This window comes from Capra hircus, chromosome 13 (assembly GCF_001704415.2).
Source record: "Capra hircus breed San Clemente chromosome 13, ASM170441v1, whole genome shotgun sequence".
In the NCBI taxonomy this organism is placed as follows: Eukaryota; Metazoa; Chordata; class Mammalia; order Artiodactyla; family Bovidae; genus Capra; species Capra hircus.
This window is the reverse complement of record NC_030820.1, coordinates 44,829,049-44,973,227: the sequence shown is the minus strand read 5'-3', so window position 1 is coordinate 44,973,227 and position 144,179 is coordinate 44,829,049.

Sequence of the window (144,179 nt, the reverse complement as noted above, 5' to 3'; positions counted from 1 at the left end):
GGGCTGTCGTGAGAAAATTAGGGATACAGTCTATGTTCATTCAGCTAGTGAGAGTTAAGGAGATAATTTTAAGTTTCTTCTCTCAAATTTGTGTCACACCCTATTGCTTTTTTATAGCGTCCTCCCAGACATGGTTGCTCCATGCTAAAGTCATCTCTGAGGTTTGAGACACTATAGAAAGACATAGCATCTGAACCATCCTATGAAACCCTGTACACTGTGGTCAGATAAATCTAAGCAAGAGAAACAAACAGTTGGTACTGTCTGCTGTATCACCTTGCATGATTTAGAATGTATTTATGTTTTCTACTTGTGGCAGGATGATGAAAGGACTCTGTCACAATGATATTAATGTATGTTATTTTTAATCCCTCTGATGTCTCAAATATAACCTAACAAACCTGTTTATTTGATGGTGTGAGTGCGATTCAAACTGGCTGTCTATTTCATTTTTTAAAAAAACCTCATTTAAAGTATCTTAGACAAGCTTACAGCCAATGAATTAGGTCAAGTCCTGTTGGCATAGACTTTTCAAATGCCTGCTTTATGGCCCGATGACTGGTCATCCTAGTCAGAGCTGGACATGCACCCGAGCTGCCCACCAGCAGGAACTACTGATGGTCAAAGGGAGAAGGGATGTTGTTCTTCTGACTCTACTCCCACCTCCTTAAAGGGATTAAGTTTTTTCCTTGCAGTTTCCTGATGTGCAGTGTGATTTCATGGTGTCTATTTAGCCCTGATCCCTTGCTGTACCTGTTTGCTATTTCAATTAAACAAAACAAAAGGAAAAAGAGAACTTTAACTAGGAAGGACACTTCACTTCCAATTTTGGGGATAAAATATTTCAATATAAATTCAATATAAATATCTGAAGATGTGATAAATTGCACTTAATTTACATAGAATATTCTTATACGTAAATGATAGATTCCCCTTCCATAATAGTGGAGGAGGAGAATAATAAACATGCCATAAATGACATTTACACTCTCTGTTAGCCTTCATATTCTACGACAATTAGATACCAACTAATTGTCCCCTTGGTTTCTTAGCTGCTAAGTTGCTCAGTTGTGTCCGAGTTTGTGCAACCCTATAGACTGTAGCCCGCCAGACTCCTCTGTCCGTGGGATTTTCCAGGCAAGAATCCTGGAGTGGATTGCCATTTTCTCTTCCAGGGGATCTTCCCAACCCAGGGATAAAACCCACATCTCTTAGGTCTTCTGCATCGGCAGGCAGGCTCTTTACCACTAGCACCACCCGGGAAGCCACTCTTAGTTTTCTAGGGATAAACCTTATTTCTCATCCTCCTTCTCCTTCCCCTCTCCTTCCATATTCTTCCTATTATTATTATACAATAATCTTATTATTATTATATAATACTATATTCCTATTATATTATTATAGGTATTACTATTTTCATGAAAGAAGTGGACATTCCTAAAAAGAATTGGTTTCCATTACTTTCCTGAATATTTCCTATTGCTGAAATGGACAAGTGGTAAAATTCACATATGTGCTTTCCTTGGGTCAAATTCCTGCTGCTTTAACTTGCCCCAGGGAGGATTAATCACAATGCCTTCAAGATCTCCCAAGTGATAAAAGTGAGTGGCTGCTGCTGCTGCTAAGTCGCTTCAGTTGTGTCCGACTCTGTGTGACCCCATAGACAGCAGCCCACCAGGCTCCGCCGTTCTTGGGATTCTCCAGGCAAGAACACTGGAGTGGGTTGGCATTTCCTTCTCCGATGCATGGAAGTAAAAAGTGAAAGTGAAGTCAGTCAAGCGTGTCCAACTCTTAGCAACCCCATGGACTGCAGCCTACCAGGCTTCTCTGTCCATGGGATTTTTCCATGGGAGTGGGTTGCCATTGCCTTCTCCAATAAGTGAGTGGAGCAGGTGACAAACAAGGAAAAGAAACTCAGTTTTAGAAACATGATCACAGTTGGGTGTGCAGGGAGGAATCTGAGCATCCACTCAACATGAGCCAGGCATTCACGTGTAGACTCACATGCCCAGTACCACCTACCTTTCATTGCCAAAAGAAGCCACTACTGTGTGATGCAAATGGACCTGTCTGAATGACCTATGGTTTCCAGTTTGCTACCTCACAAAGAAGGAAGCAGTATGAGGTCTCAGATAAGCCCTGCACAAGTTGGTCATGCTAGGATGAACTCAAAGCGTTTCTTAGGGAAGATCTCTATGAGTGCTCTGTGGCTTGAACCCATACGGAAAAGGCCTCTAAGATAGGTTTTTAGACTATGCACCTTCCTGTCCCGTATCCACGCTGGTGCTGCAAAGCTACAGAGTCTCCCAACAAAAGGTAGAAACACCAGACATGACCTGGGGGCCAGCAGTGTTCCTGCACTCAGGCCATGTGTTGGTCAAGATGCTGCTATGAGACAAGGGGAAAGTTGCTCTTTATAAAGCCAACCTCCAACCCTTTATTTGTTACAGACAAAAGCAAAACATGGGCTATGGGCACTTAAAAATATATAGTAAACATGAGACATGCCCCAATGCAAAACAGAGCTTCCCATCAGTAGATCATCAACAAAAGAAAGTCTAATAAATCTCTAAATTCTTTGGACAAATATTCAGAGGAATAAAATATATTTATGTTTAAGGTAAATGGGAAAACTGGGAGACAAGTCAAACTGCATTAAAAAGAAAACTCAGTAGATGTCTAAGAAAATATGCAGTTTTTATGATTTTTTAAAAGAGTGTTACATATTGTATTATTATTTGTAAGTTGGGTCTACAAATCCTTCATAACAGTAAATCTGTTATAAGTGTGTGTATGAGTACGCACGCAAATATTTTTTTGTTTTTGATGAGCATCTAATAAACACTTCTGTCTCAGAAATGGAACCAAAAAAAAAAAAAAAAGAGTGTTTTTAATCTCAAACCCATAAATTAGAGAAAATTCTGTTAGGAGTCATTTAAACCTCAAGAATAGTGAGAATTGATACATCTTAATTTGTATCTTTATAACGTCTTCCCAGGAATACCTACCTAAGCTGGGTTTCTTTAATGTACTCATTTTTCTTGAATTTTGTACTTTCTTGCAAATCTTTTACTTGTAATGCCCAAACGCAGGTCATGGCACAAACTTGGAAGCTATCATTTAGCTAAATAATTTTCATGCTCAGATTAAGAGAGAATCACAACCAAATGCAAACATCATTCTATACTATGGGCTATTTTCTTTGTATCTTTGGGATTTACTTGGAGTTTCAACATTGAAGAAAATAAAATTAGCCAATGACCTCTGCTAAGTATGTTCTATGCATGAATCCTTTACTTTTTCAGGCTTTTCTCTCTACATATGGGAAGTCAGTTTCCATGCCTTTCTGAAAATATTTCCTCGCTTCAGAATTGCTTTTGATAATTCATTAGCCATTTTTTTCCTCTTTTTCCTTGAAAGCAGTTTATAATGTCTGAAGTACTCCTTAGTCAAAACATGTTAAGTGCCTGAGAGAGAAAGTAGCTGAGAAAGAAGTTAGGTGTAGAGGGAACATTAACTCTGCTAATAAGATACTTGTAAAAGCACTTGATGTCTAGAAGTGAGACACGTTTCCATGGCATTCCAGGGACTGTTTCCTTCTGTGTTCTTACTCCTGGGCCTGAGTTTGCCATGAAAGAGGTCTTATCAGCTGTGTCTAGGTGAGGACACGCTCAACCAAGGGATGGCCTGCTCGCCCTCCCAAGGTCTTCTGGTTTCTGCACAAACATGAGAGTCAGATATGCAACTGCAGAGACCAACTCCTGCCTAATCCTCTCTACTAACTTAGCTTCTTTATAAAGTTTAGATCCATCTTTGTGAAACTCTGAGCCAGAACTATCTGTGATAGTTCTGGCCTCATTAGCATATTGATCCAGCTTGAGAATTCAGTGTGTTTTTGAAGGATATCATTGACCAGATTCAGTGTTTCAAAATAACTTTTAAGGGAAAAAAATCCATATGAGCCCATGAAGATGTATATTAATCAATCCAATATTACTTTAATAACTGTTTTAAGTTCTTTATTAATTGACATTCTCATAAGGCAGATCATAAAGTTTTAATTTTCTGTGTGAGCATCAAGCTGACTTTTAATAGAAAAGATTTATATAGAGACATTAGTTCTGTAGAAAGTAATTGTAATTACATCCTACAAAACACATGGATGACACCTTTGCTGTAGAATTAATGATATTATAATGCTCACTATTGATTTGTATAATGAACAACATAATAAGCACTATTGATTTTCCATTACATTCCAAATAAAAATGTTCCTCCAATAATAGAAAGTCTCTTTAATGAATGATTGGTGATGACTTCAACTGAATCCCATGTGTTTTCCTGTTAGCTTCTAAGGAAGCTGAGTGCTAGAGATGGTTGAAATGGTTTGAAATTAAGCATGAAGAGTTTACAAGAGGGGTGCTATCTGCTGAGGGAGTTTTGAATGTTTCTTTAGTAGAAATGTTAATAAATAGAGTAAACTTACAGCGGTGAAAGATGATTATCTTAAAATTGGTGTCATGTATTTCAATGAGAGTGAAAGTGTTAGTCGCTTAGTCATGTTTAATACTTTGCAACCCCATGGACTGTAGCCTGCCAGGCTCCTCTGTCCATTAAATTCTCCAGGCAAGAATACAAGAGTGGGTAAGCCATCCCTTCTCCAGGGAATCTTCCCTGCCTGGGGATTGAATCCAGGTCTCCTGCATTGCAGGCAAATTCTTCACCATCTGAGCCACCAGGGTAACCCATGTATTACAGTTCAGTTCAGTTCAGTCACTTAGTTGTGTCTGACTCTTCATAACCCCACGCACTGCAGCACATCAGGCCTCCCTGTACACGACCACCTCCCAGAGTTTACCCAAACTCATGTCCATTGAGTCAGTGATGCCATCTAACCATCTCATCCTCTGTCATCCCCTTCTCCTCCCACCTTCAATCTTTCCCAGCATCAGGGTCTTTTCCAGTGAGTCAGCTCTTTGAATCAGGTGGCCAAGTTATTGGAGTTTCAGCTTCAGCATCAGTCCTTCCAATGAATACTCAGGACTGATCTCCTTTAGAATGGACTGGTTGGATCTCCTTGCAGTCCAAGGGACTCTCAAGAGTCTTCTCCAACACCACAGTTCAAAAGCGTCAATTCTTTGGCACTCAGCTTTCTTTATAGCCCAACTCTCACATCCATACATGACTACTGGAAAAACCATAGCCTTGACTAGATGGATCTTTGTTGGCAAAGTAATGTCTCTGCTTTTTAATATTAATATATTACAGAGTGGGTTCAAAAAGTTATACCCACATCCTAATATTCAGGCCCTGGGGATCAGATGCTATTTGGGAAAGGTGTCTTTGCAGATGTAATTAAGTTAAGGAGGTTGGGATGAGATTTTCCTGGATTACCCAGGAGCCCTAATTTCAATGGCATGTGTCTTTATAAGGGACAGAAGTGTCAACCACCAGACTCAGAGAGGAGGAGGACACGTGACTTGGAGGCAAGGCTTAGAGATCTGCACCCAAGAACCAGGGATGTATGGGCCACCAAAGCCTGGAAGAGGCAAGGGAGGACCCTCCCCTAGAGCCTCCTGGAGGGCACAACCCTAAGGACAACTCACTCCAGACTCTGGTCTCCATATCTGTGAGGGAATAAATTGCATATTTCATGCCACCCTGGTTGTGGTAATTTGTGACAGCCACCTCTGGGAACTAATACAAGAAGTGGCTCCCAGTAGCTGGAATGCCTGATGAGGCAGGAGGAGCCTCTGAAGAGTCAGGAAGAGGCTCCCAAGATGGCTTTGTGTTATCTTGGATTTCCTAAGATTACCTGGTGTGTGGGTCCTGCAGGAAAAAAAATACAGATTAAAAAATACCTTGATTTTGCCTTGGGACTTTTAATTCAGAAGATGCACTAACAAAATGGAGCAAGAATAGCAGAAAATTGGTGTGAGTGTGTTCAGTTGCTAAGTCACGGCCAACTCTTTGCGACTCCACGCCACGTTTCCCTCTCCTTCACTACCTCTCGAAGTTTTTCCAAATTCGTGTTCACTAAGTCAGTATTAACATGGAAAACAAGTAATACAGACTATATGCTCATGCCAGAAAAACCCAAATATCCTCTATCGGAAGCCCTGCATGGGAAGCCAAATCAAAACCAAGAGGTTGCTTGTTGAATGTAAAATCTGAACAAAGGAGATTAGTTAGAAAATCTTACTGTTTAATGACAGTCAAAATAAGTAGCCCAAAACACCTATTCAACTATAGAAATTTTATTGCCAGTAAGATTCAGTTCAGTTCAGTTCAGTTGCTCAGTCGTGTCTGACTCTTTGCTACCCTATGAATTGCAGCACACCAGGCCTCCCTGTCCATCACCAACTCCCAGAGTTCACTGAAACTCACGTCCATAGAGTCAATGATGCCATCCATCCATCTCATCCTCTGTCGTCCCCTTCTCCTCCTGCCCCCAATCCCTCCCAGCATCAGAACCTTTTCCAACGAGTCAACTCTTTGCATGAGGTGGCCAAAGTATTGGAGTTTCAGCTTTAACATCATTCCTTCCAAAGAACACCCAGGTAGGATTAGAATACTAAAAATCTATTTTTAAAAGGATTTCCTTTTTGATGTCACTGGAAATATTTGCTTCTGGGTATTTTTTCCTTAACTTTCCCCAATACAAACCACAAAATCTCTTGACTGGACACCCCCCACTCCCTGGACCTATGATGACCTTAGTCAGACCCCAGACCTGTCTACATGTCTGGGAGACTGTTTAGCATCTTAAAGTGACCTTACATTTTTTTTTTCTTATCCACTAAAAGTTAATTTTAGAGGTTACTTTCCAGCTGACATTTTCCCTTGGCGAAACCCAGGTCTTGTGGGCATCTCACGGCAAAAGCTTGTTGGTTAACAGTCTGGATTTTCTGACCAAAAAGGTGCAAACCTCTGTGACATTACTCTTATCTCCACTCATCACTAATCCAAAGCCAAAGTCACAAAATTTTGTAGATAAAGTTAAATTGGATAGAAAAGGGAGCTGACCTTTAGATAAAGTCATTTTAGAGGATTTAAAAGATGTGACAAAATAAGAAAATAAAAATGTGAGGCTGTTCCTGAAGGAGAGCTGATAAATGGCCAGAAGAGAAACGTATTTTTCTAAAATTATCTTCTTTGTTATCTAGAGAAAAATAATCATGTATTAAGCCAAGTATGCTCTCTGTGCATTTCCTACTTTGAAAGAGGGACTATGTTTTACCAGGAAATTAAAAAAAAAAAAGAAAGTAGCTGCAGCTGGAGTACAGTTCATGTCACTCACAAGAGACATTTAAAGGCTTATTCATAAAAGGCCAAATATTAAATACGTGATAAAAACTGAAAATTAAGTTTTTGTTTCCAAAGAACTTCTTTGGCTGCCATATTTACTATATTCTGGCTCTGTAATTATTCTGAATTTATCATATAAAAGACTTTCAATTACAGCTTTAGGATGAAGTGACTACTTAGCCTGCATACAAATTGAAAATCCTAACTTCTTCTATTTGAACGCCTTTTGCTGATGAAAATGTAATTCTTCTTTTTAGATTTTAGAAGATGGAAGTTGTAGTCAGAAAAATTGCTAGACCGTGTTGGCCATTCCACTGAAATTAAATGATATCTTATTTATTCCTCAAGTAAATTGGTTTTCACAAGTATCTACTGGCATATCAGACACAAGCTCCTATTACCCACCCCCATAATCTATTTTTGGTGACATTTTCCACCAATGGTTAGGCACATGGGCCCAGATGTGTGCTGAGTTATTAAATGACTATGCATTCATTCATGATTGCTTCAGAAAGTGGTCATAATTTTTTTTCTCCTTCTGGATCAGTGGTCGAGACAGAACATCCTAGATTTCCTGAAAATGCATTTTTTTTTTTTCTGAAGCCTCACTTGCACACCAAAATACAGACACACATACATGTACTTTAAGGGGATCATCTCCAATGAAGGCTCAAATTGTACTTATTAGGGATATACATGCATACATATAACCTTTATTTATCTACAGTTGATATATAACTTGTTCCCATTTAATATATACTTCTTAATGAGTTTGGCCATATGCATATACTTATGATGTACCTCCAAAAGTTGCCTTGTGTTCTTCTGAGGTGTGTGTGTGTTTTGCGGTAAGAAAACTTAACATGAGACTTATCCTCTTACCATATTTTCAAGTGCATAATACACTATTGTTTACTATGGAGTCATGTTGTAAGGCAGGTCTCTAGAACTTATTTAGCAGGAACTTTATGCCTTTTGAACAACAACTTCCTGTTCCCCTCAGCCCCTGCCCCGGGCAATCAATAGAGTGAAAAACAACCTATGGATTAAGAGAAAATATTTGCAGACCATCTATCAGAAAAGAAGTTAATTTCCAAAATATATAAGGAACTCCTACAATTCAATAGTGAAGAAACAAATACCCTAATTAAGAAAAATGAGAAAAAGGTTTGAATAGACATTTCTCCCAAGAGGACATACAATTACCACTGGGTATATGAAAAGATGTTCAGCATCACTAATCATCAGAGAAGTGCAAATCAAAACCACAGTGGAATGTCACCTCATATCTTGTTATGCACTTTCAGAGTATATATAATTTTCTAGGTTACCAGATGCAACATTTTTTCCAAACCTTTGGCCATTTTCTTAGCTTTCTATAATGTTTTCCCATTGTTTTATTAGTTTCTTCACTTTTAACTTCCAGCAGCCAACTTGACCCAAATAACATGCCAACTATTTTAGGTATTTTTTATGATAACATTTTTTAATATATATATTAATTCCCATGATATTACATATTATATTGATTGTCGCAATAGTGCTGCAGGTGAAACAGTCCCAAGACCTCAAGGACATAAAATAATAAGTTTTGTTTAGCTCACACGTGTGCAAGCTGACAGTTGAGGCTGGGACTAGAGGTGGTAAGCTGGTATTTGCCAACTTGTTCATGTAGTGACAGGCACTACTGCCTGACAGGTAGTTCACTGCTGACCTTCTGATGGGTTTGGGCGGTTGACAAGAACTGCTCACCTCTCCCGGTCTCTCCCGCCCTGTCCTGGGACCTGTGAACTAGCCTTGGCATGTCCTTGTTGTGAACTGAGAGAGCATGGTGTAACTCTAACCACACAGACGCTCTTCAGACTCCAGGCTGCATCACTGTGCTGACCTCCCATGACCCAGAAAAAGGGAGCTCTCAATCTGGTATCAGATTCAGAGGAGCAGTTCATGCCAGATACAGGATAAGAGGAGAAATCAAGCCAATCTTGCCATGATCCCATAAATAAAGTCAACTTTCAGAGTCTCAATACAGATGAGTTTCAAAACAATATTGTACAGAAGGATGGAGTAACAGTGAACCTATGCATAATGACTGAGAACAGCACACATCAGGGAAACACAAAGCAGTTTCAGAACTCAGTTAATAAAGTTCAAGGCTTCGATGACCCAAAACTGTCTCACCATAAAGACTAAATCAAAGAGTAGAATACAATGAGTTCTTAATAGTTAAGTCAATTTCTCTTTTCAGGGTAAAGGGAAAAGTCCCTACTTTTTCTGCCCCTCTACCTAAATCATAAAAGGCAAAAAAGGCAGACATATGAATCCAAGAACATCGGAACCGTCCTGAAGCAGACCCCTAAGGAGCGGGAACCAGCCCTCATGTGGCTCATTCGGGGCCCAGTCAGGTCTCTGTGTCTAATGCACTTTCTCCTAGAGTCCATATGTGACATCTAGAATATAGGATTCCTGATTTCACCTCAAGTTTCCAGGTGTTCTGATGGTTCTTCTACACGTGTTGCCCAACATACAGCTGTAAATAAATGGAGGTTTTCCATTAATTAAGAAAGACTCTCAAGTGTTCCTCCAAGAAAGCAAACTTGTGCCTCAAACATGTGTCATTGGGCTGTCCCTTCTGACACACTGAGACTAAATGGGACTGAAACCCTGTATCTGCTCCTAAGTTTTTCAAAGTCTCTTGTTTATCATGTAAGAAATGAATTGCCAGTCTATGTTCGATGCAGGATACAGCATGCTTGGGGCTGGTGCAGGGGGATGACCCAGAGAGATGTTATGGGGAGGGAGGTGGGAGGGGGGTTCATGTTTGGGAACGCATGTACACCCGTGGTGGATTCATGTCAATGTATGGCAAAACCAATACAGTATTGTAAAGTAAAATAAAGTAAAAAGAAAAATTTTTAAAAAATGCATGCAAAGTTCCCGTTTAAACTCATGCAGTTGAACAAACACAACCCACATGTTCTCCTCAGGTCTGCACGTGGCCCTGATGCTCCAGGGAGAGACACTGCAGTCATCTTTAGTGTTCTCCTTCTGGGCATGCTGCAATGCAGAGAGGTCTGAGCAAAGGCAGGAAAATACAAACATGTCTAAAGGGAAGGATCCATAATATTGCCAATTTTATGTTTACAAAGAAAATAAAGAAAACCAAAGGAAAGAAAAGTATATCTGTAATCCTAACACCAAGTGTAGTCAGAGTATTTTTCTAACTTTTTATTTTGTACTGGAGTATAGTGGATTAACAGTGTGCTCCTGTCAGGTATACGGCAAAGGATTCAGTTATACATATGTGTCTCCATTCTTTTTTCAAAAATATAATAGTAGTGGTTCAAGTTGAGGGAAGTAATTTCTGAATGATGACTTGAAACACAAACAAATGAGGTGATAAATTGCAAATGCTCAAACAGTAATTCATATCATTTCACAAAGCAGCTTGGAAACATGGAAGTGGCTATTTAGTTACCTGATGGTATGGCTTCTCTGCAAATCCATTTCTATAGATTTTTCTTTTCTGCAAATACTAAGGGACCCAAATCATCACTGAAAAAGCAAGAATCTGGATCACCTTAAGCCTATTAACTCAAGTCAATATGAAAATCTGTCGTCCATGCCTGTGGATGTGTATGGATATGCATGTACATGTACACATACCAGGACTCAATGGGGTGAGATGTGGCCACTTCTTTGCTGAATAGTGGGGAGCAGCAGTCATCAGAACACCCTTGACCCCCACCCCCAACATGGAAGGGTGCTCAAACATGAGGGACGTAAGCGTCGTAATTTTTCGGAAGGGCAAGATACATTGCAGTTTGATCTTTTATGACCACAGAATTACAAATAAGAAGCCAAAGAGAAGTTAAATCAATCTTCACTTTCAAATACTCTATGAGAGAGAATATACCTTAGAAAAAGTACTTTTCCTAAAAAAGCAGTCTTAAACCTTACGTTCTAAATAAAGACACCAGAAGTGGATTTTTAAAAAGCAGCGAAGATGGTCTATTATGTTGCAATTTCTTCAGAAACAGAGGATTAAATATTGATGTGCGATCAATAGATAAAGCACCTAAGGTGACAAGCTAAGTGATTTTCAGTCGGACTTCAGACAATAGGACAAAGTCCTCCTCAAGTTTTCTCCAGCTGTCTCTAACTGCAGCATTTGCTAAAAATGGTTTCATTTTGCAGTTTAGTGGAAAATCAAATATTTGATTCAGCTCTCAGAATGTCCTTCTGAAAAGCATTGGGCATTGCCATCATTAAAGATAAATCCACGCTACTTTCTTCCTTGCGGCATCTGGTTTATGGGAGCTACCCCCAGCGCAGGGCATGCCCTGGAAGTGTGGAGCAGATGCCCCATGAACAGCAGAGGCCTATGCTTGTAATTAACAGTGGGATCCTGCACCATTGCAAATAAACACGGCACATAAAAAAATAAACACATCCCAAAGCTCTGGAGGCAATCGTTTTACAACAGGCTCCGGAATAGAAAGTGAGTTCTTCATCATTTCAGTTTCTTCAAACCCACGGGGATTATGAAAATGATGTGTGTGTGTTGTTTTTCACGAGCTATGCCCCAGATCCTGACCTTGGACTGCTATTAAAATATTCAGTCATGTGTATGAAAACAGAAGAATTGTGGATCATATCCTGGAGGTAACCCCTGGTTGTCACTGTCAGATAAGTGAGAACTGACTCTTGGCATTGACTGTATCCCGAGGGAGCAGAAATCACACAGTGGCATGGAGAATAACAACAATGGCTCATGTCAAAAGTGGACCAAGAGGGCTAGCTAGCTTCAGGTGCTTGTTGATTGGGGGAGGGTCAGCTATTAGCTCCCAAACCAGACTCAATCACCCCAACAAATTAAGATATATGCATATATCCACAAATATACACTTTATCTGCACGTGTGTATATGTACTATGTATATCTACACATGCAATACACAAGTATATATGTGCATTTATATAGCGTGCCTATATGTATGCATGGTTATATAGCATATATACTTTATGCATACAGTATGCATGTGTGTGTATAGTATGTATAAATGCGCACATTCAGTATGCATGATATATGCACATGTATACGTGCTTCCCAGGGGGCTCAGTGGTTAAGAAGCCACCTGCCAATGCATAAGATGCAGGAGACGTGGGTTCGATTCCTGGGTTGGGAAGATCCCCTGGAGAAGGAAATGGCAGTCCACCCCAGAATTCTTACTTGGACTATCCCACGGAGAGAGGAGCCTGGTGGGCCACAGCACTGGGGTCACACAAAGTCGGACACGACTTAGTGACTAAGCACGTGCATGATAACATGCATATGCTACATATTACGCATCACTCACACAAGCACACAGAATAAACGTTTAATACAAGCTCTGACCCTGTGGATGTCGTGGGCAATCATCCTGTGCGGTTTGTCTTGAAAGTCACCAACACCCTCCTGCTGTTTTCTAAAATCTCCAGAAGAAGGGAGCTGGTCTACATCATATCATCTATGCGTGTAGGCTTGTGTGTGCATGTGTGTACACTGTCTACAGTAAGCGAATATATTCATACCCACATATATGTATATTTCCCATAACAACCAACACTTCCATTACTTCACGATTAATTCATAAAGATCTTTGTTAAGGTACAAGAGGTAATGTGAATTGAATTATCTGTACCTTAGGAGGAAGAAAGGACTTTAGTGGCTCAGACGGTAAAGAATCTGCCTGCAATCTAGGAGACCTGGGTTCAATCCTTGGGTCAGGAACATCCCTGGAGGATGGCATGGCAACCCACTCCAGTATTCTTGCCTGGGGAATCCTATGGACAGAGGAGCCTAGTGGGCTACAGTCTATGGGGTCACAGAGAGTCAGACATGACTAAGTGACTTTCACTTTCACTAAGAAGAAGTAATCTTTAAAATTTTACATAGAAGGCAAATAAATATTGTGAAAAGTGGTGGTTGTTGGGAACACCAGGTGTTAAGATGGTAGAAGAGCTCCTTCCTGAAACCAGAAGGGGAGCGGTACCTGACTGCGATCAGGGCCCCTCAGGTCTTCGGTCCCTCCCGCTGCCCAGCTCCAGTCACACCAGACCTCATCCCACTCTGAAGATACATGTGGTTCCTACCCAGAGTCCTCACACCACCACCCTCCTCCCTGCTTGTTTCTCTTTTGAAGAAGGTGCTATTTTTAGAGCAGTGTTGGAGTCACAGCAAAATAGAGGGGAGGTACACAGATTCCCCCTACTCGTCACCATACACGCACAGCCATGCCTGCTCTGGGCACTCTGCCAGAAAAATAATTAACATATGAGAGAACTCCATGGGCAATTACATGTAGGTCCTACATACCTGTGTAATTAAAACCATCCCAGGTCTGTCCAGGGTGGCAAGAGGACTATGAGGTATATATGAATGTGAAAAATTTCTTTCATGGTTTCCCAAATCTAGGACCTAATTCTGTTCTACAGAAACACATTAAGTATTTTTTCCATGGCTTTAATGAACTTTTTCAGTTCAGTTCAGTTCAGTTCAGCCGCTCAGTCGTGTCTCTTTGTGACCCCATGTATTGCAGCACGCCAGGCCTCCCTGTCCATCACCAACTCCCAGAGTCCACCCAAACCCATGTCCATCGAGTCAATGATGCCATCCAACCATCTCATCCTCTGTCATCCCCTTCTCCTCCTGCCCTCAATCTTTCCCAGCATCAGGATCTTTTCCAATGAGTCAGCTCTTTGCATTAGGTGGCCAAAGTATTTGAGTTTCAGCCTCAACATCAGTCCTTCCAATGAACACCCAGGACTGATCTCCTTTAGAATGGACTGGTTGGATCTCTTTGCAGTCCAAGGGACTCTCAAGAGTCTTCTCCAACACCGCAATTCAAAAGCATCAATTCTTCGGCATTCAGCTTTCTTTCTTTTTTTTTTTTTTAATTTTTTTTAAAATTTTTTTTATTTTTTAAATTTTAAAATCTTTAATTCTTACATGCATTCCCAAACATGAACCCCCCTCCCACCTCCCTCCCCACAACATCTCTCTGGGTCATCCCCATGCACCAGCCCCAAGCATGCTGCACCCTACGTCAGACATGGACTGGTGATTCAATTCTTACATGACAGTATACATGTTAGAATTCCCATTCTCCCAAATCATCCCACCCTCTCCCTCTCCCTCTGAGTCCAAAAGTCCGTTATACACATCTGTGTCTTTTTTCCTGTCTTGCATACAGGGTCGTCATTGCCATCTTCCTAAATTCCATATATATGTGTTAGTATACTGTATTGGTGTTTTTCTTTCTGGCTTACTTCACTCTGTATAATTGGCTCCAGTTTCATCCATCTCATCAGAACTGATTCAAATGAATTCTTTTTAACGGCTGAGTAATACTCCATTGTGTATATGTACCACAGCTTTCTTATCCATTCATCTGCTGATGGACATCTAGGTTGTTTCCATGTCCTGGCTATTATAAACAGTGCTGCGATGAACATTGGGGTACATGTGTCTCTTTCAATTCTGGTTTCCTTGGTGTGTATGCCCAGCAATGGGATTGCTGGGTCATAAGGTAGTTCTATTTGCAATTTTTTAAGGAATCTCCACACTGTTCTCCATAGTGGCTGTACTAGTTTGCATTCCCACCAACAGTGTAGGAGGGTTCCCTTTTCTCCACACCCTCTCCAGCATTTATTGCTTGCAGATTTTTGGATCGCAGCCACAACATATGGAGGTTGAACAACACACTTCTGAATAACCAACAAATCACAGAAGAAATCAAAAAAGAAATCAAAATATGCATAGAAACTAATGAAAATGAAAACACAACAACCCAAAACCTGTGGGACACTATAAAAGCAGTGCTAAGAGGAAAGTTCATAGCAATACAGGCATACCTCAAGAAACAAGAAAAAAGTCAAATAAATAACCTAACTCTGCAACTAAAGCAACTAGAAAAGGAAGAGTTGGAGAACCCCAGAGTTAGTAGAAGGAAAGAAATCTTAAAAATTAGGGCAGAAATAAATGCAAAAGAAACAAAAGAGACCATAGCAAAAATCAACAAAGCCAAAAGCTGGTTCTTTGAAAGGATAAATAAAATTGACAAACCATTAGCCAGACTCATCAAGAAGCAAAGAGAGAAAAATCAAATCAATAAAATTAGAAATGAAAATGGAGAGATCACAACAGACAACACAGAAATACAAAGGATCATAAGAGACTACTATCAGCAGCTGTATGCCAATAAAATGGACAACGTGGAAGAAATGGACAAATTCTTAGAAAAGTACAATTTTCCAAAACTGAACCAGGAAGAAATAAAAAATCTTAACAGACCCATCACAAGCACGGAAATTGAAACGGTAATCAGAACTCTTCCAGCAAACAAAAGCCCAGGTCCAGACGGCTTCACAGCTGAATTCTACCAAAAATTTTGAGAAGAGCTAACACCTATCCTCCTCAAACTCTTCCAGAAAATTGCAGAGGAAGGTAAACTTCCAAACTCATTCTATGAGGCCACCATCACCCTAATACCAAAACCTGACATTCAGCTTTCTTTATAGCCCAACTCTCACATCCATACATGACCACTGGAAAAACCATAGCCTTGACTAGATGGACCTTTGTTGACAAAGTCATATCTCTGCTTTTTAACATGCTGTCTAAGTTGGTCATAACTTTCCTTCCAAGGAATAAGTGTCTTTTAATTTCATTGCTGCAGTCACCATCTGCAGTGATTTTGGAGCCCAGAAAAATAAAGTCAGCCACTGTTTCCACTGTTTCCCCATCTATTTCCCATGAAGTGATGGGACCGGATGTCATGATCTTCGTTTTCTGAATGTTGAGCTTTTCACTCTCCTCTTTCACTTTCATCAAGAGGCTCTTTAGTTCCTCTTCACTTTCTGCCATAAGGGTGGTGTCATCTGCATGTCTGAGGTTATTGATATTTCTCCCGGCATCTTGATTCCAGCTTGTGCTTCCTCCAGCCCAGCATTTCTCATGATATACTCTGCATAGAAGTTAAATAAGCAGGGTGACAAAATACAGCCCTGACATACCCCTTTCCTGATTTGGAACCAGTCTGTGGTTCCATGTCCAGTTCTAACTGTTGCTTCCTGACCTGCATACAGGTTTCTCAAGAGGCAGGTCAGGTGGTCTGGTATTCCCATCTTTTTCAGAATTTTCCACAGTTTATTGTGATCCACACAGTCAAAGGCTTTATAGTCAATAAAGCAGAAATAGATGTTTTTCTGGAACCCTCTTGCTTTTTCCATGATCCAGCGGATGTTGGCAATTTGATCTCTGGTTCCTCTGCCTTCTCTAAAACCAGCTTGAACATCTGGAAGTTCATGGTTCACGTATTGCTGAAGCCTAGCTTGGAGAATTTTAAGCATTACTTTACTAGCGTAATGAACTTTCTAGGAAGGCAATTTCTGGAAAGTGTAAATTGAAGGAGAAAAGTGTTCTCTGTGTTATTTTATTTAGAACATTGCAGGAGTTGTTTTTCATTGTAGAAAATTGCACCCACTGGCAATCTTGCTCTGGGTCTCCAATCACTAATAAAACACATCTACTTTGACCAGAGCTTGTCGTTGTTGTTTTCATGGTAATTCTACTCATTGGTGTAGGCACCCGAATACTTCACCATGATTTCAGGAATATTTAGAAATGTAAGAATTAAAAAACAACTTTATTATGAAACACAAAAACAAAATCTGCCTCAGTGCTGGGCTTTGTTATGACTGACGGACCCATGTTGACCCAACATCACCACCCAGAGGCCACAGGTGATGCAAGTGGTCATGCTTGGTGTTGTGCATCCTGTGTATTGGGATGCATGTTTAATGACACGTGTCCCTTTGGTGACAGCCCCCAGGAGAGCTCCCTGCCACTACCCTGCCCATAACAGGTGTTTCTTCATGTACCTGCTTCATCTTCTGGATGTCACAGTGGGTTCACTAAGGAGCGCATGGTTGAACCGTCTTTGTCTTGCTTTTTTAATTTATTTTTTTGAAGTTTTAAAGGCTACATACCATTTACAGTTATTTCAAGATATTGCTACAGACCCTCTGTTGTACAGTTCATCCCTGTACCCTATCTTACACCAGGCAGTGTGTACTTCCCCCTCCCTGACTCTTGTATTGCCCATCCCCCAGAAAACACTAGTTTGTTTTCTATGTCTGTGTCTGCTTCTTTTTATTATATGCGATAGTTTGCTGTATTGTTTTGGTTTGTTAATATATAACTATATACGTGTGTATACATGTATCTATATATGTGGTAAAATAATTCAAGTATTGACATATATATGACATAATAGTATATACATGTATATAAATGTATGTATACAGTGTAAAATTTGGCACTATCTTCAGGTGAAACTGTATAGTGGATTTGCTTGTTTTTAACAAATATTTGTGTTACGCAGAACTGTAAGGAAAGAAGAATCTTAACATCTAAAGATCATCTCAGGTGGGTTGTTAGTGTTAGTCGCTCAGTCGCGCCCGACTGTTTGCGACCCCATGGACTGCAGCCCACCAGGCTCCTCTGGCCATGAGATTTTCCAGGCAAGGATACTGGAGTGGGGTGCCATTAGATTAGACCTCCCTAATTAGTTTGATCTCGAAATGTTATTGCTGTTTAGTGAATGAAGCCCTTATATTTTTATGTGTTTGGAGGGGAATCTGCCTGTTCTGTGCAAGCGATACACTTCTGTCCTCAGGCACAATGTGACCTTATTGCCACCTTATCTTTGGTATGCATGCGTGTATGTGTGCTAAGTCATTTCAGTTGTGTCCAACTCTTTGCAATGTCATAGACTGTAGCCACCAGGCTCCTCTGTCCATGGAATTCTCCAGGCAAGAATACTGGAGAGGGTTGCCATTTCCCTCTCCAGGGGCTCTTCCTGACCCAAGGATCAAATAAATAATAATAATTATCATGATTAAAATTACATTATTGTAATTTACTATTATTGCCATTAGTGAGAATATAGAGCCTGGCAAGCACTTGAATACAAAATATTCACTATAAAAACATAAATATATTTCATTAATGTAAAATTGAGTTTCCATATCCCATATCACAAACAACAATGACAATAACAAAGACATTTTTATTTAAATAAGAAATAGGGCAAAGTACAAAGTATATACATAATTATATTTCACTCAAAATTCCAAATGGATTTTATTTTGAAACTTGACAGCATAATTATACATTTCTTCTGCAAGAATGAGATGTAGTAATCAAGGAAATATAGAAGAAAGATAATGAGGGAGGAATTTCACAGACAGTTATTTCATAAGCTATAATAACTTTTAAAGAAGTATTAATTCAAGAACAGACATATCAGTGGAGGGGAACAGAAATCCGAAAAACAGACCCATTTAAAAGGACATTCAGAAAATGATGAGTGAAGTTTCCAATAGCTTAATAAGATGCTTTGTTAATGAATGGCACTGTGACAATTGGTTCGCACATGGAAAAGCTTAACTATAAGATTTTTTTCACACAATATGTGAACATAAATTATGGATGAATGAAATATGTAAACCTAAAAAGAAAACATGAAAAAAAAATAAAAAGAAAACATGAAGTGTTTAGTTGTATGTTTAAATATTGTAATGTTCTTGAATGAGGTAGAAATTTTTTCAAATGCCAAAATTCTTAAAAGAGAATTGATATATTAAAAACACAGTTCATATAAGAATCATTTCAAACATGCAGCAGTACTATATTAAAGTGGGAAATATGAGTACAAATGCATAGTTACTTTAATATATATGGATAGATAAATTAAAAAATAAATGGCTATGTTTATTATGTACGGGTTAGTGTACACACATATTTCTTAGCCCTGCTCACTAGGGAGCAAGAAGTCAGGACACCGCAGGAGCAGTGAACACCCCAGGGCCCAATTCTTTGCTCTTAAACACTGATTTTCACTAAAGAAGGAAATCAGCATCGCTTGGAGACATTGCTGACTCTGAGACGGGGGCAAGAGTCCTGAGCTCTCTCTTCTCTCCCCCATTATGGTTTCCTGCATCCAGCAAGCTCTCGGGGATTTCTCTCCCCTCCACGCTGGTTCAGAAGGTGCCTGCCCCACCCAGGCTGAGAGCTGAGGGGATGTGTGACTCCCCTGGTTTGCTTCCTTTCACTGAAAACTGCCACTAGTATATTTTGTCCGGTGTCACAGCTGTTTATCACAGAGGGTAAGTCTGCCCTATCTCCACCATCATGGCCAGAATTAAAAACCCTCAACTTTACTAGTGATCAGAAAAACAGAATGAAATAAGAATGCAATATGTTTTTCCAATGCAACTGACACTTTTAATAAATAATATTCAGTAAGAAGTAAGAGAAACTACTCAGAATTTAAACTAGTATGGAATTTCTGATTGTCAAGTTGTCAAAATGCAAAAAAAGATTGAACACATACATGTCCTTTAATTCCAAAATGCCACTTCCTTGCTATCTGAAGGAAATACAGATGAAAGCAAGAGTCATAACCAAGGAGAGAAAGAAAGAAAGGGAAAGGAGGAATGGGAAAGATTTGTTTAAAAAAATTTTTTTGAAACAAGATGAATCTGAATTAAAAATTTAAGGTTTCATAGTCCTTACGAAGAGGCCAAGAATTATTCCTGATGTGAATTATACTGGGAATGAGTTAATCCTAAAACAGATAATGAAGAAGCATCAGGGCCAGAAACAAGTCAAGGAGGAAACACTTCAGTTTCTGGGCATGGCCTGGAGATGCAATAAACATGGATACCCCCAGCCCCACAGATATGGGCTCAGGGTAACTAACATAATTGGTAAGGTAAAGGCTAAGTATCTATTGGGGAAACCTAGACATGCAGGGTGGCAGGTGTTTGTCCCCTATATACCAGCAGAGATGTACAGCATCAACCTACGAGGGCTCTGAAGTCTGAGCTCACGGCACTGGGTCTGCTGACCATTCCCCGGCTACGTGGAGGGGAGCAGGAAGACATGTAGACAGCTGCCTCCTGTTTCACGGTGGTCCAGGAAGGGACCCACGACTCCACTTCCCTGAATGCAGACCTTGCACATGGCTGAAACTGTCTAACAGGAAACGGGTGTATGCTGGACCATGAAGCAGGATTTACTGCCCTCCTCTCGTCAATATACCATTGTTTTCTCTGAAGGAACGGATAGTAGATATCTTAAGGCTTTGCAGGCATGCTGTTCAACTCTGTAGGGCTAAAGCAGCCAGAGATGTTAGGTGAACAATGGGCAGGGCTGTGTTCCCATAAAACTTTATTGATAAGCAGGCAGCAGGCTGGACTCGACCCCTGGGGTGTTGTTGGCTGACTCTCCTCTAGCCAGTGCCACCATGCCAAATCTCCTACACAGTTGGCATGTCTTTGTTTGCTCCATTCTTTCCCCCAACAACACCCTCTTTTCTGTGATTAATTGTAATTACTGCTCCTGTGGACATTCAGTAATATTCATCCACCTAGTCCAGGCTCAAACGTCTTCTATCTCTTGCCTTTCCTAAGCTGCTATTATGATTAATTTGCTATGTGTGCTCTGATAGCCATTTAAAAATTATTTGTTTTCTTCATTCCAAAAATAGTAGAAAGCTGTCTTGCAGGGCCCAAACTAGGATGCATGGTAAATATATATGTACATATGAATTTCCCCTAAAAGCATATATTACAAATCAACTACATATGGCACAGAACTCAAATAAATGCATTCTCTTCTCTTTTTAGAATCTATGGGACAAAATTGCATTGTATAGAGCCAACACATGAAAATTAAGCCAAAAATAACAACAGCTCATTAGAATCTGATCAAACAAAAATTTGGAAGCCTGTAATTCTATCTGTAAAAGACTGTTAGAAGCCCTAATACCCTGTTCATATACAGAAACATACAGTCAAGAATATACTGTGTACTTGAAAAGTCAAGCAGATGGAAAAAAAAGTTCATACAACAGACATGCCGTTGGGTTTGGAAAAATCTTAAAGAACATAAGATTTGTTTAATCTAATATTTATTAATGGAAAAATGCAATGCATTTTAGCAGAGATCAGGCACAACTAATTAAAACTGATTAGATTGCAATGATTCGGTGGTACAGGAAGAGAGGGGAATATTGGGGCCAACATTACAAAAAATACGATCAAACTTTCATAACATTAGCATGCTGGTGTGGAATGTGATATTTATACAGTGGGCATTGAAGAGAAGATCAAATTGCTTTTTTATGTAAGAAATTGGATAAAGAACAGGAATCAAGTAAATCCAAAGTGTAATTTTCTCATGAACATGAATTGATGGGATGTGCTCAGGTCAAAGATAATGTGTGTCGTTATCCAGCCAAGGCAGGAATCTGACATTTCTTTGGCCTTGGTATAAAATTTAAAGTGACATGCTTTTATTTTCCACTGGGACAGCTGTTACAATTCTCCAGTGAGAACTGGCCCCAGCTGGCATGTTTAAAATGGAAATACATGTGGATAATAACCATAGACTCGTGTGCTCGGCCAGCGAACCAGGAATCAAATTAAGGGTAAGGAAAAGCTTTGTTTATATTTTGTTTGCTTTCAAACCTTTTCAGAGACTTGACTACACATTATTAGCATGGATATTATGGAGGAAAGACCCTAGGAGCCAAAATAGCACATTTAGCATTGAGATTCCCTAGCTGTGTGTGTGTGTACCTGCACACACACAAATCTCCCTTGTGTGCAAAACTAAGACGAGTAGAACGTGTACCAATTTGCTCACACTTCGTTGTAAATGGGGAATGATGCTACTCAGGGCCAAAAGCAATGATATTTTAAATCCACTTTTATTTTTGGCCATATCACACTGAGTGTGGGATCTTAGTTCTGCTACCAGGGATTGAACACGTGCCCCTTATGTTGAAAGCACAGAATCTTAACCACTGGTCTGCGAGGGAAGTCCTAAATCCACTTTGATCTTCTTCCCTTCAGGGAGGAACGCTGCCTTTTCCATCTCTTACTGGTACCCAAGGACCCAGTGTCCTGTCCAAGGCTATATAGCTCTTAAGCAACAACTGTGGATCTGAAAACGGCTGAATTCCTTGGGGATTGTTGGGGAAATCTCTTATTGCATTACTTGCCTTCTCTAGTTAATGTTTGGCACGTCTTACTTGGGAGTCAGGACTGTGAAGTAAGTACTGGGGAAAATGATGAAAAGGGCATAGGAGGAGGAAGGAAGAAGGACCCCCTGCTATTCAACATGCTTGTCACTCTCATTTCACTGATGAGGGAGCAGATACAGGGTTCAATTTGCCAAATCACACAGCTAGGACACACCAGCTCCATCACTGGAAGCCAGAACTGCCAAGACCAAAGGATCTGTATTTCACACCACACTACATTGTTTGTCATCTAAGTTTGTCACGTTTTCCCCGAGTGTTAGAACTGAACAGCACTTGCACATTTTAAGAAACATCTTCAGCTGTTTGATGACAAATGTAATTTTCCAACTGACAGAAACAATACTTGGCTATTCCCTCTGGGTGGGACTCACCCCAGTGACGATCGCTGTTGGTCAGAAGTGAGTTCCGAGCACAATTATGTGCACAGCCGAGTCCTCTGCCTCGTCATAAATAAGAAAGCGCAGCTCCCAGCACTTTGCCTTCTGTTGCAGATTTCAGGGTCCCGTGCAGTCGGTTCAGCGACGGACGACGGCGCTCAGGCACGCACCACCGGGCAGCTCATGGGGCGGCCAAGTGCTCCTTTACGTGCAGCAGTCTACAGTCTTCCCTGACTTCACACATTTGAATGGAGAGGAGGTTTTGCACATTGCAAAGATAACTTGACTTATACAGTGCTTAGAAATTATCCCCAAAACGTAAATGCCTCTTCTTTGTCTTGGAAAATATGCTGCAGAATATAGCCTTCGCTCCCTGCTTAGGGACCTTTCTTGGCATCCTGGCACCAGTGGAAAAGTTCAAGGTCATTCAGGGCACTCTGACTCCCAGGACAAAAAGGCACTGGATGCATCTTCCTCCAGACTGTTAGTCCTTTTTCAAAGAAGAGTTTTCATTGTGAAATAGTGGAGTCACTCTCTACATTGTTTTCCAAGTGGTCCTTGTTCTGTCTTTATCCTCCCAGTGAGCCACATCAGATAGTGAAAACCATTTGAAAATCAACATGTACTAGTTGCCCTCTCTAATCCCAAGTTCCTTTAATTTCCCCACATGCAGTTTTCTCCCAGACTCCAACAAGTCCGACCTCTGGCCTTTGTACCGTCTCTGAATCCACTTGTAAGTATTATTCTTATTCTAAACCATCCACATTAACACAGATATCCAAACATGGTCCAGACAGCATCACAATCTCACCACTCATGGCATAGAAATCACCTTGCCCTGATCATCAAACACTAATTGTAGCAAAAGGACAAAACCCTTTCCCCCTGTCCTTTTTTCTGGAGCTTCACTTTGAATTGCATTTCATTACAAATTTCCTGGTATTTCTCTTATAAATTCTTAGGTTAAAGATAATGACATCTTACAAAAAGTAAGTTTTGAAATTAAATGTAGCAATTGTAAATACTCTCTATGGACTTTCACCTTTAAAAATGAATCATTGTCTCATGAATAAAAATAATTTTCAAAAACTATGCTTTTCTTTCCAGGATATATCTTGTTCTATTTTGCTGGAAAAGAACAATGATAGAACCTGATAGCAGGCAACAGAAATTCTCTTTTGAAAGTTTTGGTTACTTCACCCCCTCCAAAAAAAAATAACCTTTTTTTTCCCCCTGTTGTTCAGTCAACGATGCACCCCCTAAATCTTCATAGCTGTGATATTATGAACTCTGGAGTAAGGAATTCAAGTATGTTTAGACATAGCCATTCCCTAATTGAGTTTCCCAGGTGGCTTAGATGGTAAAGAATCTGTCTGCAAGGCGGGAAGCCCAGGTTTGATCCCTGGGTTGAGCAGATCCCCTGGAGAAGGGAATGGCAACCCACTCCAGTATTCTTGCCAGGAGAATTCCATGGACAGAGGAGCCTGGTGGGCCACAGTCCATGGGGTCGCAAAGAGTCAGACAAGATGAACAAATAACACTTTCACTTTCACATTCCCTAATTTCTATGAAAAGGAAAAATGATAGGAACTGAAAGAGGAACTCCGCAGGTCAGTAGGTGCCCAATATGCTACTGGAGATCAGTGGAGAAATAACTCCAGAAAGAATGAAGGGATGGAGCCAAAGCAAAAACAATACCCAGCTGTGGATGTGTCTGGTGATAGAAGAAAGGTCCAGTGCTGTAAAGAGCAATATTGCATAGGAACCTGGAATGTCAGGTCCATGAATCAAGGCAAATTGGAAGTGGTCAAACAAGAGACGGCAAGAGTGAACGTTGACATTCTAGGAATCAGCGAACTAAGATGGACTGGAATGGGTGAATTTAACTCAGATGACCGTTATATCTACTACTGTGGGCAGGAATCCCTCAGAAGAAATGGAGTAGCCATCATGGTCAACAAAAGAGTCTGAAATGCAGTACTTGGATGCAATCTCAAAAACGACAGAATGATCTCTGTTCATCTCAAGGCAAACCACTCAATATCGCAGTTATCCAGGTCTATGCCCCAACCAGTAACGCTGAAGAAGCTGAAGTTGAACAATTTTATGAAGACCTACAAGACCATTTAGAACTAACACCCAAAAAAGATGTCCTTTTCACTACAGGGGACTGGAATGCAAAAGTAGGAAGTCAAGAAACACCTGGAGTAACAGGCAAATTTGGCCTTGGAATGTGGAATGAAGCAGGGCAAAGACTAGTAGAGTTTTGCCAGGAAAATGCACTGGTCATAGCAAATACCCTCTTCCAACAACACAAGAGAAGACTCTACACATGGACATCACAAGATGGTCAACACCGAAATCAGATTGATTATATTCTTTGCAGCCAATGATGGAGAAGCTCTATACATTCAACAAAAACAAGACCAGGAGCTGACTGTGGCTCAGATCATGAACTCCTTATTACCAAATTCAGACTCAAATTGAATAAAGTAGGGAAAACCGCTAGACCATTCAGGTATGACCTGAATCAGATCCCTTATGATTATACAGTGGAAGTGAGAAATAGATTTAAGGGCCTAGATCTGATAGATAGAGTGCCTGATGAACTATGGAATGAGGTTCATGACATTGTACAGGAGACAGGGATCAAAACCATCCCCCTAGAAAAGAAATGCAAAAAAGCAAAATGGCTGTCTGGGGAGGCCTTACAAATAGCTGTGAAAAGAAGGGAAGCAAAAAGCAAAGGACAAAAGGAAAGATATAAGCATCTGAATGCAGAGTTCCAAAGAATAGCAAGAAGAGATAAGAAAGCCTTCTTCAGCAATCAGTGCAAAGAAATAGAGGAAAACAACAGAATGGGAAAGACTAGAGATCTCTTCAAGAAAATTAGAGATACCAAGGGAACATTTCATGCAAAGATGGGCTCAATAAAGGACAGAAATGGTATGGACCTAACAGAAGCAGAAGATATTAAGAAGAGGTGGCAAGAATACACAGAAGAACTGTACAGAAAAAGATCTTCATGACCCAGATAATCATGATGGTGTGATCACTCACCTAGAGCCAGACATCCTGGAATGTGAAGTCAAGTGGACCTTAGAAAGCATCCCTAGGAACAAAGCTAGTGGAAGTGATGGAATTCCTGTTGAGCTGTTTCAAATCCTGAAAGATGATGCTGTGAAAGTGCTGCACTCAATATGCCAGCAAATTTGGAAAACTCAGCAGTGGCCACAGGACTGGAAAAGGTCAGTTTTCATTCCAATCCCAAAGAAAGGCAATGCCAAAGAATGCTCAAACTACTGCATAATTGCACTCATCTCACATGCTACTAAAGGAATGCTCAAAATTCTCCAAGCCAGGCTTCAGCAATACGTGAACCATGAACTCCCTGATGTTCAAGCTGGTTTCAGAAAAGGCAGAGGAACCAGAAACCAAATTGCCAACATCTGCTGTATCATGGAAAAAGCAAGAGAGTTCCAGAAAAACATCTATTTCTGCTTTATTGACTATGCCAAATCCTTTGACTATGTGACTCACAATAAACTGTGGAAAATTCTGAAAGAGGTGGGCATACCAGATCACCTGACCTGCCTCTTGAGAAATCTATATGCAGGTCAGGAAGCAACAGTTAGAACTGGACATGAAACAACAGACTGGTTCCAAATAGGAAAAGGAGTACGTTAAGGCTGTATATTGTCACCCTGCTTCTATGCAGAGTACATCATGAGAAATGCTGGACTGGAAGAAACACAAGCTGGAATCAAGATTGCCTGAAAAAATATCAATAACTTCAGATATGCAGATGACACCACCCTTATGGCAGAAAGTGAAGAGGAACTAAAAAGCCTCTTGATGAAAGTGAAAGAGGAGAGTGAAAAATTTGGCTTAAAGCTCAACATTCAGAAAACGAAGATCATGGCATCTGGTCCCATCACTTCATGGGAAATAGATGGGGAAACAGTGGAAACAGTGTCAGACTTTATTTTTGGGGGCTCCAAAATCACTGCAGATGGTGATTGCAGCCATGAAATTAACAGACGCTTACTCCTTGGAAGAAAAGTTATGACCAACCTAGATAGTATATTCAAAAGCAGAGACATTACTTTGCCGAATAAGGTCCATCTAATCAAGGCTATGGTTTTTCCTGTGGTCATGTATGGATGTGAGAGTTGGACTTTGAAGAAGGCAGAGCGCCAAAGAATTGATGCTTTTGAACTGTGGTGTTGGAGAAGACTCTTGAGAGTCCCTTGGACTGCAAGGAGATCCAACCAGTCCATTCTGAAGGAGATCAACCCTGGGATTTTTTTGGCAGGAATGATGCTAAAGCTGAAGCTCCAGTACTTTGGCCACCTCATGCAAAGAGTTGACTCATTGGAAAAGACCCTGATGCTGGGAGGGATTGGGGGCAGGAAGGGAAGGGGACGACAGAGGATGAGATGGCTGGATGGCATCATCGACTCGATGAACGTGAGTCTGAGTGAACTCCGGAGTTGGTGATGGACAGGGAGGCCTGGCGTGCTGCAATTCATGGGGTTGCAAAGAGTTGGACACGACTGAGCCACTGAACTGAACTGAATTTCTGCTGTATGAACCTTTTGTGACACACATGTTCCTCTCTTTGTCCCAGAGGAAACTGGCTCACATACATGCCCCATAGTCTCCAGGGTTTCCTATAGACTCACTTGCAGCCCATTTCTTTTTCCTTTTTTTTTTTTTTTTTTTTGACTATTTTTAAAGTCTTTATTGAATTTGTTACAATATTGCTTCTGTTTTATATTTTGGCTTTTTTGACACGAGGCATGTGAGATCTTAGTTCCCAGATGAGGGGCTGAACCTACAATCCCTGCATTGGAAGGTGAAGTCTTCACCACTGGATCACTAGGGAAGTGCCACCTGTTTCTTGCTGTTAGTTTATAAAGCCACCCATTAATTCCTGACAGCAAAGTCATCTACTCTCCCTTAATACTTACTTCCCTAGATTAGCCTGTCTTACCTCTGCCCTTGAGCCTGTCAATGGCAATAAAATAAACCAAGAGCCTTTCTCTGAGGCTTTTATTGCCTCTTCTCTCCAGGAGGGATGGGGGTAGACAGGGTGGCTGGGGAAAACTGGCCTCAGCAGGTGGTGATGCTATAGATTGCAAACTGGAGAAGCATCCTGGCTAAGGCTTATTAGCCAGAATATGATGTAGCTGAAGTCCATTTCTGCTGCCCTATCCCTCAGCTCACGTTACTTCTTCCATTTTCGAAAGATATATTTATTCCTTTAGAAAACAATAGTCCAAGTTTCCACACTGTGGTGCCCCATGCGGGTCCTTTCCATCATCGAAACATTCTTATCCAGTTACCAACTACATAACAGCCCACTTGGAAAAAATGATGGTGAAACCTGGCAGGCATCACATTCAATTTAACAGTTGCCTTCCACCCTTTGATGAATTTCAGTCATTGGAGCTGAGTAAGAAGGTAAGTATTTTAGATAGGGGCCCATTGTAAGTAGCATGTTTTTAAATTATTTTAACAGTTGCTAACTTTTTTGTGCATTGTTGTCTCCTGAGTAGCAGGTAATTTGAGGTAGACAATTATGGAAAAAGAAAACACTAATTTTGGAAAGATCCACCACGCAAACCTTAATTGGAGCCTTTTAACAGAGTCTTAGCACCTCTGCAGTGAGACCCGAGAGGAAGAGGTCAGGCAGGCCACACTGGTTGCTATTTAACCTGGAATGTTTCTGGCAGGAAACAAAATAGATCCTTGAGATACACTTGCTTTGCATCAATATTTTTTTTGTATTTTGGGAAATAAGCGAACTGTGCAAAAAGAGGCATTAGGTAATTCAATGCCCATAAGAGATTATATTAAAGTATAGCTCCAACTAGACCAGTGTGATGGTTTAGTTATCTGGTGAGCAAGTTGCAGCAGGTTGAATTATGCCCACAACCCTCTGCTATAAAAGATGTACCTTATTTAGGAAGGGGGGTCCTTACAGAGATAATCAAACTAAGATGGGGTCATGCTGGCATAAAGTGGACCCTAGTCTAACATAGGGCTTCCCCAATGGATGGCTCAGTGGGTAAAGAATCCACCAGCAATGTGGGAGACACAGTAGATGTGGGTTCAATCTGTTGGTCAGGAAGATCCCCTACAGAAGGAAATGGTAACCCATTCTAGTATTTTTGCCTGGAGGATTCTAGGGACAGAAGAGCCTGGAAGGCTACAGTCCATAGGGTCATGAAAGAGTCAGACACAACTGAGTGACTAAGCATCTAATATGACTAGTGTCTCTACAGGAGAAAGAAGAGTGACCTTTGCAGACAGAGACACAGACTCCTCAAAAAAAAAAAAAAAAAAAAGAAGAAGAAGAAAAAGAAACAGGACTCCTGGAATAAAAAGCAGGTTCCAGGCTGATGTAGGGAAATGACAAGACAGAGTTAAACTACATGGTACCTGGAAACAGAAAACTGCACAAATGCAACGGGGTGGGGAGCGGGGTGGAGACTTGTCAAAAGATCGCAGGAGTCAACTTGAAGGCACTTAGCCTGGTCAAATTCACAACAATGTAAACAGTATATACATAACAATGCATTGCAATTCACTGACTAAAACAGAAGTGAACTAGTAAAAAGAAAAACAAAGGAGTACATGAAACAAAAAAAATAATAATAAAGGAGGAAAGAAAGCTTTTCCTTATGGTAGAATGCCAACTTTTAACCGTAGGAAGAAACATGAAAGGGTGATGACCATCTGGTGACCAACACAGTCGTCACTGACAAGCAAGAGACACACGTGGTGCTGAAGCCATCAAGTGGGATTTCTGTAAGAAGCTGGATATTAGCATCATCTCAGCAAGTGCCTGGGAAATATTTGCTGGATTCAACAGGGAACAACATGGTGACCTTATACTGAAGAACCAGGGCAGACATGGGGTGCAGGTGCTCTGCTGGTGGGGCTGGAGTGACACATGGGGGCCCACTGATGACCACCTCGTTCCCAGCCTTGAGATGGGTACATGAGGGGCTCTGGTAAAAACACCAGACCCCATAAGGGAATTCTGGGAAATGAAAGACCCCTTCCCCTTCCATTTATCAATGTCAAAAGGGAGAAAGAGACTAAAGACTCTTTGAGACCAAAGGAGCTTGAAACTGAAGGACAACTAAATGAAGCATGTGATTCTGGGTCCTGAGCCAGAATAATTAAAGGGACATTGTCGGGACTTTGGTGCAGTGAGAGAGGAACGTGTGAGCTGGTGGGAAGGTTTTTCCCAAGGCTGACCTTCTGGTTTGGAGGTTTCTGTGTTGATAATGTATGATGGTTTCCTTGTTTGTTTTCAAAGTACGTATTAGAATTTTGCATAGGTTGCTAGGGCAATTGTTAAAAAATAAATCTATTCTATAGTGTATCTTTGTCTTCATCTCTGCAGCTTGCTCACAGTAAGAGACCGTTGTCTTACTGGTGTGTGTGTGTGTGTGTGTGTGTGTGCGCGTGTGCGTGCGTGCACCTGCATGGATAAGGATGAGAGAGGGTGGGTCATAGAACAAATGCGGCAAAATGCTAACAAATGAGGAAATGGGGAGTATAATGTGAAAGTCCTTGGTGCTAACTCAAATTTTATCTGTAAGTTTTAAATTATTTCTAGAAAATATAATTAATTTTTTCAAAGGCAAATGGCAAGTGGATTCTGGACCTTATGATGGCTTCAACCTGCTAGAAATTTCCACTGCACCAGTGTCAGATGCTTTCTTTGAGGCTTTTTTTTTTTAACGTGTTCGGGAAATGGGAAATAACAAAAGAGGAACTGAGTGGGCAAAAGCCAAAAGTGCCCTTCTCTAGCCAAACCCCGGCAGGAAAACAATCCAAGGCTTCAGCCGGCCCCTGCAGCACTGACCTTGCACACCAGCCACCCTTTATCCCAGCATCTTAGCGTCCCCGCTGAGGCCACCCTGCTGTGTGAGGGCCCTGACCTCCCTCACCACCTGGGGAACCCTGCTCCCCTTTCCTGCTGAGTGATGGTGGAGGAAGCTGATCTTGGGGGGGGGGGGATGGATGAGCATTTCCTCCTCATATCAACATAGCAGAATAAAGCCAGGCAATATTCCATTCTTCCCACATCAGAGTCCGTGGGCCCACAGGGGACCTTGATCTCACCCCTACTTCACAGCAACAATGCATTATAAGTCAGGCACCCACTTCCCCCAGCTGGTGACAGAGGGACCCAGTGATGACCTGTATCAGCATCACCACTCGGAGGCAACAGGTGCTGCCAGGCACAACCCCTTCTTCATGGAGGCATCCATGGGGACACAGGGGAGCTGAAATCCCACCCCATTCTTCTGCAACCAGGCACTCTGGGCCAGCATTCCTCTTCCACCTGGGTGGTGTCCACAGGGCCTGAGAAGAGGGTCACATGCTCACCACGTCCATCCTCCTGCTTCACCAGCTGATGGCCTGATGGGAAGATAAAGAGAGACAGGAGGAGAGGATGTTAAACAGGGACTCATAACCCCAGAAGCATCCATGACAAAATAACAATCCATCCATCACACCAAGAGCCAGAAAAAGTACAAGTTGAACTAAAAAAAAATAATCAAGAGATCACAACATGATGACCGGATGTCAGCATTATCTGACATGATTTCTAGGTGGTCAGATAACACTCCTCATAATTACCCTTCTACAAGCAGATATGAGTTCTAATTAAGTAAGTGAAAAAATAGGAAATCTCAGCAACAGTATTATTTTTTTAAAAAAGAACCAAATGAAAATTACACAGTTGGAAAGGAAATGGAATAAAAATCTCAGTGAATGGGATTAATAGTCGAGTGGAGATTACAGAGGATAGGATCAGTAAATTTGAGGACAGACACATAGAATTTACCCAACGTGAACAACAGAGAAAATAGATGGAAAAAAACTTAGTGTCTTGTTGGGAGCTGAGAAATCATAAGTAAAGAGCTAACATTCATATCCCCAGGTTCTTAGAAGTAGAGGTGAGGAAAGCAAGTGAAATAAAAATGAAAAAAATTTTAAATAATGGCTCAAAAAAGTCCCCAAATTTAGCAAAAGGAAACAAAATACAGATCTACAATTCAAGAAGCTAAGTAAAACCCAAATAGGAAAGCTAAAAGAAATCACTGTTCATGACATAACATAATTAAACTTCTGAAAACTAGAAACAAAGGCAAGAATTGACAAGGGCCAAAGAGAAACGATGCATGGCCTGTGAGAGGAACATCAGTGATGGCAGATTGGTCCTTGGAGGCCAGAAGAAAGGAGCATCTCACCTTTCAAGTTCTGAGATCAAAGGACTGTGAGATGAGAATTTCCATCTGGTGAGATTGCCCTTCATGAGTGGAGGAGGAATGCAGACATTATCCCAGCGGGGAAACTAAGACAAATATTACTAACGAACCCACCCTGAAAGAGCAGCTCAAGGAATGAGTCTTAGGAAAGAAATCTTGGAACTCTAAAGTTCCAAGAAAAAAGAATCTATGTAGAGGAAATACTTATGACAATTATATTGAAACCATGGAGAGAAAAGGGGATTTAAATGAAAGTGAGGTTTCTATACTTCACATGCAGGGACAAAATATTGGTAGAGGAGGCTGTGTGAGTGAAATACATGTGTTATAACACCAAGCACGCCAAGAGAGTTGTACACAGGGAGATAATCTGGAAGGGAAATATGGGTGTTATAACACCGAGAACACTAAGAAAATTGTACACAGTGAGATAATCAGGAACACCATAAATAAGTGAATGGAATCTAAAGCTTTCACATTTCTGAGCTCTTAAAGATTAACCATTAAAAGAAATATTTAAGAAGAAGTGAATATGTTTGAGACATAGTAAATGAGAAAAAAAAAAGTATGGCAGGGAGAAGAGATAAAGACAGAGATGAGGATGCAGAGAGAGGGAGAGAGGTTGGTTTTATTTGCAACACAGAGATGAGACACAGAACAGTAATGTAAAAAATCAACAGAAGCATCGAAGAGAAAATAGAACTGTTCTCTGAAGCATGCACATAGGTTACTGTTTGTGTATGCTCACTAGCTAAGTCATGTCTGATGCTTTTGTGACCAGATGGACTGTACCCCACCAGGTTCCTCTGTCCATGGGATTCTGCAGGCAAGAATGCTGGAGTGGGTTGCTATTCCATTCTCCAGGGGTCTTCCCGAGCCACGAATAGAACTTGCATCTCATGCAACGTCAGGTGGGTTCTTCACCACTGTGTCACCCAGGAAGCCCCACATAGGTTACTGTGGCGAGTGTCAAAATACAAATAAATATGTTTTAGAATTTATCTCCTTTAAAAGAAAATGGTTCTTCTAACTCTTCAGAATGATTAACTTGTCACTTCCTTTCTTCACACCCATCTGTCTCAAAAATGACAGAACGATCTGTTTGTTTCCAAGGCAAACCATTCAATATCACAGTAATCCAAGTCTATGCCCTGATGATTAATGCTGAAGATGCTGAAGTTGAATGGTCCTATGAAGACCTACAAGACCTTTTAGAATTAACACCCCCAAAAGATGTCCTTTTCATTATAGGGGACTGGAATCCAAAGTAGGAAGTCAAGAAACACCTGGAGTAACAGACAAATTTGGCCTTGGAGTACAGAATGAAGCAGGGCAAAGGCTAATAGAGATTTGCCAAGAGAACGTATTGGTCATAGCAAACACCCTCTTCCAACAACACAAGATAAGACTCTACAACTGGACATCACCAGATGGTCAACACCGAAATCAGATTGATTATATTATTTGCAGCCAACGATGGAGAAGCTTTATACAGTCAGCAAAACAAGACTAAGACCTGACTGTGGCTCAGATCATGAATTCCTTATTACCAAATTCAGACTTAAATTGAAGAAAGTAGGGAAAACCACTAGACCATTGAGATATGACCTAAATCAAATCCCTTTGGATTATACAGTGGAAGTGAGAAATAGATTCAAGGGATTAGATCTGAAAGACAGAGTGCCTGAAAAACTGTGGACAGAGATTCATGACATTGTACAGGAGGCAGTGATCAAGACCATCCCCTTTAGAATTTATCATCAAGAAAAAGAAATGCAAAAAAGAAAAATGGCTGTCTGACAAGGCCTTACAAATAGCTGTGAAAAGAAGAGAAGCAAAAAGCAAAGGAGAAAAGGAAAGATAAACCCACTTGAATGCAGAGTTCCAAAAAATAGCAAGGAGAGATAAGAAAGCCTTCCTCAGTGATCAGTGCAAAGAAATAGAGGAAAACAGTAGAATGGGAAAGACTAGAGATCTCTTCAAGAAAATTAGAGATACCAAGGGAAAATTTCGTGCAAAGATGGGCTCAATAAAGGACAGAAATGGTATGGACCTAACAGAAGCAGAAGCTATTAAGAGGTGGCAAGAATACACAAAAGAATTGTATAAAGAAGGTCTTCATGACCCAGATAATCACAATAGTGTGATCACTCACCTAGAGCCAGACATCCTGGAATGTGAAGTCAAGTGGGCCTTAGGAAGCATCACTATGAACAAAGCGAGTAGAGGTGATGGAATTCCAGGTGAACTATTTCAAAACCTAAAAGATGGTGCTGTGAAAGTGCTGCATTCAATATGCCAGCAAATTTGGAAAACTCAGCAATGGCCACAGGACTGGAAAAGGTCAGTTTTCATTCCAATTCCAAAGAAAGGCAATGCCAAAGAGTGCTCAAACTACTGCACAATTGCACTCATCTCACATGCTAGTAAAGAAATGCTCAAAATTCTCCAAGCCAGGCTTCAGCAATATGTGAACCGTGAACTTCCAGATGTTCAAGCTGGTTTTAGAAAAGGCAGAGGAACCAGAGATCAAATTGCCAACATCCACTGGATCATGGAAAAAGCAAGAGAGTTCCAGAAAAACATCTATTTCTGCTTTATTGACTATGCCAAAGCCTTTGACTGTGTGAATCACAATAAACTAGAAAATTCTGAAAGAGATGGGAATATGAGACCATCTGACCTGCCTCTTGAGAAATCTGTATGCAGGTCAGGAAGTGACAGTTAGAACTGGATATGGAACCACAGAAAGAAAGAAAGTGAAATTGCTCAGTTGTGTCTGACTCTGTGACCCCGTGGACTGTAACCTACCAGGCTCCTTTGTCCTTGGGATTCTCCAGGTAAGAATACTGGAGTTGCTTGCCATTTCCTTTTCCAGGGGAATCATCCCAACCCAGGGATCGAACCCAGGTCTCCCACATTGCAGGCAGATGCTTTACCCTCTGAGCCACCAGGGAAGCCCTGGAACAATAGGTTGGTTCCAAATAGGAAAAGGAGTATGTCAAGGCTGTATATTGTCACCTTCCTTATTTAATTTATATGCAGAGTACATCATGAGAAACGCTGGGCTGCAGGAAGCACAAGCTGGAATCAAGATTACCAGGAGAAATAGCAATAACCTCAGATAAGCAGATGACACAACCCTTATGGCAGAAAGTGAAGACGAACTAAAGAGCCTCTTGATGAAAGTGAATGAGGAGAGTGAAAAAGTTGGCTTAAAACTCAACATTCAGAAAACGAAGATCATGGCATCTGGTCCCATCACTTCATGGGAAATAGATGGCGAAACAGTGGAGACAGTGGCTGACTTTTTTTTGGGGGGGGGCTCCAAAATCACTGTAGATGGTGACTGCAGCCATGAAATTAAAAGACGCTTAGTCTTTGGAAGAAAAGTTTTGACCAACCTAGATGATAGCATATTAAAAAGTAGAGATATTACTTTGCCAACAAAGGTCCGTCTAGCCAAGGCTATGGTTTTTCCAGTAGTTATGTATGGATGTGAGAGTTGGACTATAAACAAAGCTGAGCGCCGAAGAATTGACCCTTTTGAACTGTGGTGTTGGAGAAGACTCTAGAGAGTCCCTTGGACTGTAAGGAGATCCAACCAGTCCATCCTAAAGGAGATCAGTCTTGAGTGTTCATTGGAAGGACTGATGTTGAAGCTGAAACTGCAATACTTTGGCCACCTGACATGAAGAACTGACTCATTGGAAAAGACCCTGATGCTGGGAAAGATTGAAGGTGGGCAGAGAAGGGGATGACAGAGGATGAGACAGTTGGATGGCATTAATGGACATGAGTTTGGGTAAACTCCAGGAGTTGGTGATGGATAAGGAGGCCTGGTGCACTGCAGTCCAGGGGTCGCAAAGAGTCGGACACGACTGAGTGACTGAACTGAACTGAACCAATCTGTTTACCAAATCTTGTTGCTTCTGCCTCAGTAAGATTTCTTGAATCCATGCTTAGTTCTACCTAATTTTAGGTGAAGGAAGGAGAGATCGCTCCTACTTGAAGTGACCTGGCAACGACTGACTTGTAGTAGAAGTCCCCTTCCTCAGTGGCAGTCTTGACCCCACCCATGACCCCTTTTTCATGCTAATTTTCTTCTCACCCCAGGTGTTACCTAAAAGGGGATTACAGGTAAATCATTGATGCCTCAATGTGAGTTTAAATTAGCAACTAGTCTGTCAGATTTATCTGTACTGAGAGACTTGTTTTCTCTTCTGTAAGTTTAGTTACATGGGAAGAAATGGGAGTGAAACTTGAGGTTTAGAAGAGATCTCACTGTGTTCAGTAAAGGCTCGAGGCCATGTAGGGTCACCTTCTCCATCTCTCAGCTGCCCCTGTACAAGGGAGGAGGTCTTCAGTCTGGATCCCAGCAAGCTGAGGGTGGAACACAGCTGGGCAGCGGGGCTGTATATTGTCTGCCCTGTCCCCTCACCCTATCCTGGGAAATTGGGATGAAATTGTCATGTAAGCCCAGTTCCCACCACCAGGTGCCCTGTGGGAAAGGAACAGCCATGTTCTTCTCCACAGGCGACAGGGTATGGAGGTGGCTGGTGGAGGACAGGCAAGCAGGAGGAGAGGACTGAGGAACACCTGCCCTCTCACCGGTTATGCTCCCACGTTTCTCAATGGGTGTGATTTGATGTACCATGTTTCTGAAAAATAGATCTTGATTCCCTTAGAGAAAATATTGTAAATCACACATTCTGTTTGATTCTATCTTTTTGTATTGAAGCACAGCTGACTTACAATGTCATGTTCATCTTGGGCATACAACCAAGTGCTTCCATTATACATATACACACATATATGGAAATATATATTCAGATTATTTTCCATTGTAGATTATTAAAAAATATTGAGTAGGGTTCCTTGCGCTATACAGTAGGTCTCTGTTGGGTTGTCTATTCTATATATAGTAGTGTGTTGTTGGATTATCTATTTTATATCTAGTCGTGTGTATGAGTGTTAATCCTAATCTTTTAATTTATTCCTCTTCCCACTCTTTGGTAACCATAAATTTGTTTTCTATGTCTGTGACTACCTTTCTATTTTGGAAATAAGTTCATTTGTATCTTTTTTTAAGATTCCATGTACAAGTGATACCATGATATTTATCTTTTTCTGTCTGGCTTACTTCAGTTTAGTATGATAATCTCCAGGCCCATGTCACTACAAATGGCATTACTTCATTCTTTTTAATGGCTGAATAATATCTCATATATACATATATATATATATATAAATGAGGTATTATATATCTATATCTCTCTATCTATCTATCTATCTATCTATCTATCTATCTATCTATCTGTATCTATCTATCTATATCTATCTATCTATATCTGCCAGGGTTCAGCCCCGGTGGATCCAGGGTAATTCGAAGGTGGGGACAGAATCGGCATCCTGGAAAACACTTATTTAATTACAGATATAGTGGGAAATTAGAAACAGATAGTGTAGTAGGAGAATTAATGGAGAAAAGGAGGCTGAATAACTGGTTTACGTGGAATACTAATCATCACCTACGAAGGCCACAGGCGTCTTTCCGTTCTCCTGAGGGAGAGGAGGCACTGAGGCCTCCCTGGTCCGATCTTAGAAGCCCTGGCAAAGTCAGTAGGCTTGGTGCATACCCTCGTACCAGATGGGAATTCAGCCAGGAAAACGGGGAGCGAGAAAGAAACGACACGGGGGCATCAGTCTTTCCAGAAACTGATCCAATTTCTTTATTTTTCAGGTTTGTTTATATACCTTTTTGTTATACATAGGGATGAATACAGAGTCACATGGCGGTCAGCAGACCTGACCCTTGTCACAATCAGGTGCTTCATATAAAATTATACAAAGGTCTTATGAGTTTCATCATCTTCTGGCCATGAAGTCTGCTGACATTTTATGGCCTTTTCTGATACCGGTCAGTTAACCAGAAAACTTATTTTTTCAGGGGTGATTTTTTTCTTAAATCAGGCACCATCCTCCAAATAAAGCTGCATTCCTATAGGGTGAGGATGTAGTGAGTTACAATCAAGAAAGGAATTTACTTAACCTAAGGTTTAACATGATTAATCTTAAAGGTTAATACTTATTTCTCCTATATGCTAGTTATATTCATTATAAGGGCAGGAATATGGAGATTTAGCAGCAAATATTGGCTCAACAAATGTAAACCCTTCATCAGTATTCCCCTTAAGATCTATTTTGTCTTAAGATAGTGATAAAGTTACATTTTTACATAGCATAGTGATTTATAGTGATTTATAACAAAGTACAGTGATCTATAACAAAAGAGAAAATTCATTAACTCAAAAAGTCTAGTATTGCTAACATCAAAAAACTACTATATTTCCTTTTCTATATTCCAAATACATTGATTAATATATTCCCAGGTGCCTAAGGATATGGAGGCCTGATGGCAATCATTGACTCATCAATGAAAAAAGCCCTACGCTAATACTCCAAACTCTCTGTGCTGTTTATGGTTGAGGGGTTGTCACACAAGCTTATCTGTCAGCAGAGAGGTTTGACCTGAGACATCCTTGTCACACCCAGGGCAGGGAATTAGCAGTAATTATTGGCATGACAAATGAAAAAACCCTTCACCAATGTAATTCCTAATCAACCCACTATACTATACTAATAATTCTCTAACTTCTCAAAAGAGTCTGTATTTAGAAAGTTTTAAAGCATCCCGTGCCTCTCAAGGTTGGGAGGTTGTAAACAATCTCATGTGGCCAGATGAACCTGATCAGGGAGGCTAGAGGACCTTTAGAGTTCGTAAGTTGAAACACTCTTGTCACACCCAGGAATTTTTATTAACTTGGAGCTGCAAGTTAACTCCTTCTCCGAGAGAAATGGTTATGGGGGAGAGCCCCCCGTAAAGTACTCTGGTTTTGGGGGTAGATGATCGGGAACAGGGGGTTTCCTGAGGCTTGATCACGCCTTTGCGTATGCCAAGCTTCCTTCCTCATGACCTTTGCCATGGGCGGAGTTCCTCATGCTGGCTCCCAACATCTATCTATCTATCTATCTATCTATCTATCTATTTATCTATCTATCTATCTATCTATATCTATCTATCTATCTATATCTATATCTATATCTATCTCTCTCTATATATATACACACCACATCTTCTTTATCCATTCAATTGTCCATGGACATTTAGGTTGCTTCTATGTCTCGGCTATTGTAAATAGCCCTATGATGAACAGTGAGGTACACATATCTGTGAATTATGGTTTTCTCCAGATATATGCCCAGGAGTGGGATTGCTGGGTCTTAGAGTAGATCTGTTTTTGGTTTTTAAAGGAACCTCTTTACTGTTCTCCCTAGGGGTTGTACCAATTTACATCTCTACCAAGAGAGTAAAAGAGTTACTTTTTCTCCATACCCTCTCCAGCATTTATTATTTGTGGGGATTAACCTCCAAAATATGCAAACAGTTCATAGTTCAACACCATTCTATGTCGTCATGGTATGTTAAGTAGTCATGATTCAGCAATCTTGTTGAAAAAGAAAAGCACTGTTGCACCAGCAGTCTGAAAATCTTCAACTGCTGCCTCTCGAAGCTCGTCCCATTGGCTTGATTATCCCTAAATTCCAGTCAAGAGAAGATTTTCTCAACCATTTACCTTATTTTAGTCAAGATTTGAGATAGCCCAATGAATACCTCTGTAAAGATGCCTGAAGAAAACAATGACGTCAAAGACCAACCAAGACTAACGTCAAAGTTTTCCACCATGGGACCAGGTGTGGGAGACCGTTGTGGTTTCTGATTGGTATTAATTTGAAGTTTTTTCTATGAGTCCTTACCATCCACAGTAATAAAACAGTTGTATGTCTCAGGTGTCAAGTTATATGCAAACTGTTCCGCAACCGGGACAGTTGGAATACATTTAAAATGTAGCGGCTGGAGCTCATGTACACCCATGGCAGATTCATATCAATGTATGCCAAAACCAATACAGTATTGTAAAGTAAAATAAAGTAAAAATAAAAATTTAAATAAAAAATAAAAAAATAAAATGTAGGGGCTGCCTGTGGTGAAAGGCATTTTGCTCTGACTACCAGCTCTGTTGGAAGCACTGAGTGCTCCCTGGTGTCCTAGAGCAGACCGTTTGTCACTGTTGAAGGCAGAGGCTGCTGGATCCATGAGAGATGGCAACTCCCTCCCCATTCCCTGAGTGGTGGGCACATTGTTCTGCTGGGCTGGTACCTCAGGCAAGACAAGAGAGGCCAGATGTCCTTCCTATTGATGACACCTCTTTTGATCATATTGTGAAACATTCAAGCACAATGTCTCAATGAAGCATCAACACAATCAGAAAGAAAGCGTGTTTTGAAGAACATCTTGAAGTGCTATGCTGGGTGGTGTGGGGAGAGACCTAGAGTGCCAAAGCGGCCCCAGCAAAGAGGAGGCTTGAGGGAATGTCTCAGAGTCACAGACTCTGAAAATAGAGGGAATGTTTTTGTTTTGCTTTTTATTTAGTCACCAATATCTGCTAGAGAAGCTCGAACACTTCAGGAGCATTTGTCTTTGTGATTCATGATAAAAGGCAAAAGACATGAAAGAACTGCTCAGAATTACTTTCCTTTACTGTAGCCCAACAACAAGAATAATATATTCAGTGTGAAGCCATGGAAAAGGGTGTCACATTAACCATATGAAATGCATTTACTTCCTCTTCAATGTTAAACCACTCAAAGGAGTATTTGATGAGAAAATTGAATGAGCAATAGGTTAAAAACAATTGAGATTTCTCAGAATTCAAAATTCAATTTTGTGTACAACTATTATTTACCATATGTCTTTTCTTCACTTCTACCATCAGTTCGTTTAAGATGCAATTATTTGGTGACAGTATACATACATATATATGTGTATATATTCATTTTAAATATGAGAATGATTTTTTAAAGATGAATTTCTATTTTCTGCTTTGTTGCAATTTAAGTGTCGGTTGTTTGGTCATTGCATTTGTACTCAATACTCTGAGAAGTGCAATCGTTAATTTTCTGTCAACTTAACTGGATATAGCTGGAAAAGATTATTTTTAGTGTGTTTTTCAATGTGTTTCTGGAGGTCTGAATAGAACAAAAACAGGAGGAAGTGTGAATTTGCTCTTTCTTGAGCTGGGATGCACTCCTGCCCTCAGCACCACCCTAGTTCTCAGGGGCTTCAGACTTATACTGATTTACCCAAAAGAGCTCAACATTCAGGAAACTAAGATCATGGCATCCTGTCCCATCACTTCATGGCAAATAGATGGGGAAACAGTGGCTGACTTCATTTTTCTGGGCTCCAAAATCACTGCAGATGGTGATTGCAGCAATGAAATAAAAAGACGCTTACTCCTTGGAAGGAAAGTTATGACCAACCTAGATAGCATATTAAAAACAGAGACACTACTTTGTCAACAAAGGTCTGACTAGTAAGGCTATGGTTTTTCCAGGAGTTATGTATGGATGTGAGAGTTGGACTGTAAAGAAAGCTGAGTGCCAAGGAGTTGATGCTTTTGAACTGTGGTGTTGGAGAAGATTCTTGAGAGTTCCTTAGACTGCAAGGAGATCCAACCAGTCCATCCTAAAGGATCAGTCTTGAGTGTTCATTGGAAGGACTGATGTTGAAGCTGAAACTCCAATACTTTGGCCACCTGATGCGAAGAGCTGACTCATTGGAAAAGACCCTGATGCTGGGAAAGATTGAGGGCAGGAGGAGAAGGGGATGACAGAGGATGAGATGGTTGGATGGCATCACTGACTCAATGGACATGGGTTTGGGTGGACTCTGGGAGTTGGTGATGGACAGGGAGGCCTGGCGTGCTGCTGTTCATGGGGTTGCAGAGAGTCGGACATGACTGAGTGACTGAACTGAACTGAACTGAATCCCATTTGTTTTCCTGAGCCTCTGTCTTGCACATGGCAGATTGTGGGGGTCTTTGCTTTCATAATCACACAAGCCAATTTCTGTAATAAATCTCTTTATATCTACCTACATCTATATCATCTATGTCTACTTCCATCCGCTTACATCATCTATATCTATATATGGGCCTCCCCAGTGGTGTAGTGGTAAAGAATCCGCATTCCAATGCAGGAGACACGGGTCCAATCCCTGAGTCAGGAAGATCACCTAGAGAAGGAAATGACAACCCACTCCAGTATTCTTGCCTGGGAAACATATGGACAGAGGTGCATGGCAGGCTGCAGTCCATGGGGTCGCAAAGAGCCAGACACAACTGAGCGACTTGTTTAGTCAGTGAACAACAGCAACAGCATATCTATGTGTGCATTTCCTCCTGGCTCTGTTTCTCTCCAGAACCCTGACTCATACAGGAAGTGTTTGATAACATGGGAGGGGGTGAGGAGAAGTGGTTTGTAGCTTTTTCTTATTTTTATGGAATAATACTCTCACCATGGAAAAGTTAAAGCTCCAATTTAACATCAATTGGCTTGAAATTATGACTCTTTTGCAGAGTGTTTACAATCAGATGCGCACCATTCCTATCTAGGAATCTATGCCCAGAAACTGTCCTCTGCCTTTTCTCTTTATTATACAAGATTGGAAGGACTAATTTATTTGTTGATAGTGAAAAATCAGAACCCTCTCCTGAAGAAGTTCCACTGCAGTTGGAATACTGAGCCACCTGAAAAATATAATAACATTGTAAGAGTTACGTAAGAGACCCACCATCTGGAGAATCAGTTGAGCTTCAGTGCTCTTGGGTGATGAACCCTTTCTGGAGCTCTGGGCAGGCATGGGCCGGCTGTCTGACCTGCCTTGTTCCCTTGACCCCTCCGTCCCATTCTGCATAAGAAAGGAAAGAAAACTGCAGCTTAGTTAAGTGAAACTGCTTGGCCAAGCTCATGCAGGTGATGAGTGACAAAGCTCATGTAACTCCAAATGGAGTTTACTGACTATAAGTTCTGTGGCTTACAGGAAGTTGAGGTAGTTATGCTTGGAAGAGACTGAGAGTATACGGACAAGGCGAGTTTGGGATTGTGGCTGAGATTTTAAAGCCTAAATAAGTACTTATGGTTAACAGAAAGGGGATATGTGTCATATAAGTCTCATATTATGTTGCCAGAATTCTTGGTTATTCTTTTTTTTTTTTTTTTTTTTACAATAGCCACATCATTATCTTGATTACACAGATGAAAATAACTGAGAAAATTAGAAGTTAAATAATCCATCCAACATTTAATATTTAGGAAATTATTAAGCTGCAACTTCAGGCTCTTGCTGAAGCTCAAACATTTACTCTTAGCACTGCACAGCCCTTCTTGGTGGATTTGTTTGGGGCACAATACAGATTTTCTTACCCTTGGATATTAGCTCTTTAGTTCAAATTTTCTATAAGATGTTCAGAGATCAAATATTGCTGTAACTGCGCCCAACTCCCTGTGGTTTTTCTCACTTTCTTAAAACCAACAGTTTCTTAGAAAAGAGGACAGAGATTCAGGGGAGCGACAAGCAAAGACAAAGTTCCAAAGTCAACCCCGGCGCTTTCTCTTGCAGTGTGAGCCTGGGCCTCGAGGGGGCGCATGAGAGAGTTGAACAGAAAAAATTTAGAGATTATCTAACATAATAATCATACAAAAACCTCATTTTTTTTTTAACATTGTTAGTAGCTGGTACACAGGTACACACACTGTGAATTGGAAGATATATTTGCAACTTAAATATTGATCAAAGTGTTCTGACAGCTGGACAATTAGTGCTTATCTAATTTAGTTTTCACAAGTTTAGGTGGTTTGGTTATTCTGTGAATGGTAAAGAGGCCAGCCCAGAGAAGTTAAGCGATTGGCCCAGGATCACACCATGTGTAAATGGTGGAGTGCGGGCAGGAACGCCTGTAGCAGGACACCAGCACTCACTCTTACTCCCTGCTCTGTTTTGTATCTGCATTTCACCACTACTGAAGTCCATGAGTCTAATGCACAAAAAGTTGCTGCAAAGTAATTCTATTTATTTTCTTGTTGCTGATTTTTTTTTTTGGCCACAAAATGCCAACCTCAAAACCTCATTTTCTCAGCTATAAAACGGGAGCCCTAAGAGTCCCTCCTTCATTCAGTTGAAAAGATTAAAGTGCACAGTGCATGGGACATGAAAAGTTCTTAATTAATGGGGGCTGTTGTTATCTATCATTTGTTTTGAAAGATTTAATTTTTTAAGAGAAGATTCAGGTTCACAGCAAAGTAAGAGAGTGACACAGAAATTTCCTGTACATGCCTACCCCACACCAGCACAGCCTCCCCTGTTGTCAGCAGGGCCCACGAGAGCCAGAAGGGAATTCTGATGAACGTCCAGGCTTCACCTCTGAAACCTACTTCTTATTCCCAACCATTCCTCTCTTAGTTTACTCCGACTTGCCAAAGAAACAAATAAAAAGCGCTGTTATATTTGTTCTCCAAAAGAAATACCACTGTTGCAGAAAGAAGAAAGCAAGTAATTGATAGAAGATGTAGCTCGAGGTAAGAAAACAAGGAAAGGCTGACATTTCATCTCCGGCCTGAACAGGGCAGGAGCACAAGACCGCTTCCTCATCAACCACACCCTGAGCAGGGAGCCTCCTTGACTGGCAATTTTAAGGTCACAAACAGTGAAAACGAAGACACGAGCTCAGGAGCCAACAATCGCTGGAAAATTTGAAAACCCTAGAGGAGAGGAGCTTTCAAAACGGCACGACAGCTGCCACGTGATCACGAGAACCAATCACAGAAGAGATCAGACCTTACACAGGAGCCAATGGGTATCGAAGCATTTCATCAGGCATAAACCAGGATCTCGCGGTGCGAGGGGACTAGAATGTATTTGTTCAACTGTTTTGTTTTTGTTTTTTTCTTTAACAGCGAAACATTGGAAACAGGTGAACATGAAAGATGAGACAGCCCCCAATCACTACGTTTCTGAACGGGAACTCTTACAGGTCTGTGGATCACTGTGCAACTTTCTTCATTCTTTTTGACTTTTGATTCTGAGACTGGATGATCTCCACTGACTTACATTCCAGCCCTTCTGCAAGTGCAAATGTGTTCTTGAACCTCTCTTACTAATTTTCATTTAAGTCGTCGTACTTTTTTAACTCCAGGACTTTTACTTGATTCCATTTATAATTTATATCTCTTGATATTCTCTATTGGATGAGGTGTTATAATACTACGTTATTGTAACTTTTTAGACAGTTTTCTTTATTTCTGAAAACATTTGTAATAGTTTAAAGTTTTTCTGTTACGTTCAACATCTGGGCCCCCTCATGCATATCTTCTGTTGACTGCTTTTCCTCACTCTGAGTGTGTGGTGTGTTTTCCTATTTCTTTGCATGTCTTATTTTTTTGTTGTTAAAACCTTACATTTTTGACAATATATTGGAGAAACTCTGGTTTCAGATCTTTCCCCTTGGGTCTGTTTTTGTTAGTAGGTGTTTTTTGTTTAATTTTGTTTTTCTTACTGAAACTTATGTGTGTATGTATGTTGTATTTTTTTTTTTTTTAGTTAATTCTGTAACTCAGTAGTAACAGAAGTTTGAGTCTATAGCTGGATTGAGTTTATAGCTGGATTTTTTAAAAATTGAGTTTATAGCTGGATTTTTAAAAACTGTTTTATTTTTAAGTCTGGTTTATACAACCTTCAGGATTAGATCCTAAATAATCTATGTGGGAAGGCATGCCTTCAAACTTTGGAATGATTACAAGACAGTGTTAATTTTCTCTTTCTTCACCATCAGGGTTTCAGTGGGGGATTGCCGGGAGCCAGCGTGAGGAATCCCACCCACGGCAAAGATCATGAGGAAGGAAGCCCGACAAAACGCAAAGGCGTGATCTGGCTTCAGGGGTTCCCCCTGAGTTTTCCTGAACATCTACCCCCCAAAACCAGAGTCTGCCTGCTTTATTACTGTGCTTTTCACTCTTCTGATATTCTCTGGAAAAAAGTTAATTCAGGGCTTCAGTCTCCTGCATCAGCTCAAACCCCTTTGATGGCTCTCTAACTTGCCTGACAGGTTTCCCCAGACTTTTTACAATTTGTGAATTGTTTACAGCCCCCCAATGCGAGAGGCACAAAGCTTAAAGCATCTTAAAGATACAGAGCCTTTTCTAAAGAGCTAAAAATCATATTGGTGGTGGGTTTTCACTGTTGAGTCAATGACTGTTGCCAGGCCTCCACATTCTTTATCTTTTAACACCTGAAGGATATTAATGTATTTGGGATATAGAAAAAGGAATATAGTAGTTTTGATGTTAGCAACACTAGACTTTTGAGTTAATTACTTTTCTTCTGTTATAAATCACTGTATTCCTTTTACTTGTTGTTAATTGTGCCTTTGCTATGTAAGAATGTAACTTTATTTAGTGCTTTCTGAGAGTGGCACCAGACTTTGGGAAGAACACATTTTCAACACAAATAAGTCTTCTAGTTGACAAACCTTTATCAGAAAAGGGCCATAAAATGTTAATTGTTCCTCTGGCCAGAAGATGATGTAAATTACCTAAGACTTGTGTATACAACTAGGTATGCAGAAAGCAAGCCTGGTTTCGGTAAGAGTCAGGGCTGCTGACGCTACATAATTTTATATTATCCATTAATCTCTATGTACAAAAAAAAAGGTATAAAAGGCCTTTACAACAATAGAGGATGGGCCAGTTGCTGGACTGGTTTCCTCCGTGTCTCCTCTTTACTCTATTTTCAGGCTGAATTCCCATCTGGGGCGTGGAAGCTCGCCATATATACTTACTTGCCCCGGCTTTTAAGTTCCGTGAGAGAGAGAGCCCAAGGCAGGGAACTCTCTGATATTCAAACGGGCACCAGTGGCCCAACGTAGATGGTGCAAATCTCTTGTCCTGAGATTTTATTGGCTTTCCACGTAAACCAAGTTATTCAGCCTCTTTTCTCCACTAAATTTTCCTACTACACTATTTCTCCCTAATCTAATATTATATATCTAAATAAATAAGCTTTCCTCACCTACGCCATTCACCCTTTGAATTTCCCTGGATCCACCGGGGCTAGACCCTGGCAGGGGATCTTTTCTTTTCCAGCATCTTTCCTCGGCAGACACAGACTTCCTTTTGCATGCAACCTTCTAGATCTCTAAGAATATGTGGCAACTTTTTGAAGTTCCCCAAGGTCATCTAATTCTCCGAAAATTCCCGGCCAGGCTCCGGCATGCCCCAAATGAGATCACAGACTCAGACAGCTGCAGCACTGTGGGCCAATTGCCGTGTCTGGTCACACCCTTAGATGCGGCCCCTTTTATCCACTGCATCAAATAAAAGAACAAAAAATACTAACAGATCCAAATAATAGCTAAGTATGAATATTAAATAAAGCTCAAGTAAGTGGCAGACATCTTTTACTATAGCTCTTAACATATTATGAGAGTAGTTCACATTATAATTTTTGTTGCTCTCTATTCACTACGATTTATGGACTCCAGGTTTCCTACATGTTACATTGTTTCTATGTCCTTGTGGTATACAATCAGATTTAATTAGTTCTTTAAAAAAGCACAGTTTGGATTGGATTGTTGGATTCCAGAATATCTACTGGTCACACAAAACAAAGATGAGAAAGACTTGGAACTGAATTAAAGTGATCACATATTTTTCATTATTTAGATTACTATTTCCATGGATGTAGAAAGTTAAGGTTTTCATTTATTCTTTTATTTTATCCATGGACAATGTTTTTGTTTTATTGAAGTATGCTTTTCTCTAGGCATTCATGATATATAATAACTTTCCTAATTTAACTCTGACCCATTGCAATGTAATTGATTATAAACAAACTTCTGATTCATGAATTTGAAGCTATTCATGGCAAAAAGGAATACTGAAAAAGTTTTTCAGCAGAGAGTATCTAAACATATGTTTAGACCACTTGTTTCTAATTAAACTTTCACTTGAAAGTGTAGCAAATAAATTAACATGATAAAAATTAACTTGATAGACCTTAAGGCAAGACTTATATAGCCATAAGATCAGGGTTTGAAAAACTGAAATTGTTCTAAAGTGAAAGTCATTCTGTCTGTCCAACTTCTTATGACCCCCATGGACTTCGACTATACAGTCCACGGAATTCTCCAGTCCAGACTACTGGAGTGGGTAGCTGTTCCCTTCTCCAGGGGATCTTCTCAACCATGGAATTGAACCAAGGTCTCCTGCATTGCAGGCAGAATCTTTACCAGCTGAGCTACCAGGGAAGCCCCAAAATTGTTATAAATATGAAACAAAAAATAAATTGCTATAATTGTGATTTATATAACTGAAATTATCATTTCAAAAAATTGAAACTGATAAAAATGATTTTACCTTTCTAATTTAGTTGCCAGTATCTGGTAGTCTAGAAAAACCAGATGAATATACAAAAGGTGTGAATCTTAAAATATCGCAGAAACTCTGCTCTTAAGGATGTGAATTGTCAGATTAATTAAGAGAGGCTAGTTTTTCTGACTCCAACATGACCAGTGGCCTCATACAATATTTATATAAAATCATGGCCATGGATTTAAAATATTACAGCTACCTCCCCTGGCTATCTATTTCCCATCAGGCTCACTTGTAATCCCATTTCTCAAAACTATACTAATCCTATAAAGCATACATTGTTCCTTAATGTTATCATCAAGTGTAATTTTCACAGTTCTCTTAGAATTGATGTCGTTACCAAGGGTTGAAGACAAGAACACAATTCACTCTTAAAACGACGATGATTTTGACTTTGCATCTTTCACAGGCTATTGTCAGCGTAGCAGCGAGAGGAGCATGAGGTCCACCCAGAGTAACATCATGTCGCTCACTGAATCTGTGTTTAATGATTCAGGTGGTAACATGCAAAGGCTGATCGTGCCGTGTGCTACCCAGAGGTGAAGGCTTGGGAATAATTACAAGCAGAACACCCTTCAGAGAACTCCGTCCTCCTATTGTCTCCCACTTTAATTCAAGGCATACACATGGCCCTGGGATGAATGCCCTTATTCTAAAATAGCTCTCATTCATTTTCCATCTATTTCTCTTTGAATGACTCATTGTACTACAGGAAGATTTTTACTCAGGCTGCCTCGTAAATCACGTCGAAGCCCTCTTACCAGCCCACATCTCGTCACTCAGGTGTACAGGTTACTTGTACAGATGTATGTAAGCTTAGCCTCAATCATACTGCTGTCTTCTCAGCACAATACATTAATACTCAAATCCACATCTGTGCTTGTATACTGCCCTGGAAATATTCATTATTATGTATTAAAGAAAGACTACTTATCTAAGTTCAAGTTAAACCTCCTCTTGGCAGATATGTGATATTTCACTATCATATGACTTCTTCATCTTCATGTTGGAGAAAAAATTTGCTTTACTTCTGATAGAATTATTGTTTCTAATTCCTATTTTGAAATCATCAAATCATATGTGAGTTGAAGCAATCTTAGGGTCAGTTCAGTTCAGTCAGTCGCTCAGTCGTGTGCGACTCTTTGCGACCCCATGAATTGCAGCACAACAGGCCTCCCTGTCCATCACCAACTCCCAGAGTCCACTCAAACCCATGTCCATTCAGTCGGTGATGCCATCCAGCCATCTCATCTTCGGTCGTCCCCTTCTCCTCCTGTCCCCAATCCCTCAGATAATCAGGGTCTTTTCCACTGAGTCAACTCTTCACATGAGGTGGCCAAAATATTGGAATTTCAGCTTCAGCATCATTCCTTCCAATGAACACCCAGGACTGATGTCCTTTAGGATGGACTGGTTGGATCTCCTTGCAGTCCAAGGGACTCTCAAGAGTCTTCTCCAACACCACAGTTCAAAAGCATCAATTCTTCAGCACTCAGCTTTCTTCACAGTCCAACTCTCACATCCATACATGACCACAGGAAAAACCACAGCCTTGATTAGACTTGACATAGACTTGACTTTGTTGGCAAAGTAATGTCTCTGCTTTTGAATATGCTATCTAGGTTGGTCATAACTTTCCTTCCAAGAAGTAACCGTCTTTTAATTTCATTGCTGCAATCACCATTTGCAGTGACTTTGGAGCCCCCAAAAATAAAGTTTGACACTGTTTCCACTGTTTCCCATCTATCTGCCATGAAGTGATGGGACCAGATGCCATGATCTTAGTTTTCTGAATGTTGAGCTTTAAGCCAACATTTTCACTCTCCTCTTTCACTTTCATCAAGAGGCTTTTTAGTTCCTCTTCACTTTCTGCCATAAGGGTGGTGTCATCTGCATCTCTGAGGTTATTGATATTTCTCCCGGCAATCTTGATTCCAGCTTATGCTTCTTCCAGCCCAGCGTTTCTCATGATGTACTCTGCATATAAGTTACATAAACAGGGTGACAAGAGACAGCCTTGACATACTCCTCTTCCTATTTGGAACCAGTCTGTGGTTCCATGTCCAGTTCTAACTGTTGCTTCCTGACCTGCATATAGGTTTCTCAAGAGGCAGGTCAGGTGGTCTGGTATTCCCATCTCTTTCAGAATTTTCCACAGTTTATTGTGATCCACACAGTCAAAGGCTTTGGCATAGTCAATAAAGCAGAAATAGATGTTTTTCTGGAACTCTCTTGCTTTTTCCATGATCCAGCGGATGTTAGCAATTTGATCTCTGGTTCCTCTCCCTTTTCTAAAACCAGCTTGAACATCTGGAATTTCACAGTTCATGTACTGCTGAAGCCTGACTTGGAGAATTTTGAACATTCCTTTAGTAGCGTGTGAGATGAGTGCAATTGTGCGGTAGTTTGAGCACTCTTTGGCATTGCCTTTCTTTGGAATTGGAATGAAAACTGACCTTTTCCAGTCCTGTGGCCACTGCTGAGTTCTCCAAATTTGCTGGCATATTGAGTGCAACACTTTCATAGCATCAGGATTTGAAATAGCTCAACTGGAATTCCATCACCTCCAATAGCTTTGTTTGTAGTGATGCTTTCTAAGGCCCACTTGACTTCACATTTCAGGATGTCTGGCTCTAGGTGAGTGATCACACCATCATGATTATCTGGGTCGTGAAGCTTTTTTTTTGTGCAGTTCTTCTGTGTATTCTTGCCACCTCTTCTTAATATCTTCTGCTTCTGTTAGGTTCATACCATTTCTGTCCTTTATTGAGCCCATCTTTGCATGAAATGTTCCCTTGGTATCTCTAATTTTCTTGAAGAGATCTTTAGTCTTTCCCATTCTGTTCTTTTCCTCTATTTCTTTGCATTGATCACTGAGGAAGGCTTTCTTATCTCTCCTTGCTCTTCTTTGGAACTCTGCATTCAGATGCTTATATCTTTCCTTTTGTCCTCTGCTTTTAGCTTCCCTTCTTTTCACAGCTATTTGTAAGGCCTCCCCAGACAGCCATTTTTCTTTTTGGCATTTCTTTTCCATGGGGATGGTCTTGACCCCTGTCTCCTGTACAATGTCATGAACCTTTGTCCATAGTTCATCAGGCACTCTGTCTATCAGATCTAGTCCCTTACATCTATTTCTCACTGCCACTCTATAATCATAAATGATTTGATTTAGGTCATACCTGAATGGTCTAGTGGTTTCCCCACTTTCTTCAACTTGAGTCTGAATTTGGCAATAAGGAGTTCATGATCTGAGCCACAGTCAGCTCCCGGTCTTGTTTTGGCTGACTGTATAGAGCTTCTCCATCTTTGGCTACAAAGAATATAATCAATCTGATTTCGGTGTTGACCATCTGGTGATGTCCATGTGTAGAGTCTTCTCTTGTGTTGTTGAAAGAGGGTGTTTGCTATGACCAGTGCATTTTCTTCACAAAATTCTGTTAGTCTTTGCCCTGCTTCATTCCACATTCCAAGGTCAAATTTGCCAGTTACTCCAGGTGTTTCTTGACTTCCTACTTTTGCATTCCAGTCCCCTATAATGAAAAGGACATCTTTTTTGGGTGTTAGTTCTAAAAGGTCTTGTATGTCTTCATAAAATCGTTCAACTTCAGCTTCTTCAGCGTTACTGGTTGGGGCATAGACTTGGATAACTGTGATATTGAATGGTTTGCCTTGGAGACGAACAGAGATCATTCTGTCGTTTTTGAGATTGCATCCAAGTACTGCATTTCGGACTCTTTTGTTGACCATGATGGCTACTCCATTTCTTCTGAGGGATTCCTGCCCACAGTAGTAGATATAATGGTCATCTGAGTTAAATTCACCCATTCCAGTCCATTTTAGTTCACTGATTCCTAGAATGTCAACGTTCACTCTTGCCGTCTCTTGTTTGACCACTTCCAATTTGCCTTGATTCATGGACCTGACATTCCAGGTTCCTAAGCAATATTGCTCTTTATAGCATTGGACCTTGCTTCTATCGCCAGACACATCCACAGCTGGGTATTGTTTTTGCTTTGGCTCCATCCCTTCATTCTTTCTGGAGTTATTTCTCCACTGATCTCCAGTAGCATATTGGGCACCTACCAATCCAGGAGTTTCCGTTTCAGTATCCTATCATTTTGCCTTTTCATGCTGTTCATGGGGTTCTCAAGGCAAGAATACTGAAGTGGTTTGCCATTCCCTTCTCCAGTGGACCACATTCTATCAGACCTCTCCACCATGACCCTCCTGTCTTGGGTTGCCCCACAAGGCATGGCTTAGTTTCATTGAGTTAGACAAGGAGGCTGTGGTCCATGGGATCAGACTGGGCTAGTTTTCTGTGATTATGGTTTCAGTATGTCTGCCCTCTGATGCCCTCTTGCAACACCTACCGTCTTACTTGGGTTTCTCTTACCTTGGACGTGGGTTATCTCTTCATGGCTGCTCCAGCAAAGCTCAGCCGCTGCTCCTTACCTTGGACGAAGGATATCTCTAAAAGGCCGCCCCTCCTGACCTTGAACGTGGAGTAGCTCCTCTCAGCCCTCCTGCGCCCACACAGCCGCCTCTCCTTGGACGTGGGGTTGCTCCTCTTGGCTGCTGCCCCTGACCTCGGGCATGGGGTATTTCCTGTCGGCTGCCTCCCCTGACCTTGGGCGTGTGGTAGCTCATCTCGGCCGCTGCCCCTGACCTCGGACGTGGGGTAACTCCTCTCAGGTGCTCCTGTGCCGACACAGCCTGGCACTCTCGGTCACCGCCCCTGACCTTGGGCGAGGGGTAGCTCCTCTCAGCTGCACTTCTGCATGGTCCATCGCAGCAGATGCGCTTCTTAGGGTCAGGCTAGCTTATTTTCCCATGTGGTGGTTGCTGGTTTTAAGGTACTTATACCATTGAAAGATAGATATTTTTCCTTACCAAGAAAGTTATAATGCTCTATAATTTTTGTGAGTTTTTATTTAAACACTTTAATTTTAGAATGGGTTTTCATTTACAGAAACACTGTGAAGATGATACAGAAAGTACATGCAAAGCCCCTACCCAAGATCCCCTAATATCTTAGTAGAGTAGATTAGTATGGACTGTTTCTCACAGTTAATGAACCAGTATTGATGCATTATCATTAACTAAAGATCACACATTATTCTGAGTTCCTTAAGTTTTTTACATAATGTCCCTTTTCTGTTCCAAAATCCCATGAAAGATACCACAGTAATTTTGTCCTGGTGTCTCCCAGCTTCTTCCTGGCTGTGCCACTTTTTCAGACTTTCCTTCTTGTGGATGATCTTGACTGCTCTAAGGAGTAGTGATTAGTGTTTTGTAGGATGTACTAAATTGGGATTTCTCAGGAGTAGATTAGGGTTAGGTGTCTTTAGGAGAAAGACCGCGGAGGCAAAGTGCTATTCTCATCACACCATCTGAAGGGTACTGATGGTGTTCAGGACACTTCTGTTCATGCTGAGCTTGAACGGGTGACTGCAATGCTGTGTGTCCAGATTTTCCCACCATAAAGCCATTATTTTAGAGGAAGTCACCATGCAGAGCCTGTTTATCTGATGCTCCTCCTTGGGGGTGGAGCATGAAATAAATATTAGGAATTCTTCCGCATGGGAGATGTGTTTCCTCTTCCTCTCTTACTTATTTAATCCCTTGTTTGTACCAGTGTGCACTTCTGGTTATTGATTTTATACTTTGCATTACAATCCAATCAATACTACTATATTTATTTTCTTGCTCAATTGTTCTAGCTTTGGCCATGGCCCTTGTGTCCCTTGAAAAAACCCATCATTTTGTGCGTTTGACACAATCTTACTTTCTGACACTATCGGCCACTCCAGGATCACCTTGTGGTCCTAGAATCAGCCATTTTTTTCGAGAAGCCATGCCATTGTGGAATGGTAAGAAGCGAAGATTTAATGTTTAGTGTGCTCACTGCTAGTGGGAGTCACTGATTACCGATCCTTCCAGATGACAAGGCAAGGAAATATATGTGTATTAACCTACACACACACATATGGATAAATATAGATGTAATTATCAGTATCATAGTAACGTCTCTAATTCTAATCCATTACAACATAGGCAAGGAGATCAAACGAGTCAGTCCTAAAAGAAATAAATCCTGAATATTCACTGGAAGGACTGATGCTGAAGCTGAAGCTCCAATACTTTGGCCACCTGGTATGAAGAGCCAACACACTGGAAAAGACCTTGTGCTGGGGAAGATTGAGGGCAGGAGGAGAAGGGGACGACAGAGGACGAGTTGGTTGGATGGCATTACTGACTCAATGAACATGAGTTTTCGCAAACTCTGAGAGATGGTGAAGGACAGGAAAGCCTAATGTGCTAGAGTCCATGGGGTTGCAGAGTTGGACACGACTGAGTGACTGGGAAAAAAAAAAAAAAAAACTACATAGACTGTTCCAGCCTTCCATTGGCTTATTTATAACCTCGCAATCCAACAGCGAGAAAACTGGTGTCTACCACTCAATTATTTAGTTGTAGAGTTCCAGTTACATATGTAATGGTTTCAGAATTTCTCACTGGTACCTCTGTGCGGAACAACCTTATCACCTAGAGTACCTTGATTATGTGCAGTTTTTTTTTTTTAATTTAGTCTTAGATTCCACACATTTCCAGTTGACTTCAGTGCAATTCAGTTCATTTGCTCAGTGGGATCAAACTCTTTGCAACCCCATGGACTTCAGCACACCAGGCTTCCCTGTCCATCACCAACTCCCAGAGCTTACTCAAACTCATGTCCATTGAGTCAGTGATGCCATCCAACTGTCTCATTCTCTGTTGTCCCCTTTTCCTCCCACCTTCAATCTTTCCCAGCATCAGGGTCTTTTCCAATGAATTGGTTCTTCACATCAGGTGGCCAAAGTATTGGAGTTTCAGCTTCAGCATCAGTCCTTCCGATGAATATTCAGGACTGATTTCCTTTAGGATGGACTGGTTGGATCCTTGCAGTCCAAGGGACTCTCAAGAGTCTTCTCCAACACCACTGTTCAAAAGCATCAATTCTTCAGCGCTCAGCTTTCTTTATAGTCCAGCTCTCACATCCATACATGCCTGCTGGAAAAACCGTAGCTTTGACTAGATGGTCAGCATTTTTCGCCACCCTCCACCCTACCACCTGTCCTGGTTGGTGAGATTGTCTCACATCTGTAACACAGTTAACTGTTTTGTCACATTTTGTATTCCACCCAGGGATCCTTGACAGCTTCAATTTACAGATTCTTAATTTGCATACTTTGAGGTGTTCTCTTTGTGTGTAAATTTTATGGGGTTTGCCAAATGCCTCTTGTAATTTCTCCACCATTGCAGTATAACACGTAATAGTTTCACCATCCTGAAAAAATCCCTCTGCATTACCAACCACCCATCACCCCAGTAAACACCTGGCAACTGAAGACCATTTTACTGTCTCTATAGTGGTGCCTTTTACAGAAAGCCCTGTCAATGGCTTCATGCAGTTATGTAGCCTTTTTAGACTGGTTTCTCACACTCAGTATTGTGCATTTCGGATTAATTCATATATCTACATGGCTAGACAGATCATCCCTTTTTACTGTTGAATAATATACCCTCATACACACACACACACACACACACACACACACACACACACATATATATATATATATAGAGAGAGAGAGAGCTTGATTATCCATTTCATAGTTTATCCACAATTTGTTCATCCATTACCCTTTTGAAGGGCATCCTGTTTGTTCCAGTTTCTGGTGACTATGGATAATGACACTATTAGCATTTGTGTATAGCTTTTCTCTTAAACATAATTTCAAAATCAGGTGAACAGATACCTAAGAACTTGCTCAATGTTCCTGAGGTTAACATATGCTATAACCAAGCTTTGTAAGAAATGGACATGAGTTTGAGCAAACTCAAGGAGATAGTAAAGGACAAGGAAGCCTGGTGTGCTGCAGTCCATGGGGTCACAAACAGCCGGACATGACTGTGACTGAACACAACAACAAGAACCCACTAGAGTCTCCTAAGGTGGCTATGTTGGCTTTCCTTCCCGTGCTTGTGAACATCATTTTTGTGTTGGTTTTGCTTTTCTGCCATCAAAGTCCAGTTTTTAATCAACACTGCTCACATGTTGTTAATTTATTCTAGTAGTCCAGATACCAGGATACACTAACACTTTCCGCTCTGCTTCTGATGGCTTATCTGCAGTTCCTCTTTCCTCTCCTGCTGCTACTTGATTTTCTATAAAGGCGCGTGTATGTGAGAAGGTTGTTAGCGTTTTCATTTTTTGTTTGTGTCTCACGAACTCTGTTTTATTTTCCTTTCCCAGCTGGAGCTGGTGGAGCTGTCACTGTGCTGCTGTGTTGATCCCAGCCTGCCGTTCTCTCTCCTCCAGCAGGAACCTCCTGTCAGGCCAAGAGCTAAGAAACGGGCTCCCTGAGCAGTTGATTAGGCTCAGTTAGAAGGTCCAGTCAATGTCAGTGAGAAACATGGATAAGAGAGAAGCCAAGGAGCTATGTGCAGCCCCGAACCCCCTAAAGATGCAGAGAAGACTGAAATAGAAGTGATACTGTTTGAACTGGTCAAATGCCTCCTATGAGCACAAAGGGATGTGAACAGTTTTTGTCTTTTCTTTCCAAAATGTAACATCACCTTGTATCTATAGAAGTAATGCATGAGAGAGTCAGAATTAATGTTCTTGTATAATAAATGAGAATTGATTTAAAAAGCACTATTACACACAGGAAGTATCATGTCCAAATGAGATTATAATTCAGAAAAATCATCAGGAGAATCCTTACATTAAGGGTTGCCATTCATTGTGGGATATACCTAATTTTAGCCAATGAATGGGCTGTGCAGGTGGCCCTAGTGGTAAAGAACCCATGTGCTTATGCAGGAGATGTAGGAGACTTGGGTTTGATCCCTGGGGCAGGAAGATCCCCTGGAGGATGACCTGGCAACCCACTCCACTATTCTTGGAGAATCCCATGGACACAGGAACCTTAAGGGCTACAGTACTTGGGATCACAGAGTCAGACACGACTTAAGGGACTTAGCATGCAGACACACATGCAGCCAGTGAATATGGGGCATTATAGGTAGATGATAGATTGATAGTAGGTAGAAACATAGAAGGGAAAATAGATAATAGATAGATGTGTGCTTCAGTCACGTCTGACTCTATGCAACCCTATGAGTAGCCTATTAAGCTTCTCTGTCCTTGGGATTCTCCAGGTAAGACTACTGGAGTGGGGTGCCATGCACTTCTCCAGGGTAATCTTCCTGACCCAGGGATCGAACTGGGGTCTTTTACCTCTCCTGCAATGGCAGACAGGTTCTTTACCACTAGTGCCACCTGGGAAGCCCAATAGATAAATGATGGGTAGAAATATAGATAGATAATAACTAATAAATATCTCTTATAACACATTCAGATACATAATATTAATCTCCATTTTGCTGTTGAGAAAGCTGGGGAGATGCAGAGACTGTGAGTCTATATTTAATAGGAACCAGAATCATCTTTGAATCCAGTCTGAGGACTTCACCAGCAACCCATATCTTGTGATTTTTAAATAATGGCATCACCTTGTTAAGTGACTGTTTCATGTGCTAAAGCACATTTCATCACCAATGGGCACAGTAAGCACTATTATCATTTCACACATGTGCTCACAGATGCTCGGAGATATCCAGTGACCTGCTGAGATTCTGCAGCTGGCCCGGGGGATATGGACCTGCCCCAGGTGGTCTTAGTCTAGAGCCTGCAGTCCTGGCTGGTCCACCCTGCAGCCTCTCCTCCCAGCAGCCCCGTCTGTGCTCCCCTCAGCCTCCATCCATCTATTCTGCACTGGGATGTGCCCTTCTGGTTTCAGAGCCGTCTGCGTCTTTTACTATTTCCCCTGAAAATGGATGTCGAATCTTCTAGCTCTTGTCTTCCCAACATGAGTGGATTTCACTCACAATCTTTCCCCCCCCGCTCAGAGCAGTTAAGTCGATGTGCGCTATGTGACAGAAGTGTGGTACTAAATCTCTCTTCTGAAGAGACAATTCTTTCTAGGAATCGAGCTGAAAATAAACCCCATGAAGTAAGGAACATAAAAACTATCTAGGCGAGGGCCACAGTGATTGTGCAGAAAGAGCGGTGTGTCTCATTACAATCACATCAAAAGCCTGTTGAGAGAATGGTATTCAGATTAGAGACTTTTCAGGTGTGGCTGGAATGGTCAAAGGATGGCTGACATTCTCTGCATTGTATTTAGAAGTTGATGCTCTAAGCTTCAAGGTGACAAGGGAATGTTTCATGTGATGTGTGAATTTGAGCTGCAGAACTTTGGGAAGTCAGTTGGGATGGATGGAGAGTCAGATGGTCCGTGAAGATCAGACCCAGCTCCATGTCATGTGATAAGATAGGTAATTTATGTGCTCTCTTCTAATGTTGATTAGGCTTCTTCCAGACCCTATCCTGAAATCCAGGATCAAAACATGCATGAAATGCTACCTTGAAATTATCAGACTTAACTTCTGCTCCATAAAACCCTTCTGGGAATTCGCTGGTGGTCCAGCGGTTAGGACTCCATGCTTCCACTACAGAGGGCCTGGGCTCGATACCTGGTCAGGGAACTAAGATTCCAAATGCTACGTGGTGAGCAAGCAAACAGAAAAACACACCCTTTCTCTGATTCTATCCACATTTCTGGAAGGGCAGATGATCATGGTTCTATATCATTATATTTCTCCTGCTGCCAACTCAAATTATGAGAGGCAATTCTAAAATGTTCTGTCCTATTGTTCCAATAGGTCTGGGAAAACATTTTAGAAATACATCATGAGCATCATGTCCACAGTCTCAAAGCTCTCTTTTTAACTGAGGAAACAAAGCACCCTGTCCTCCCTCTTTTTTGGGGGGAGTTTGGGGTTTGGATAGTGTTGAGGAATTGGTGTATCATCCCTAATTCCAGACGCATATTCAAGAATTTCACAGATGTGTCACAGGAACAAAATGGGGACTTTGCAACCAAATCTGTGAACAGGAGCAGAGCCAGGGCAGAGCCGTGTTAGAGATTTGGGGACGTGGCTGCCCTTGTTGGGTGGCGCAAAGACAGAAGAATGGCTTAGGAAGCTGGAGGAGAAAAGAGTGGATCTCTGGAGGCCCTGGGTCAGTCTTCCCTGCAGCAGCAAGACCCTAGCTAACAAACTAGCGCAGCATAAGGAACAGGAAACAGACCTCGAGGTGGATGGTTCATCTGTGACACTCTGTCAGCTGACTTCTAGATTGCTCTGTTTCCAAGGAGTGGAAAGTAAGGCTCCAGGAACACAGCAGACCCACACGTCCCTCCTGTCTGTGGCCGTGAAGCTTGTTTGTCCTCAGGGAGATCGCTCCTCACTTCTGTTTCCTGCCTTCCTCCGCTCGTCCACCCCCGTCTGCTCTCCCTGCCTCAGCTGTTTTCTTTATCTTTACCTCCTTTTTTCTCTTTTCTTTCTCTCTCCGTCCTTCTTCTGTTGTCATTTCTCTTTTGTCAACTCTCCTCTTCCAGTGACCATCAATCACGATACGATCACGTTCTCTATTTATCGAAACAAAAGCACTCTCTGCCCTGTTATTTTTAATAGAAAAGAAACAAAATCTCTGGTGAGTCTGTCATTGAAGGTTTCACCAACTGTCTGAAAATCAACCTTCTTGATAATCTTTACTATTTCCATCTTCAAGCAGAGACACCGATGCTCTTAGGAACTTGAGAAAAGGCCGACGGCTCATCATTGAACAGAACCTGTTTTTTTCAGACTAGCTTCATTCTACTTTCGGTCTATGAGGCAGAAGATAAACAAAGAGGGCCCTGGGTTGTGGTCTAAGTTTCACTGTATTTTTCTCCTCAGTAGAAAGTCAGGCTCATACACGTGAAATATGTAATTTCCTCGGAGGGCATGACCAAAGTTCTGGCTGGGAAATTATGGAGTTTAGCCAAGGGGAACAGAGTCTGTCTGATCTCACTCATTATTTCATCTGTGTCCGAGTCAGATAAGAAAATAGGTCCGTCATTTTTCTCAGTACATAGTACTATCATTTTTGAAATGGTGAGAGAGCTTAATTATATATCCAGTTTTCATGCATTTTACCTGCCTGTTCATTTTGATGCTCATTTAAAGGCTGCTGTTTCCTTAGCAACCTCTCTTTTCTTTCTTCCCTCCATTGTGTCTTATCAGTTCATGTGCTGTTAAAAAAATGTTTTAAGAGAAAATTATCATTTATAACAATTTATCTTGTTTAACAATAACCTGGCCATTATTGTCATTCTTTCCACAGTTAAAAGGGAACCAGGTAGCAAAGATGGATTGTAAAGCCTATTGATGACATCTCAGGAGGTCAGCGGTGGGTGGAGAGTAAAGCCACTGAACATCAACCCTGAGAGACGCTTCAAGACACCTCTGCTGTGTGAAGATGGCAGGTGTTTGTGTATGCAGAGCCCAGGGCAGAACTGAGGTGGTCTTTAGGGCTTGGTCAGTCCTGGTTGGAAGACGTACAGCCTCAGGGCTCCTCATCCTCAAAATCTTGGAAACCTGAGTTCTATAGGAGCCCTCCAGCTGGAGCCATGGCGTCCATTTTTCTAGAATGTGTGAGTCAGCCCTTCTCATGCTCTGTGTAGCCCCACGAGATGGATGGGGGCGTACGGTATATGGGAGGGTCAGCTCCAACTAAAGTCTCCAGCTTCTGCAAGGGCCTTCTCTCTAAGGACAGAAGAGAAGTGCCTGCTGGGAGGCTGACAGCTGACTGCACTGTGTTCCATGTTTGCAAGGCCTGAATCCGAATCTGTGGCTCCTTCTTCTGAAGCATCATTTTCTAGCACCGTCACAACATGTCTTATCATGGTTTTAATTTATGTTTCCCTAGTGGCTAATGATATGGGCTTCCCCAGGGCTCAGTGGTAAAGAATCCACCTGCAATGCAGAAGATGCGGGTTGGATCCCCGGACTCCTATAGAGCTCCTGTAGAACTCAGGTCTCCAAAATTTGGGAAGATGCCCTGGAGAAACACATGGCAACCCACTCCAGTATTCTTGCCAGGATGATCCCAACATGACTGAGCATGCACTATTAGCTATTAATCATTCACCATGAGTCTGCTTTTCTCTCTACAGTTCTACTTTTTCCAAATCCTACTTCATTTGGCCTTTAGTCTGGCTTTTCTCGCTTAACAAAATATATTTGAGTGTTGGAAACACAACCTCTGTGTTCATCACCTTTACCTGGAAATGAGAAGTGAACATGAACATTTTGTGTTTGCCAGATACAAATTTCTCTCCATATATAAGTTTAATTTTCTTCTCTATCATGGTGACAGTATGCCTATTTTCCAGTCCCTTTGCTGGAAATGGTTAGTATTATTTAAATCTTTCCCTATCTGCTAAGGTGTCAATTTGTAGAAATAGGTTCTCTCAAACTTCCACTTGGCCCACTTATTGTCAAACCGGTCATTCAAGTTCTTACATTCCTTTTACCAAGTTCAGGTTGAGAGTGGCTCACTCTTCAATTAAATTCTTCTCTTAGAACTCAGCTCATTTAAAATTTTTATTTCTCAACTGTGAGCCGAATCATCAGGCAGATTGCCTTCTGATTCGATTTATTAGAGGAACTGCAAAAAATAACACATTCGGCTTCCCTGGGTTATGTCTTATTTCATAAGCCGTTTTCTTGTGTCACTGTAAAATACTGAACCTATTTCTCACATTAGCTGGTAACTATAAATAAACTATGGAAAAAAGAAGAGACATTCACTGACAAGTCTAAAAGGAAAACCTCATATTTGATGTGTTAGCTTTAAGAAGAATAAAGGCATTTTAAAAGCGCTGCTAAGCACAACAGTTCATACTGAGTGTGTGGAAAAAAACATGAATATAAGATTGCCAAGAATGAAAAAGATACATACTAAAATATAAATTGGACTCAAATGTGAGTATCTGAGACAGATTCAAATATCAGATTATTCAGAGTGAAAGGTTGAGAATAAACCTGAGTATTACAATAAAAACAATTTTGTAACTGTCTTGAATTGAATGTGTATGAGTGTTCAGCTGTTGAAGTTCAGACTCTTTGCGACCCCATGGACTATAGCCTGCCAGGCTCCTCTGCCCTTGGGATTCTCCAGGCAAGAATACTGGAGTGGGCTACTATTTCCTCCTCCACGGGATCTTCCCCACCCAGGGATTGAACCCACATCTCCTGCATTGGCAGGAAGGTTCTCTACCACCAAGCCACTTGGGAAGATATGGCCTGGATTGAATGAAAATGAAAAAAATGAATGAATTTTCCATTGAATAGTGGCCCTTAAGTACCACCCAAAATCTGTGAATGTGACTTAATTTGGAAAAAAGGTCTTTGAAGATGTGATCAACATAAGTTCATACTGGATTTGGGTGGACCTTAACACAGTGATTAGTTTTCTTATAATAAAATGGAATCAAAGACAGGTTCTCAGGGAGAAATCATTCTGACAGAGGTTAGAGTGATGTGTCTCCAAGGCAAAGAATGCTGAGAGCTGCTGGCAGCCCCAGAAGCTGGAGAGGCAGAGTAGGGTTCTCCTTTTGAGTCCTTCGGGGAGCCTGGCCTGCAGACACCCTGGCTTTGGGGTTCTAGCTTTCAGAACCAGGGAGAATAAATTCCCCTTATTTTAAGGCATATCAGTTCAGTTCAGTTCAGTTGCTCAGTCGGTTCAACTCTGCGACCCCATGAATTGCAGCATACCAGGCCTCCCTGTCCATCACCAACTCCCAGAGTTCACCCAAACTCATGTCCATCGGGTTGGTGATGCCATCCAGCCATCTCATCCTCTGTTGTCCCCTTCTCCTCCTGCCCCCAATCCCTCCCAGCATCATGGTCTTTTCCAATGAGTCAACTCTTTGAATCAGGTGGCCAAAGTATTGGAGTTTCGGCCTCAGCATCCGCCCTTCCAATGAACACCCAGGACTGGTCTCCCTTAGGATGGACTGGTTGGATCTCCTTGCAGTCCAAGGAACTCTGAAGAGTCTACTCCAACACCACAGTTCAAAAGCATCAATTCTTCAGCACTCAGCTTTCTTCACAGTCCAACTCACATCCATACATGACCACAGGAAAAACCACAGCCTTGACTAGATGTACCTTTGTTGGCAAAGTAATATTTCTGCTTTTTAGTATACTATCTAGGTTGGTCATAACTTTCCTTTCAAGGAGTAAGTGTCTTTTAATTTCATGGCTGCAATCACCATCTGGAGTGATTTTGGGGCCCCCCAAAATAAAGTGTGACACTGTTTCCACTGTTTCCCCACCTATTTGCCATGAACTGATGGGACCAGATGCCATGATCTTCATTTTCGGAATGTTGAGCTTTAAGCCAACATTTTCACTCTCCTCTTTTACTTTCATCAAGAGGCTTTTTAGTTCCTCCTCACTTTCTGCCATAAGGGTGGTGTCATCTGCATATCTGAGGTTATTAATATTTCTCCCGGCAATCTTGATTCCAGCTTATGCTTCTTCCAGCCCAGCATTTCTCATGATGTACTCTGCATAGAAGTTAAATAAGCAGGGTGACAATATACAGCCTAGATGTACTCCTTTTCCTATTTGGAACCAGTCTGTTGTTCCATGTCTAGTTCTAACTATTGCTTCCTGACCTGCATATAGGTTTCTCAAAGGCAGGTCAGGTGGTCTGGTATTCCTATCTCTTTCAGAATTTTCCACAGTTTATTGTGGTCCACACAGTCAAAGGCTTTGGCATAGTCAATAAAGCAGAAATAGATGTTATTCTGGAATTCTCTTGCTTTTTCCATGATCCAGCGGATGTTGGCAATTTGAATCCTGGTTCCTCTGCCGTATAGTTTGTGCTAATTTGTTTTAGGAAACCCATCCAGTGACTGTGTTCCCAAGTTACTCTAACTCATTGGGAAAAATATAAGAGTGAAAACACACACAACAAGGTAAACGGCAGGTCATGCTCTCTGACTACAGGGCATGTTTGCTGGTCTTGGGTTCATTCCAAGTTTCCTGGATTACAGAGTTCATGGACCACGTCCTCTGATTCCAAGCAGGAAGGACAGGGAAGGGGGAGGCATCTCCAGGGAACAGTCTTGAAGCACATTGAGAAATCTGGGAAATGGGTCATCGCCCCAGGATTCTGACTGCTTTATCTGTGAAACCCCTCATCCACACTGCGGAAGTGAGCAGTCTAGGATCTTAGAGCTAAGCCTGCATTTCATCCACATCCCTTGCTCTCCTCTGGAGTGTTGCTCCCACTACATTCACGTGCTTGTCCAAGAAGCAAGCTGATTTATTCCAAAGGTTTGAGTTGTCTAATAACAAGCTGACCCAGAATTTACCCAACTCAACATCCACGGGCCATTTCCTGGTGTTCCAAGGGTAAGGTGAGAGTGAGAAGCAAAAAATTGAATGAAAAACTTGGGACTTCTCAAATGAGAACAAACACAAGCTCTCGAATTGATGAGTTAGAATGAATTGCGTGGCTGGCTGTTTAATCAATAGAAGTGGGAAGAAGAAGCTGAATTCATCATCAATGGTATAAATGAAAAGGTGACAAAGATGGTGAGTGCCAAGGATGAGCAGTGCCCAGAGCCATGTGAAGGTGAGAAGTAGAAGGTACAAGATTAGGAATGAAAGACCAAGGTTGGAGTGAAATAATATAGGGACTTGTAAGTGCTATGAGTGTGCGAGGGTTGCTGCCCAGTGGGAGCTTAGCCACCTTACATTGAGAAACATGGCATCTGGTCAGGACTTGCTCCTTTGTCTCTGTCTCCCCCGCCTCCTAGGTCTTCCACTGGCGCCTCCCATTGGCTCAGCTGTCATCATTCCATCTCTCCAGGGAGCCCAGATGGCACAGTCTGCAGGATTCAACCTCGTGGGTCATAGAACACAGCCCAGAAGCAAAAAGAATGGATCCGAAATAGCAAAACCAGCTGCCACATGTGTATTCATTTACTCAAATTGCATTTAAGTGAGACTGCATTGGTCCACACTTACCACCAATCTCTTCCAGGGAAGGGACTGGACCTTCATTATTTTGCAACCACAGTTCCTGAGACAGTGTCTGATAAGCAGTAACAGCCTAGATATTAACAGAATTCTTATTATGAGCCAGCCTTCCTTGTGAAGTACATTATCTAGTGCACATTATCTTCTTGGATTCAAATAATTCTCTATAAGTAGGTACTATAGTGCTTTTAATGTCAAAAATAATTTAAATATGATACTCACACAAAGCTTGCCATATAGCAGACATTTCTTCTGTGTTCACTCTCTAGCATTGCAGGCATGAGCCAGTCATGGCTATTGAGCACAAATCTAAATTAGCATGGGCTGAAAGTATCAAACACAAGCTATGTTTTAAAGACTATGAAGAAAAAAAGAATGTAAAATACCTCATAATATTTTATATTGATTACATTTGGTATATATTGTGGGAAAATAAAATATATGATTAAAACTCATTTTACCCATTTGATTTTACCTTCTTAATGTGGCTATGGGGCTTCCCAGTTGGAGTTAGTGGTAAAGAATCCACCTGCAGGAGACATAAGGGGCCTTGGTTCCATCCCTGGGTTGGGAAGATACCCTGGAGTAGAAAATGGCAACCCACTCCAGTGTTCTTGTCTGGAAAATCCCATGGACAGAGGAGCTGGGCAGGCTACCATCCATGGGGTCACAAAGAGTTGGACACAACTGAACACGCACCACACACAGACAAAATGTGGTTACTAGAAAACTTCAGTAAGTGCCTCACATGTGCAGTTTCCATCATATTCTTGTTGGAAAGAGCTGTTCTCAGTGTTTTATGTAAAAATCAAGAGGAAATGAATTTGAACCTGGGTCTCCTCAAGAGGTCATGGCTTAACCACCATGCAATGCAGTGTATGAATTAACCTGCCGTCTTGAAAGCCTATTGTGTGTCAAGCACCATACTATTTACTTCATATGTCAGGCTCCAAACAAACTATCATGGTAGTTATGGTTACACTCCAAATGGGGGAAAAAAAAAAAGCTTAATGTAACATACTCTACAAAACCAGTAATTAGGAAACCAAAACACAAATACAAAATGGATGATTAAGTCTGTGGTCTTAAGTACCACTTTCTAAGACCTTCTTGGTACGCATGTTTTAAAAATAAGGTACAGAGATGTTGGAATTTCAGAAGTGAAGGTAGATAATAGTTTCTGAATACACTCAACACGCTGAATTGTAGAGACACTTAATAACTTATTCTATAATGGGGCATGATTAGCATGATGCAGAACTTCTCATCCATGAACTAGTAGATTAAGAGATATTAATAGGGAAATCTACATGATGAATAGCAGGGTGGAAGCGTCTAGCTGATCATCAATCACTGAGTGTTCCCGACATACAAGAAGCGTCCATCGTGCCACCATCATGCACACATTCACGCTCACAAACACACACCCACAATCCCTGCAACTCTGGAGGCTGACTTCTCTACCACAGGACACAACTGAATGGTGAATGGAAAAGATGGAGAGGACTACACACACACAATTTGCTCACTGATAACCTGTCAGAAATCTGCAGGGGGAGATGATTTATGTAGGAAGCATAAATATGTTCTTTTCAGTCATTTTTTACATATAGAATTTAAAAACTATATACAGAATCAAAAGCCAGAAATAATCCTCCCTATGAAACAGCAATATTAAAAGAATAGCAGAAATTAATTTTGCAGTATATTCCTCAGATTTTTCCTCTCCTTTTTTTTCTTCTGTTGTGGTTGTTGGTCTATATTTCATGCCACAATCTTTGAGTACCTAGAATACAGATGTTTTCCAGAATAGAAGCATTTTCCAGAAATAATTTTCTCTCTTAATTCACAAGAGAAGTTATTGCAGGTATTCATTTATGTTCAGTCAAAATAAATGTATTTGTCATTAGCTTCAGAACGCGGAAGTCCACTGTTTATGGATAACTTTTAGTATTTTGATGACATCTACCAGTGATGTACTTCATGTGTGTGATAATAACATACAATAACGTAATGGCAAATTTTATTTTGAAGGTTTGGGGACATTGCAGTGGTAGAATACGGAGGAAGATAAGGAAGGACACTGTGGAACACTTAGAAATGAGAGGCCTGAATTCCCACCTGCTCCAACAGACGTAGAACAGAATAATATTTCTGGTAAATTTTAGAATATTTTTTGAGCTCATCACTCAAACGAAGCCAAAAATGGTATGAAACCAGATGTTGAATAAAGAACAGTTTGTTGTTGGGTGCTAGAATCATGCCTGGATTCTAAATGTGTGCATTCCAAACTGGTCTGATCCATTGGAGGCTACAAAAACTACGACCGTTCTCTCTGCCCTGGGTTTTGCGATGCTGAGGCTTGTTGTTTACTTTCAATGCATCCCCAGCTGGAGACCCAGTAACAGAAATCATTTCCTCTCTCCTTTTCCTTCTGTAAAGCATATGGCCTAATCTATCCTGTGAAAACTCCAATTTATTTTAGCATTCATGAACCTTCATGACTAATTTCCTGAGCCAAACTATAATTACTTTAATTCTACACTGCTGGAAAGAATTTGAAAACAGGACTTCTTTAGAAGAAAATTAACTTATATAATGAGTGAAGAGATAAATCATATTAGCTCTAATTAAAGTATATTAACATTTTGGTTGCATATGAATAAAAATCAGACACAATGAAAGTAGGTTTCTCATAGAGAGTCAATTTATGGAGATTTATGAAGATTTTTAGGAACTTGCAAAATTTCATTACTTAACATCTCTATTAAGATCTTTACAAGCATGCATAATGAAAAGCCTAATAAAAGATTTAATAAATGGACTTTTACTTAAAGTCACACTGACTCAGTGCAAGCAAAGGTTTTAAATCCATAATGGAGATTAACATGATAATTGTCAATTTAAAAGTACATATGCTGTCTGCATGGTGAGAAATACAGAAGTTGGAAATCAGAGTTAGGAAGTCAAAAAACTACCTTCCATTAAGGCAATTCCAGTTTCTTCTCATGTCCTAAGAGAGTAACTAGTAACTAGTATGAAACTATATGTCAAATCCTTCTCTTCTGCATTAATGTAAGATCTTTTAGCTCTCTCTTTGGGCCTAGAATGAATGTTTAACACTAACAGTACACCTCCAGGGAAACTTATTTAAGTTAAACTACAGAACAGAATTAAATTCTTTTTAAAAAATTTATTTTTTCTCTAAACTTACACAACAACACTGCCCAATTGTTTAGTTTTCAATATCGCTCCTGAATGACTCATAAAGAAGATGCTCTCAAACTAAGTCACAGAGAAGTTCATTGTAAAAGTGCTCAGGGAGCACCAGGGTCTGGTGCTAAGACTTACAGCCTGCATTCACCGTACTGCTCCTTGGTTTTCCAGGGAGACTATGCCCCACTTGATCTGGCATTTAAAACCAACCATCCTCAATCGGCCAATGGTACTTTTATCCTTAACTGTTTGCATTTCCATGGACGTCAACATCTCAGAGTGAGTATTTTCCCGTCACCCACATGCATCCTTCTTTACCACTACTATATATATAGATATATATATATATATATATAATTTTTTAATTGTCAAACAACGTGCCATCATATAAAGCATGTAAACTTTAAAGCTATATAGAAAACAGTTATGTTTACTCTTCAACAAAATATTCATTTGTAGATTACAAAACAACAAGGATAATTATTTTAGTAGAGAGTATGCTGGAGTAAACATATTAGTCTCAGCTTTAATGAGCTGGCCATTTGATATTGCAAACTAGTATTTTCCATGCAGTGTTTAGTTATTTGTTTGCAGAAGTGACTATGCTTTTAGTAGTCAGCCTCTCATTTCCACATGTATTATCTCTCAAACTCCTTGGAAATATTTATTAAATTGCAGTTAAAAAACTCGGAATTGTATTGCTATGGATACTAGGGAATGAAGACATCAGATAATAGAGTTTCCAGAGAATTCAGAGAATAAATGGCAATTTAAAAGCAGAAAGAAGAGGAAGGTATCTTAAAAGAAAGATAAGAAAAACTAATGATTGAAGGTTTTTGGATAGTGTGGCAGGAAAAAAAAAAAAAACATCCTAAACAATCTTAATGCGATACAACAAATAGAATTCTGAATAAGACAGAAGTGTTAAAGGATATACTTAAATGCCTCATTGAGATGCTCACAAATGAAGAGAAAGCAAGGTAAAAAGCCAGAGAGATAAAAAAAAAAAAAAAGTAACTGGTGATGGCTTTCCCAGAGTGCTCCTTGGTGTGGTCTTCCTGAGAGATGCCCCAGGTTTCCTCAGGAGTTGGCCTCCATAGCCAAGTGTTACCCGAAGAGCTTCAGCTAGTGTGGAAAGTCTCCACATGACTGGTCTCACACCAAACTGAGACCTGAAAACACACAGCCTACATGTTATAAAAAGCCTCAGATGATACACTTATTTCTAAGTAACAATTGGCTTTATTTTTAAATGATCCTGAGTCCACACAGAAAGAAGCAAAAACAAATTCTTTAGAGGAATATGCCTTCAGCCAACAATACAACTGCTTCCAAAGGTAAAGTTCTTGGCTGTGAGCTTAGGGAAACATGTGGTGCACACAGACTCAGGAAAATAAGGCAGTAAGAACTGGAAGGAGCCATAAACATGTGTGTAAAATCTGACACAAAAAGATACGAAGACTATGAGATACAGGCTATAAGCCAAGCTCAAATTACGGAGGAAAAAATGGGTAGGTTCAGCCACGTTCAAATCAGAAAATTTTATTTATCAAAAACATACAGGGTCATGTGCCTTATTTAAAAAATAGCACACTTGCCCTATGGTAAATAACATTCTTTTATATTATTTTCTAAAATATTTAAAGATTGCCATGCATATGTATGTCTCCAGCTTATCTGGAATTGATTTTTTATAAGATGTGTTGAGACTTAATTTCATATCTTTTTATATGTATGAACAAGGTATCCTTTCTGGATTTAATCATCAGAAAAGAGTCCATAAAAATAAATTCATGACAAATATATTCTGCTTTTTACCTTATTTCTTATGTATTTAGAATACTTAGGATTCATACATTTGCAATAACAAGAGAGAAAATGGAAAAGCCTCAGACAGATTTGAAAGATAATAGGGGAATCATACAAAGATTAGATTTTCAGTAACAGCAAAGTGGACTTTTATGGGCAGAAGGCTTTGTAAAAAGAGATAAAATAGACCCTGTTTTGTTATCAAGGTCAGGTTTTTCTCTGAGAATAGCAGGTTCCATATAGCAGGCATTTTGTCTTACTCAAATTTGTAACCAGATTTTGTTCAGTGTTGGGAATGTGCTGGTTACACAATAATTGTACGTTGAGTAAGTTAAGAAGTGATTTTGACATTACGCCGTATTCCTAAATGTGTTGCCAAGTCTAATTGGTGATCACCATTGGCTAAGATTTAGGTGTTGGTGTGTAGAACTCTCCACTGGTACCAACAGATGAGTCCTTCTTGGTTTTCCTCCTACATTTCCCAGGGGTCTCTGGGCACCAGAATGTGATGCCTGACCCCGTGTCAGAAGGTCCCATGAAAAAAGAGTCAGCAAGACTCAGAAGCTCAGATTCAGCCCACGGACACATCCTCCATTTCTACACAGCTAACATTAACCTCGCTATTAATAATCTTATCCAGGACCATGCAGAAGAAAATAGAGGCAACCCTGGAAACACAGACATACTCAGTGCAACTATTTTCCATCTTTTTGTGTATGTCTCAAAAGGCATTTATCATTAGCTGTCACTTGTTAATTTTCTATAAGGTGATCACTCCATTACTAATTTGTCAAAATCTTGTTGCATGTCACCATGTGCAGAGGGTAAAACTCATATGGCTTTCATTCTTGTCTTTTAGAGGAAGATGGTAGCAATTAACTATCAGGCCTCTATTCCTCACACTGACAAACAGAAATAAACATGGTCTATTCTTACTTGGTACTGCATCCTTTTCACTGAGACTGTCTTGATAACTTAGCTTAAACTGAATATTTTGTGTAAGTCAGAAATAATCATTTTTGCCTCTCATTTCCAATATGGCAAACACAGCCAGATGAAATATTCAAGAAGACATTTTAACTCTCTGATTATTGTATCTGTTATATAACATCATTCACAAATACTAAATAGCTTGAAAAGCTACAAACAAATGACTGCAATTGGTTTTTCTGGTGTCTAAACCTTGATCATCTGTTTTTATATTTTTGTGGTTTCTAGAGTATATCTGAATTATGCCTGGTGCTCATTACTTTAGAAAATATCTTCTATTTTTACTTCCCAGGGCAAGTAGCAGGACATTCATATGGTTATAATTAAGTTCAGAAGGAATCTCACCTCAGGTCCTGAGATCTATGTTTTGACAAGTCTTTCTAATTATGAGCTTGGCAACGCCCACACAGGTTATTACATCTATACAAGAAAGTGCAAAGGTATTTCCTTTGTCAGAATGCTTACATATCTACCGAGCCTATCAGAAAATGACCCCCAACACTTTTCATGAAATGTTTCTATTTTCAGAGAGGTTTGCAAAATGCACTTTCTTTTACTATCATATCAGTGACCCTTCTGAAGTTGCACAGTCAAAAACTTACACAGCGACTTAAAATTGTAAAATTACTACTTTCTCAGCAAAGTGCTGGATGAGTAACTTTAATTTTCAGTCTTTGGCAAGCATGTGACTCTATTAAATGAGTCATCAATCATCTTACTGATGACTCAGAACAGCACTTACCCAGGAATCTGCTCCGGCCCTGTCCCCCAGAGCCTCCCATACAACAGATCCCGTCCACTCTGCCCCACATCTTCTCCTGGGTGCCTTCAATTGCATCCCATACTCCTTAAATATCTCAAGTTCATAAGCAAAAACAAACTGAGATAGTTTACTCAGCCAATCAGCCACTCTCTTCCTAAGGGACAATGTAGATTCCAGAGTATAGAATGGGATTGTGTTCCTGTCTCTGAAATATTTTGTTTTGGTGACTTAATTGATTACATTGAGCAAAGCTTTGACAGGCTTCAGAAGAGTTTTAAGACTTAAGGAGACAGTGCTTTTATGGCAGGTGCATTCATGACCCGCGTGGTCTCTGGGAGGTGGTGAGAAAGGAGTATTCTTTCCACATTTTACCCACAAATCTGCGGAGTCCCCTCCACTGGGTAGTTTAGATGAAGGGCATCTGATTTCCTAGGCTTTCCAACCTTTAAAACCAAACACCCCTTATCACCCTTAGCAAATGCAGAAACTAGAACCCACCTTTCTGCTTGGTGAATGGAATGTACCCAAGCGGATAGAGCCATCTGGAGGTGAGCAAGACCCCAACCTGCAACCTGACTGCAAGCTTTGCTTTCATCCTCATGTTCTCACCAGCCCACTCTCACCTCCTAGAGGCTGCCACCGAGATCGTTCCCCACATGACTCTCCCTGGCCGCCAGGCCAGGATTAGTCTCACTTGGCAGGAAGAGTCTTGTCCCTTTCAACCGCTCATTCGTTCAGCTTGGTACACCTGAATGCTCTCCCCTCTAATAAACCAGTTCAGGTCTATTTGTGAAAGTACCACCCATCACAGCCCCAGGGTCAGCCTGCACCCCAGAGGAGACAATTACACAGGACGCGGACACCTAGAGGAGGAAATGCGGAGTGTCTTAGATCTTCTCTCATCTCAGTGACAGTGTGGGATTTCTAGAGAGAGATTTTGGTTTTATAAAGGGATCATAACAGCATCTATTAGTCTCCATGTTCCCCAATGTCAGGACCTGGGGGACTACTTTTTGGGGTCCTAATTAACATCACTCTGGCAACTCAAGTCCTCAAACTAGAGGCAGATTACCCAGGCAGATCAATGGATTTCAAGTGACCACACACTTTGGGTTTTATTTGCTTGTTTTTGTCCTTGTGCATTTATGTGGGACTCTACTTATGGGAAACTAACCAAGTAGTTCAGTTGTTTTGCAAAAGAACCCACCTTGGAGCACTGTTCATCCATCCTGCTTCAATTCCTTCTGACTCTGGAGGGTAAACCCCTTCCCCAATTGGTGAGAGATGCTCTCCAAATCTCCATGACAACTGCCCGTGCATAATCCAAGTGGTGTCTACTCTATTCTGCTCTCTGCATTATCACATTTCTATTGACTTTTCAGCTATAAGATTTTGTTAAAACCATCCACCTGTTTTGTGATACTTCTCCATTTTTTTGTTCACTGTTAAACATAATGGTGGGGAGGGGACATAGGGTTAGGGTTGAAAAACAGTAAAGATAGACGCATGTTTTAGATCTGAAAGAATAACTATACTTATTTCTAAAACAAATTCTGCATCATTTAATTTTGCTAGTTAGTTAACATGATAGTCATACAGGTCAACTACAAGTTCCTTCAGGACAGAATTGTGTGAATTATTCACCTCTGATCCATGGTATCTATCGAGGAATCACTGGTTTGAAAGGTGATGGTGAACACAGTGAGATGCCACTGCACACCTATCAGAAGGACTAAACCCCAGAAGCCCTAGGGTCACAATTCTGGTGAAGACATGAAGTGAAAGCAGCCGTGTCTTCATTCCCAGCGGGATGCAGGATGGGGCAGCCACTTAGCAAGACAGCTTAGCTGCTTCTTACAAAGCTGAAGATGGGCTTTCCACACTGTCCCAGATATCTACCCAAGCGATGTGAAAAAATATGTTCACGAAAACTTGCTCTCTACTCTCTGGAGCAGCCTTAGAAATAATTGCCAGAAAGTACACTCACTCATCCACAACAAAAGAGCAGGAATTGTCCTGGAACTCAGGATGCACTCAGTCCAGAGAGACAAGGGGCTTTTCTGCGCTGCGAGTCCATTCCACTCACAGACCTACCAGTTTTATCCCCCCTGAGATGTGACATAAAGTTCCTGGAGGTCCCAGAGTGTGTTGTTTTCTCTCCTTCAGGCAGAGATCCTGCCTCCTTAAATAAAGCATTTGAATAAGTAAAAGATGCTTTCAACATGGATAGAGAATGGTGCTTTGTTGAAGCACATCATCTTCCCCTCTCACGCTCAAGGTCTTAGTAGAAGTGGGACAGACCTCCTGCACTCCTGGAATATCACTCACAATTGCAAAGTAACCCTCTCCCAAAATGCTGGTGTTTGTCCTTAGAGACGCAAAATATGGAGGGCTCCAGTCAATAAATGAACACAGTTTTATCTGTAAACAATCTCTGATCCTGAATTGATAAGCAAGTTCTTGCTGTTTCGTTTCTGCTTATCACTGCACACTCTTGTTGACTTATTCTGGACTCACAAGCATTTCGAAAGGCAGGATGCATCGATTTCCTCATTATATCAGAAAATGGCAAGTTAAGCAAATTTCTAAACCCTTTCAAACTGCAAGGTCTGTTCAGAAGTGATAAGACAGGACACCCTATATAAGTTGGGGAGTTTTTGTATTGAGATGGTTCTCAGTGGAAGTATTTTTGTCCTGGAAATTTTTCCTCTCCCCAGAAAGCACTAGGAGAGAAAGAAAGAGGGGAGAGTTCAAGGGCTGATGCACTTGAAAGATTCTTGAGTGTTTTCCCCAGTGAGAGACTCTGGTCAAGGCTCTGCGCTTCATTTCTTTTTTTTGCTCCACCACAGTTTTCCTGCCTTCCAGAAAAAGATGATATAAAGGTTAATTATTCTCACCAATCATTTACAAAAGTAAAAGGAGCATCGGGGATTCAAAGCCCCATATTAAGGGTGTGAAATGTTGATGATTCCTGAAAATCCGAAGAAGAGGAGGCAGAAACGACAACCAGAAGAAGAGGAGGCAGAAAAGACACGCTTCTAGTTTGACCCAAAATGTTTCTTCTGCAGGTCACTCCTGGACATTTACAAGTGCGCTTTGCAGAACAGAAATGCCAGAGGCTGGGGAGGAAAAAGAACACGAAGAAAAACAGTAGCCTGGAGAATTAGAAATTAAAAGGACAGTAGTAGGTGATCTGAAAGGTCAAAGGAATAAAAAGCAGGGTCTGCTAGGAAGAATCAATTTCAGAACTGTGAGTAGAGGTCCTTACAGCACAGGAAGGCAGGGGGAGATTTCATGCATGTTTGGAAGGTCTTCTGACATTTCGTTAACTGAAAAAACACGAATAATGGAATCTGCACATATTTGATTCTTAAGTAGAAGATAGCATGTTAAATAGTCATTTGGATGTTACAATTACACAGGACACAAAATATTGATTTTACAGTCTTCTGGTGCTTAAACATCTAAAGGTTCAGGGACCATAGGTGTTCAGTTCAATTTCTGCTAAGTCAGAAAAGATTGAAAACACTCAAACAGGCAGAGAATTGGCTTCTACAAATTTGAGAAAGTTTTCATTTGCTTTAGTTCAATGCAACCCAATGACTTAATTAAAGATAGAGTTAAAATGTGCATGCAGTCACTTCACTCGTGTTTGACTCTCGGCAATCCCATGGACTGTAGCCCACCAGGCTCCTCTGTGCATGGGATCTCCCAGGCAAGACTCGTGGAGTGGGTTGCCGTTTCCTTCTCCATGGGATCCTCCTGACCCAGGGATTGAACCCGCATCTCCTGCATTGCAGGCAAATTCTTTACCACTGAGCCGCCAGGGAAGCCCTCACACACCTGACTATCAGATTCTGTAACTTGTTGGCTCTTACAGCTTTTTTCACAGATGAAGATGATCAGAGGGTTAAAACCCTATCCATAGCCAGTTATCTTAGAGGAAAGCCTCAAAACCAGTTTCTAACCTAAATTCATATACTCAGGAGTGACACTGTGAGAAAATACATCCACATGTGATTCCATGTTTTCTAGGACATTGGATAGAATTGGAGGAGGACATTTATTTCAAGTTCTGCAGACTTATAAAACTCTATTACTCTTCAGATATAATTGTCAAAATTTAATTAAATATATTATTGAAATTAGATATCTTAGATGGGAGCTATGTTTTCAAGCATTTTGTTTCTTAATTTTTTATTTAAAATAAACTGTATATGAAATTCCTTATTTTCAGCGTTAAAAAACGCAGGTAGTACTTTGCTGTGAAAAGATACCACAGTTCTTAACAGAACTGAGCTGGTTCCAACAAAGGCACTTTAACTGAGGATAACAATAGTAATAGAGCATAGGATGGAGAAATACATTTTGGTAATGTGCATTAAAAAAAGTCCTTCCACAGAAGGCAGCTCAGATGCTCACTGATAAGGGATCTAGGAGAAAATGGAGAAAATATGAAACTTTATCACAAGGAAAGAAAATAATCCTGGGACTTCCCTGGTGGGCCAGTGGTTAAGATTCTAAGCTTCCAATGCAGACGGTGTGGGTTCGATCCCTGATGGAGGAACTAAGATCTCACATGCCTCCTGGACAAAAAAAAAAGTTTATAAAAAAGATTATATGCCATAAAATAGAAAACAGTCCCTTATTTATCCTCAATATGAAAGTGAAAGTCATTCAGTCATGCCTGACTCTTTGCGACCCCATGGACTGTAGCCTGCCAGGCTCCCCTGTCCATGGAATTTACTAGGCAAGAATACTGCACTGGGGAGCCTTTCCCTTCTCCAGGGGCTCTTCCAAACCCAGGGATCAAACCCAGGTCTCCTGCACTGCAGGTGGATTCTTTACCTTCTGAGCCACCAAAACACCAGGCACAGTCTCTACAGACCCACTGATGGTGGCTCTACAGGGTGTACAGGTGAAGACTCATGCTTTCAGGAATATGACCCTACAAATTTTACATTACCATATGCAAAATACATAGCTAATGGGAATTTGCTGTATGGCTCAGGAAACTCAAACAGGGGCTCTGTATCAACCTAGAGGGGTGACATGGGGTGGGAGATGGGAGGGAGGTTCAAGAGGGAGGGGACATCTGTATACCTATGGCTGATTCATGCTGAGGTTTGACAGAAAACAACAAAATTCTGTAAAGCAATTATCCTTCAATAAAAAAATTATTTTTTAATGCCCACCCTTTGTTAACACTGATTTCATGTACTGAAGAAAAGAGTAGAGTGGGGACAACAGGGTTCCCATCTGAAAAAGGTTTGATCCAATTAATTTACATAAGTTTTCTGTTGGTTTCTTTCATGGGCTGTGTGTTCCTCCTGTGGTCCAAAGGAAACCTCTCACTTTGGTTGCAAAGATCCCATTGTTGCTCTGTTGCTAAGTCGTGTCCGACTCTTTGCAACCCCATGGACTGCAGCATGCAAGCCCTCCCTGTCCTTCACCATCTCCAGAGTTTGGTCAGACTCATGTCCATTGAGCCCGTGATACCATCCAACCATCTCATCCTCTGTCACCCCTTCTCCTTTGGCCCTCAATCTTTCCCAGCATCAGAGTCTTTTCCAATGAGTCGGCCATCAGGTAGCCAAAGTAGTGGAGCTTCACCTTCAGCATCAGTCCTTCCAATGAATATTCAGGGTTGATTTCCTCTAGGAGCAACTGGTTTGATTGCCTTGCAGTCCAAGGCAAAGATTCCATGGATTCTTGGTGTTGTTTAATCCAGCCTGTAATTTAACTGGAGATCTAGATTTGTCAGCATCCCTTAGAATATCATTGCCTCTGCGTATCAGTTTACTACTGATCTTAACAAAAAGGAAGTTAAGGACAAGATTGTCTTCACCTCTGAAGTGGGGCAAAGCTGACAAGAAATAGAAATGTGAGTCATTCAGAGATGCGGCAAAGTCAGCTCTCATTTTCTTCCAACTACTGTTAGAATACCTATATTCTGCAAAGCGAGACACATAGAAGTTATATGAGTTGAATGATTTCCTTTTTAACCAAAAGAAAGGGAAAAACTACTAAAGCTTGAAAAAAAACCTACTCCAACATGCCCTGATGAATTTTTATTATTTTTATTACCATTTTCTGTCTTAGCCGGTAATCATTCCCCTCTGAATAGTTACACTGAAAAGTTTTGCAATGACATTCAAATCAGTTATATAATTAGATTTAATTATGTTAAAGGGGGAAGAGGGACTTCAATATGCAGTTTTTAATTCCAGAGTTCTCCAAATAATTATTGACACCGAATACAAACAATTCCAATCATGGGAATTAGAATAAGTACCCTCACCTGTCCCTGACACAAGCAGAAATTGGCAGGAGCTGCATATCCAAAATAGGGAAAACATGTCCTTGACCATAAACTCTCCCACATATAATTAAAATCCTACACCAAGTGACATTTTTTTTTTTGGCAATGTTTCCAAGTCAAGCCAAGGTACAAGAACAAACTCTGGCATTTGTGCTTTTGTCCAAATCACCCTCATTTTGCACAGTTTCCTTGAACTCACTCTGAACACACAGAGGTCACTTTCTAGAGCGGCTGCTCGCCAGTTTCTCCATACAAGTGATTTTGATTGCTGTCCTGATTTATTCCGTATCACTATCTAAATATTTGCTGTTACTTTCATTCTCTGAATTCAGTCTGATCTCCCCACCTTGTCACGGAGCCTTGAGATGGTCTCATTTTGCCCTCACCCCACCATGTAGTACTGTGCTTCTAAAGAACTAGGTCTAAAAGAATCTTGGCTTAATTGTATTTCAAGCTAGATGCTAACTGTGGGTGTCATTTTCTGAATTTCTATTTGTTGTCTGGCTTTTTACCTCTCCCCTGAGTACAGACTCTTTGAGAGCAAAGATTACGGGTTATGCTGCTGAACTAGTGCCCTGGTCAAGTGGATACCACCATCCTTCCACACACGTCATCAGCAAGCATCCTCAACACTGTTTGATGGGGGCACAAACACTAAAACCTTAGTGACCCTGACATGGCCAATGAGTCAAGAATGCAATGTTTTTTAAGGTGCTTTTTAAAAAATAGCCTGACAAAACCAGTGCAGTGAGGGACATGGGGAAGCCTCATTTTTGCTCCATAATTTAGCTTCTCCCCTTCTTTTTTGAAAAGAAAACTAGGTCAGCAAAAATGGAAAAGTGTTGTATAATAATCACCACAAATCACTTCGAGTTCTGGTTCAAGGGGTTTTAACCCAGTAATAAATTATCCTTCTGAGATGAGACTCAGAGTTAATTATGTCCATTACTCTAATTTTATTTCATATCTAGAGGGGAGCTAAGGAGAAGGGAATTTCAGATAACTCACCACCCAAAACCTCTACATTTTCCCTTTGGTGCATTGAAGAATATTCTAAATGTTCTGCACCATTTTTTACTGGAATCGGAGGGGGCTTTCATTCTATGCTGAACAAAGGAGCAAGAAATGGACCGGTTGGCGGGCTGAGAAGCCATTCTTCCTATTTGTAGACATCCATCAAAACACCTCTTTGTCATCATGGCTCCACCCAGGTCTTTAGAGAGAGGATCACTCCTTCTCAGCCAGACACTGGACATTCAATCTGGCCCCTACTCTCTGTCTCAGAACTCAGGGCTCTAATACTGCAAAAGCCTAATTACCCAGAAACTAAGTAGTTGATCAGAATTCTCACTGCAGGAATAAGTAGGTCACACAAATCATGAGAAAGGAAATTTGATCAGGAATTGAGACAAAAATCACTGCTGTCCTGTGCTGTAAGATCAAATCAAAAGTGTAAGCTTCCTCTATGGAATGAAATGGCATTTCTTAGTAATTATCCTGACAAACCTCAAGAACTTCAGTCATTAGAAAAGATTCAATTACAGTGATGAGTCTGTACTGACTTGTGATGGAGATGGAACTTGACAATTTTTGAATGATTTCTAGCCACTCTGGCTTTAAAGAAATATAGTTTCTCAGTATCTTTCATTGCTCAACAAGAATACTTGAATAGTTGTGTAGGTCTTTAGCTAATGAAATTCATCCCATATATGCTGTTCTGTAGTATAGACTTAAAAAGACACACAACTGGAAGTTTTCCTACAGTACATTTTAAACACTTTTTTCAAGCTGTTAACATTTATGTCCTCCAAATTAATCCCTCCTTTTTTTTCTCATGCTCTTAATTTTTGGAGGATTAGACCAGATCTTTTCTTCTATGCTGTGGATTAACTAAAAGATGAACCTTTAATGCCTTCATATTAAATTTGAAGATTAGGTGTATATGACAAGCACACAGGTAATTCTTATACCAGCGTACTCCGGTATAAAAGACATGGCACAAACATCAGTTAATCTGGACCATGAACCCCATCTCCAGGAGTGTGTCTGGGAGATGGATCAGCCCAGTGTAACTGCTTTGCTGAACTGTCTCAACGGGGTAAGTCACAGACATGAGAGCTCTGAATTTTTTATCTAATGATTGCCCCCTAAGTTCAAGTAAGTCCACTTCTGTGCATGGTGTCGCAGCCCACAACACTCCCTTAAACAGGTAGCAGCACGTCCTCTGTGATGTCGGTCATTTGGAGCAGATCTGGAGAGGTCTTGGTGGGGACAGGCAAGCCAGTGCTGAGGGCTGCCTGTCTTTCCTGCAGGCTCCAGGGGTGGGGCCACCGGGAGAGCCACACGTCTCTCAGAGATGGACCAGCTACCCTCCCTCTGAACCCACTCGAAAGATGGAAGCTCCTGCCCTGACTTGCCATGACCCCTCTGCCCACACCCCCAGCCCCCACCCCAGCGCACTCCCTGTCTTCTGCTGGAGGTTGACTATGACTCTGGAAAGGGAGGTGGACTGACCGTGGTGGGGCCGCTGCTTTCCACCTCTCGTCCTGTTGAGGGCAAGCCCGGCTCCAGGGTTTGAGGGCCATCTCTAGAATGCTGGGTTTTATCCCCACTTCTGAACCCTAACTGATATCCAGGACAATATAAAAAGTCTCCTCCATACAGAATATCCTGCTAAGCAAGACTCTGAAGGCTTTTTGTGTTTTATAAGCACTTGACTTGGGATTTCAAAATTTTATATATATATATATATATATATATATATATACATGCATACCCACACATACATACATACATGGGGCTTCCTGGGTGGCGCTATTGGTAAAGAATCCTCCTGCCAATGCAGAGGACACGAAAGATGCTGCAGGTTCGATGCCTGGGTGGGGAAGACCCCCGGGAGTAGAAAATGGCAGCCCACCTCAGGATTCTTGCCTGGGAAACTCCACAGACAGAGGAGCCTGGTGGGTACAGTCCATGGGCGTCTCTCAGAGATGATGTGCGATGGGCTCCAACATGTGAGCAACACAGTGCATCCCGAACCTCTGAGTCTGGAAGAGTTTAGAAATTTGCTTAACTTACCATTTCCTGACACAATGAGGAAATCGATGCATCTTGTCATTCAAACAGCTTGAAAGTCCAGAGTAATCCAACAAGAGAGTGCCATGATAAAGAAGAAATGAAACCCCAACGACTTATTCATCACTCAGAATTAGAGATCATTTACAGATAGAACCATCTTATTTATTGAGTGGGACCCTCTGTAGTTGTGTCTGTAGGAAAAAACTTCAGCATTCTGTTAAAGGTTCATCCTGCAATGGGAAGCAAACGTCTGTGACTGTGGTCCAGAGCCTGCCCCAGGTGTGATGGAGAGGCTTCCTCTAGAGGATGACTGAAAGAAGCAAAAGAAACAGAGAGAGAAAGTGAAGCTCTAGCTTGGGAAACGTTTTGGTGCAAAACTGAAACATGGGTATGTACTATTTAAACAAAAAATGGCTTGGCGGTCCACCTAGGCAGAGAAGCCCTGGAGGACAGGCTGGAGAAGCCCAGTCAAGTGGGAAGAAGAAATGACCATCTTTGGGTGGGGACAGGGGTGACATAAAGAGCATGTCAACAGCTCAGATAGCTCCTCTCCTCCTCTCCGGGGAGAGAACGGTGCTGGATCTATAATTGGAACTTCGCTTAAAAAAGCCAGGTGGCTGCCTTTGTTCATAGCACCATTAGTGATGCTAGAAGATCTATAGGCTTCTTAAAAGTGACCAAGAACCAGCAGTCCAGCAACATGGCCAAGCACAGAGTATTCAGCACATCCGAGAGGAAACGAGGCTACCTCTGAAGATACTATGATAAATATGTTTCCTTGGATTTGCGATAATAAAAGCATAGTATGCCATTGCTATTCCCAAGCAAACAAATAAGTTGTGATGCCTCAGAACAGATCAGCACACATCTCCATCTTCCTTTCCTATGAGATGAAGCAGAGTTATGGTATCAACAGGGAGAGGGAAGATGGATGTCCATTGAACCTCAAGCCTGTTTAAACCTATAAGCTTAATGTTCCAGTCAAAATGTTACATAGTTAAACGTTTTAATGAGACAGTATTTGGTTGTTTCGTCAGCAGAGTGAACATCTAATATTATCCAAGAAGAGTTTAAAAAAAAAAAAAGGAGGATGTTACCCAGTAGCAGTCAAAGAAATGAATGAACCCATGAGGAAGTTCATGAAAAATCACACTGATAGAGATGATGCATTGATTTTGAGATGCTATGGAAGAGTCAGAGTGCAAAGTATACATATAGCATTAACAGAGCTCGCCCGGAGAAGTGGATTTCTCAGACTCAGATGTTGATTCTGAGAAGCTCTGGATAATGAAGATACTGGCCAGAAAGAAAGTGTTGAGGGAAGCATGACTCTGAGGCCAGTTCCAGGGAAACTCAGCAGAGAAAGCTGAAGAGGTATACTCCAGAAATGAGATCATCGAGTTTACATCATTTGGGGTCTCAAATTTTATACGGTGAAAATGCATAATGTGTTACAAAGGAAAAAATGTATGTGAGAGAGAAATTCAGGGAGAGGAAGACCTATGGAGAAAAAATATTGCTAATATTAATAAATTTTTAGTATTTTTGTATATTGGTATTATTTTCAGTTCAGTTCAGTCACTCAGTCGTGTCTGACTCTTTGTGACTCCAAGGAATGCAGGTATTATTTTAGTATATTATATCTTATAAAAATATTTTAGTATTCTTAGTCACCCATGAGTTTGCGGGCACAGAGCATGAGGAGTGAACAACCATTTGATATAAATATGAAATTATTTTAACACCATGGTCAATATCTTCAGTTGATTTTTAGATATTATTAAAACAATAAAACAATTATAATAACAAAATTGAGGCCTCTGAGACAGTCTGTAACAGCAATCAAATATGATAATGCCCTCTTAAGTCACCATTCAATAGACTTTAAATGTATTGATTTGAAATACTTTATCAATAATGCTGTTAGAATCACCAGTAATAACTACCAGTGATTAGATACATAACATTTTTCTAGGATAAATGTTAAAAGCATTTATATTTGTTGCCTCTAATGCACACAGAATTTTTCCAGATGATAATTATTTTTTCTATTGTATTTTTTAAAAAGGCTAAGTTTCAGATACTTAGCTTGACTAGGAACACACAGTAGATATTGTATTTGCATGCGGGTTGTTGCTGTTGTTCAGTTGCCCCGTCGTATTTGACTCTTTGCAACCCCATGGACTGCAGCAGGCCAGGTCTCCCTGTCCCTCACCATCCATCTCCTGAAGTTTGCCCAAGTTCACGTCCTTTGCGTCAGTGACGCCATCCAGCCATCTCATCCTCTGATGCCCTCTTCTCCTTCTGCCCTCAGTCTTTCTGAGCATCAGGGACCTTTCCATTGAGTCAGCTCTTCGTGTCAGATGACCAAAATACTGGAGCTTCAGCTTCAGCTTCAGTCCTTCCAATGAGTATTCAGTGTTGATTTCCCTTAAGATTGACTGGTTTGATCTGAGCACATACACACATAGATTAATTGTCTCCAAAGAAAGCAATGAAAACTCCAAAATCAACAACAAAGAGAGACAGCGAGAAAATTCCCAAATACGTGTAAATTTAAAAAACAAACAAAACCTCAATAAATAACCCATGGGTCAGAATGAAGTCTCAGGAGAAATTAAAATATATTTTCATTGAAATTGTAACAAAATAAAAATTATCTAAATTTCTGGGCTGTACTATAAAGAACGCTTAGAGGGAAATTTATAGCATTGATTACATATACTGCAGGATAAAAATCTAAAGTCATAAACTAAGCTTAGGAAATTAGGGAAAAAAGAACAATTTAAACCTAAAGCAATCAGAGCAGAAAGTAATAGAAATCAGAGCACAAATCAATAAAGTTGAAAATTAGAACTGTAAAGCAAATCACAAGGACTTGGAGGTCTAGGAAGACTCCTAGGAGCATGTGTGCTGCTGCTAAGTCGCTTCGGTCGTGTCCGACTCTGTGCGACCCCATAGACGGCAGCCCACTGGGCTCCCCCATCCCTAGGATTCTCCAGGCAAGAACCCTGGAGTGGGCTGCCATTTCCTTCAGTACACTCCTAATACATGCATGTGTGCTGAGTCCTGTCCAACTCTTTTTGAACCCACGGACTGTAACCCACCAGGCTCCTCTGCCATGGGATTCTCCAGGCAAGAATACTGGAGTGGGTAGCCATTACTTTCTCCAGGGGATCTTCCTGACCCAGGAATCGAACCCATGTCTCCTACATCCCCTCCACTGGCAGGCAGAGTTTTTACCATTCACCACATGCCCAGACGTAATGTGGGAGTAGATGGTAGAGGTGCTTTTATCAGTGGACCTACCGACAAGATTGCTCTGGTAATTGTGTCAGAGAGGAAACAAGACCTTGAAGACATCGAAGGTATATAAAGATGCTACCTACTCTACTTCCCATCTACCAAGAAACTCTTCCTCACCATCACCATCAGCATCAGCATCAGCTTGAGGTCCCTGATGTTAGACCTGGCTCCTGGCAGTTGTCCTGGGTGACCGTGATGTTTCACCAGGTAACAGTCTCCTACAGCTTCTCAGGCCTTTACTAACTGCCCCCCACCCGCCCACATAGGCCTGAGGAAAGTCATGTTCAGGAGTTTAATTCCACCCAAAAGTCTGAGAGCAGAAGGGGCAGAGTTGACTCCTGGGAAAAAGACATGGTTGTCTAGGTCCTAAACTGTAATTGTCCCACAGTGATCTGAGAAGTTCTCCTGCCCCATTGGCAAATCAATTCATGGACAGTCAATTGAATAATTGCATCTCAAGTAGGGAAAAGTTAAAAAATCTGCTCAGAAGATTTATTCTGAGAAAGATCAATAATAATTGCTTATTGTAAATATCTCAGCGTTATCAGGAAAGCAGGATTCATTTCAAATGAGAACAAAACTGTAAAGGAGGCCCTGGGAAGGTTAAAGAATGATCATCTGCAGAATGGGATGGACCGATGACAAGGGAGCTGAAGGACGATAGAAACGCATGAGACATTAGGCCCCACAGAGACATGAGGGCCAGAATCAGGGGGATGCCGCACAATGAAAATGAATGCAGTGCATACAAGAACGCTGATTGAGAGATTCAATTGACTGGCCGGGACAAAGAAGGGTGCATCAATAGAGGAGCTGGAATAATTGGAGTAGCAGAATGCACTATAAAGGTACAGAAAAGAAATTTTTGACTCTGTCAGAAAATGTGCTAAATCACTCACTCTCCACGGCCGTGTCATCAGAGCAGCAGATGGCAAAGAGCTAATGAAGCCAGAAAGCATCAATAACTGCTTGAAAGAATTGTTGGTGAATTTGAAGAAGCTGTTAAAGTTATCGAGAATTTCCCCCAAGATTTAAAGTCTGAAAGTAAATCATTAGTTACTTAACTATATGAGAGGGGCAAGGGAAAAAGACTTTTGCTCAAGTATGAAAATAATAGAAAAGTAAAAAACAATTACTCTATTCATTATTAATATTTCACTAGCAAAAAAAAAAAATTCTGGCCTGGAAATCAATAGTCTGAGATTAGCCACTAATTATCTGTTTGGCCTTGGGCAAAGTACTTAATATTTCTAGGCATCAGCCTTCTCCTTTATAAAATCAGGTAGAGCAGGGAGGGATGAATAGGCAGAGCACAGAGGATTTTTAAGGCAATGAAAATACTCTGTATGAGATTACAGTAGTGAATAAATATCATTATGCATGAGTGCTAAGATGCGTCCGACTCTTTATGACCCCATGGACTGTAACCCACCAGTCTTCTCTGTCCATGGGACTCACCCTGCAAGAACACTGGAGTGGGTTGCCATGCCCTCTGCCAGGGGACCTTCCTGACCCAGGGGTCAAACCTGCGTCTCTTATGTCCCCTACACTGGCAGGCAGATTCTTTACCACTATAGCACCACCTGGGAAGCCCAAATGTCATTATATGTTTATACAAACATAGACTGTACAACAGCTAGAGTGAACCCTCAGGTAAACCATGGACTCTGGGCGATGATGGCATGTCAATGTAGTTCCATCAGTGATAACAAATGGACCATCGGGTGGGGATGTTGATAGTGGGGGAGGCTGGGCATGTTGAAGTGGGAGCAGGAGGTATATGGGAAATCTTTTTGCCATTTTAATTCTTATGTCAACTCAAAACTACTTAAAAAATATTAAAAAAAAATAATACGTCCAGCATTTTTCAAACTGAGCTCTACTGTCAGAACCGTGGGAGCCTCTCAGGGTATCAGAAGAAAAACAAGGACTACCTTCTCCCAGGCCCCCCTCCCCCACCATGTCTTTATCAAGAATTCTGCTTTTCTCTGGAGAAGCTTTCTCTTTGGAGAAGTGGTTCCACTGACAAAAACATATTTGAAAAATACTGAACTTGAGGATCCCTCATAAGGAAAAATGGGTAGATTCGATCCCATTTTCATGAAGAAAGGCAAGCTGTGGGCTGAATCAAAGTATCACATCATTAATCTCAATTTTCTATGGTATAAACTCATATGGTTTCCTGATCTGGGACCTCCAGCTTACAGAAATAAATGTCTGTTCATTGAGTCCCCCAGTCTGTTACTCTGTTAGAGCAACTGAGCGGACAGAGACCCCCGCCACAGCCCTCCAGTCCCTGACGGTCTTGGATGGGGGCTGAGACTGGTGCTGGGGTGGGGGTAGCAGGGCCTCAAAGGTCAGCTCTGAATCAGGAAGGTCTGCCTCTCTTTGGGCTGTGAGCATACTTATGGACTTTAACTTGTGTGACTTGGCTGAAATTCTGAGATAACAGAAGGCAGCTAAACACCAGTTATTTACACAGCTCAGCAGAGGAAAAAGCCCTGGTTCCTCGGAAGTGAAGAGTTTGAAAAATGCCTTCTGCAATATGCCAGTCGGAAGCACTTTGCCAAGGTGTTCACTTCTGTGTGTTGACACCACTTCGTGGAACCTTGTGTGCATAGGACTCGGTGAAAATGAATGAAAAAAATTAATTCCCTGCTATTCAGTGAGAACCCAAACCTAGTCCAGAAGAAGGACCAAGAAAACCCTTCCAAGGAGAGATGTCATATTTCTCTTCCCTCTGAGGCTCATTCCAACAAAGGCACCAGACCCAGGTTGCATGGCAACATCGCCTCGCGTGGAGGACGACTTGCAGACTCAGGGTGTTTCACGTCCTCTTGTTGGGCTCAGAAGAACTGCAGTGTTTCAGGTTTCTAGTTTTGTCATTTTCCCCCTCACAGCTTTTCATCCCTGCTCCAGTGTTTGACAGTTTCATTTCTATAACTCATTAAATATTCAATGATTCATAATAACAATTTCCTGTGTAATTTTATTGTTCACATTCTGGCATTGACTTCTTGTACCACATAACAAAAGTATAAATACCCACTTGAAATAAGGACATTTCAGTTTTCATTTTCATTGCATTAATATTGTCAAAGGAGCTTGTTGCAAAAGACTTCCAAATATTACTTAGGCTGCCTCCCTATTATAACTCTGTGCAAATGGGAATTATGAAACGGAAAGCCAGAAAGGCAGGGAAAAATTCAACCAACCTCACACTAACTGGAGAGGAAGCTAAGAGAGTGTGAAATCAAAGAATAATCAATTTCCTGAAGGAATGAGGTGGTGCGCCATGTCATTACAGATTATCTCAAGGGCATGAGAAAGGCAAGGAAGGCTGAAAAAGTTGGAACGAGAGGTACTTAGAGCAGCAGTCTGGATTTTTCCACTGGAGGAAACAACCCCTGCCTTGCACCAACCACTCATAATGAATTTCTACTTTCTGACAGGATTATGCTGTCGGGCACACACACACACAATCTGTCTTCTGTTGAATGGGGCTCGCTTCATGAGGACAGGACTTCCAAAATAGTAAAATCATGTTTTGTCACACACACACATATACACACACTCCCTCTCAGGGAAGACAGTTTATCAGCGTCTTTTCCTCACATAGTCAGTCCTCTTTCAGGACTTGGAGGAATCTAGCCCAGAAACTCGGGTTTGTCTTGTCTTTTCCTTCTAATCTAGCTCAGTATCAGTGAGCCACCTTTTCCATAGCGCTTCCTCTGGGGCCTCAGAGTCCCTGGCTTGTCATCCTCACATGGAGTAACGCACCCCAAGTGCATGGAGAGTCCCCTCCTTCTTGACAGACCTTCCACCCAATCGTGGGCAGGAGTCCCGTCCAGGGTAGACGTGCCAGCTATGAACTCAAGCTTCAGGACCTCACATGAGGTCTCATCACATGAGACCCTAGTGATGCAATGGGCTCCCGGTCGCTCTCAGAATACGTGTAAAATCCCAAACAGACTCTCAGCCTGTGCGGATCTTGTCTCGACCTGCACTTCCACCTTCACCTCCCTCTTCCCTGCATTCTCCGCTGCCCTGATCCATACCAGGACTCCATCTGCATGCCAAGCTCCCTTGGGGAATCATTTCCTCACCATTAGTCCAGTGTCTTGGATTCTGCAAAAAAAAAAAAAAGGTTCAAACTTCCTGCCCCCCTCATTGTGGAGAAACCCAGGAGATTTTAAGCTGGTTTTTTTTTTTTCTTTAAAAAAAAAAAGCCAAAGTCAACATAGCTCTGCAGAATTCCAGGCAAATCTGTTCCAGCTGGGAAGCAGGAATTATATTTGTCAGCAGTCAGCCTCCTGAGGTCATGTTCCTTCCTGGTGTACCTATGCCAAACTTGTCTGCTTCCATCTGCCTACTCATTGCTTCAGTCATGTCCAGCTCTTTGCAACTCTATGGACTGTAGCCTATCAGGTTCCTCTGTCCATGGGATTCTTCAGGAAGAACACTGGAGTGGGTTGCCATTCCCTTCTGCAGGGGATCTTCCCAAACCAGGGATCGAACCTGGGTCTCCTGGATTGGCAGGTGATTCTTTACCACTAGCACCACCTGAGAACCACCATCTGTAGGGGCCCTTTAAGCTTCAGACTCAAGGGTAACTTAGCTGATATTACAATCATGCTTTAAAAATCTCCATGGGGACTTCCCCGATGGTCCATTGGTTAAGACTCTACTTTCCAATGCAAGGGATATGGGTTTGATCCCTGGTGGGGGAAATAAGTTCTCATATGCCACCAGATGAGGCCAAAAATTATTTTAAAAATATCTTCATGGACTCCAGATTCTGTAAGCAGAGATAGTCTCACTGTCCTTTTCTTTCTTTCCTCCAGCCCCCTTTTCATTATTTAAAGAGAACGGTTCGTGTAACACATGACCATAAATGAAACACTCGGACTGACCCTCACGGGAGCATTTCCTCATGACTATAACCACTTCATTCAACATTTTATGCCTAGTTTATTTTTAAAATATCTAACCATGATCTCTTAATTTGTTACCCAGAGATTCCTCATAAATCTTGGAGTTTTTGGTAATGTCTGTGGTAAGGAACAGAGAGGGCAATGGCACCCCACTCCAGTACTCTTGCCTGGAAGGTCCCATGGACAGAGGAGCCAGATGGGCTGCAGTCCACGGGATCGCTGAGTCGGACACGACTCAGCGACTTCACTTTCACTTTTCACTTTTATCCATTGGAGAAGGAAATGGCAACCCACTCCAGTGTTCTTGCCTGGAGAATCCCAGGGACGGGGGAGCCTGGTGGGCTGCCGTCTATGGGGTCGCACAGAGTCGGACACGACTGAAGTGACTTAGCAGCAGCAGCAGCAGCAGCAGCAATGGTAAGGAAAATCACTGAGTCAGTCTTTGAATCGTTCATGCACTGAAAACCTAACACAACATTCTTGTTTGTGTTAAACAGCAGGGAAAGAACCACTGGCTGTGGTTTTAAAGGTGCTTAGCTAGTAAAAAGGGTTCCAAAAATGAGAATCAAGACAAAAAAATACAAATGAAATAAGTAGCTTCTCTGTAATGAAAAGTGCTAAGAAATAGAAACAGAGCTGCAGAGCAGGGAGCGGGGTCAGTGGGCCTCTAGTCCAGGTGGGCGTGGGAGGACCCCTCTGCCTGTTTCAAGACAACACGGGGAGTGTGGCTACATACAGGGCTGACAAGGCGAGACCAGGGAAGGGCTGGACCATTCAGGGCCTGGAAAATAGACCCAGGACTCTGGCTTTGTCTCCAATGCCAGGACAGGAATCCCAAGGATGTTAGTCAGGGCAGTGACCTGCTCAGACACGTGAAAATAGGTCTGATAAAAACAGTCAGGGAAGCCACCCTAACACAATGTGAGAATAAGCTGTTTCTTACTAAGTTGGGCTACTCTGGTGTTTTAAGTCCTGCAAATCACGATGAAATGTCCAAGCTTTAAAATAATATAATTGAATTCTATCAAAATGTTGATAACAATGCCTCATTTCCAGTAACTGGAGTTTGAAACACCTATTGCATCAATGGAAACACAGCCCAAATGCCCAGCAGTGAGAGGAGAAAAGTGGCAATTTCTCCAAGAAATGAGTCCAACATCACATGTCCATACAAAGACAAATGCCTGAATCCCCCATAGCCATGCTTGAGTTCTCACACCCGCCGCACCCAGTGTCAGCTTCTCAGCTTGTAGGCTCCTGAGTCAGGTTCATTTGGCATCCAGTTGGCACTGTTGTAACATCTGATTCCTACAGTAGAGTCCATAGGATTTAGGGGCACTGCCAAATACCACATCCACAAGACATGACCATTTAAATCTACATTAATGAACAAAAATTAGAATAAATGTCAAATTGAGCTCCTCAATCCCACTGGCCACATTTGAAGTGTTCAGTTGCCATATCTGAACCCTGTATGGCATGGCTATGACACTTCTGAGGTGACCTTTCTAGACAGGGAAGGAGCAGGACATTCCATTATAGAGGAGGGTTCTCTTGGACACCTCTGTGTCTGGTTTATCCTGTTCTACTCTGCTGGACAAGCCTTGGATACAGCAAAGGAGACTGGCCTTGGTGCAAAGTACTCCTAACTGCTCCAGGCAACACAGCTTAAATTCACCCAAAGACCTCTCTTGCATATGCTGGAACTCCAAGTAGGGCCCCACTGTTCACTCAGCAACAGGAACGGCCAGTCCAGGCCCTAACAGACACTCATTTAGCTCAGGAAGAAAGCCAAACAATAATAGTCATTGTAATAGTAATAGCGGTGATAATTATAGTTTAATGTTATGCAAATTGCTGGTACTATAAAAAGACTAACTTCATAATGCTGCTAATACATTACGGCTCAGAGCTCCTACCAAATTGCAGGCCAGTTTCACATCTCTTCTGCACCTGCCCCTTCTATTCTATTCTCTGGATGGCAGGAGTCTCCCACCTTTTCCTTCTCCCTGTTGCAAACATCTGCAAGATCTTCATCCTGATAGCAACTGAGACATCCACTCTGTGCTGGGCACCACTACATGTGCTTCACGTATAGATTCGTTTAAACCTCCAGCATCCACGGGAAGTGATAGCATTATTAACTCCCTTCGGCAAGCAAGAAATGAGACATTGAGAAAAGGTAGCTCCTTCACAGTCACACAAGTAGAGAGAAACAGAGATGAGCCCTGCACCTCATGAGCACAGACCTATACCACTGGCTCCCACTCATGTGTGCTAAGTTGCTTCAGTTATGTCCGATTCTTTGTGACCCCATGGACTGTAGCCTGTCAGGTACCTCTGTCCATGGGATTCTCTAGGCAAGGATACTGGAGTGGGTGGCCATGCCCTCCTGCAGGGGATCTTCCTGACCCAGGGATCGAACCAGGGTCTTTTATTTCTCCAATGTTGGCAGGTGGGTTCTTTACCTCTGAGCCACCTGGGAAGCTCCTTCAAAGAGGGCTCACGGGACAGAACCCAGGGGCTCTTAACGCTGTGACCAAAGATCAAGTTCTCTATAGACTATGGTTTCCTGATGGAGACACAAGCCATTCATACCCATGATGGGTGGTGTGGGAAAGCAAAAAGTGAATGCAAAAGACTTCCAAGTTTAAAAAAGAAAAAAGAAAATAAAACCTGCTTTACTATAAACCCTTGAGTTTTGAGAACTTATCTAACACACTGGTATCACTTTATTGTACACTAAATTGTACCAGGGCGAGAGTTGTAGCAAAAACCTAAGACACATGGTATTATCTACCAATAGGCAGACATGACTGAGCGCACAGGCGCGCAGGCCAACGGGCCTCAGAAGTATGCAGCCCTGGAGTCGGGGAGGTTGTAGCCCAGGTTGTGCGGAGATAAACCTTTAGCACAAGTATCCGCTGCATCAACCAGGAAACCAGGAAACCACTACGGAAGCCAAGTGGCTGGAAATGGCCACCTTTCCTGGGTATTGGCTCTTACTTGGTTTCTCCTGCAAAATACAACCAAAAAATTCTCTCAGGCAAGAACAGACTGGTGTTCAAAAAGAGATCAAAAGTGGCTGAGCGCAGCAAGCAAGAACAAGAAATGCTGAAGACTCCAAGCTCCCAGACTTTAAGAAACCAATTTGGAAAATATTTAGAGTCACAGATGCCCAGAAAGACTTCACAGATAAACAAAAACAACAGAGTCTTAGTTAAGGGATGTTTTTTCCCAACAATTGTATCAGTGATCTCAAGGTGACCTCTCAGCTGCAGAGAGATGAGGAGATAGCAAATATTATAGAATCTCATCTAAAGAACATGGAAGACATCCCAACCCATGGGACTGACCATAAACAAATGGCTCCAAAGCCTCCTAGATGCTGGGGGTGTGGGGTTGCCAAAGAAACCACAAGTGCAGAATTAAAAGCCTTTGATGAGCACCACCCAACACTGCACAGTGGGAAAGCAGAGTCGTTCTGATGTCTTCGTCCTGTGGGTGGGGGGACCAGGAGTCACAGAGGAGACAGAACTCTCTACCCAAAGAGGAGGCGAGCAGAGGAGACTTAGAGCTTGAGGAGTGGCTGAATACTCCAGCCAAATATGCACTGGGGCATGAGAATTATTCTGAGCACTTGAAAAACAGAGGGTGCAAGGAAGGGGCTCTGACCTCACCTTCTTTCTCCCTGAAAGCAGGAGCTGGAAGACCTCGTCTTCCACCGTCTCCACACTCAACAAAGAAACGCTCTGGTGACCAGAAAAAGGGAGTCGGGGGGTGGCACATTGTACAAACAGACCTTGTAGAAGTGACTTCTATCTTCAGGTGTACAGCAGAGTGGTTCAGTTACACATCTGCATACACTCATTCCTTTTCCGATTCTTTTCTCATACAGGTTTTCACAGAATATTGAGTAGACTTCCGTGGGCTACACAGTAGATCCCTGCTGGTCATGCGTTGCTGTCCACTTTAAACTAACACAGCATTGTAAATCAACTATACTCTAATACATTTTTTTAAAAAAATGAAAAAAGAAAATCCACAATGTTGCAAAGCTACTGATTGAATAAATTTTTTTTCTTTTTGAACTTTTTATTTTATATTGGAATATAGTCAATTAACAGTGTTGTGATAGTTTCAGGTGGACAGCAAAGGAACTTAGTTTCTTTTATAATATTTATTGAGGATTGATTGATGGATGGATTTGACTGCACTGGGTCTTAGTTCCAGCATGTGAGATCTTTAGTTGTGTCATACGGAATCTAGTTCCCTGACCAGGAATTGAACTCAGGCCTCCTCCTCCTTCCCACACCAGGGAAGCGCCTGAAGAAACTTGTAATAGCTCATAGATTGTACTCATTGTATGCTGGATAAACTGGTATAAATCTAATTAAATTACACTGTAAAGAATATCTTACATTCTAATTATCATTGAATAAACAACTAAATGTAAGAAACAATACCAACAACAAAACTGTTATCTTACTTCGCTCCCCATTTGCTTTATAGTTATTTCCCCACCACTGGCTCTCTGTCCAGAATCACGTAGGCTTGGCCCTTCCCTGGGTCTTCATTTCTTTGGAGGCTCTACTGTCATGTAAAACTTAACTAGAGCTGTCCCTGGTGGTCCAGTGATTAGGACTTCACCTTCCAATGCTGGGGATACAGGTTCCAACCCTGGTTGGGGAGCTAAGATCCCACATGGCTTGGGGCCAAAAAGCCAAAACATAAAAAACCAGAAACAATATTGTAACAAATTAAAGACTTAAGAAAAAATAAAGCCTACACTAAATAAATCCCAATGCTTTCCTCCTGTTGCTCTGTCTTATGTCAACTTAATTCTCGGCTCCACTCAGAGACGCTAAAAGCAGAAAGTCCTAACTCCTCTTGCAGACTATGTGCCACCTGAACCCCCAGATTAAGAGTTTTCTAAGCTTTAATGTGTAGATTATTGTGCAGATCATATTAAATGCAAATTTCAGAGAAACATCTAACAAATTTCAAATCGAACCTGGGAATGCTGAGCATTATTTAAAAAAACAACTCCAGGTGATTCTAATGTACTTTCCACAGTTTGAGGGGCATTGAACAATACTGAACCAGAGAAAATAAGATGGCTCCTATTAAACTATCAATTTTTATAATTTATTGTATAATTAAAATTATTATAAAGTGGAAAGCACCTCATCAGAGATATGGTTTTATCCTTAGGTCTTTTGAATCATTTATATTTTTATCACTAACGTTGTTGTTTTTGCTTAGCTGCTATGTTGTGTCCGACTCTTTTGTGACCCCATGGACTGTACCCTGCCAGGCTCCTCTGTCTGTGAGATTTTCCAGGCAATAATAATTGGAATGGGTTGTCATTTCCTTCTCCAGGGGATTTCCCAACCCAGGGATTGAACTCATGTCTCCTGCATCGACAAGTGGATTCTTTACTGCTGAGCCACCAGTGAAGCCTACTTTACCATTATATCCATGATATTATAAAATATCATGATATTATATAGAATTATATATAATATTATGACATAATATATATATAAACATTTAAGGCTTGAAATGTTTAAATGCCAACTAACACTGAGCTCTTAAAAAAGTCTGATATGACTTTCAAAGAGGAATATATCCATCAAAAGTCCTTTCCAAAGGAAAAGAGGAAAATTATGCTAAATTTAAAGACGAATTATATCACTTTGTAGATTCCAGTCAAATGAAGCATTGAAATAGCAGAGACAGAACATAAAGCCGGACGAGGTATTATTTAGAAATGTCCTTCTGAATTATACTTATTCAGGGTGGAAAATGGTATCTATTTCCTAAAAGACTATGTGCTATTGAAGATAACGTATATGTTGTTTGAAGTCTGTAAGAAATAAATTTTTCCATAATAATGAAGGAGTAATTTATGCCTGACAAAATGACTTTGTAATTGCTGAATGAAGATAAAAGGGGAATTTGATTGTCCTAATTAAGGATGATACTACAAAGGTGCCTCTGGAGCAGCGAGGGGCGTGTGTGGGATTAATAAATACTATTTGATTATTTGAAAATCTGCTGCTGATTGTGCTGAACTATGTGCAGATATGCTGATGTCTTTGCCGGGACAGCCATGCTGCATTTGGGTAGGCGGTGGCAGCTGCTGGGCCCAGTGGTGGAAGGCAGGCCTCAGAATCACTCCTGCTGCGCTCTCCCGGGGGCTGTCTTAGGAAGCACAGCCCTTGAGATTCTGCGAGAGAAGCTGGTGCAAGATAAAACAGCTTACCACCTGGCTCTCAAATGATGCCATTTGTTAGAAACTGTGTTCTAAAAGCCTTCAGTAGAATCCAATTCATGCAAAACAAACACAACCAACAGATTTTAGAATCTACTTGAGCCAACATGAGAATCGTGTCTGAGTATGTTCTCATGTATTAGACATTGTCAGCAGGAAGCAGAGACCAGGGCTGAGGATAAAGAACCAACCCTTGGGTTGGTTGTAAATAGGGCAGAAGTGTTTCCTTGTTTCCTCCTAACAAGGAAAGGAGCAGGTTTCACAAGGAGCTGGCAGCTGGTTCTCCTGGGGCACGGGCCTGTGATGGAGACTGTCAGGGGCTACTCCCTAGGCATGTCCTTGGCATCACCCTCTTGGAAGGAAGAAGAGGAAAGGAGACCCAGCTGGGTTTATTTGGTGGGTGACAAAAGCACCATCTTCTACCTGCTTGCCCTCAAGAGGGCTTTAGAGTTGTTTCCAGCTATAAAGCCCATTAGATATGGAAACAAACCTTTCAGTGGGAAACTAAAACTGCTGGATGAGATGCATATGAAAATGTATTTATTGCACCAATTACTTGTGAAAACCACGAGGATTCTGCAGAGGTCAAAGTGAAGTAAAAACAGGGAGAAGAGAGATAAGCAAAGCTCAAGCTAGCTCAAAGCTAGTTTGAGCCTCAGATACTTTGGAGATTTGAGGGCAGCTGGAGCGGGAGACACAGGCTGAGGCCCCCAACCTCGGAAATGTGACAGGACAACACAGAACAACCTGGAGGCCAATGGGCACATATAATGGCAATGGGGAAGGTGTCACACCACCCCACCCCCATCCCAGTAAAGGAAGGAGAGAAAATGTCTCCATCACATTGCGTCCTGGGACCAAGGAGCATTCAAAATCTCAGCTGGTCATGTGAGGACTCCATGGGCATTCTTAGGACCTGAGTGGTCAACATCCAACCTTACCTGGGAATTTAACATGGAAACCCCACTTGGCAATCTACACAGATGACTTGCATTATCAAGTGCAAATGTTCTCTGTGAGACCTCACGTTTCACCTCAACATCACACAGAAGACAACAGCAAACAAATGAAAACAGTATGCCATGAACAAAACCCAGAAGGAACAATTAGAAAGAATCAAAACTGAAAAACCTTAAAATACTAGGTTAATCCATCATATAACAGGATGTTTAAGATACTTAAATTAATAAAAGAAGGAAAGGTCAGAATTTATACAAAATCAGCAGGTATATTTGAAAAAAAATTCAGGTATTAAACATAATATGAATTTCAAATATAATAATCTCAAATTAAAATTTATTCAATATCTGTAACCATAGGTTAAGCATATTTGAAGAGAGAAGAGGGGAAACTGGAAGAAAGTTTTAAACACAGTTCCCCAAATCCAGCCCAGAGAGACAAAATATTTCAAATATTGAAGATATGAAAGGGCAAAAAGTCTAGTCTGAAAAAAAAGATTATGTACGGAGTTGGAATCCTGAAAAGACAGGAGACAAAAGTAGAGGAAATAAAATAGAAAACACCAACGTCTATGCATGTGGGTTTGTAAACACATAAAAGATTCTTCAAATTCAGGAATCACAAAGAATCCCAAATAAGATATGCAAATAAAAAAAGTCCACCTTATTATACAGGAACTCAAGAACATGCAAAGCAAAAAGGGTCACAAAAGCAGCCAGGTAGAAAGACAATCGAGAAATGAAATCAATTTGTACTGATGCTGATGTTTCAACAGGTGAGGATCTTCAATAAATGGAAAGAATAAATGTCAGCCTAGAATTATGGACCCAGAGAAAACGTGCTTTGAGAGCAAAGGCAAAAATAAACATTTCCCAGGAAATGGAACAAGCAAACTGGTTTTGCCATCGCCAGGTCCTAAATAGAGGAATTTCCAAAACTTGTGTTTCCAAAAGTGGGAAAAAAGAAATTAGAGATGGCAGAGTGGGGTGCTAGCAGGCAGCGGGGAGAGATGTACTATTTGGGGAAATTTAAGCAAATGCTGCCTGGTGTTTCTAAAAGTGGGTAAGGTCCCCTAGGAATGAAACTTGTTCCCAGAAAGTGACTCACCATGGGGCTTCTCTCTATTCACGTAGATAGAGCACTGAGCTGTTCCAGGCATGCGAGGCCATGCATGGGGCAGGCAGGGGCTCTCTTCTCCTGGTCCATCTTTATTCTCCAGCATCTTTCTGCACCCAGGTCCCAGTGTTCTCAATGCTCTTACTGAAGCTAAATCTGGCCTCTGAACCCCCAATACGGAATTAAAACTCAGAGGCAGAGTTTTGGCTGAAGTAGAGAAAAATAGCTTTATTGCTTTGACAGGTGAATGGGGCAACAGTCCACTTAAGTCTTCAAAACTGTGTGGTCTGAATCTGGAGAAAGTAGTGAGGAGTTTGATAGTAATAATTCAAAGAGGGTGGGATCAGCTTTTGGACATTCTTCGGATGGCTTGGTTGTAAGGTATGTGGGAGTCAGTATCACCAAACTTCTGGTTCCACCTGGCCTGGGGTCTTTGTGCTTGGGGGAGGCTTACAGTTATAATAGTTTCTCACTTCATGAGGGTTTAAGACTCTGCAAAACATCTCAGAAATATTTCTGTGTATCCCTTGAGGGGGAACCAGGACCCTGCCCCAAGGCTGCACCACTGTTTCTCTAGGCTGTTTCTCCCGTGTCTCTGCAACCCCTCCCGTCCCTAATTAGCAACTGCTTGAGACTGCCTCTGGGAATATAGGAAAGATCGAGGAGATTGAATGAAGCCTATTTCCTGTCATCAAGAATGGGACTGGGAGAGGCCTTTGTGCCCAGGAGCCCCAGAGGGTCCTGCTCAGTTTCCTTGCCCTCTCTCACCATGGTAACCAGATCTGCACCACAGTGCCTGGTATCTGCCCAGGTCTTTTGTGAGAGCTTCCCACCACTGAAAGCGGCAGCAGATCCCAGCCCCTCCTTCGGGAGCAGAGGGTTTTGAGGTGACTGCCTCCATACTAACCCGGCATGTTTACCTGCACCCTGAGAACTACGAGGTCCACAGTCTCTCTCTCTCCCAGTGGCATAAAATCTCTGCCCTGTGTGAGATGAACCCAGGTCTGTGCCTTCCTTGTCTTTTCAACCCCTCCTCTGGGTCTGAGCCATCTGGAATGTAAGGGTTGATTTTATGCCAACTTGACGGGCTAAGGGTCACCCCAGGAACCAGTGGACCATTTGTGGGTGTGTCTGTGGGGTGGAGTGGGGGCTCTGGAAGAGATTAGCATTGAGTCCCTGAATGGAGTAAAGATCACCCTCCCCAGTGTGGGTGGCCATCAGCCAAGTGGTCGAGGGTGTGAATCGATCAGAACTGCAGTGAAAGGGGGATTTGCTCTCTGCTGGAGCATCTTCTCCTGCCCTGGGACAACAGGGCCCCTGTATCCCAGGCCTCCAGACTTGGCCTGAATCACACCCCAGCCCTCCCAGGCCTCCAGCTTGCAGACAGCAGATGGTGGAACCTCTGGGCCTCCACAGTCCTGTGAGCCAATCCCTCTGTGTCTCGCTGTAGTTCCTTTCCTGTCCACCTGGAGACCCTGGGCTAACATGCCGGGAGAGTCTATGCAGTCCCCCATGCTGCCCCTTGGCTCCTGGGAGTTCCGGACAGTGTCAACTGAAGAGAACCTGCAGAAGAAAAAGCAAATCCCTTTTGTCTGAGGCCTGGAGTTCTCCCCGCCTCACTAGGCCTGGAGCTGCAAGGCATTGAGATTTGTTGGCCTTTGTGTTGCTCTCCTCCTGCACCTTGTTGTGGCAGCTGTGTCTCTCCTGGGCTCTGTCACATGTGGGTCACACATCCTGAGTCTCCCTGGAGAGCCGTCTTCCTGGAGTCCAGGCTATTTAGGCTCACCAAAACTCCGCTTCCCAATGGTTGCAAAGAAGCGATGAACTGTACTTTGTCTCGCTTTTTTCTCTTGCTGTTGTGGGAGCCAGGAGTGTCCCGGCCTTCTACCTTCTACACAGAATCAGACCCTCCCCACTCTTTCTTCATTTTGCTTGACTGGGACCACTCTCCCCTTCTGAGGTAGCCTTCTCCACACCTGTGCCAACTTGCTCTTTTCTTTCTTCACACATGATAACTCTAACTGCACAGCCCACTGACAGCTGGCATTTTAGTATTTAAGAGCTCTGAAGTACAGTGATCAAATTGTTGACCATGGTGGAAAGTTTGGGAGAAGGAAATGGCAACTCACTCCAGTATTCTGGCTGGAGAATGCCATGGACAGAGGAGCCTGATGAGCTGCAGTCCAGGGGGTCTCAGAGAGTCAGACATGACTGAAGTGACTTAGCATAGTGTAAAGTCTGAGGTCAGCAAAGAAAGATACAATGGTTCTTAAAAAGACAAGACAAGAAATCTTTTTATGTCCTTTGTTAAAGTGATCACACAGGTGTTATGAGAAAGGCCTTTATGGGAATAACTGTTTGTTGTTGTTGTTTAGTCGCTCAGCCACGTCTGACTTTTGTGATCCCATGGACTGTTGTCCTCCAGGCTCCTCTGTCCATGGGATTTCCCAGGCAAGAATGCTGGAGTGGGTTGCCATTTCCTTCTCCAGAGGAATAATGGTTAAAAGGGTACAGTTAATATGTAACTGATTTTCGTGTTATTTCCCAATAGTATTCCACATGGCGTGGTGGCAGATGAAATCTCCTTGAAAGAGTTCTGGCCCTGGTATCTTTGGATTTCCTTAAATTATCCCAGGACCTCAAAAGATCATACCTATTTAAGCAGGGAACATGGGTGTTGGCTCTGGTGACAAAATACTCTTCTGATTTTAAAATTTCCTTATTCCACTACCATGACCTTATTTCAGACTGAACGATCAATTCCCAGACTGTCATAAGAGCACAAGAGTCTACGAGAGAGAGAGAGAATCAATCTTCTATTTCAAACCTTTCCTGGCTTCCGACTGCCTACATAATAAAGTCTATTCAAATATATTCTTATTAGAGTGGCATGCAAGACTCTGTGATCTGTCTCCTGCAGGAATATGCTGCTGCCACCTATTCTATTTTATAATTCTAATGTCAGAACTAACTTACTTGGATATTTTGCCTTTGCTTTTCTTTATGAATGAATAATTTGAAGAGAATGCTCATCATGCCCTTTTTGATAACTCTTCAATAGAATATATCAAAACCCCACTTAATTCTTTTTCCATGCATTCATATTTTAAATCAGCTTGTGATGCCAGACTTGTTTCTCTTTTTTCAGACCTGTAAAATATATTGTTCTATGCATTCTCTCTCTCTAAAGTTTTTATAAGACATAATTTCCTTAGTGTCATCTTTTTCAGGGTATAGAATGGCAGTTACTTCAAAAAGAATTTTAAATAGTGGTTGGAGGAAATTTCAAAACAATGCTTACATGAGGATTAGTGCAAAGTACAAATAACTCTATGAATTAGAATTTTTAATGAGTAAAACCCTCATAGAAGCTATTTGAAATGCCCTCAGATGATTAGATAATTATGTCTGCCCACTGCTAAGGGAGAATATTTAAGATAATCACTTTTTACAACTTTGTGATAAAATTATTTGCGTGTTCTCTCCATGCTGATGGCAGTGCCATTTCGTTTCTGTTTGCCATTGATTTCGTTCCATAACTGCTGAATTACTGATCACATGTTTTAACCAAATAGCTTCATGTATTTCTTCTTTTTACTTTTTCCTCGTTGATACCCACCCATTGTAGTCTCATTAACTACAATGCCAGGCCAGCAGGAAGGCGCTACGTTTCACTGAGGCAGGGACCTGGGGGGCTGGTGCCGTTTGAGACATTAAAGAGAATAATGGAGGGATGATAATCCCATGCCACATTAAAGAGAATGACAAGGGGTGTTTTGGTGGTAAAAGCAGTCATGTATTTATGTTAGTGAGCTTCATGGCTGTGTGTGTATATGGTGTGTGAGGGTGGTGATCTTTAATAGTATTATCCCTTGTGTCTCGGAAGAGGAACTTGTGAGCTCACATTCTGTCTTAGCCCATTCGAGCTGCTGGAACAAACTGTTGCACACTTACTGGCCTAACAAACAGACAATCTCATGGCTCTGGGGCTCAGTCTTAAATCAAGGTGTCAGCAGATCCAGTGTCTGGTGAGGACTTTTACTGGTTCACAAACGGTGTCTTCTCTTGTGTCCTTAAGTGGAAGAAGGGAAGAGGGCGCTCTCTGGGCTCTCTTTGTAAGGACACTGATCCCATCCTGGGGGCTGCACCCTCACAATTTTATCATCTCCCAGAGGCCCCACCTCCTGATACCATCACCTTGAGTATTAGGATTCCACTTATGGGGGGACACCATCTCTCAAGGGGACACAGTATTAGGTCAGACCATAGCACATGCCCAGGGTCAGACAGCTAGTCATGTCAAGCTGTGGTACAAACCCAACCAGCCCTAAAAGTTAGGAGTCTACATCCTTATATATGTTGAGATAGAGTATTCTGAATTTACCTATAAATACATGCTTTACTTTATGATTAAATGTAAATATTGTCAGTGACTCTTAGAATGATATATATTCGTATTCATGTCATGTATTTCAATACGAGATGAATGAATATTTACTGTATCACTCTGTATAACTGTCGTTTTAGTTGTCTGTTTTGCCCAAGATTCTTGAGCGTTCAAGGCAAAGACTATTTTATATGCATTGATGTATCCCCAACCCTCATACCTTGGCCCAAGGTAATAGCTTAATAATAGTTTGAAGAATGAGTTAATAGCATCAGATTCTTTCATGCAACTTGAACTTAAGCAAAGGAAAGTCACTGATGCATTGTCAGAAGACCTTGAAGAGTCCAGTCTTGCAGATCTAGAAGGCAAGATAAAAAGACGTAAGCCTCAGTGCTACACCTACAGTTACCTGGCTAGGAATGTTTTTCCTACTTTTAAAATTTGTCAAAATCTGACAAATCATGCCTTCCATTGAAGCCCTTCTGACCACCCACATGCCCTGTCTTCTTGCGGGTCTCAGATACATCTTCCAGGAGCATAAATAGGTTATCTACACAGAAAAAAAAAAAAGGATGCTGTGGTATACAAATAAATCTTTAGAGACAAAGATGATGAAAAATGAGAAAGTATATTTTAATAGGGATACAATTAGGGGTCATGATGAAATCCAAATGAAAAAGAAAATGTGACCTTTACTCTGATGAAGAATATCCTGTATGAATTCTATAGAATATCTGTTAGCAAATGTAATAATAAAGGTCCATTGATTAAAAGAAATTGGATCTATCGCTCATAATAACATCTCATTGATTGAAAAGCACTCCTTGTAATAGCTTCCTTCAACGCAGCATCTGTCTCACATTAACCTTTCCACCCTCGTGATCCTGGGGAAGGAAGTTCTTGCTTATCCTACTGGTCATGCGACCCCATCCATGACATTTAATTAATTGCATATATTGAACATAGATTTGGGTATTCTAAAAATATGGAGAAACCCATTACAAAAACAAAACTTTTCCCCATATGGTTTATAATAGAGTTTAATCCTATAATCTGTATACCTGGAGATATTTTAGCAAACTGGATTACCTCTAATAAATGAATTTATTCAAATAGGTGAGCAATTTTAGAACACGTATTGTTTACATTGAGTTATATTTAGAAGCTATCATAATATGCTCCTTCATGAGAAGAATGTACTTTTAAAATACAAATCATCTTATTCTAAAAGATGAGCTAAAATTATACCAAATTCTGTAAATATAAAAGTCAACACGAAGATTTTATCATGAATACCAGGCAACCTATATGCATGTTTTAACAAACAAGTAGCAAAATAGATGAACATTTTAACAAAGCACAATCTTCTTTTTTTCTAGCTCCAAACTTGTTTACTTACTTAAGCAACAGAAATGGAAAGATAAAATAAAAGAAATACATTTGCATTTTAACCAAATACCTACAAATTTTATTATTCACTTAGCAAATATAGTCTATGAAATACAGGCTTATATGAAGCAAAATTATATAACCTTTTATGTCATGTCCATCTCAAAAGGATAAAAGCCCTTACTTATTAGTTGTCCATATTTTTCACAGGGGTAGTTACTTTAACTCTTATAGGAGTAAAATTAATAATGAGCCTTTTAATTCAGGTTAGAATTGAATCTGAAAATAACAAATTTTATTGAAATTTCTCAGAAAGAGTTCAGCAGCACTCAGGTTCAATCTCTCCTTACCCTTGTCAGTGTTCTTGCTTTAATATATCCCCGTTCTCTTTCAAGATAGGTTTTAATGAATTCACAGTTTGCAAATGATTGCTGATCTTAATGGAAAAATAATTTCAAAGAAAATCCTCAGCTATTCAAATGCCACTCACAAACACAGCAGATAGAATTACAATAAAGAAGATAAATAGAAGTCGTGGTCATAACGTTTATCTACAAACTCGATAAGAATGAATCTATTTAGGACTGTAAAGGATGTTGGTTGTGGGCTTGCCCTGAATGTGGCAAAATGCTACAGCTGGTGGTGCCTCTACTGGCACTTCTGTAACTGATGGCCGCATCTATTCATATCACACCCAAACAAGAGGTGACGTCTGCATAATAGCAAGCAAGTTGTTGAAAATTCAAAGAATCAGGAAAATTATTTAAAACATATTTAATATATATTTTTACTTAATATTTGATCAGGGTTTGGTTTAAGTGAGATCCAGAAAAATCTCACATTCAATCAATAGAGTAACATTTCTGGTTTGCTTTGAAATATGCCAAACATAATTCACAACCCAGGGGTAGGAAGAAATCAAATAGCCAGTGATAACTCACACTTCTGTTTATGTCCCTCGTGGAAGTTAAGACTGAACAAGAACTCAGTAAATATTTTCAAATTAAAGGAATAAGTGAAGGGATGAACTCTTGTTTATTAATCAATCAATAAATACCAAGAAGGAAATAAAAAGACGAAAAACCAAGAGGTGACATGCCGTGGCTTTCACTGACAAATGGACAAAAGTGACTAGCAATTTTTTCAACAGGAAAGAAGCTCAAACACTCTATTAACATATGAAAGAAGCTCAACCTAAGTAAAAATCAGGCACATGCAAATTGAGATTCAAAAGAACTTCCATTTCACAGTCACTGAACTGGCGATGTTTAAGAAATATGATAATATAAATTTCTGGTGAGGGATGGATGAAAGGAGCTCCTGTATACCACTGGTAAGAATCCACTGTGGTAAAATGACTTTAGGAAACAATCTGACATTATCTGGTAAAGTTAAGAATCGGTGTATCCTACCTACCCTAGGAGCAATTCCACTCATGGGGACATAGCTTGGCAATGTTTTTGCACAGGTGCACCTGGAAATATCCATTTGCTGTTGTTGTTCAGTTGCTCAGTTGTGTCCAATTCTTTGCGACCCCATGGTCTACATCACGCCAGACTTCCCTTTTCCTTCACCATCTCCTGGAGTTTGCTTAAACTCACATAAATTGAGTTGGTGAAGCCATCCAACCATCTCATCCTCTGTCATCCCCTTCTTCTCCTGACTTCAATCTTTCCCAGCATCCGGGTCTTTTCCAATGAGTCTGCTCTTCACATCAGGTGGCCAAAGTATTGAAGCTTCAGCTTCAGCATCAGTCCTTCCAATGAATATTCAGGGTTTATTTCCTTTAGGATTGACTGACTTGATCTCCTTGCTGTCCAAGGAACTCTCAAGAGTCTTCCCTAGCACCAAAATTCAAAGGCATCAATTCTTCGGCGTTCAGCCTTTTTTATTGTCTAGCTCTCACATCCGTACATGACTACTGGGAAAACCATAACTTCCAGTAGCTATGATATTTCATTCTTATGAGATATTCATAAAAATGGTCATAGTTCTATTGCTTATTAAAGACAATAAAACTGTAAACGAAGTAGATAGCCTATCAACAAAGAGAATAAATACAGACTACTAGGGCTTCCCTGGTGGCCCAGTGGTAAAGAATCCTCCTGCCAATGCAGGAGACATGGGTTTGATCCCTGGTCTGGGAAAATCCCATATGCTGTGGTGCAACCAAGCTCATGCACCACAACTATTGAGCCTGAGCTCTAGACCTCACAAGTCGCAACTACAGAGCTAGTCTGCTGCGACTCCTGAAGACTGTGCTCCTAGAGTCCATGCTCCACAAGAGGAACCATTGCAATAAGAAGCCAAGGAACCTCAGCTAAAGAGTAGCCCCCAGTTCACTGCAACTGGAGAAAGCCCATGCAGCAGTGAAAACAAATAAAGCCAATAAAATAAATAAATAAAATCCCCCAAAATTGCCAGTCTCTTTGATCATTCTCACATGCTGGATATATTTTTTAAAAAAACATAGACTTCTGGTAGTCAGTTTCACATAGCAAAGAAAATGAACATGTCTTATGGCTGGGTCTTAGAAGACAGTGGTCAACAGAAAGGAAAAGCTCAGGGGACTACACAGTAAGTAAATGTTTTTCTATCCCTCAGCAGCATAATGCAACCTAACGAATCTAAAGTTTTTTTAAAAAAATGACTTACACGCAAAGTCAGTGCTTACCCTGGGAATGAGAAAAGTGATGAGTTTAGAAGAAAATGTACAGGAAATGCATCCACATGGAGGCATTGAGTGTGTTATGGAATTTGGGTGCTGTATTTGGTTATTCATTTTTGTTATGTGTTAGAATTTACATTCACAATGAATGTGTCATTTTGTAGATTTTGTTTGTGTTAAGTCACTTCAGTCACGTCTGACTCTTTGTGACCCCTATAGACTATAGCCCGCCAGGCTCTTCTGTCCATGAGATTCTCCAGGCAAGATTGCTGGAGTGGGTTGCCATGCCCTTTTCCAGGGGGTCTTCCCAAGCCAGGGATTGAACCTATGTATCCTGTGTCTCCTGCAAGACCTGACATAGTCTGCCTAGAAACGTTTCCTTGATACTGCATGAGCTCTATAGAAGTGTCTATTACATAAAAACAGCTACATGCCTCCTCCCATGTCTGCTTGAAGACCCCCAGCTCAAGTTTAGCTCAAGCCTCACTTCCCCTACTAAGTTCTCACTGAAGCCCCAGGTTCTTCATTTAACCTGCAGTTTCTTATCTTTGACAGCAGTTATCCCACTGGTTCCTAATTATCTGTTTCCAGCTCCAAGTCCATAATCTCTCTGATATTAATAGAATCTTCTTTTCTTGTATGTTCTATAAATGTTCCAGTGTCCTGGACATACTCTGGAGAAGCTTAACAAAAAATGAACTGCAAGATAAGAAAATGGACAAAAATTTCATGGCATGAACTTAAAAAGAGTAGATACCATTCGTGTAGGTCGGAGTGGGGCCCAGAGAAGGCATCTTGTTAGAACTGTGAATACAGTGTGATCAGGAGCAAGCTGGTTCTGAATTACGATGGCTGACTGCAATATTATCAGGAATATATTGAAAACCAGTTGTCAAATGCAGACATTATTAAAATTAAATTGCAAGAGCTTATTTTCAATAAATTACATTAAAAAGCAAAGGGTTCAGTTCAGTCACTCAATCGCGTCCAACTCTTTGCAACCCCATGGACTGCAGCACACTAGGCCTCCATGACCATCACCAACTCCTGGAGCTTACTCAAACTCATGTCCATTGAGTCAGTGATGCCATCTAACCATCTCATCCTCTGTCATCCCCATCTCCTCCCGCCTTCAATCTTTCCCAGCATCAGGGTCTTTTCAAATGAGTCAGTTCTTTGCATTAGGTGGCCAAAGTTTAGAGTTTCAGCTTGAACATCAGTCCTTCCAATAAATATTCAGAACTGATTTCTTTAGGATTTACTGGTTTGATCTCCTTGCAGTCCAAGGGACTCTCAAGAGTCTTCTCCAACACCACCATTTAAAAGCATCAATTCTTCAGCGCTCAACTTTCTTTATAGTCCAACTCTCACATCGATACATGACTACTGGAAAAACCATAGCTTTGACTAGACAGACCTTTGTTGGCAAAGTAATGTCTCTGCTGTCTAGGTTGGTCAGAGCTTTCCTTCCAAGGAGTAAGCATCTTTTAATTTCATGGCTGCAGTCACCATCTGCAGTGATTTTGGAGCCCAGAAAAAGTCTCTCACTGTTTCCACTGTTTCCCCATTTATTTGCCATGAGGTGATGGGACCAGATGCCATCACTTAGTTTTTGATCTTAGTTTTCTGAATGTTGAGCTTTAAGCCAAATTTGTCACTCTCCCCTTTCACTTCCATCAAGAGGCTCATTAGTTCTTCACTTTCTGCCATAAGGGTGGTGTCAACTGCATATCTGAGGTTATTGATATTTCTCCTGGCAATCTTTTTTTTTCCAGAAGGTTTTCATTTATTTTTCTATTTTTTTAATTAATTAATTTATTTTTTTTTTATTTTTTATTTTTACTTTATTTTACTTTACAATACTGTATTGGTTTTGCCATACATTGACACTAATCAGCCACGAGTGCACATGTGTTCCCCATCCAGAACCCCCCTCCCACCCTCCTCCCCATCCCATTCCCCAGGGTCATCCCAGTGCACCAGCCCTGAGCACCCTGTCTCATGCATCGAACCTGGACTGGCGACCCACTTCACATATGATAATATACACGTTTCAACGCTACCCTCTCAAATCATCCCACCCTCGCCTTCTCCCACAGAGTCCAAAAGACTGTTCTTTACATCTGTGTCTCTTTTGCTGTCTCACATATAGGGTCATCATTACCATCTTTCTAAATTCCATATATATGTGTTAGTATAATATATTGGTGTTTTTCTTTCTGGCTTACTTCACTCTGTATAATAGGTTCCAGTTTCATCCACCTCATTAGAACTGATTCAAATACATTCTTTTTAATGGCTGAGTAATATTCCATCGTGTATATGTACCACAGCTTTCTTATCCATTCGTCTGCTGATGGGCAGCTAAGTTGCTGCCATGTCCTTGCTATTGTAAACAGTGCTGCGATGAACATTGTCTCCCAGCAATCTTGATTCCAGCTTGTGCTTCCTCCAGCCCAGCATTTCTCATGATATACTCTGCATGTAAGTTAAATAAGCAGGGTGACAATATACAGCCTTGACGTACTCCTTTTCCTATTTGGAACCAGTCTGTTGTTCCATGTCCAGTTCTAACTGTTGCTTCCTGACCTGCATACAGATTTCTCAAGAGGCAGACCAGGTGGTCTGGTATTCCTGCCTCTTGAAGAATTTTCCAGAGTTTGTTGTGATCCACACAGTCAAAGGCTCTGGCATAGTCGATAAAGCGGAAGTATATGTTTTCTTGGAATTCTCTTGCAAAACTCCTTGTCCTTAATTATTCTGCTGTTACTCACCTTCACGAAGGTATTTGTATCTATTGCATCTACAACATTATTTTGTGCTCCTATGAAATTCTTTCCAACTTGGCATTTGGCAACTTCATGTTGGGAGAGTGCAAATGGTCCAGGCATCTGGGAAATGACAGATGCTCCAGGCAGGTCTTGATTTAATAGCTGGTTGATTATACAGACTTAAGAAAACAATGGAAAACACTAATGATGCTGATTACATCTGAGAGTGTGTCATGTCTGCAGCTATTAATTTGTAAAAGCACAAAAAATGGGTGAAATTTTCTTTCAGTATTTGACAACTATTATCTGACTCATCCAAGGATATACACCTTAGTGTATACCGGAAACTAACACAACATTGTAAATCAACTATATTTCAATACAATGTTTTTAAATAAAATAAACACAAATTTAAAAAGCAGCCCAGTTGCAAACCTGCTAAAGAGTTCTGGTTTCCATTCTCCTACCATTGCCCTGGTGTCTCAGAGGGTAAAGTATCTGCCTGCAATGTGGGAGACCTGGGTTCAATCCCTGGGTTGGGAAGATCCCCTGAAGAAGGAAATACCAACCCACTCCAATATCCTTGCCTGGTGAATTCCATGGATGGAGGAGCCTGGTGGGCTACCGTCCACGGGATCGCAAAGAGTCGGACACAACTGAGTGACTTCACTTCACTTCACCGTTGCCCTGGCCGTTCCTCTCCACCTGGATTTAAAGCCATTTCTTCCCCCTGGTCTCTGGGTAGCTCAGCTGTCAGTGCAGTCCTGTCTGACCTCTGTGAGCTCACCTGTGTCACCTGCGAAGACCTCCAGAGGCCTCCGGTGGCTTCTACTCATCGAGCAGTGTCTGATGAACGGGGAGGTGATGAGTGTAGAGGGCTGCCAGGCCAGCTGGGATCACTCTGCCTGCTGACCCATCCCTATGACACTTCTGGTCCAAATAGTCAAGACTATTATGTTCTTGAGTTTTCCCAGAGCTGCCTGGTGAATATATTTTTGACACAGATAAATTCACTAATAAGAAAAGTCTTCTTTGTAGGTACCACCATGAGAGCTCACATAGGAACAGCTTAAGTAGAGTTTGTTGGTGTTTTTTTTTGCTTTGAATGACCATTGACTCTTTGAATGTAAATGACCTTCAATTAACTTATTTTGCTTTTATGCAGCAATCCCTGACATCTCTCAACAATTCAACAATGAGTAAAGATAGTGGAGAATTTGGATAAAATCTTCCAGACCACAGACAATCTCAGCTTTGGGGTGAAACTGACCTTAGCCTTTTGTCTCCTCCATACCTACTCATTAAAAAAAAAATAATTGTACTTATTTATTTATTTACTTTTGGCTGTGCTGAGTCTTCGTTGCTAGGCGGGCTTTTTTCTAGTTGCGTTTCTTGGGCTTCCCATTGCAGTGGTTTCTCTTGTTGCAGAAACTAGGCCCTAGGATGCGTGGGTTTCTGGCTGACAACATTCATACAGAGAGGAAGAGATGCCTGGAAATGAAATAGGGAGGCAACGTGCTTATTTGGAAGGCTGTTGTGGTACTGGGCAGACAGAGAAATGGGATGGGGAAGGAACTGAGACAGAGATGGTGTGAATTACAAATGGTGAATCTTACTGTGGGTGTTTCTATAACAGTAACAGATGAAACTCGCCCCCCATCTTGTTCCCATGGGACAGTGCCGGGCTCTGAAAAGCCAGCTGATATGTCTGTTCTGTTAGTGATTATGCTGGGTCTTCCTGTGAACTAGGACTTTTAAACTTTTATGTAAACCAAAGACAATTCACTTTCACATTCAGAAACCAGCTAAAAGCAAGACATGAGTTTAAATTTTCAAAGTCATGTCCGGTTATACAGAGACATAGTTACTCCTCCAGTCTTCTTAAAATTACTTCTTCCTAGAATTTCATACAGATTTTTAAATTTCTGTTGCTACAAAGCCAACATTCACTGGACATAATTAGGAGTGCTATCATTAAAGATATGTTCATTAATGTTACACATAAGTTAACATTATTTGTAAGTTAATGGGAAGATAAAATTATATGTAATATAGTTTTATTATTATTTGAAAATGTATAAAGAAATATTTAGATATGCTTTGCTAAACAAAATTATCTTCATTGCAGAAACTCAACAACATAACAGAAAGGCTCCATTTGTTTGTGTTTTTTTTCCTAAGAGTACTTAGAATAAAGATGTAGGTGTAAAGGAAATTTGAGTCATGATCAATTTTAAAAGTTATTAAATGGCTCATACATGAAATCATATGCTTCTCATGACCTAAAAACATTTTTTCAGCCCAAGGGTAAAGAAAATTAACAGGCTCAGTATTATTGCCTCTGCGGGGAGAAGGTGAATTCTTTTCATTTTACCATAAATATGTTGCTACTATAGTAATTTTGCTTTTGCAGCCGTTGGCTCATTTCATCAAATATTGTGCTGGCCATTTAATACCCAAGAGACCAGAGCGGTGCCAAAAATGCCGTGTAAATATGCTTGCATTTTTAAAAAGTCTATAAAGAAAGCTCCATAAACATCTAAGGTGGCTTAACTATTGAACTTTATTTTTATGTTGCTTTATTATGTATTATATAGTAGATACTGCTATTTTGCTAAATAATGTGGTATATCTTTAATTAGATCAAGGAAAAAAACCTTGAATGACATAGAGAAATGGTACTCATAGAAAAGATGACACACTAACTTTCTCTGAAGAAGGGGAAAAAAAAAGGAAAAGCTATTTCGTGGCCTTGAAGTATTAGGGTCATAAACTGATAAAATTATCCAGAAAAGCCTTAGAGACATCAGAATATTCCCCATTTAAGCAGCAATATGTTGAGGAATAAATTTCCATTTTTAGTAGCTCAGTTCTACTCTGTATAACCCCTAAAGGGCAGTGCTGTTCAATACATCTTTGTAAGGACAAAACTGGCTGTTTCCGGTGCTTACTTAACGAGCTAATGTTTATTGCCGTGTCTGCCTCTTAAATACACTAATATTATGGCGGATGTAATGTCTTTTGTTACTCTTTCCTACAGGGGATTTTGGTGAGGGTTGAAGAAATTATACACTATGAAAGTTTTTGGCTTTCTTTCTTCACAAATGTATCTGTTGATTGTTGTTGTTTAGTTGCTAAGCCGTGTCTGACTTTTTTGTGCCCCCACGGACTATAGCAATGGAATTCTCCAGGAAAGAATATGGGAGTGGGTTGATTATAATCCAAATGATGGTAGCTTCACCAGAAGAAATGATCAGCAGCCCTGACTTTGATTGGATGATAACTCTTACTTTTTAAATCGGGCAGCAGTGCTATTCAGTTAACATTTTGGAGAATGAATTCAAAAAGGAAGTTTAGCTTATCAGTCAATTGGCAGAAGCAGGACTAAGAAGACACTGCACTGAGGAATCACTTAATTTTTATTTACTTAGTCTTTTCTCTCTTTTCTCCCCTTTTTGGAATGAATAAGAGGAGTAGAAGAACATTTAGAAAAATCGAGCTTGTTACGTCGGGTCTCTTTCCTCTTTTTCCCTCTATATCTTCACCGAAACAGATCTGAAGTTCCTCTGAGCAGGAACCTGCTGCCTCTCTTCTGAGAACATGGTGCCCTAAAATATCCTAAGGGACAAGAGCTATTTAATGGGCTTTGTACATTCCTCCTCATGTGCAGCCGTGCTCTGTTGTGCATTGAATCCTCTCGGCTGATCACACACGTGGTCGGGTTTGACTTGGTTAATGTTCAAACAACTGTTGAGACTCGTCTGCTTTTTAGCTTATCTGCGGTAAACACTGCACAGACATCATTCATACTTGTGTGTTCTTGTTCAGATGCACATTAACTGATAGAATTAGTCCATTAGCAGCAATCACTGATGTAAACATGTTTACTCTTTATTAAGCTACTTTTTACTTTTACATAGGCCTTGATGGTGCTGTGTTACATTATCCCAAGTTATCAGAGCTGCTATGATCACACACAGGGCATTACATGTAGCCTTATCAAAATGGGAAAAGCAAAGGCAGGTGCTAGGGGGTGTGGTGGTGGGGAAAACATCGTTCAATGGGTATAAAGTTTAAGTTTCACAAGATGAGTATGTTCTGGAGATCTTCCCTACAGCATAAGACTGATGGGTACCACACGGAAGCATGTGTCCACTGAGACCATTTGTCAAGACAGTAGATCACGTGTAAAATTGTTTTTATTGCAAAAAATAAAAACAGAACAAAGCGAAGGGTCACAGGAAACTCACAGATTATGGATGTTTATAGACCTTAACTATGATAATCATTCCACAAGCACATGTATATCTCCTAACTCATCAAATTGTATACACTAAATACAGCCAGTGTTTGTATATCGATTATACTTCAGTAAAGCTAGAAAAAAATCCTAAGTCTCAAAGTTCAGAGCTTCATCATAGTTCATTATTTTAATTATTTTTTTATTATTAGAAATCATGTGGGTTTTTAAATGGATATATAGCTAATCTTTTTTCATTTATCAAGAATGGTCATATATTTTCATTTCTCCTTTACAACAAAGCCATTTGTGAAACATGTGTCAGTACATAAAAAGGCCATATTCTGCATGTGGTCTTTTATGTGGCTGTTATAAAAAGAAATGCCTACAGCTCTGGGAGTTTATCATCCAGTTCGTGATTCCTTTGAGAAGGAAAATCATTTAGTAACACACAAGACACACAGAGACATCGTCTACGGTGGAGAGAGCTGTAGTGCAAAGTCAAGGGGAACATCAAGGGTCCCACCTTTACAGCTAACCTGCACTCGAGTCAACGAAACAGTCTCAGGCTTACCTGCCTCATCTGGAGACCAAGAATAATCAAGCCCTATAGACTGGAAATTAAACGAAATATCACGTGTCTCATTTTAGGTGCATCTGTGTCTTCCCAGATGGCTCAGGGGTAAAGAATCCGCCTATCAAAACAGGAAATGCAGGAGATGCTGGTTTGATCCCAGGCTGGGAAAATTCTCTTGGAGAAGTGCATGACAACCCCCTCCAATGTTCTTGCCTGGAGAATTCCATGGACAGAGGAGTCCGTGGGGTTGCAAAGAGTTGGACATGACTGAGAGCACACACACACGTGTATTTGTCTAGATATACTTTGTATATGTGTGTTTTGCAAACTTTAAGGCATTATAGTAACTTAAGTCATTTCCAAGCGTATTTGAAGCACTCTTTGTCTTCTACCTCTCCCATGGTTTCTGTTTTGGTTTATGTTGGTTATCAACAGTTCTCTCTCATTCCCTCAGATCTTAGACTGCTGTCTGGGGACAGATGAACTCTGCAGGGGTGGGAGGAAGCATCTCTCCTGACTACATCCCAGGACCCAGTGAGAATGCCAGCCCACCCGGGACCACAGCGTGTGTGAGGAAGTCCTGCGCTGACCGCCAGGGAGGGGTCATCTGCTTGCAGATTTATGATCTCCTCCACCTAACAGCTGCCTGTCGCGCGTGTCATGTGTTTACATAGAGCCTATGTTTAGGTCAGTCTTTCACGGCCTCTTGGTCCTCCCCCATCAGTTATGCATTTGTCCCCGTGTCTTAGGATCAAACTAAGTCCTACACACACATCGTACAAACATGAGATGCAAGTCCAGAGTTCCTTCCATGTGTCACTGGCCTTTTAATTGCTTTGTATCCATAGACTGACCTTAGATCTACTTGTCAGAAGAAGTAAGGTCATTTTATAAGCACTTTCAGTCCAATTTCCTAGATGTCTTTTCTGATTAGAAAACCCTATAAACTATGTAGCTTTAAATTTACAGAATCATTATTCCTGAAGGTTTTGCTGTCCTTCACGCTCAGAGATGGCATCCGTGACCCAGGCATGTGCTCCGGTTGTCGCGGTGATCAATTCATCCTGTGCTGCCTGCATCTTCCTGTGTCACCCAGACGGAGGTGTGCTTGTCAATACCTCCCAGGTTACACAGGCAACGCAGCTCAGTTGTCCCTATCCTTTGGACCCAGACCCAGAGCTAGAGCACACTTTACTTAGTGACTCAGAAAACATGTGCACACACACATCACACGCATACACGCTCGCACACATAACAAAAAAGTTTCAGAGGCAATATTTTATTTTATTACTCATGCTACTTTCTGCTTTATTTTTATCCCTATTCTTTTCTCTGTTTTTTAGCATTTTCAGAAAGTCTTGACATGCATTAAACTGGTTATTAGTCACAGTTTGAAAAAAAAAAATGAGTCTGGTGCATGGTCATAAAAGCTGCAGAGCTTGCCAAGCATCAGCCATCCCCGCCACAGTCCTGCATAACAAACATCATGAACACCAGAGGCATACTAAGTGGACTCTAACTTTTGCCAGGAGTGAGTGTGGGGGCTCGGTGTGCTGACTTAGCCTGGGCTGACTGCTCTGTGCTCACTCAGGCCTCTGGTGAGCAGTCAGTGGTTCTGGGGCTCTTATCTGGGCCTCGGGTCTGCATATGTTGGGAGTAGCTGGCCTGAGATGCTCTGGAATGGTCTCAGCCAGGCTGAGAGGTGAGGACTGGCTCTGTTCCATAGGTTTCATCTTCCAACAAGCCAGTTGGGACCAGTTCTCAGGTCCACATGGGAGGCCACAGAGGAGAGGAAATCTGGAGGTGACTTTGCAAGCCTACATTATGTCTGCTCACAGCTGCCTAGATAAAGTGCCATGTTTGGGTCTGAGCCAAGGCAGAAGGGGTGTGAGGGACAACGTAGGGTCACTGTTGTTGCCTGCCATGGAGATCGTATGAGGAAAGGCCATGGATTTCAATGTACTGCACCCCCTGGAGCTAAAACCCAAACTTAGGTGGTGTCCTCAGTGTTTGAGAACAAAGGCCTTCAATTCCAAAGGCAGCATCTCTACAAAGCCAAGCCTTTAGATTAGGCTAGGTATGGGTCAATGCGAGAGGAAGAAGAGATGCTGAATGCTTGAACTACCGAAGAAAAGGCACGCACATCAATCATGTAGTGGTCTGAAAATAAAGAAGTTATTAAAATACAGGCAAGATTAGCAGAGGCAGTGGATGGAGAAAGCAATCTCACTCATGATGTAAAGATACCTTTCCTCCCAGTACCAAAAGAAACGACAAATCTCTTTCTAGAGCATATTCTTTTTGAGAGGAAAATAATCACAAATAAGCTAAAATAGCCCTGACTGTGTCAGCATTTTTCTTATCCAAACTCAGCAATGGTGAAACCATTAATTTTTGCCAGGATCCATTTCCCTTGACCAGTTTCACTCGTCACTGACAAATGATGGTTGTTCTGGCAAAATTCTATTCAAATTTATTTTTCAAAACTATCTCTGTTACCAAAAATTTAAATGACATGGTTTTATGTTGGTAATCCTTCATGTTATGGGCTATTTCCATTCCTTGCAATAAGCTGAGAAGATTCTTTTCTTATGTATGGTAAGAATGAGAACAAAAATATGAGTCTGATGCTCTAGGAATTCCAAGTATTCTTCAAGTAGGTTTCATGAAGGAATAGGGTTAGTCACCGGATCTAGGCTGACAGAGCATGCTGTGTGGCTGATGCTTTCCTTCTTCTTTTTTTATTTTTGTGGGCATGTCTGTAAGTCTCAGCTTTGCTGGTCTGGGTGGGGTGAAAGCAAAGCAGGACCCTCCTACAGTGAGCAGAGGCTGGGGAAACTCAACATTTACTCCCTCCTTTCTAGCGTGGAGGCCCTCCTGGCTCTGGCCAGGGCTAGCCTGCGGGATCGAGTGATGCAGACAAAATGAAGACGATCTTCCAGGGTTTGTGTGAAGCTCTGCTCAGGTCTTTTGGTTCCATTATGTTGCTGAAGTTTCTTATGAGGACTCCAGGGCTCTCCCTGGGCCATTTTAGTTCATGGATACAGTTATCGTCGATCTGTATTGGGGAACAGAGGACTTCTGCTCCACCATCTTGGTGACATCAGTCTTTAGTATTTTTAATTCTTCAGTTTCCATAACAATTTAGATTTGAAGGATTTAGTTTTGTCAAGATGATGGTAGAATCATATGTGCTTCTGTTTATAAGTTGTTACCAAATATAATTATATAGGCAGATAATAAAGCAAGTACTTTGGCCACCTCATGCGAAGAGTTGACTCATTGGAAAAGACTCTGATGCTGGGAGGGATTGGAGGCAAGAGGAGAAGGGGACGACAGAGGATGAGATGGCTGGATGGCATCACCAACTCAAAGGACATGGGTTTGGGTGGACTCTGGGAGTTGATGATGGACAGGGAGGCCTGGCGTGCTGCAATTCATGGGGTCGCAAAGAGTCGGACATGACTGAGCAACTGAACTGAACTGAATAAAGCAAGAATGAAAAGTGACACTAAGTATATGTAATTTCCTTTATGTAAAAGTGTATGTCAAGTTTCCTTTGTGTCAAATGTTAATTTTCCTGAAATAAAATTTGGGAAATTCCACATTCAATACATCTTTTAGAAAAATGTTATACCCCAAATATGTGCAATTTTCTTTAGAAAGTTCCCATATTTCTTTTGTTGTTTGTGATCTCTGTGCTTCCAAGTTTGTGTTTTTTATAGCTTTTGCCTTGGATCTCCCTTGTTTCAATCCTCTAAACCTGTCAAGAATAACTTAACCTATTTTATTGTTCCCATAAATTCATATGTAACTGGTAGCTAAATCCAATTTGTGTCAACCTGTCTTTCTTTGTAACCTGTTCTAAAGCTTCCAACATATTTTAGAAAAGTAGAATCCTATTAATACCAGATAACCAGCTCTGTATTTTACTCAATAGTTATTAGAGTCCTTCCCACGTCACAGTGCATAAAGAGCCTGATATCACCACTGATAAATTATAGTAAGAGTTTTCTCATTTATTCTTCTGTATGGGCATGCATGTGTGTGTGTTCAGGGGATCTGGAGTGGTTTATGATGTTGGCCATACCCAATATTGCCTTTGTTTTAAACCAACATCGTGCCCATCACAATTTTAAATGACTCCACAGGAAACTTCTAAATATTATTGAGTATAAACAGCTTCATATTATAAAAATAAATTACTTAATAATTTGAAATTGAATCCTAAGGTTGAGTTACAAAATAAGGAGAAAGTTGAAAACACATTTTAATAGTTGTGTATGATTTAATTGATTTTATAGGCATTGCTATATAGTAAAAGGAGAAAATAGTATTTGAAGTGTAGATAGAAGCATTTCCTTGTGGCCTCTCCTTTATAATATTAGAGAAAGATCAAATGCAGAGTCTAACACCCCGAGTTCTGCTTTGCATACTATCTAGTGTGCTTGTCAATTTTTACTGAAAGGGGATTTTTCATGTTGAATTAGTAAATACCTTTAACTATAGAATATGTCCCTCAAAAATGTCTCTTCCACTTAAGCGGGCACCTCCATCCTATATCAATATCAACAACCTCTACTCTTTCCTGAGGTACAGAATCACATGTCTTTCACTAATCAATGAAACAATGAAAATTTTTTTAACATTCTCGAAATGTTTGGTTTTTAATTGTACTCAAGGTATAATTTTTTTTTCAAGATATCTTTTACCTTAAGTAATGCTTTTGAAAAACAACAGTGTATTCTATTTTTAGAGCTCATTTATGCTTGTAAGTGGAGAAGGCAATGGCACCCCACTCCAGTACTCTTGCCTGGAAAATCCCGCGGACAGAGGAGCCTGGTAGGCTGCAGTCCATGGGGTCCGCAAAGAGTCAGACACGACTGAGCGACTTCACTTTCACTTTTCACTTTCATGCATTGGATAAGGAAATGGCAACCCACTCCAGTGTTCTTGCCTGGAGGATCCCAGGGATGGCAGAGCCTGGTGGGCTCTTGTCTATGCGGTCGCACAGAGTCGGACACGACTGAAGCAACTTAGCAGCAGTAGCAGCAGCATGCTTGTAAGACCATATCACAAAAATTTGCTCATTCTCTTAACAATAGGCATTTGGACTAGTTCTAGGGAGGGTAGGGGCTTCCCTGGTGGCTCAGTGGTAAAGAATCCACCTACTTCTGCAGGAGACATGGGTTCAATCCCTGGAGATGGAAATGGCAACCCACTCCAGTATTCTTGCCTGGAAAATTCCATGGACTGAGGAGCCTGGCGGGCTACAGTCCATAGGGTCACAAAGAATCAGACATGACTCAGTAACTACTACTACTACTACTACTAGGGTAGGGTAGTATGAGTAAAGATTGTGGCTATTTTGCACATCTGTTTTATTGAAATATAGTTAATTTACAATATGCTACTAGTTTTGCTACAATATGCTACATAGTGATTCAATATTTTATAGATTGTATTCCATTTAAAGTTATAAAATATTGGTTATATTCTCTGAGCTGTATAGTGTATCCTTGTAGCTTAGCAATGGATGAATAAATATGTATGTATATATATACATAATAAAGATGTATATATGTATATAATAAAGAAGTATATATATGTATATATAATGAAATGTTACCCAGAAAAAGAATGAAACTTTGCCTTTTGCAACAATCTGGAGGGTATTATGTTTGGTGAAATAAGTCAGAGAGAAAGACAAATATTATATGCTATCACTAAATATTTAGCAAACCAATGTATATTGCAAAAGAAAAACAGACTCACAGATACAAAGAACAAACTAGTGGTTACCAGAAGAAAGAGGGGAGGGACAAAATAAGGGTTGGGGATTAAGAGGTAAAACCTATTATGTGTGAAAAAGATGTAACCTTGAATCTATTTTATTTCTACTTAAGTCTGTATTGAGGGGGTATAACCTTGAAATTTTACCAGTTTTCTTGCAATCTCAGAATGCTTTACAAATAAAAGTTTTAGAAATCTAAAAAAGTAGTGATAATATATTTTTGTTTTAAAGTATTTGCCTAAAATGTACCTCCTTAATTGACAAGTATTCCACATATAGAGAGGAAAAGGATAAGAATTATAGTGATGTCTTATCAGAAATAATGCAAACAAGAAGAATGAAATGAAGTATTTAAATGTTGAAGGTATTAGGAAAAAACCCACCAAACTAGAGTTCCATAACCAGTGAAATTATCCTTCAAATTAAAGGATAGATAATTTTTCTCAGAAAAACAAAACATGGACGAATTCATCATCAATATCTTTATAACTTAACTTCATCTAAATGACATTTGAAAAATGGTCCACTCAACCTCAGCAAAATATATATTCTATTCAAGATCACATGAGACATCATAGACTGAAATTGACCACATTTTGGGTCATAAGATGAACCTTAACAAATAGAAATAATTATGGAAAACCATCTCATTGAAAAAAGCAAAAAATAATCTAAATAAATGGAATTATACTGTTACCTTGAATTAAAAGATTCAATATTATTAAGTTGTGGATTCTTCCCAACTTGATCTGTAGATTCAATATGATCCTAATCAAAATCCAAACCAGCTATTTTGTAGATATTGACAAGCTGACCCCAACTCTTATGGGGAAAGTCAAAAACTCAAACTAACAGCCAACATTGAAGAAGAAAGTTGGAGAACTCACTGCCCAACTTCAAGACCTACTGTAATGCAATGTAGTATTGGTGAGTGAACTCAGAGACAAACACAGACCCCCATAAGTACAGTCAGCTGAACTTGAACTTGAGGATGTCAAGTCTGGACTTGTCTGGCAGCCATGCTGTGGCCTCAGGGTGAGAACCGGTCTCCCAGGAGGAGAGAAAAGAAACAGCCATGCACTGTGAGGATTCTAGCCCTGACCAGTCCATGCCCAAGTCCAGGTTTGTTGCTACCCTTTTCCCTCTGGGTATGCTGCGCTGTGCTTAGTCACTCAGTCATGTCCAACTCTTTGTGACCCCACGGACCCCACAGAGCTGGCTAGGCTCCTCTGTCCATGGGGATTCTCCAGGCAAGAATACTGCAGTGGGTTGTCATGCCCTGTTCCAGGGGACCTTCCCAACCAAGGAATCAAAAGCAGGTATCCCACATTGCAGGCAAATTCTTTACCATCTGAGCTACCAGGGAAGCCTGAGAATACTCCAATGGGTAGCCAATCCCTTCTTCAGGAGATCTTCCTGACCCAGAAATCGAACCAGGGGCTTCTGCATTGCAGGTGGATTCTTTACCAGCTGACCTAGCAGGGAAGCCCTCCCTCTCAGTATCAGTTCAGTCACTCAGTCGTGTCTGACTCTATGACCCCATGGACTGCAGCATGCCAGCCTTCCCTGTCCATTGCCAACTCCTGGAGTTTGTGCAAACTCATATCCATTGAGTCAGTGATGCCATTCAACCATCCCATCCTCTGTCATCCCCTGCTCCTCCTGCCTTCAATCTTTCCCAGCATCAGGTCTTTTCCAGTGAGTCAGTTCTTTGCATCAGGTGGCCAAAGTATTGGAGCTTCAGCTTCAGCATCAGTCCCTCCAATGAATATTCAGGACTGATTTCCTTTAGGATTGACTGGTTTGATCTTTCTGTCCAAGGGACACTCAAGAGTCTTCTCCAACACCACAGTTCAAAAGCATCAATTCTTCAGAGTGCAGCTTTCTTCATAGGCTCTTTTGGTATATGTGCCAGTAAATTTCCTTTTCTGTTAATTCAGTTTTCTATCACTTTCAGTGGGAAGAAGTCTGAGAGCTGGATCAAGCATTCGGTTGTCAGGATGCATGCTTGTCTTTTAGCTTCCACTCCCTTCACTGCGATGTGCTTGTAGATCTAAGGATCTGGAGAGACTGGTTGTTTTCTTAGCTACTGGGATCTGCGTTATGTAGCTCTTTAAAGATGACCCATATCTCTTCATTTCTATGCCTTTCTTCATTAATTTAATAAATTTTATTTAAAAGTCTATGATATATGTGAGAAAATAGTGAGCTGAGAGTAATCAAAACAAAGTCCTTGTCTCCAAAACTATGAAATCTCAGCTGTTTAAATTCTGGGCTCTTCTGATGTGAGTGTTTTCCTGGCTCTGGGTTTATAATAAGTGGTATGTATGCTAACAATTTTGGTGGGACCTTTGATCAATGGATCAGTAGTTTCTTTGCCTTCTGAAACAAAGCATCGTGAGTACAATTCAGGTATTTTTTGGTTTTCCAGGTCACTGACGTGCCATCTAGGGGTGGAGAGGGCCTTTGGAAGAAGCAGGGTGCGAGACATGTACAGTGTCCCCCAGCACTGAGTGCTATGTGTCACTTTTCTGTCTACACTGCCTGGATTTCTGAATCCAGACATTATGTCATTTCGGCAAGTGAGTAGATTCTCCTCTTGTTTTTATTCCTCCTTCACAGAGACACTAAACCAGTGATGCTCATTTGAGACATTTGGAAAGATGTGGGTTCACACACCATGAGTTATCTCTCTGCAACAAGATAAAGCAATGCCAGGGACCACTGAGACCTTTTTATGGCAGCCTGACAGAGTAATTTTATGTCCATTGGATATAAGACTAAAAACGTTGGTCCTGAATTTTTATGTCTTTTTATTTTTCTAGTATTTCCTTTTTATTATATGGTACAAAAATATTGATCTCCAACAGTTTGGAAATAAAAAAAGATAATAATAATAACAAAACAAAAGCTAGTCCCTCCTCTGAATGCTGGGAGAAGCATTGTCTAGACTGCACTTTCTTTCCATCACCAGCTTCTTCATTCACCTTGCCCTCCACGCCACAAAGATCACAGAAGCTGGTCTGTGTCTTAGGTACTTTTTTGATACCTTCTTGTTCTTGTGTTAGGTTTATATTTAAACACATTAGTTCGATCCGCCATTTGTAACCAGAAACTCATATGTGTATGTGTGTGTGTGTGTGTGTGTGCTGCCAGGATTTGGGAAGGGATTTCTTGTTCTGACAACAATAATATTTGCATTATTTAGTGATTAGAAAGCTCTGGGATTCCAGGTAACAATAGAACAGAATTATGTGTAAGGTTACAGTAAACAGGTTTGAAGCAGTAAACTGACAATCTTTTCCAAGAACAGACGTCTGAGTCTTTGAACTGTAACAGTGTTAATACTGGACTCTTCAGCAGGACACAACAATATCTTTAATATTTCAGTTTTCAGTTCCAATTTCTAGCCCAGTCCCCATTCCCTCACTCATTGGTCACTGTGAGCATGTCGGAGATCCCACTCTCTTGCTGGAATCTGCAGTTTCAAAGGTCCTAGGAACAAATACAGGTTTATATCAATAGTTACTTTATGTGCACACATGGTGGCTAGAATTGGAATATTTGAGAAGAGAGCTGCCTCTGAGTGTGTCTCTTTTTCTCAGATCTCAGATGGTGTTCAGGTCTTAATATATTCACTCACTGAGCCTGAGTAAGGAGACTTAAGGTCCAAGGAGACCAGCCATCTCCAATTCCCCGAATTCCATCACATTACATAGATGGATTATTGTAACTCCAACCAGACTTTCTCATGCACAAAATCAAAGTATTAAAATATTACTTGGCACTCTTAAAATTGAAACTAATTGTATACTTTCTTTGTAAAAGGAATAGAGGCAGTGCTGGTTTTGTTTGACAAACAATACATTTCACTTTATCTACAAGTCAGTCAGCTACACCTGCTAGGGTGCAGACCAGGCCGCAGACTGAAGGGCGACCTTGGACGAACTTTATCTTTGCTGGCGAGGCAGAAGGGCTGGTCAGTCTTTTGTGAGAGTGACAGCAGGAAGCAGAGGCACTCAGAGCCTTGGCACTGCCATTTCCATGTCAATACTTGGGCTCTTTCAATGATAAGGAACTTCCAATTAATGCTGGGGTCAAGGATCTAGAATCCCACAGAAATGCCCGCATAAGTCTTATTTAACTCAATCAATATTATGTAATATCAAAGTTTGAAAAGTTAGTTAATGGCTTTCTGAAATGTTCCCTGCATTTAAGGAGATAAGGGTGTAAAAAAGGAGAGGAAGTGCTGAGATACAGTTAGAAAGAAGGATACTTCAAGGAGAATGTGGTTTGTGATTCAAATATTTCCTTGATAATATAATCCGTGAGCCAAAAAGATCTTCCCTATACTTTTTTCTCAATATATTATTAAGATTCTGAATTTTAATTTACTCTGATAATCACCTATGAATTCCTGCTAATTAGGAATAGAATAGAGAGAACTATTGAAAAGTTTAAACTATACAATTTCTCAAAGACCTGTAATATTATCATATATTTTTTAAAAATCAAGGTTTAAGAAAAATGAAATATTCCTAAATCCTAATTCCTTTAGATACACTTCAATAAATAGAAAAAATGATTAGTAATTAGCATATCACTATTTCTGGGTCATTTTAAGTGCTCCTAAAAACAGTTGTTTTCTTGATTTAGTTAAATATATTCCTGCTGTCTTGTTAGAATGATTAGTTTTCAAGGTAAACCCTTTATTCCAGTATAGAAGAATGTCATCCAAATCTGTTTTGATTTCTGAACTAATTCCATATCTGAAATATAAAATCCCAATGAATAAGATTTTGTTATATTAATGTTGCAAATTACATCATGAATGCCCTTTTTCATTAAAAATATGCTCATATGGATATGATTGCAAAGAAATAATAATTTCAAGATCCCACAAATGGCAAGCTAAGTGAACCTGAACTCTTCCTACAGATTGTAAACAGCTAAAAATAAAATACTTTTTAAAATACAGAGACCAGTTCAGAAAACAGGACAAGAAATTCATAGTATTTCAGAAACTAAGGTAAAATTCAAAGCAGAGATTGAAGTGTTTGAGTTCGTGTTATAAATGCTCTGAGGGGCAAAGGTAGGCCTCGAGGGCTGGGGATGCAAATTCAAGGACTGATAAATTGTTGCCCAGGAGATGAAGAAGCAGAACCTTGGGATCAGAGGAAAAACTGTGAGGAGCACAGGTTAGCCTTCAGACAAACATCTCTGAGTATGTCATGTGGGGAAGTGGTGCTGACCACCAGTGAAAGTGAAAGCTGCTCAGTCGTGTTGGACTCTTTGTGACCCCATGGACTATATAGTCCATGGGATTCTCCAGGCCGGAATACTGGAGTGGGTAACCTTTCCCTTCTCCAGGGGATCTTGCCAACCAAGGGATCGAACCCAGGTCTCCCACATTGCAGGCAGATTCTTTACCAGCTGAGCCACAAGAGAAGCCCAAGAATACTAGAGTGGGTAGCCTATCCCTTCTCCAGCGGATCTTTCCGATCCAGGACAAACCCGAGTCTCTTGTATTGCAGGCGGATTCTTTACCAACTGAGCCATGACCGCCAGGGCTCCACGCTAAGCCAGTACTGTGGGAGGCTGTCCTTTGAATAAAGCTGCAGAGAGGGAAACATCCCTGAACCAGCACAGGCGGGCAATGAAATCCCAAGGTGAGAAATTAAAGCAAAAATTAGCCACGGATAGGGTCCCTGACACATGCAAATGTGAAGCCTTTCTAGGTGAACATTCCCATGGGGTTTACATGGAAAAACACACAAACTCTCTAAAGATGAATCCCATAAAAACAAGCAGGAAGTCATTAGCAATCCTCCCTACACAAGAATCAATGTTCAAAACAATGCTGGAGCTGAGCTCAAGACTCTCAGATGTTCAATCAACAATCAGAGAGTGGGGACTAAGGTTTGGCATGACTTCCCCAACATCCCCACAGTTGTAGACTGGATACAGAGCAGGGGATTAAAGTCCTCCTGTGAAAAAAATCTCAAGAGAGCTCAGAGCTTTCACTCGGTGAGGCTGACTGCATCCCACACCCCAAACCCAGAGGACTGTGGACCAACTACCTTCCACTCAGCTGGCCCCACAGAGAGAGCTGTGTCTCTGTCTGAACGTCCTTTTAGGAAGGGGTGCTTTGTCTGGCCCTTCAAGAAATTTCAAGGAAAGTTGATGGAACTGCAAAACAAGGAACCTAGACTCTCACTTCATTTTCAACTTCCTCCATCATTTTGCTGGTCTACCCATGTGCCTATGGAAGCCACAGACTTGGAGCAGGGTCACAAGTGGAAATGGAGCCTCCATGGGGGAATCCACACTGTTGCCAGATGGCCAAGCACAAGTGTCTGTGTTCTCCAAGAGTCGTGAGGTTTGAATTTGGCCCAGAAATAACAGCACTACCTGTTCCTCCAAACTGCTTTCCAGTCCCAGTGGAAGCGGTTGGTGTCCACTTCACTTCCAGTTGCTAATTCTGAAGTCACAGTTTCACAAGGGCCCAAATAAAATCTAGATCTCTGGTTGCAAAAGAATGTGGGTGATATAATATTTAACTTTCTGCCTCTTTGGTGGAGAAAATTCCACATTTTATGTTCCATTGACTCAAACCAAAATTTAAAAGTTTATACACACACATATACATATATAAAACATAAATATAACTTAAATAACTTAAATCAAAATATAAAAGTACCATTTCACACCAGTCAGAATGGCTGCGATCCAAAAGTCTACAAGCAATAAATGCTGGAGAGGGTGTGGAGAAAAGGGAACCCTCTTACACTGCTGGTGGGAATGCAAACTAGTACAGCCACTATGGAGAACAGTGTGGAGATTCCTTAAAAAACTGGAAACAGAACTGCCTTATGACCTAGCAATCCCACTGCTGGGCATACACACAGAGGAAACCAGAATTGAAAGAGACACATGTACCCCAATATTCATCGCAGCACTGTTTATAATAGCCAGGACATGGAAGCAACCTAAATGTCCATCAGCAGATGAATGGATAAGAAAGCTGTGGTACATATACACAATGGAGTATTACTCAGCCATTAAAAAGAATACATTTGAATCAGTTCTAATGAGGTGGATGAAACTGAAGCTGATTATACAGAGTGAAGTAAGCCAGAAAGAAAAACACCAATATAGTATACTAACGCATATATATGGAATTTAGAAAGATGGTAACAATAACCCTGTATGTGAGACAGCAAAAGAGACACAGATGTATAGAACAGTTTTTGGACTCTGTGGGAGAGGGAGAGGGTGGGATGATTTGGGAGAATGGCATTGAAACATGTATAATATCATATAAAAATCGAATCGCCAGTCTAGGTTTGATGCAGGATACAGGATGCTTGAAGCTGTGCACTGGGATGACCCAGAGAGATGGTATGGGGAGGGAGGTGGGAGGGGGATTCAGGATTGGGAACACGTGTACACCCGTGGCGGATTCATGTTGATGTATGGCAAAACCAATGCAGTATTGTAAAGTAAAATAAAGTTTAAAAAAAAGGAAAAAAAAATAAAAGTATATATATATATACACACACATATATAAAACATAAATATAACTTAAATCAAAATATAAAAGTATATATATAGCATAAATATAACAAATGTGAATGTATATATATATGTATATATACATGTATATATATGGTTTCCCAGGTGGTGCTAGTGGTAAAGAACTCGCCTGCCAATACAGGAGACATAAGAGACATGGGTTCAGTCCCCTGTGGGTTAGGAAGATCCCCTGGGGAAGGGCATGGCAACCCACTCCAGTATTCTTGCCTGGAGAATCCTGTGGACAGAGGAGCCTGGTGGGCTATGCTACATAGGGTGGCAAAGAGTCAGACATGACTGAAGTGACTTAGTGTGCACTCACACACACACACACACACACACACACACACACATATACATATAGCATAAATATAACTTAGAAAAGGATTTATGGTATATCCACAATTGTTCATTATATTTAGGACTTTTTAAAGAATTTTTCTTTGTTTTTTTTTTTTTTCCAAAATACAATAAAATGATCCTGTTTTTATTCTTTAGTTCAATTCTACTGTTAAAATACGTTAAAAAGCAATGATTAAGGACATTTAAAAGCCTCATAATGAGTTCTGATTTTACATCAGAAATTATTTCAATAAAGATAAGAAGAAATCTCAGGTCACCATGAGAGTGAATGCACCATATTACCACAAAGCTCAGATTTTAGAAGAATAAGTGAAAAAAGTTGGAGGAGAAGGTTATACAATCAAGGGCAGTTTCAAAGAATGGTGCAACCCTGTAAGATATGTCAGGAAGACTAATGAATTATATCAAATTAACACATAGAAAGGGCTGATGCTTACAAAAAGCATTGATAACAGCCAAAGTGTGATTAAAAAATGAAACTAAGGCTTTTGTAGCTACATTAAAAAGTAAAAAAAAAAAAAAAAAAGAAAAGAAAAGCGAGTACATTTCTTAGGACTGATATAACGTAAATGGATGCAACAAATTGATTGGCTTAATGGAATATAATACCTTTCTTTAAACTCTTTTCTAGAAGCAATAATTATTTAATTACCCAAACAATAATTTGATTGGTATAGCATAATCTGGACTTGAGCCCTTACTCAAAACTCTTCTAAGTTTTTATAAATACATTTGGCTAACTTCTGAACCTCAGATTTTTATTCCATAATCTGTTGTGTTAAATCTAGCTATCCCATGAGCTTGTTGTTTAAAAAATTAAATCTAAAAGTCCTGATAAAATGCACAGTGTAAATTTATCAGCACTCTCTCTCCTGCTTTTGTTTTTGTCAAGAATAATTTTCTTTAGATCCTGCACATTGGATCATATATTATTAAAAGAGAACTAGATGAGGAGATGGAAGGAGAAGAATTAAGTTAGTCCAGATTTTTTGTGTTATCAAGTCATTCCACTTTCCCATAGGGCAAGGACAGTCTTGGACACCCTTTCTTCTACCCTCACAAGAAAAAAGCTGAACAAACTAAACACTGACAACCCTTCTTAGATCTCTCTGAGCTCTGAGGTCACAGGGAAAACAGCTGCCCCCCAACACGGAGGAGTCAGGAGAGTTCTAGGCGCTCCAGACCTCTCAGATGATGGGTGGTTAGTTTGCTCATCTGATTTTGAAAGGTTGCCACCCAGCTAAGTGTTCCTGAATGCTTCCTCCGTGCCAAGCACTGTGCAGAGCTTTCCCTCGCGTCTTTTTGCCCTACGTCGACATATTTCCAGGTCGGGAAATGCTTATGGAGATTTATTCGTTGTCAGATAGGAAGTACAACAGTGTCAAGGAGACAGCTGCTACCATCTGTCTTCCAGCCCAACGGCCAGTTCCTCATTTCCTATAACATTTGTTGCTGTCCCTGTTATTGTGGCTTTTCAAAAACAAATTCTGACAAGTAAATTACTGGTAAATTACTAATATGATTGTAAATGAATGTATTAATATTTATAGAGAAGTGAAAAAACTTCAGGAAAAGATGACTGTGATGCAATTGGGGGTGGGGGGTGGGGGGTAGATGTAGAAATAATTTTATCCCTGTGAACCACTGAGCATTAATCAAGAAATGCTTTGTCTTCTCTTGTTGTTATGGGTTAGGGTTTTTAATATCTCCATTGCTTTCTTTCTTCCATAATCCATCTAGGTGGTTCTTATTTTTCAAGCATGAAAAGCGTGTGGGCTTTGTAGTCAGAAGCATCACTGCTGGAATCCCCTATGACCCACTTAGTAGCTGCAAGACAAAGCAGGCATCTTTTCCGATCTGGGTTGCAGGACTCTCACTTCTCAGACAGTTAAATGGAACGTGAGTCATGTGATCATGTTGAGCAGATAATGTTTAGCTTGTAATATACGCTATGCGGCAATATCAGTTTTTATAAGTTATTTGTGTATTATTGGGCTTCTCAGGTGGCTCAGTGGTAAAGAATCCACCTGCCAATGCAGACAACTCAGGTTCTACCCCTGGGTAGGGAAGATCCCCTGGAGTACAAAATGGCAACCCACTCCTGTATTCTTGCTTGAAAAACTCCACAGACAGAGATTCTGGTTAACTACAGTCCATGGGACTACAAAAAGCAACTAAGCTCACACAAACACATTGTATTATTATTATTTCTACATCAGATTCAAGGATTTGTTTAGAGATATGAAGTAAAACCCTTTGATAAATTATAGCCCACATTCCTCCCATTTAAAGGGGGGAGACACTTTCATTTTATATACTTTTATCCTGATTATCTTGACATCATTGATGGGAAATTGCTTCATGATTCTAATTCATAAAAGTTTGTAAGTGATGCCAAACTCCTAAAACTGAGATATCCTACACATCTGGTCCCATCACTTCATGGCAAATAGATGGGGAAACAATGGAAACAGTGACAGAGTTTATTTTCTTTGGCTCTAAAATCATGGCAGATGGTGACTACAGCCAGGAAATTAAAAGATGCTTCCTCCTTGGAAGAAAAGCTATGACCAACCTAGACAGCATATTAAAAAGCAGAGACATTACTTTGCCAACAAAGGTCCATATGGTCAAAATTAAGGTTTTTCCAGTAGTCAGGTACAGATGTGAGAGGTGGACATTAAAAAAAGCTCAGTGCCGAAGAATTGATGCTTTCGAATAGCATAGCTTTCGAATAGAGACTCTTGATAGTCTCTTGGACTGCAAGGAGATCCAACCAGTCCATCCTAAAGGAGATCAGTCATGGCTGTTCATTGGAAGGACTGATGTTGAAGCTGAAATTCCAATACTTTGGCCACCTGATGCAAAGAGCTGACTCATTTAAAAAGACCCTGATGCTGGGAAATTTTGAAGGCAGGAGGAGAAGGGGACGACAGAGGATGAGATGGTTGGATGGCATCACTGACTCGCTGCACATGAGTTTGAGCAAGCTCTGGGAGATGGTGAAGGATAGGGAAGCCTAGTGTGCTGCAGTCCATGGGGTCATAAAGAGTTGGACACAACTGAGTGACTGAACAACAATAGTTTTCTCTAACAGTGATTTGATGTTATATATTTAAAATGATGAGAACTTCCCTGGGGGGTCCAGTAACCAGTTAAGACTTCATCTTTCAAATGCAGGGGGTAAGAGTTTGATACTTGGTCAGGGAGCTAAGATCCCACATGCCTCGGGGTCAAAAAACCAAAACATAAAACAGAACCAATATTGTAACAAATTCAATAAAGACTTTAAAAGTGGTCCACATCAAAAAATATTTAAAAATCTAAAATGAAATGAAACATTCTTTAAAGTTTGGAACCCACCAAAATTAAAACATTAAAGTCATCTATGAATCCCAAAGAAAGGCAATGCCAAAGAATGCTCAAACTACTGCACAATTGCACTCATCTCACATACTAGTAAAGAAATTTTCAAAATTCTCCAAGCCAGGCTTCAGCAATACGTGAACCGTGAACTTCCAGATGTTCAAGCTGGTTTCAGAAAAGGCAGAGGAACCAGAGTTCAATTGCCAACATCCGCTGGATCGTCAAAAAAGCAAGAGAGTTCCAGAAAAACATCTATTTCTGCTTTATTGACTATGCCAAAGCCTTTGACTGTGTGGATCACAATAAACTGTGGAAAATTCTGAAAAAGATGGGAATACCAGACCACCTGACCTGCCTCTTGAGAAACCTGTATGCAGGTCAGGAGGCAACAGTTAGAACTGGACGTGGAACAACACACTAGTTCCAAAGAGGAAAAGGAGTATGTCAAGGCTGTATATTGTCACCCTGCTTATTTAACTTATATACAGAGTACATCATGAGAAACGCTGGACTGGAAGAAACACAAGCTGGAATCAAGATTGCCGGGAGAAATATCAATAACCTCAGATATGCAGATGACACCACCCTTATGGCAGAAAGTGAAGAGGAACTAAAAAGTCTCTTGATGAAAGAGAAGGAGGAGAGTGAAAAAGTTGGCTTAAAGCTCAACATTCAGAAAACGAAGATCATGGCATCTGGTCCCATCACTTCATGGGAACTAGATGGGGAACCAGTGGAAACAGTGTCAGACTTTATTTTTGGGGGATCCAAAATCAGTGCAGATGGTGACTGCACCCATGAAATTAAAAGACACTTACTCCTTGGAAGGAAAGTTATGACCAAACTAGACAGCATATCAAAAAGCAGAGACGTTACTTTGCCAACAAAGTCCGTCTAGTCAAGGCTATGGCTTTTCCAGTGGTCATGTATGGATGTGAGAGTTGGATTGTGAAGAAAGCTGAGTGCTGAAGAATTGATGCTTTTGAACTGTGGTGTTGGAGAAGACTCTTGAGAGTCCCTTGGACTATAAGGAGATCTAACCAATCCATCCTAAAGGAGATCAGTCCTGGGTGTTCATTGGAAGGACTGATGTTGAAGCTGAAACTCTAATACTTTGGCCACCTCATGCCAAGAGTTGACTCAATGGAAAAGACTCTGATGCTGGGAGGGATTGGGGGCAGGAGGAGAAGGGGACGACAGAAGATGAGATGTCTGGATGTTATCACCGACTCGATGGACATGAGTTTGGGTAAACTCCAGGAGCTGGTGATGGACAGGGAGGCCTGGTGTGCTGCGATTCATGGGGTCACAGAGAGTCGGACGTGACTGAGCGACTGAACTGAACTGATGAGGACATAAAGTCTAGCATCCTTTCTCCTGGGATGGAACCATGGTCAATAAACCCAAAAGGAGATGAATTAGACATTTCAGTGTTGAATAGAATTACTTCATTATAAACTTTTGATGCTATTTTCAAGTTGCTTCAGCCAACCTGTGAAACACACATAAATGTAGAACTGGTAAGGGTAGTAAAAATACACTTTTATCCTACAAAGACCGACATAAAAGAATAAAATAAACCCCAAGGTATACTGTCAGAAATGCGCAACTCGGAAAAATACAGCAATTTCTTCATAAACTATCTTCACTTCAACTTGCCTAGACTTTTCCAGACAAAACTCCCATTAAAGTTGACCAGAACAAAATGATTTTTTAAATCACAAAATAGCATGATAGTATGATTTTAAAATGAAAACTTTTATTGCAAGCTTGAAAGAAAGTGAAAAGTTTTTATTTTTATTTTTTTACTGACTTTTTCAAGACACCTATTTAAATAAAAATGTGTTCCACTGAATTTCGGGGGGGTGTCAGAAAAGAGGCTTCATAAGTTAAATGCTTTAGGTATTAGCAACACTGTATCTTAAAGGCTACATTTTCTTAATACTGAAAGTAAGCATTTATTAAGTGAAAAACAATACAGACATCCAAAGCAGACCAAGAATACTGATGCATACCCTAAACAGATGCTTTCTTGAAATGTAGCTTCATCTTCTGTAATATTTTACCCTTATATCAATGGCTATTTTTGTGTTTACATTGCCTTTTCCTGCAGTTTCCTGGGCTGTAATCTGCCAAGTGTGATTTCATGCTTCTTAGATCAGGGCTTCCCAAGTGGCCCAGCGGTAAAGAATGCGCCTGCCAATGCAGGAGATGCAAGGGATGTGGCTTCAGTCCCTGGGTCGGGAAGATGCCCTGGAGGAGGACATGGCAACCCACTCCAGTACTCCTGCCTGGAGAATCCCATGGGCAGAGGAGCCTGGCGGGCCTACGGTCCATGGGGTCGCAAAGAGTCGGACACAACTGAGTGACGGCACACAGCACGCTCAGATCAGGGTTTATGTATCTGGGCTCTTCACACCATTAAATACAAAGATAGACTCTGTCACTCATTTTGCTCTAGAAACATTTTAGAAAGTTGAGGAAAAAATTACTCTTTTTAAATAAAAGATCATATAATTTGCTATCTCCTTCATTCTTTCACAGCATAAAGCTCATATCTCATGCAGTTTTTATCTAGAACAGAGTAATCCTTTGTTGGTGACTTATCGTTTTGAAGTCATGCTTGATTATTTATTTCTTATATCTTTTGCTTACACAATTAATGAGTATTTTTCCCCTTAAGGGCCAAGTTATATATGTCAGTATTTTTCTTCCTAGCTCCCTGTGTTTTAAAGCTTAGTTTGAAATAAAATGTCTTTAGAGGTATAATTTCTTTAAAGATTTTTATTTAATTCAAAGCCTTGTTGAATGCACACAGATTTGAAATATTATTATTTTTATCTTCCTGCTTGCATTGAATGCTTTATAGTCTCTGCTTTCTTGGATATTAAATTCATATCAAAACTTCTAGTCCTGGGGTGTTCATATTCTGCACAGAATTAAGAAGATAATGTTCACGATTTGAGGTCTATGAAGCAATGAATCGTTTTCTCACTTGATTAAATACTGAAGAAAAGCTAAGACACTTAATAAGCTGCAAGCACCATTTCTTTCTTTCCATAATGCTAATGTGAACAATGTTAACAACATTTCAATATAACAAGAAGAGAAAACACAATAAAATAATTTTAAATAATTCAGGTTCACTCTTCACTAGGGTCAAAGTGAAGTGAAAGTCACTCAGTCATGTTTGACTCTTTGTGACCCATGGACTGTACAGTTCATGAAATTCTCCAGGCCAGGATTCTGGAGGAGGTAGCCATTCCCTTCTCTAGGGGATCTTTCCAACCCAGTGATCGAACCCAGGTCTCCCACACTGCAGGCAGATTCTTTACCAGGTGAGCTATTAGGGAAGCCCACTGAGGTAGAGGTGTGTGTATATTCAAGAGGCAATGAGGGTGGAAGGGGGCAAGGTGGAGAGTGTCTGCTCTTGGAACTAATTTTTCATTCAAGCAATTTCTCTGGAAATTTCCTTTTCCCATAGACAATCACTTCATTTCTGGAAAAAATTTCCATAACCTTACTGGAAGTTAATCGCAAGGACTATGTTCTTATATTGATGTTCTAAGTGGGTTCCATGTTGCTGATGGTGATTTTTAAGAAAGAGATTAAGTCTATGTCATTATAAAGTTCAGAGCGATATGACTATCTAATGGCTAAAATTGCTAAAAACTGAAGGCATCTCACAAGGCATAGTTCAGAAGTCTCAGATTTTCTCAGGAGAGTGGTCGACAGTCCTCAGTTAGTTGGGATGGTTGAGGTGTCATCCTCATAGACTTCTTTCAGCAAAGATTTGGGGGTTGTTGTTATTCAGTCACTAAGTCATGCCTGACTCACTGGACCCCATGGACTGCAGCACACCAGGCTTCCCTGTCCTTCACTATCTCCCAGAGTTTGTTCAAACTCACGTCCATCAAGCAGTAACGCCATCCAACCATCTCATCCTCTGTCATCCCCTTCTCCTCCTGCCTTCAATGTTTCCCAGCATCAGGGTCTTTTCCAGTGAGTTGTCTCTTCACATCAGGTGGCCAAAGTATCGGTGCTTCAACATCAGTCCTTCCAATGAATATTCAGGATTGATTTCCTTTAGGATTGTTGCTTATATTACTATTATTTTCACCTGTGTGTCCTGACCAACCGTGAGGATCTTCTGTCGCTGCTGCTTCCACCCTAAAGCTATGTGTGTCTCACTGAAAATGTGTATTCTTACTAGTTCAACTCATTTCTTTAAGACAGTTTTCAAGTATCTTTTCCATAATTTTAAGCCTAGAACCCCCCCATCCTTATAACCCCACATCCCATGACCAGCTCTCATTGCCAAGGGAAGCTGAAGTAAAAGGTGAAGACATTGTTCAAACTCAGTCACTGGGAATGCTTACACGCCAGTAAAAATATAACTAAAAGCTTGCCATAATTGATACACTTTTAGAACATTATTCCCACTGAACTTACTTATCGCAAAATTACAGTCTGCATTTCCTTAACACAGTGGGAGATCACGCAAAATAATTGGTCCTGCTGCATTATCAAAATACCACGCTAAAGATAAACCTCCAATCAAAAAGGTAATTAAGACCTAAATGTAAGTATATTCAATTACCTCTCAACAGTGCTTTTGTGATTCTGGGAATTCTGCCCTCCGCCTGAGCTCCGGTTCAGCCTGGATTTTCTCTAAAGCACTGACACGGGGCAGGGGGATGGAGCTACTGGGGGCAAGCTCTTGCTTTCTCCCACCCGCTTCAGGGGACACGGGTGCAGTCAGAGGCGCGCAGCTCAGCGCGGAGGAAGAAGGGTGAGGCTCATGCCCGCAGAGAAACAGGCAGATTTATAAAAGCAGCCGCTCCTGTCTGCTCAGCTGATGACGGTGTTAAGTGGAAAACGATTACAGTGTCTACGTCTTTAATGTAGAAAACTAATGACAAGGAAAGACAGCAGACAGTTGGGGATTGCATTCTTAGGAAGGGACAGCCAGATTGTTCTGTGATTCTTAAATCATCACAGAATTGATGAGGGATGAACCTCGGAAGGGTTGTCATGATGGCGCTTCAAGTCGGGGAATTTAAATCTCATTTTTAGTTATGCCCCTGCTGTTTGTACTTTCAGAGCTATAACCATCAAATAGAATAATAACTACTGCTCTTTAAAGAGCAAAGTGAAAACAAGATTTGAAGATCACTCCAAATACTTCTTAAATCTAAATTCCATCCATTATGTTGGGTTAAAAAGAGAGACAGCAGAAATTTCCTGAGAGGTATCAGATACACCTTTTCTCATCACTGAGAAACAGCGAGGACATGAGATTTGCTCATTTTAACGCTTATAATGGAAGGACAGAAAGATTAAAAGTATCCATCCTTTTATAAATAGGTCTTTTTCTGGGTTATAAAGTTGATTCATATTTTCTGTAGGAAATATGTGAAGTACAGGAAGTGCCAACAGAAACGTGACTTCTTCGTAGCTTTCTCATAGTTTTTTCTGTGCTTTATATATGTACATATTCTCTAATAATATTTCTTTCAGAATCCACAATTTTCACCTGTATCCGAGTATTTACACTGATATTGGGCATTTTCCACATCACTGTTTAGATTTTGACACAACAGAGATTCCCAGAGGCATTTCAACTTCCTGCAGAGATGGAGACGTTTGTATCAAGAAGAGACTGGAGGGTCTTGGATCACAGTCACTACGAGACAAAAACATTTTGGGGATTTTTAGATAAATAATATGTTTTTAGTCATTACCTCCATTTGAATGACCTGCTGTTGAACAGTAATCCCCCAAAGCAAGACTTTCTAGAATCCTGTTTTCTTACATGTGCGGTTCAAGACTATGTGCGGTTCAAGACTATTGTAAATTGAGTGCTCTCTCTCTCTGCCTTTCTCTCTCTCTCTGCCTTTCTCTCCTTTCTTTTCATCAGTGCCTGGAGTTTATCTCTCTGAGCTGTAACAAGAGCTATTTGAGATAAAAACTGTTTGCGGGGGAGGGGGGGAATTGAAAATCCTAAAAAGTGCTTGGTCTTAAATATCACCGTCCTTTTCGCAATGAGAGCGGAACAGGTGGAAATGCCTTAAAAGATGTGTTTCTACATAGAGTTGATGTAACTGTAGATCCATAAAAGAAATGATGGCTCAATGATAAGAAGTCCAGGGTTTTCAGAAGTTCTCTGCTGGCCATGGCATTTAGGGTCAGCAATCTCTCAGTCACACCAAGAAGCACAGGATGGATCCAGGCAATACTCCACTCCAAGGGTCACCCTGGGGTTAGCAAAGGAACTGAAGGAAAATGAAATGCAAATATCTAACTGGGGGAAATAATTGAGACTAAAATGTTGAAAAACTCCCTGAACTAGTATAACTTTCTGTAATGGGCCTATCTTGAAGAGCTTTTCATTTATCTGTTCATTCAATATCTACTTTGAATAAACCTCTTAACTATCACAGTTACAGACTCTGCATCAAAGCTACAAAATTTCTGTCTATGGCCTATTTTTGTATAGCCTGGAAACTGAGAATTGCTGTTACATTTTTTTAAAGTTTTATTTTATATTGGAGTAGAGTTGATTAACAATGTTAGGATAGTTTCAGGTGTACCGCAAAGTGATTCAGTTATACATACACATGGATCTATTCTCTCTCAAATTTTTTCCCCATTTAGGTTATTACAGAATACTGAGCAGAATTCCCAGTGCTATACAGTGGGTCCTTGTTGGTTATCTATTTTAAATATGATACATGTCAATCCCAAACTCCCAAATGTAAAAAGAAAGGAAGAAAGCAAAAAAAGAGGAGAAAAGAACATGCAACAGAAATACTATGTGTCTCAGAAAGCCTACAGTAGTTACTGTCTGATAATAAGGCAAATAAATAATAGACTTATAGGTCTGAAATAATAAACTTACTTTTGTTTGCAGACACCATGTACATCTAGATAAAAATTATTTACGGGAACTAATGTATAAATTTATTATGTTCACTTCATGCAAGGTCTATAGAAACACTGTATTCCTATATACTGACTAAGAAAAATTGGAAATGAAAACTTGCATATCATTTATAATACTTTTAAACATGACATTTAAGAAAGTATAACCAGGAAAACACTTGTGGATTCATGTGCTGAAAACTAAAATATCGATGAAAACAATAGGTGAGTCATGTTAATGGATTGAAATGATTCATATTGTTAGAACCATTTCTCTGTGTACTTTATTTCAATGAAAATTCTAGCTGACTGTTTCAGTAGAAATTAACAGATGAACCTTAAAATCCTTCCTTCATGAAAGTGCTTAAGATAGTCACTTCCCATTGACTTCCACTGTACTGGTTTTATAAACGCCTACTTGCAGTCTGAAAGACATGCTCTTAAATCTGATTACAGTTTCTGATTTCCCTCTGCTGATCTGGAAGACAGCAAGACCAGCACCCAACAGTCATTGCAATCGTATCTTAAAAGGATCTCAAATCATGATACTGTTTTTCACATTCTGTCGTTCCTCACGGCCCAGGGGATAAATTATAGTCATCACTCTTGTGTTTGCAGCTCTTTGCACAGTGGTCTGAACCCACCCAGGCCATATATCTTGTGACCTCTGTCTATCCTTGTCCGTGAATACGCGCCACATGCGTTCTCAGTGCAGACTCACACGTATTTTTGGTCTCTGAGCATTTCATTCTCTTTTAAACACATTAATTAACGCCTAACTATCCTAGTTCTACCCACCCTTCAGAGCTTAGCTCAGGTTTACATTCTTTCAATGTAAGAATGTATTTCCATAGCAGTTCTGAAAGCAAATTCACAGTTTGCTGTTTCACACAATGGTTTATCTCTGCTCAGAGAGTATTTCCTGAAGTGGACTGCACAGAATCTGAGGGTCAAATTGGTCAAGAAAGTATTGAACTGAGTACAAAGAATAGCTAAAATGAACACTGCAGGTTTTCCTAAATGTGAAAGGCTAGATTCCAAACACATAAGAACAGAAAAAAGAGGCAAATGAAACATAGATTATTTACATTCCCATTAACTAAAATTCTTTAATTCAAAATGTTTCCTTCAAATGCAAATGAAAATAAAAGGAAAAAATCTTCATTTCATTGAATTCAATTCAGTTCAGTCGCTCAGTCGTGTCCAACTCTGCAACTCCATGAACTGCAGCACGCCAGGCCTCCCTATCACCAACGCCTGGAGTCCACCCAAACCCACGTCCATTGAGTTGGTGATGCCATCCAATCATCTCATCCTCTGTCATCCCCTTCTCCTCCTGCCTTCAACCCTTCCCAGCATCAGGGTCTTTTCCAATCAGTCAGCTCTTTGCATTACGTGGCCAAAGTATTGGAGTTTCAGCTTCAACATCAGTCCTTCCAATGAATTACTTCCTTGAATATCCTTCAGTGAATTACTTGAGAAAATACATCAGCATGGCTTTTTACTCTCACAGCTGTTTTTTGAAGCTGATGAAACCTTGTATCAAGTAGTGAGTTTCAATTTTGAATTGAGGGATATTGTTAATCTAAAAAAGAATAGTTCTCAGTAGCATAAAATAACATTGGGAAAGATTATGCTTGTGTCATAGAGGAAACTTTTCACTGAAAACATACTCTTTGTATTGGGCTGATGATGACATACTCAGACAAAGGAAGTGCTTCAGTGGACAACTTACATATGGTCATGGGGTTGACTTTGGGTTCCCACACACATCACATCAACTCTAAACAACTTGAGACACTTTGAGCAGGATACAGAATAAGTGAGTTGTTGAAAAACAGTGTCGTGTTCCCAAAGCTAGAATAAAGGGATCTAGGAACAAAGGATGTAGGCAATGTTGGTCTCTCACAGTCACTTCGAGGCTCAGATTCACACTGACAGGTAGTCCTCACCATTGGAGACAAGGGTCCCTGCTTACCCCTCACTTGAACGAGCTCACCAGTACTGGAAAGGCATCTCCAGGGGCAGATGTGTGTCCATGTTCCAGGCTCTCGTCATCACACAGACTCTTTTGGGAGAGTGTTCTGTATGCACCGAAGGACTCCTGGGGAACAGACTCACTTTTGCCAAGAAAAGTTACCTTTAAGTGTACCTCTGTATTCACTCTTTTCCGAAATAAACTATCTTTATTCACTAGCCTGCTTATCAGACAACCACATCAGTTATTCACCCTCAGCCCACATCCTCGTTTCAATGTTACTTTCAGGGGAGCCTAAATGTTCTGCTACTGGCTTGGAAAAAATAAAAATGATATAGTCCCATTTTTGTCAGTGCTGTTAATCTGACCACTATATATCCCGATATTTCAGATTTTAACCAGACAGGTTCACCCTCATCTCCATGTCCTCCCTACCTCCCAGAGGACAGGTCTCCTGGAAATGGTGGCAAACGCTCAATAATTTACCGCTGAGATGACACATGGACTATTAGGGTGGAAGAAGACAGGAGAAGCCATGCTCCTTAAGCATCCAAGAGTGGGAAGAGTAATAGATATCTGAAAGTGATAAAATTATAAATATAGAAGAAGTCAGCTACAAGACTATTGAAACATGGACCACACTTCTGATATTTCCGCCAAACTGTTCAAAGTGGTATTTCCATCAACTGGAAAGGAAAAATAAAGAAATGCCAAAAATGATTTATATGATCCAACTGGTAAGACCACTTGCTGTGGGATAACACAGGAAGAACCTGCCTCTTGTTTCTCAGAATCAGCCCTCAGCCTCTTCTCCCTACCCCGCCATGCAGGCTCAGTTGGCTGTACCTGGGTAGGACCCCAGTGATTGACTCAGTTACAGCCTGACACCTGGAGGAGCCATTACCTCGGCTAAAGATAAGAATTTTCTTAGAGTGGGACAGTGGTTTCATTTGGGTAAGTTAGATTTGAATTGGCATGGTATCTATTGCTTAAATATCCCTGCTCATCAAAAAGAAAGGCACCCGAATATGGATTTGAGGAAGGAAAAAGCGATCATACTGGAGACAGACAGGCTGGGCGGTGAGATGCATTATGAAGATCATCAACTCCTAAAATGCTCTGACTGGCCAGCTGTGCTGGACTGAGTCAGGATCTCCTGACCTCCCACTGACCTCAGACCCAGGACTAGAGTCAGAAAAGATTCTGCTGCCTCCATCTTTCAGACGTTGTTATTCTAGAAGGTTTGGGGGAAACCACCTGCTTCCTGTAAATTGGAATTACCACTAGTTATTTGGAAGATAAGCACTGTCAAGTAAAGAAACTCATCTAGCTATTTGAGGAATGTGATTGCCATTTGCTTTCCTGGTAGCACTAGTGTTAAGTAATCCACCTGCCAATGCAGAAAACCCAGGTTCAATCCCTGGGTCAGGAAGATTCCCTGGAGAAGGAAATAGCAATGTACTCCAGTATTCTTGCCTGGAGAATTCCATGGGCAGAGGAGCCTGACAGGCTACAGTCCGTGGGATCGCAGAGTCAGACACGACTGAGCGACTTAGCATGCATGCATAGTTGATTAATAATTTGTGATAATTTCAAGTGTACTGCAAAGTTACTCAGTTATACATACACATGTATATATTCTTTCTCAAATTCTTTTCCCATTTATGTTGTTACATAATATTGACCAGAGTTCCCTGTGCTATACTGTAGGTCCTTGTTTGATTATCCAGAAGAAATTCTTTACATATGAAAAGGGTCCTTATAGTATGAAAAAGTATTAGAAGTAGTTGATTTTATTTACATAGTTTTTAAAAAAATGGCTGCATAAGAGATCATTTTCTACAATTTAACAACTAAACTAAATATAACCAGTGACTTCTCTTCACCCTTCCAATCTTTCAGAGCTCGATTTGTAATATAATTGTCACACCTTCTCATTAACCTACTATCACTAAACAAGGCTCATACACCTGTACAGAGATGAATTAAAATTATACAGCTGAATATGTCAAGTGACTATGACCTGAACAGATGGAGTTGGTAATCTAAATTTTAAGAGAAAATAAAAGGATTTTAGAAGATGAATGCATAAGAAACAATTTTAAGCCTGGCAATCATCATAATACATTTGTTATTGTTCAGTCACTCAGTCATGTTCAACTCTTTGCAACCTCATGGACTGCAGCACTCCAGGATTCCCTGTTCATCATCTCCCAGAGTTTGTTCAAACTCATGTCCAGTGAGTCAGTGATGCCATCCAACCATCTCATCCTCTGTCATCACCTTCTCCTCCTGCCTTCAAAATTTCCCAGCATCAGGGTATTTTCTAATATTGAGTTCACATCAGGTGGCCGCAGTATTGGAGCTTCAGCATCAGTTCTTCTAATGAATATTCATGATTGATTTCCTTTAGGCCTGACTGTTTTGATCTCCATGCAGTCCAAGGGACTCTCAAGAGTCTTCTCCAGCACCACAGTTCAAAAGCATCAATTCTTCGGTGTTCAACCTTCTTTATGGTCCAACTCTCACATCTGTACATGACTACTGGAAAAACCATAGCTTTGACCATATGGACCTTTGTTGGCAAAGTGATACCTCTGATTTTTAATATACTGTCTAGGTTGGTCATGATTTTTCTTCCAAGGAGCAAGCATCTTTTAATTTCATGGCTGCAGTCACTATCTGCAGTGATTTTGGAGCCCAAGAAAATAAAGTCTGTCACTGTTTCCTCATCTATTTGCCGTAAAGTAATGGGACCAGATGCCATGATCTTAGCTTTTTGAATTTCTACTATTTAAAATAATTCTTCAATAAATAGGAGTTAATTTTTCCATTAGTTAAATCACTTATAGAAAAAAAATTGACATCTGAACCCAGTTTTCTCAGTGAAGTGGCAATTTCCGTAAAACTTTAAAAAAAATTATTATTAATTTCAGGAAGAAAATGACTGCCACACTAAAAAAGGTAACATTTGTTTAACAAATAGACCATATGTTAAATTCAATTTCACAAAGACTTTTTTTCTTTTGACCACACCTCACAGCATGTGGGATCTTAATTCCCCGAACCAAGGATTGAACTCATACCCCCTTCATTGGAAACACAGAATCTCATGAAAAGTTCACTTTAACGGTGGTTTTTGTTTTGTTTTGTTTTTCAGAATAACATCTTTAAAATGCCATACGGTAGCAAGTTCTTCCCAAATGGAGGATGTCAGCTCAGGGAAGCAAGTTGTCTCGTCACCAGATCTTGGACATCCCTGTGATAAACGTCTCCCCAAGGTTCACTGTAAAGTTCACATCTCTCTAAGGACTTTCACATCCTCAAGAAATTACAGTGACTTGTTACTTGCCAAGCAAATCAGTAGAGATGCTGTGGGAAGCTTTAGGCTAGGAGGCGAGTCATTCAAACTCAAGTCACACTGTTATCTGACGGCATTGCCTTGTCTTAATCATCGTCAATTTTGGTCCAAGACCATCATCTCCAAAATGGGAAAACTGACTTCATTTCTCACCTTCCTCAGAGCTACCTCTGAGAGGGTCCTTGGATTGCATCCTGACACTGACACTTTTCTCCTCCCAAATAGAGTTTTCTGCAGCCAATCTGATTTCTAGTCTAGCTATTTTATGACTGGAAAAAAATCTAATAAATATTAATGGAAAGATTTAGTCCTGGCAGATGGGTTCTGAGTACTTGGAGCTCTCCGATACCTGTTCAAAGATGCAGGCTACTCCACCATCATTCTCATTCATTGAAAGTCAGCAATCAGACCCAGAAGCAGAACACGGCATATGAACAGGCTTCCGCTTCTGTTTCATGAGCCGCCCACCATGGGTAAAATGAGGGCGGTGGATGGTAAGTTAGTCCTGTCTTTGATGTTCTCCTTCCCTGGGCTTTATTATGTAATCATTAACACT